The sequence below is a fragment of the Pezoporus wallicus genome, unplaced genomic scaffold, assembly GCF_028554395.1.
Source record: "Pezoporus wallicus isolate ANWC-B61680 ecotype Strahan unplaced genomic scaffold, APGP_CSIRO_Pwel_v1 contig_6872, whole genome shotgun sequence".
Classification (NCBI taxonomy): Eukaryota; Metazoa; Chordata; class Aves; order Psittaciformes; family Psittacidae; genus Pezoporus; species Pezoporus wallicus.
Window position 1 is genome coordinate 7,440 of NW_026642757.1, and position 124,870 is coordinate 132,309.

The following is a 124,870-nucleotide window of genomic DNA, read 5'->3' on the forward strand; positions in this document are numbered from 1 at the left end:
CTCATCTGTGAACAAAACTGGGAAGTGCCCCCACCTTTTTGTAAAATCACACTTATATCAGCAACATCAGTTTTGTTTTCAGCAAGAATAAGATTAGGGGATTCCCATAAAATCAGCATGACCTTTAAAAACGGCAAACCTTTCCTCTGCTTTCCTCCTGCTCCCAAAACCCCCAAAACCTTACAACTAGCATCAGTCACTGATTTCTGAGCAGAGGCTGGAAAGACCCAGAAGGCTGTAATATCTAACCTGGGTCTTTACTGCTGTACTGAAATACTGCTCCAAGGATATGTCCTCCCAAAGAACATCATCCCGCAGGCTGTCAGCCACACAAACCTGCTTTGTAGGAGGGCTATGTCTGAAAAGAGATTAGAGAACAAATACTATAATAAGTCTGTGTTATTGAAAATGCTGTGATCTCACCAGGAAGGGTATCTGTAGATATACAGAAAAAGCAAAAAAAAATCCACCAAAACAAACCAAAACAGATGGAGGGCATGCACTTGTTAATATCGTTAACACAGGTATAAAGCTAAAGCTGTATTTTCTCAGTGGTTTGCTAAGATGTCCTTTCTGCTGTCAGATATTGAAGCTTCTTACTGTATTCAAAGTTCCTGCTTGTACTTACTCCAGTCTTTCTTTTGCCCTTGCTAAACATTCAGCAGCAGCCTGTGCCTTAGGTCTCTCAGCTGAGAGATCACACTGAGATCAGTTTGTTTCCTCAGCTTTGACCTAGCTGCAGCACAAGGCTTCTCCTCCACTCCCTCCTCTTCCAGGGATTTTTACGAATGGGTAAATCTAGGTCACCATACATTATTCACATAGCATGCATGCAGTTTGTGTACCCGTCAATAATTTATAGACGGATGGCTTCACTCTCAGTTGTCCTTTCCAATGCAACCAAGCCAGAAGATGTGGTACACTCTCAACTTTTCATCCATGGTTTTGTCTTAAAAGCAGTGTCGTGCGTCCTTTTGTGCTCTCTACTGGTGGAAGTTTTCCTTTACCCCTACATAATTCCTTGTGCAGTGATTCCACCTCTGCCAAGGCTATCGCCCCTGCGAGGCACATCTCCAGCAACCTGAGCGGCAGAGGGGGCTGGAGGGATGAGACCAACTGCCCTGTGGCCCCTGTCGCCTAAACTCTTCTCCAGTCTGTGTGCTGTTCCCAGCTTCCTCTCCCTCCTGGCTTGGATTGCAGTGGAAAACACAGAATAAAACTATGAAAGAAGACAGTGTTAACCAGACAGTTGAACAAGCAGCTCAATCTGAATGAACTGTGAGCAGCAAACAGGATGCTGGGTTACACCAACAGGACATCACCAGCAGAGATGAAGATGTAATTGTCCCTCTCAGCACTTGTCAGGCCACACCTGGAATACTGTGGTATTGGTCCCTGCTCTACAAAAAAGATGTGGAGAGGCTGGAGAGGGTCCACAGAAGGGCCACAAAAAATGGTCAAAGGTTGGAAGCCTGGGTAAAGGCTGAGAGCTGGGTTTGTTGCATATGGCAGTATAAAGAAGTCTCACTCCTTTACCATCAGGGTCCTGCAATATTAAAGGTAAAGGACATGTGGTGGAAAGATGCTCATCAGAGGACAAAACAGGAATTCAAAAGCACAAACAAGTTTACCCTGCAAGAAAGCAAAGACTGTTTTCCCAGCTCAAATACAAACATATTTTCCACTTTCATTAGGACATTTATTGATATTGTAAATGGAGTGAGATGCAGAACTACGAGAATTTGGTGATTCCTATGAGAAAAAAATAAGCCTGATATGCAGGATGGAAACAGCCAGAAGCCAACATTTTCCTGAAACTTTATAAAATGTTTGCAGATGGAAGAGACAATTGCAAGAGAAATTAGCAGATAACTAATGAAAGCAGCTGAATATGTTACGAGGAGTGTCTGGTGTTGTTTCATGTTTGTGATAAAATCACACAAAGTATATTGAGTGAAACAGCTGTTCTCCCCTCTGTCTGACAGGACATCTCTGCGGTACCCTTACAACAACACAGCAATGGCTTTTGGTTTTGAGAAGTTCAGGAGAAAATGCCAGATGCTGCAAGGTCCTGAAAAAGCCCTCACAACCCCCAGACTTGCACTTACTTGCCATGGAAACGCCAGTCTTACCGCATGAACCACCCAAGAGCCACATCTCTGCTCACCCTTTACTTTCCCCTCAATAAAGACCATTTACACATCCATTGGGTCAGCTGCATGAAGGCAAGATGGGAATAAAGTAAGGGTCAAGCCTGGAAGTACTGCTGACCACTTCAAATACAACACAGGCAGGATTCCTCCTTCCCCTGCTTCACAACAGTGTAGGCATTGCAGAAGTCATGCAATCCAAAAGAGAACATTGCTTTTGTGCATATTACTAAGAAAATAAATAAACAGGAAAACCCTGACATTGCTTTGCCAATTGTACGATGAGTCAACCAGTTTGCTTTTAGAACAGTATTTGTTCACCTCCAGTAGCATCTGGTGAGGTTTGTTAGCTGCAGGAAGGGGACTTGCCAAGCAATGAGCATCCATCTCTTCAGCTTCTTGAGGGGCAGTGATGCAGAGGTGTTGTCATTTTGCTGCTGCATGTGGGATCTTCAGAACAGTTTCCAGAAGCATAATGAGAAGGCATATACCTGATGGAATGGAGGGGTACTGGTGATGAAAAGTCAGTCCTGACAGATTTATGCAGATAAAATAACCTATGAACTGCCAATGTGAACACTGCTCCCCTTGGACAAAAGAACAGTGAGACCATTGACAAGAGAGGGATGCTATTTTTTAGTAAGGTACAATCAGTGCAAAGCAACAAGCTCCGCTTTCGCATGAGAAGGGGTGAAGATAAGGGTATTGCTATAACTGCATCACCTTCCCCTGGGTACTTCTAATGAAATACAGAACCTGCAAGCTGCTGGAGCCCTTGCTCATTGTGCAGTGTTAATCAGAACTACACACAGGAGTCAAATTGTTTTTCCCAGGTAATCTTAACTGTCACGTCCACAACAAACACTACAGGTTATTATAATGATGGGTCAGCTGCTATAGTCACTTTTGCTCTAATTTGTCAGCATAACCGTATTATTTTGTCTGCTGACTGATTAAAACCACAGGATATCCGGCAATGCTGAGTGAGGAAAGATTTAGAATCAGGAGAGCATATGGGTGGGCAACAGAAGGCTAATGGGATTTATTATTTCTCCCCCCTCCCCAAAATGAGCTAGGAAATGCTTCTTCATTCAGCTTGCCTCTCAAACCGTTTCTATTCAATCTGTCAGTAAGACCATTTCCCAAATACCCACATTGGCCTTTTGCAGCCTGAAAGAGCAAATGATCTTTTTCAACATATGTACAATTAGTCTTTAGGGTAGGAAAGGCAGCTCACTTCCAGCCCAGCCCCTAAGGGAGTCACCACCGTTCCTTACAGATCCTTCTCCCTTTTGAGAGACCCACACGCCAAATGGCAACCCATCAGCATGGAAGGAGGCAATGGAGAATTAAGGAACTAGTGAAGGGCTCATTTATTACAAAGCTATAGAAGACGCTGACCCCTACAAGGAAACACTAGCACTCACTTACAAACAGAACTCAGCATTTTTATTCTTTGATTGACTTCCTGCCAGTTTTGATATTTGCTACCACCAGAGAAGAGCGTAAAAACACAGTACAACATTGTTAACCGGTTAGGAAGGCTGGAAGGGAAAGCAAATCCCAGTACAATTGCAAGTAACTTAGTGGAGTTTATAATTAAGGTTTTAATGGATCAGCAATGAAGCAATAACTATGCTGCTGCACTGAACCAACAACAGGACTTTCACTAAGTTTGTGGTTTATTGCATTACAGTTTAAACGTTATCCATCATCATACATTTGTTCACCAACCAGGTTAAATGACACTTTTTCATATGTTATGTGCTAAATGGCTAAAATTATGCAGTAGCTGAACTAGACTAGGACTAGTAGAGGTAGATATTGAATGGGCAGTGCCAGGCAGAAATATTCTGTCAAAGTACTTTCTGTCTTTTATTATGAACATTTAGCAGATGTGACATTTTCAATTAAAACAAACAAGCATCTTAGGAAAGCTCTTCTAAGATGCTTTTGATTTTCTAGTAACATTTCTCTTGCAATGTTCTTACAAACCCTTTGATATGGTCCCTTGTAAACTGGACAATCTTTGTCCTCAGAGTTTTCCGTCACAATTTACTTGAAGACCAACATACAAAGCTAGAATCTTTGTGAACATACTACTATTTGCTTGTACCACTCTAGAAGTAATACACATTTACAGCTTCCTTGGCATGGGAAGACTGCATTTACAGTATTTACAGCTTCAGTAATCTTTCTAGTGATAAAAAAGCTATTTATACTTTATCTAAAATGGATCTTCTATTACGCCACCTCCTTACAGCTCACTTTAGTCTCATATTGCTGAGCTGCTCTGTCAGTTGCTCCTTGCCATTCTCACTGCTGTATGCTCTTGGGAAGAAGAGTTTGTGCCCAAAAGAGGCATTAAAACTGGTGTCTGTAGACGGCAGCTTTAATTTCCAGGAAGTGTAATGTACAGTCATGACAACATGACCAAGAGTTTTGTGACAGCAGATGCCCTTTGCTCCTTACTGCATTCAAGAACAGTTCACAGCTGGAATGCTCCTGACAGCAAGTCTTTTCCCAAGCTCAGCAACTGTTTTTCTCCATCCGGCACTTTAACTTTCATTAATGAGCATATAGACTGCTCAGTTCCTTACGGATATGACTAATTATATACTACATTTGCATCATTTTCCTCCACAGAAGCAGTATGTTATCAGAGAAGCATCACTCTTACTTCCACATAGTCCGAGCTATTTTACATTACCACTTAGGTACAAACTGCACTTTTAGAGCAGACTTTTTAGGGGGAAAGAGAGGGAAAAGATTTTAAAGCTAGCTAGCTACCCAGCACAGAACACTTACAAAAACATTTAAAGCCATCATGAAAAGAGAAAAATCAAATCATTTTATTTCAGGTATACTGAGCTGGATTATCGTATCAAGCGGTTTTGTTAGCATTAGTGGCACGCATTCAAAGCACAACTGTGGTGTACGGGATGCTAGCACTGCAAGAATGATGGCACAAATGTTGCTTGGGCCCTCAAAGGCATTAGGTTAGACAAAGATTTGAAGTTTGCTTATTTGAACTTGCTCACAATACTGAAATTGTATTTGCACCTCTGGTTTCTCAGGCCTGATCTCACCCTACTCTTACTGATGTATTTTCTATAAAGACATTGACAATTCAAGCTGGCTGAAGAGTAAGGAGCTACGCCAACTTCCAACACAAAGCACACATGAAAGGAAGATTTAACCGGCAAATTAAATATACCTCATCTAGCCCTAGAGAGCTCCTTGGGAAATGGCGTTTTCTCCCTTAGGAGAAAACAGAGTGACAAATCTCCTGTGTTCTGGCTGCCACATCAGGACGTGATTCCTCCCCTATGAACATGGAAGCATTAAGACCTGTACTGAAAGAAAAACGTAACTCTAGAAGAATATAGAGGCTTTTAAGGCATTTAAGATACAAAGAAACAAAAGGAGTTACTGAATACACAATTTTGAGACTCTTTTGCCTGTTTGTTCACACATAACGCTGCTTGAATGCTCTGGTCTCCACATGGAAAAAGTGACTACCTCATCTATCACCTTGGGACAAACAACCTTTTTCAGTTACTTACAATTTAAGTCCACTTCTGACTCTGGCATTGCTTCATGCAATGTGCATTTGCACCATCTACAGTCTCTATCTAGGGAAAATCTGTTGCTTAAACTCCCCCCCCCCCCCCCCCCGGAAAGATATCCATGGCTTGGGTCATCACCAGCAGCTCCACTGATGGTGGAAACGCCTTTCTCCATGGAAATCAGGAAGAATCAAGACAACTCATGCTGTTAATGAGCCAATGCTCTAGGTCACTCCGATCACGACTGCAATCCCTGCTCACGGCTTTGGCAGCCAAGCACCAATGATTTACAGTTTGGATCTCAGCTGCATGGGCAGGTTTTCACTGTAGTGTGGCACTCTGCTACTGCTTTGCAAGACTCATTGCACTGGATTGTTAACTTCATTTCCAGCTCTTGGAAACTTTTCATCAAAAGTTAGTATTGAATCTAACAGGAGATACACAAAGATGAAGGAATAGCAATTCCTTTGCCAATCAAAGAACCTTCTTCTTCAGGTAAACTCTTGACTTGGTTTTATTTCCTGGGACTGCAGTCTTCTGGAAGGGATGAGGAACCTCTTTAATCCAAAAGTTTGTCATCTCTGAAGCACTATGGATGCCTTTCACTTAAGGTTATGAAATGTCTTTGGGGAAATCACAACAGTGTAGATGGAAGCTTCTGGAAGGCCCACAGAAATATCCTTTCCCACTTGCATAATCAAAGATAACAAGTAACTTCTTGCTTTTAGTTCATCTATTTCAACACAAAAACAGGCAGTGAAAAAGGAAATAATCCCATTTATAGGCAGCACCCAAACCCCAGAATTTTTGGGAAAAAAAAAATTGCTTGATGCAATTCACAATCTGTTAAAAAGAGTGAGCACTCATCTGCCTCCTGCTAAGCATCAGAAGCCAAGAAAACAGCAGCAATACTCAGAGGCAAGGCCAAAAGCTCATAGCTTGTGTAGGCAAGACTGAACCATCTTCAGTAGTTGCAGAAGACATGCAGTCCAGGTATCTCATCAGGCTGCAGAAAAGACTGAGATCTAGAAATAAATACCAGAGTCAATTAAAGGCTCTATAGGTATTCTAGTCCCTAAAAGCCCAGCAGATTAAATACACAAATATAGCAACACAACTTACATTTCCAACATGAACTACACTGCAAAACATATACAAGGATAGTCTAACCGTGAAAAGATAGTGGTGCTGAATATACAAGAAACAAAAACCTGTTCTTCTGCCAGTCAGAAAACTACAAACCCCAGTAAGTCTTCCTGGATTTCTTAACTGTTCATGTCAACCACTGAATTTCAGTCATGTGGAAGAGGAAGGCTGTGTATTCACACTACACATACTCTGTAACTGAACTCCTGCGGCAAAGAAGGCACTCACTTTATAAGCTGTAGTTTGTTTTCTGCTCTGTTTTATATGTTGAGCCTATAAAAAGACAACAATATTTGAGCACTTATCTATATTATTAACACAGTAGACTTAATAGACTGAAGCTTGACTTGGAAAATAAAATTCAACGTAACAGTGGTGGAACTTAAAAGCCAAGTAGTAAAGCATTCTATGTTATTAGAACTTCCCAGACATTCAGTATTTACATATAATGCATTTGCACTTAGGCTCAACAACCACCCATCAGCAGTGACATTATTAGCATAACTGGACAGCACAGTAAGCCAACCCTGAGCTGCACTCTAGTGAACCCATTCATTTTCAAAGTACAACAGAGATCGGTTTAAATATTCACACAATTGTTTTTCAAAACGTTTTATTGCATTATATTTGGTACCTTATGTTTGACAAAGGAAATTACATCTGTAACTGCAGGAATAAGAAGCTGGTCTGTTATTGAAAAAAAATCTTGGGCCCCTTAAAAGTTACAAAGTCTTGGGCTTGCCTGAAACAACTGAGCAAGAAATATATTCTTAGAAATGTAGGGCTTCAAGTATTACAAACCTGTGACACTGTGGAAAAGTTCCAGAGGTATCTAAACTGCAGCACTTTTAATTTGTTTTCTGCATAACGTGAACAAGGCCTGCTGAGGTTTTAAACTATTAGTCTCTTGATCTGTCAAAACGGTAGTCAGGAGTTCTCCTCTTTGCAACTTCAAGCCATAGTATGTTCTCATTTCGTTTTCACTCTAAGTGAAAAAATGCATGCGATCTTTCTAATTAGTTGGTGCCACATCACAGTGCATAATTTTATTTGGTTCTTGCATTACAGTTTTAAAAAGTTCGGCCAACCTAAGCCGCCACGTTCATCTCACAAACAGCAATGTTGATTCTGCCCACCCCAACCCCTCCCAGTTTAACTTAAAGAGAGAGAGTGTTTTAACTGGTTCCTTCCATTAAAAACTGTGGTGCAAGAACACCGAACTGATCGTGTACAGTGAATTTCAGAGACACAACAAGCTTATTGAACACACTATGTTTCTTAATTCTGCTTGATATCCGTATGTCCCAGCATCCGCAACATAACGTGTATGTTGAGGGTTTCTCTATATTCTGATTCACATTGCATACTTCCTATGGACAGAATCATCCCCGTATCAAAATCAGTCAGATGCTAAAGCCCCATCAACTCTTTGTGCTCAGTGAAAGAATCCAGTGCTAAAACAGCATTTTTGCTGTCTGAGATAACAGTAATCTCACAAGACAAATTTAAAGTAATATTTCTGCCACACACCTGCTCAGAGGGCTATGTGCTGCCACATTTCACTCATATAAATTAGTTTAAAAACATGGGTAGGTAAGGAGAAGGGTTTTTTTCTTCAATTTTAGCAGCTCTTAATTTTTAAGAAACCAAACAACCTATATCCAGTAATATGTTAGATATCTCATATATAATACTTTGTCAGCAGGATAAAAAAAAAAGTAAAACTATTTGAAGGCAACCTTTTTTTTCCTTCTGTTCTCTGTGTAAGTTAGAACAATTCAGCAGGTGCGTGACAAAAATATTATACACCAGATATGGTCCAATGTCATTTTTTTCCAATAAAGTTGTTCATATTTCATTGGCCAGTTCTTCAGGTTCTGCAGAACTATCTCCATTAACTGTGATCTTCATATCCTCTTCATATCCAGGGGGCATGAAAGCCAAAGCATAAGGGAAAAGCTTATGACAATTTGCTCTGTAAGTTTCAGATGCTTCTTTAGAGTCTCCAAGGCTACCGTCACATAAAGCTTCTAATACCTCCATACAAGTCTAATTAAAGAGAAAAATAAGGAAGTGTTATGGTTTCTTGAACATTAATCTGAATGCTCACAAACCACAAATGCAAATACTGGAAAGAAAACAAACTTCAATTCAGTTACAGGTTTCTATCAATAACCAATTACTTTAAGTAGATACAGCATGAAATACCAGTGCAGTCCAATTCAAAATAAAGCCTCCCAGTAAGAAAAGCGTAGTCTGCCTGAGCATTAGCTGTAATACAGGCTAAAGAGATTGACTTTTTTTTTTACTATTTTCATAAGTTTCTTATAAAGAATTAATAAACATTCCCCCCCCCCCCCTCCGCCCCATGACTGCACAATGGCAGAACATTACCTGAGAAAGCAGAGAAGGAATAAAATGTCCTTTCTCTTTTTTCTAGTCTTTTCTAAATTATTTCTGTATCCCAGTCAAACAGTTTCCTTTGGCATCGCTGTGTCCAGCACATTTAATTAAGTATTAGAGAGATTCCTTGGCAGGCTTGAGCAAACTCTGGGATGTTTTGTTTCTCTTCGTTCCCCTGGCACTTCATTTCTTTATTGTGTTTTTTATGTCTGGCGACTCAAGAATTTTTTTAGCTCTATTGCAAGTAAAATTGCTGGACTTTGTTGCAGTATTTTTGGGGAAAACCACAGCATTTTCCAAAAAAAATCCCTTTGGAAATATGCTGGCTTCAACAGAACTTTAATTGTGAGGGATTTTAAGTTCACAATAGGATTTTTGGACAAAACAGAGTGGGAAAAGAGAAAAGGAAATAATTTGTCATAATTTATGAACTTGCTAGTATGTTAAAGAGTCAAATCCTTTCTCTAGCTGGTTTCTTTTCTCTGCTATTTATTTTACCTGGTTATAGGACACAAATTCATGTCTTATAATCTGAGTACATATTCAGTACTCTTTTCTCATTTGTGGGGTATTTTTGTGTAACTGTTTAAGCAGTCTCAAAAAGCTTCAGACAGATTATTAACAGATTAAGAAAACAAATTAAATTGCCTTAAGCAGCCTTTTTTTTTTGCCTCACAGTTGTGTTGTTTGCCTGAAACTCAGATTCTGGGACTTGGACTGGGGAAACATGAAAATGTAATAAAAAACGCTTGGTTGTTTTACAGGTGTTACCTTAGAAGGACTAAAGCAAGCAGTGTATAAGGATTATATATGCAACATTAAAAAGTTCAGTTAAAGCATTCTTGGTGCCAACATGGAGTAAGAGTTGGAGGTCTACTGAACTTTTACGTGAGGAAACTCAAAATGCCCTGAAAACCAGAAACTCTGAAGGAGTCCAGGCAGCTGCTGAAAGGCATTCTTGTGTGCAAAGAGATCAAATTTATCATGTTTCATTTTAGCAAAGACCAGCTGTCTCGGGGCATATCACAGGCATAAATCTAGATATAGTTGACCTTCTGTGGATGCCAGCATTTTGCAAAGAGCAAATGTGAGCAAAAGTTGCTGTTGAAGAGAACTTCATATAACCCCATAGTAGGGGGACAGAACAGTTAATACACAGAACAAATAAAAGCTATAGTAAATGTCAGAGGATTGGAAAAAGACTGGCTTACTATGCTAATGCTAGCATACACGACATGGATGGATGCTAAATGCTGCCAGGCTTTAGTGAAGCTCAGTAGGTTGGTTTCTCATGTCTGGAATGCAAGTTGAAAAAAACCCAGGAAATCTCCTTTTTCTCTTCTAAATCATGAACAAAAATGGGTATGAGTCAGATATGAATTCACATCTTTCCAAGTGAATCATCTTGTGTTTAATAAGCTTTCCCATTACTTTTGGCAATAACACGGTTTCTGCTGCTACCTATCTATTTTCATATTATGACAAAACTAAATTAAGACATTACACGTTTCAGTTTGGATGAACTTGATACCCTTTTCTCTCATGCCAACCCAACCTCCTTACCATAATGCACAGCCATCATCCCAGCTTCCTCTTACCTCTGTAATTTGCATAAAGCTTCCACAGATATACCAGATTTTTTTTATGATTTATGAATATCCATTACCTGAAGATTTCTGTTAATGAGGGATTCATCCAGGGTCATTGCCAGCTCCACTGCCCTTTTCTGACTGGAAGGATCTAAATAGTACATCATTTTGGCAGCTACAAGAGGAAAAATAAGCTTCATCACCCAGGGGATGACCAAAAACTTAAGTACAAACATCACCAGAGATACTATGACCAAGAGGAGATACTGAACTCCACAGCAGTACTTCAAACTGGAACCACATTGGAGTGTATTAAATGTTGACACCTGAGCAAGCAGGAGGATACCTTTAAGTCTACTATTCAATGCTAGACAAAGCGTTAAAACAGTCATTGTCTACACTGCATGGTATAAGCATTTTGCAGTGTACTGTGGAGTCTCACGCAGTGAAGACATCAGACCTTCCGCAACACATCACAGCTCCCTCCCAGCACCATTGCTCATATCTCCTTCACAAAGATGCGCGCACAGAGCTCTTTCTAATATGGTATCGGGACACAACCAAGACACAGTTCCACGGCACAGATGTAGTTGAAGGGATTTAATGCCAGACGATGCAAGAGTAAACTTGCTGCTTTTCACAACCAGGTCTGAGCCACAACAGTAATGCTGCTCGGCTCCCCTGGGTGGTTTACATTCTGTTTCTCCTATGGTACCCACTGTAATATGTGGTCACTATTGACAGACAGTCTTTCATAACAGGCAACCAGCACTATCTAAGCTCCTCTTGTTAGGCACACCAACAGGTCTGGGCATTACCTGGCTTGCTGATCACTCAGCACATTTCTCTTGCAGTCAGCCTATACAAATATATCAAAACTTCGCAACTCGCAAAATACTACTTCACATAGCTCCAACAATTCCACAGATGCATTAAATACAGTTACAGTCTTATACACTCAGCATTATTCAGAAATGAAAACAGGACAGAGGTCCAAAAATCTGTATTTTAACAGCATACAGAAAAAAAAAATGAAAGAAAACCACAGACAACGCGAAGGTCATGTCACAAAAATGCAAACTAAGAGAAGAAAGGTGTTCCTGATGGAAAGAGTAATTTTTACATCACTGGTGCTGAGATTCCACTGCTAGATAAGCACAGAAAATACACAATCAGGACAGAAAAAGACAAAATACCTGATAACCTATGTGGTAGCGAGTCATAGTTCTTTTTAAGGAAAGCTTCATTGAAGTTCTTTGGATTAGTTGCTCCAAAAAGCCGATTCATTTCTTGGTTTAACACCGTTCTAACTGCATCAGGAAGGTCCTTACTTTCAGATACTATTGAATTGGAAAAAAGCAGTTAACTAAGGTGAGCACAGGTAATCACACTAAAATTGACTTTATGCATTATGCATTATTTCAATATTTGTCACGCTTACATTATCAATAGAAAAAAAAAGTCAAAGGAAGATGCATGAAACTTGAAAAGGTAAATAGCTGGATCTGGTTGGAAAAAGCTTAATTGTGACAGTTTTCTGATACTAAGAAAAAGCCACAGCCTTTTTATTCCAATACACCTTCCCCCTTACTGATTAAAATCTATAGGCTCAAAGACTGAGGTCACAGAATCCTGTTCTTAAATGTACCTAGTCTGTAGCCACCAACTGGAAGGGTGACCTTTGGGGCAAGGGAAGGGAAGGGGTAGGAAAGAATCCTTCCAGCTTTCTAACACATAGGAGAGAATACTAGGCCTTATCCTTGCACGCTGACACAGGCTGCCAGCAGAAAAGCCAGATTCCTCACTCTGCAGTTTTGTTTCTTCAGTCCCTCTTTCAGGTTCACCATACTACTCACAGTCTCAAAACCACTTACTAATACTTGTTGGAATAACTAAATCCAGCTACAATCATAATAAACAAACTTAATTTTAGCATGAATCAGTTATTAAAAAACTTTCCACTATGTATATTAAATATTTTTAATTAATTGCGCTAACAGACTATAAGCTAAGTAACAATGTCTGTACGCAGGTTAGGTATCATTTGGAAATGTGTACAGATGAAGTTGTATCAAACAGATACATACCACTGCTGAAGAGATGAATCATACACTCATGAAGCCAAGGATGACTAGAATCAATAGCAAAGGCTCTTTTCACAGACTGAAGCATCAGAAGGAACTTCTCTGGAAAAGAAAGTGTTGGCAAATGTTCAAACACCTGTGGCTGGAACTCGCTGCATTATGCTGCAGGAGCATTTAGTGTTTGAAATTTGAATAATCAGAATAAATTAAAAGCCAAGTGTCCTGCAACAGCTATTATTAATAAACTCATTAACCAGTGAGTTAGGCCTCTTAAACTAGTAAGTAAATTTGAACATACTAAGTTCTTATAGCATAATACAAGAATTCAGAAGTCCAGTGTTTCAAAAGACCAGTACTCATAAGGAGGACAACTGTACACCGCTTCTTTACAGCATGTAGTTCTAACTACAGATACAGAGCAAATAACCAGGGCAAATGCAAGAGGGGAGAACTAACTACAATCTTGTTGCTTATACATTTAAACACAGCAAAGAAAGTGGCTAATCACCAAATGTTCAAACTTTGCTGTTTGTTTTTTTTTTTTTCCCCTCAGACTGTTCATGGCTGGGTGCTGGTCCAATGAAAAGCTGTGTGTGTTCCGACAGGCGCTGACTGCTCATGCCTCATCAGTAATTTTTGCTTGAATTCTATTATACATCTTCATGAACATCAACCTGCTTTCTTTCGTTTTCTCACCTACCTTTTCGAAAATAAATCTCGAAGGCAAAAAGATGTGTCTCTATTTTGTTCTTCACTAAATTCTTCAGGGGTGTTAAAAATTTAATGGCTTCTTCCAAAGGTGCTTCAACCTACAGATTCCAAGAAGTGACACACAACTAAGTCACAAAGTTTAAATCTAGTAACTGCAACAAGAGAATTGGCTATTTCTGAGTCGCATCAGAAAGTTACTCTCATAAGGCAATGCATAAGGTGCTTAGAACCTCCTGTGTTCCAGATTTTGCATCTTTCACTCAGTTTTAGCGTCTAAATACAGACTGTCAAGTCCATAAAGTTTCTTTGTGATGGTTACAAAACACATTTTCCTACAGAGATGCAAGTCTTTGCCTTTTATCATACATCAGTAGTAACCAAAGCTACAGTTGAACCTGTGCTGTAATGGGCAGTCTGGCTCCCCATGTAAATCTACACGCATGGGTCTGAGATGTTGGTATATGACTATTTTATAGTCATGACAATGTTCATGAGTTCAGAGAGGTTCCCAAAAGCTGTCAGGTCATGGCAACATTCCCAGCTAAGATACTAACAGCAAGCTTGAAGTAACTAGATATTGATCATGGTCTTCTGGTCTTAGCTACTGTAATCCAGTAAATGGACAGCTTTAACACAAATTCATTCTGTGCAAAGATTCTTTCAGACAGGTCTATTGCATCTAGAGGTTAGGGATAATTTGAACGAGAACTGTCCATTGATCTTCATTTTAACATTTTTATGAACATAGGCTACTCTCAGAAATGGATATAAAATTGAATGTTGTCTGTCAACAACGTAGTAATGCTGAAGCAATACACTTCACTGCAAGCAACTGAGTTGAAGACAATGATGAACACCTTATGGAGATCCTGCTAAGCACATACTACAGCAATTTCAATTAAACATGTATCATTTACATGTGCTGTTATGAGTTTGCATGCATCAGTCACAACTGCACTTAGACTATTTGGAACCTATAATAACACAGATTTCAAACGTGTGCCTTTAATGCCAAAGAAGTCTAGGGGCAACTGGTTCAGGTGCAAGTGACCAGTGATACCAGAAACAGTCTTCTGGCACTGGGAAACAACTGAATTTTGAAGTGTCTATATCATGATTCTGGTATTATTTTTGGAATATCATTAAGGAAGACTTCCCAAAGGAATGCATTACAGAGCTGCAACCATTCCCTATAATCTTGGAAATTGCCTAGTTTTCCCTGGGAAACCCAGGAAAATTCAATTTTCATACGTGACATTGAGACCATTTCAGTCTTAACTGGCACTGCCATTAGAACGCTGCTTCTTACAACCACCGAGCTAAACAATGGAAATATTGACGATATTCTGAAATGACTAGTCAAGTTGTTTTAAGTCATTTGCTTCCTGGCTACAGAATGAAGTTCACTGTCTCAGCTTTCAAATATCATACCCTCAAGAGTCAATAATATTCATTATATGTATGAAGTGAAAATACTGCATCTATCAGTACTTGGATACTATACTACTATTACTGTAAATTAATTTCTATACTACTATTACAATAAATTATTTTTTTGAGTCTATACGTAATTTTTTCATTAGCTTCCCCCACATTTTCAAGGTGTTTTCCTGCTCCTTACAGGTAAAACTTTAAGCACAGGAATAGCCTTCTGGGTCATCTCCCCTTTATGTATCTCTAGAGGTCTTAATCCAGATCTCAACATCCATCTCAGTCTAGCCTACTGGTATTTCCAAACAGCTTCTATAATGCTTTTTTAAATGCAAACAAATACTCCTAAAGCATTCAGTCTTTCGAGGACTTCTTTTTCACAGGTTGTCTATGATTAATAAAAAATATTATGGGACATAAAGAGTGAATGATAATCACCTTACATTCAGAATAGAAAGACTTCCATCCGATCAACTAGAAATAGGGCATAATCAACAAGTTAGTGCAATACACACATGAAGTTAATTCCACCTGCAGCAAACGTCTACATATTCAACTGCCGCCTTTGAGAACCACGCACAAAAGCAGTGATTTCATCACATAACTGATAGTATATCCAACAAACTATTCCTAGAAAAGAATTCTGTCTAAAATGCCACCTGTGAAGAGAAGCCATACAAAAAGGAAGTTATCTGAATGGCTTTCAAATTGTACGTGTGGTCACTGGAACTTTTCTAGACATTCCTATGACTTGACTATCACATTAGTAAGTACCTTTGCCAATTTCTCAGGGATAAGTTCTTCTTTCGGTCCTCCAATTTCTTCATCGTCATCATCTTTCTTCTTTTTCTGATTCCTCTGTTGCTTCTCTTTCTCAGCATTCTTCTTCTCTTCCTCCAGCTGTGCTTTCTTTTGCGCTCTTCTCTGCTTATTTCGTAGCTTCTTTAGCTCCTTGTCTGACATATTTGCTGTATACATGCAAAGGGCAAAACCAGACACCGTTGATGTCTAATATTAAACAGTAACAATCAGTTGCAAGAAACTATCATCATCTTTAAACCATATGTACAAATTAGTAATGCTGACATTTGTAAAAGCATATTTACTATTGATACATTATATTGCAGTCTATGCTCCTGCTTCATAATGCACAAATTCCTTTGTGAAATCAGGGCAGTAGGAATTAGAACCATAATCTAACAAGCTAAAGGTGGGGCAAACTAATTATTACATGACTTCAACAAATCCAGGGCGAGGAGTAAAAGTGCACACCAATACACACTGATTTTTTTCCTTGGGCATTACACAACTTATGTTTAATACAGTAATTGAATGGTCAGACAAAATAGTTGTATTTTGTTATAGACAGTTCCAGTTTTGCTTTTAATGCCCTACAGATATCTTACATTTGATTCATATTTAGATCTTCTCCTTCCTCCAATTAAAACCATGGAGAATTGATTTAAAACACATAAAAAAAAAAAGTGGCTACAAGAAATTCTGTTACACATCTACTTGCTTTAATTTGAACATTAAACCACACAAATGAACTCAGATGAGAAATACTAAAACCTGTCAAATTCCTCTTGAAGGATTCAACAGCCTCTATTCATACCCCTCGAGGTGCCCCAAAGCATAATCATGTAAGTTGCTCTCCAGAGATAGATTTAAACATTTTTACATCAGAAACAAGAGATGATAAAATTTAAGTTCCTACTCAAATTTTTGCGTTCTGATAAAATGCAATACTCAACACTTAGTATTGAGAAAGAGCTATCACTAAAGCACACCTGCTTTAATCTGTTATTTCACAGACCAACAACCCCAAGAATTCCATGTTTTCTTGGCCATTTCATAACAGAAACATGTTTTTCCTTAAGAATTACAACTGCCGCTACAAACCCCATCACTGTTTTATAAGAACCAAAATAAAACCATGTACAACTTTCAATACAATATATCCTTTTATATGCAGGCCAAGTTACAGTCTGCCTACTTAACAGTTGTTTTTGGCTACTGCAGTTGACAATTATACGAATGCTGGATCTTAGTAAAGTATCTACTAATTAGTGAAACTGCATATTTAATAAATCCTGAGGGTCAAATACCTGTATCAGCCTCGTGTTCTTTATTTTCATCTGTTAAGGGATTATCATGGAGTTTCAAATATATCTCTATGGCAATTCGTGCTGCTCTGAAGTAGAACGGATGTTGCCGAAGTATATCTTCTAGTTTTAACAAGTCCACATAAGACCTAAGAGTAATCTTCCTCATACAGTAAGTGTGAAAGTCAAACTGGTCATCCGTGATTTCTACAAAATGCTAACACAACGTAACATAATATTATTTAGCAAGTATTACCAATTAAATACTAACTTTGACTTTTTTAATACACTCTCCCCAAAGGAATAATGTAGTAAAGGTCTGCTGTTTGACAAATACACCCTAACTTTCAGAAATGTGAGTGAAAAAACCATCCCAAATTAAAGTCATGGGAAAAAGAACAGAAGGCATCATAGGTCAGAAACAAAATTCACCCATTTCACAATCTCTCAACAGTAAGCACCCTCTGACAATATGTGGTTCAAAGAACAAAAGTTCTACATTTGTTGTATTTAAACAGCACTTGAAGGATTTTTCTTCTATGAACTCCTCTAATTTTTTCAGTCAGAAGTATAATTTTGACTTCCATTAAAGGCTGTGGCAGTGATCTGTGGCACTTAGATCACATGTGGTGCGAGCAAGTACTTCCTTTTCTAAGATCTGCTTTCCTCATTGTCACCTGATGTCTCCTTGTTTTGATTTAAGCAGCAGTGAAAAGTCATTCCCCTCTCCAATTTCTCCATGTACTTATGATCTCACCCAACTTCATCCTAAACTCAGCTGATGCTTGTCAGAGCTGAGGCTAAAATAGTAAGCATGACAAGCTAACTGCAATCTCTTCATGTTGATGTTACTCCATAGCACGTATTTTACTGGCACGTTTTTAAGGAGGTGTGATATTCAGATGTAAACAGTATGACAGATATATATAATGGAAGGAAAGTACTACTACTCCACTCAATTAACCCCCAACACTGTTGTTTGACTGCTCCTCCATACCAATACAGACCTTTTTGCAACATTGTCTACAATAGTTCCAGGATTTCTTTCCTGAGCAGCAATAATTAATATAAAATCTTTTACTACTTACACATAGGCAAAGAATTCTTTCTGTCCCTCCCGCCAACTACACTGTTGAACATTGTTTCTTGCACCATTTTGTCACTTAGTATTGAGACAGTGCAAGTGTTGCCCTTGCACTACTTACTTTCTGTGATCATTCACTGATCTATCAAACAATGGAGACCCTAGAGAGATGTCTTAGTCATCTCTATGATAAACTCCCTTTCTTGTAAAAGCTGATGATTTGCTCCTACTCTATTTCCCAGTCACAAACCAGCTATTAAACCCATGAAATCAACATCCTTTCTTTTTCTGAGGTAGTTTACATCCTTCAAGACGCAAAGGATGACATCAAAAGTGTTTCTGAAATCCAGAACACATTTTATCACCTAGACTGCCTTAAGCATAACTGGCACCTTTAAAAGATTTAAGAGACACTGCTTTTCCTTACAAAAGCATTGTTGATGTGTTGTGAATACAACATATCTTACTTCTGATCTTTACTACATCCCCAATCAATTAATCCAATAAATAAATTAAATATGGTGACTTAATTCCTTAGAAATGTTTTTTAGGGTGACTATGTTAGCTCTTCATTTGCTGAGCTCTTCTGGTACCTAAGACAATTTACAAGACCAGCGGTTTTCTTATACTATTTCTTTTAACGGAATTTTACACAAATTTATTTAAGACTTAAAGATTTAAAGAACATGATTCTGGCAAATCATTTTGTTGACTCGTTCTAATCTGTGAATATTTCACAGACTAGCTTCCCCTGCAGAAAAGCATTAGTGCTGAAATCTCCTTAAGCCTATTTGCAAATGGGTGTAGCTTCCTACTAAGATCTCAACTTAGAGCATTTCATTTACAACCTCAACTGTCTGCTCTTTTTTCTAGACCATACTGTCCTTAATATGAAACAAAACAACCCCCCTCCCGCCAAAAAAACAAAACAACCAACAAAACACACCCCGCCCCCAACCAAAACCCCAAACCCGTACTTTAGAAGATGCGCATTAAAATTCTTTTGTTTTCCTTAGTATGGATCTGTATTTAATGTGCAAGCAGACCCCCATTTTGGATACATTTTCTGCTCCAAAAAGTCTTTTTATTTCTAGTAGCTTCTTCTAAACTATAGCCTAGTACATTTTACTGGCAAAGATACCTAATATTTCCTATAGCTTTTTACATTTACTCTCTCCCTCTAAAATACAGGAGCTTAACAATAACCAAGGCAATATCCTTTCTTTAAGGCTGGGCTTGTGAGCTCAGCCATGTTCCTTTTGGACTTAAAGTACACATGCGCTCTGTACCCCAAATACACACTTTTGTGTACCCTGGCAAAAGTAAGATTATTTCTGAGAGTTTTCTCTTCTTTCCTGGATCTTTATGTGACTTCATAGAATCTCTTTATAATACACAGTTTACAATGGCATTTTTAGGAGGAAATGTAATTTAATCAACTCACCAGTGGCCAACATGAAATGAAATCTCTCCTTAAGCTACCTAAAGTACACTCTTACTGCTCAGAAAGGAAACATATTAGCACAGTCAACTTAAGCTAGTGTTTCAACCCAGACAGTTCAACTAGATACATACTCTCTCAATTTCATGGCATTTTTTAAGTGCTTCTCCAAATTTGTTCATTGCTTTGTAAGCTTGCGCACATTCTGTCTGAAACCACATGCACTGCATCTCATTCAAGTTCTCTACTGCTGAGGTTCCTTCCTAAAAGCAAAAACAGCATTATGAAGAAAAGTCTCATCCAATATGTTAACGGTCATTTCTTTTATCTTGCTCTAATTAAAAGCACAAATAAAGAAGCTATTAAAAGAATGCTAGACTTCAAAATTGGAATCCCAAAAGTCAAGAAATGCCACAGTTAACATGGACTTGTTTTGTTCATTAAAAAAAGGAAAAACATTTCATCTATGTTCCGCTTATTAGAATACACATTGAATAACCATTTAACTGCGACAGTTCCTCACTTTTACGACAGAAGACATTAATTTAGTGATTTTAACATTGTGTACACAAATAACACATTGCGGCATGAAGAAAAATGGCAGAGAAGTTCTCGTATGTTGCATGACACTGACACCTGCAGAGATTTTTTTTTTCCTAAAACTACCATCTGTGTCTTCTAGAGACCTGCTGACTGAGCTAAGCGTAGCGACAGAGTAGTTAATAGGTTATTTCTTATGCCATCAGGACTAGAGAGCAGTGGCAAAGCAAATGGCATACTGGTAGCTCTGATACATACCGACGCTAAAAAAAAACCAGGAGATTACAGTTGTCTTTCAAATCTGGTATTTATATATACTTGCAGAGATCTGTAGAACTTATCCTATGCCTTTCAAACTTAATGTCAAAGGCAGCTACTTGGGATGGATGCAGCCATTCTGACTTCACTTTGATCTTGCAAAAAACATCCAATTCAAGAATCAGCCAAGAGCTAAAGCTGGGAAATGCCAGATAATATTCAAAAGATGCCCCAAATGAAACAGAAAGGCAGGCTTCAAACCAGTCTCATTTAGGCAGCTAAAAATCAGAGGAAATAATTAGTTTAATTTTCATTATGCTTAATTTAGGTTTTCTATAATTATTGCTTTTTAATTAGGAAGCTTGTATTTCAGCGCTACACCTAAGATCAAAAGAAGATAAAAAAGATTACATTGAGCAACACCATCAAATTTTGTCCCAAGTCTGAATTCTCAAGCTTACTAGGAAAAATAAAAAGAAATAGAAAAAAGAAAAAGTCAGAGACATGGGCAACTGAATCAGATCTTCCATGTTTCTTATAGGATCAACATTATATCCAAAGACTACTTTGAAAAAATCATCAGGTTGAAGTTTCAGTGATTTCACTAAATAGTATGGAATCATGCTTATGCAAGATCCTAATAATGACTTAATACTGACCACCACTAGTGAAGCAAGTAAACACAGTTGCTCTGAAACTACTTAAAATATTATACTAAAGGTGAGTGGAAAGTTAACACACAAAGTTATTCCACAATGGGTTAGGTCCATGTTATTCAAAAGAGCTATAGTTAAATGCAACAAACCCTTGTAAACTTAGAACACATTTCCTCTGCTTCTTTAATGGAGTTTGCTTTCAACATATATTTTGCACATTTGGAGTTGATAAATCTGTCTGCTGTGTCCAAAGCCTGAGCCTCATCCATCCACCTTGCGGCTTCTTTAATATTTCCAGCATGCTTAAAGAGACAGAAGTTCAAGTCAGATTCAGTAATTCTAAAACATTTATGTTTTACCATTCACTGTTTAATATAGTTATTTTTTTTTCACACTTTTAAATAAGCGGCTTTCTTCAGGAAAGCAGCAGGTCTTTAAGGAAAAAAGTAAAAAGGCAGAAAAACTACTTTCCCTCATTATGATAATATAGGTCTTTCCTGAAAATGCTTAAAGAACACTTTGGATAATCCCATTCTGATACAATACCATAGTGTAGTTAAGAACTCTTTTTAAGTAGTTAGAAAAACAGGCAGTAAGAATAGGTGGAAGACACTTAAGCCATCAACTAAATTTATTAGTGGGATTTTTAACATGAAACAATTTTAAACTGAGAATTCATGTTTTGCAGTATATTTGTCCTTTAATGACTTAAAAACCTTCCTAGGGACTTATGCAGTAAAAAACCTAAGTAGCCAAACAATACCTCTTATCTAGAAACTCACTACAACTCATGAAGTTATTTTCCACGGATTTCTCCATGCGTCTTGCTTAATATGCTTCAATGTTCACATGAAAAACATTATGTAAAAGTCTTCCATCCTAAGAAACTAATAACCTCTGGTCACTAAGAGTAAGACAAACTTACCTTATAGATCTTTGCCTTCACAAGGAAGAGTTCTATCAAAGTGGGAGTACTTTCTATAGCAGCATTTATATATTCTAGAGCCAGGGATGGCTGTCCAATTTTATCATAATGTTGAGCCAAATAATACTGGACCCAGAGTAAAGTGGTTGGAGGTTCTTCTTTACCATCATCTGGAGGAGAAAAACAGAGGGAGGTTATGTCCAGTTTATTAAAACAACATGCCAAAAGCAGAATGGTAAATATGTAACACCTCTGAAGTTAATTCTATCTCTATAGCAGGCTGTCATACCACACCTGGATCTGCATCCAAATACCTGGGTCCAGGTAAGTTCATTAACTTCTAAGGCTATGGTGTGACAAGACCTGAGCATATACTGCTCTCTTCTCATACTACGGTGTCAAGGGAATGGAAAAGCAAGTTAGTGGGTCAGAAGAGAGCTGCACTTTGTTCCAACTAGTCCGGTAATCAGGGCAGCCATATGTGCAAGTCTGCAGTTCATGCAGAAATCTTATTTAAAACTGATTAAGTGTACAGCAGCATCCTGCTAAACACAGGTGTTGCACAGTAGCAATGTAAAGGATTTCAGTAAATTCAGTGTTTGCATATTTTCAGCCCACATACTTGAATATTTTTAAACAAAACAGGCTGTCTGTTGCAAAACCTAGCTCTAAAAAGATGTACTGTCTCCACCTTTGACAAACTTACCATCACTGTTTGCCTGAATGTATCCTAGAAAACTTTCCTATACACAAACCAGGCTTGAAAGCTGGGGAGCTCTGCTGGAAATCAAAAAATACTATGGAAGTCTCAGAAGTTCACGACTCAATTTTCACTAGGAGGTATAGCACCTTGCAGGGCGTGTGGGCTCTATTCCTGCCAGAAGGTTCTGGTTCTTCCGTTTGTAACATAACCACGCACTTGTTCATTTTAAGGGACCAGAAAACTGTTTATTTGAATGAATTTTAATATGAATGAAATTTAATATCAAAGCAACTACTGAACTGAAATAACAGTAAACCATTTCCTTAAACCAGAAAAGCACAAATGTGCTTGAAAGGGTTGGACAAATTTCAACAGGTATTAAGTAGCTGCATTGTAGCCTATAGCATTGAATTCAAGGGAAAAGTATAACAGGCAACTTAGGTGAGAATTTCGTAAGAAAGTATTGCAGGAAATTAACTAGTTTTAACTTCAATAAAGATTGTCTCGTAAACTTTTCACATATATTGTCATTCATGCTATCTTGATTATCACACCACTATAATCCATCTACCAAAATCTCAAGACCATCAACTATGTTGATATTCTACGCAGAAAAGCTTTTTCTTAGAGATTTTCTGTTACAAAGCAGTTGGGGAAAAGACTACACATCACAAAGCTATCGGAGAGGAAAATATGAAACCTGGATTCAATACACGTAGAACCGTATCTCACAAGAAAGCAGCTGCCAGTCAAAACCTGGAAAACATTTTTTAACTCACAAACAAAACACCCAAGAATACAAAACCCAGCCCTCATGAAAAGCTCCAAAACTCCCTCCCCTGAGGACTGTGCTATCACAATATCTGTTCCTTTTTGTTTGATGGTTTTGGAATTAAAGATTTAATAGAGCTTTCAAATTTCCATTTCCTGGACAATGATAAAGTCTTGAAAAGAGAATACCTGAACTCAAAACTGCAAAGAGATGACCAAACTTGTGGATCCAGGAGAAACTTTTAGAACGAGTGACTAGATTTTAAATACAGACTATATCTGACAGCTCAAATCCATTCTAAGGGTAACTATGATTCAGTTCTATGCTAGGGGAAAAAAAATGGGAAAAAAACCCATCATCTCAAATTCTTTATTCCCCACTGATTCCCCCACCTCTGGATGGTTACATATGCTTATACCAGGCACTACTTCCATTAAATATGACAGTCTTAGCACTCACCATTTGGGTTAAATAACCTGCAACTTCTTAAAGAGGTTTCATAACCTATCACGAGCTCTTCTATGATTGCCACCTACACACACAAGGGAAAAAAATAAACAAAAATCTGTGGGCAAGATGGTATTTTATTTCAACTTGACCTACTTGGTGTTATCCGAACCAGTTATTTTTCTGTAAGAAAATTCTATAATAACCTGAATTACAACACATACGGGAACGCACTCAATCTCAGCAATCTGTAACAAATTACAACCAACCCCTCCTTGGGTAACACTTATGCAGCTTCTAATTAGTAAACCTTAGCTTTCTATATTTACCAACTTGGCATAAGGTTATCTATGCTTGTAAGTTATTTTTTTTTCAATCCATAAAGTACAAAAGTGCTGATGGAGCGAGAACTACACAAACAAAAAAGTTTCTTTCATCTTTTTAATGCATCACAGCTATTAGGAAGAACATGTTAAAACTGGGGGGAAAAAAACCTACCTTCTCCTTGTCTTTATACAACGACCTCAATGTATTGAAGACTGGTGGGCAACCTTTGCTGAAATTCATCCTTAGAAACTTGTCCAGACATTCCTTAAACTTTTCACCTTGAGAGGAAAAAGACCTGTTGATTTTGTTTTACCAAACATTACTCATCAATTGCAGACTGTTTATGCTGTTAAAACATTAGTATCTAAGAAACACAAGTGTTGACCACTACCTGCAAAAACGCACTTACCCGACAAAAAGTTTAATGGTAATCTTCTTGGAACTAGTCCCTTTGGGTATTTAGTCCAGGCCTCTTCATAGATCTTTAGCCTCTCCATCATATTAGCTGGAACAGAATTTTAAAGTTTACTTTTTCCTTCCTTCTTGGCAAGAAGGGAGCGGGGGAGGAAGGGTGATTTATATCCAGTTAAAAAAGAATCAGAATATACAGCAACTAATGGCTCTATACTTCCTAAAGAACATTAATTTCCATTTTACTCTTTTTTGAACTGCTGTACTAAATGATTTCAGGTACGCAGTATCTGTAAATTCCTCTTCCAGTAGTGGAAGACTAATTGCATCTCTCTATCTTAAAAAAAAAAGTTCCTGTCTTATCACTGTGCTAAAATCTTCAATAAATAAACCATTCAGGAGAAACGTGCCTGTTTTTCCAAAATGCGTATTAACTACAATAGAAGATTAATAACAGACAGCAAAAGAAAAATTCTAAATTAAAACTATAACCTAAGAAATAACTCTATTCTTTCAACCATGCACAAAGACTACTGCATTTTTGTTGTTCTTGCTTTGGTGATAAGCCAGGGTAACAATACAATACTTCCATCCTTTCTTACAAAACCCCCCCAAAACATTATGACTATACACTACGACTAAAGACTAAAACTTAAAATAGGGATGTTTTTAAATAATAGATTTATTTATTTCTACTAAATTCTACATTCCAAATGTGCAGAAACACTTATCAAATCATTACCTGGTTTAAGTGCCTTTTCTAGGCCTTTGTAGTAGGCCCAGTTTTCAGGATTTCTTTCTTGAAGCCCTTTGTAGACTTCAACTGCTTCGTCAAGTCTACCAAGCTGAAGCAGGAGTTCTCCTGTGTGAAATCCCAGAAGTTTTAAATTAAGGTAACAAGGCACTGAAGCAGTGCAATATTAACCATTCTACAGTAAAAGATCAGACAATCCTTAACTCCATGCAGATTCTAATTTCTTAGAAAAAATTATCACAGTTCCATCATAAACTAGCTGACAGATATGCTTTTACTTTGACATTAGCTGTAATTACAGTAAGATTCTACAATTAGCCAGTAACTACTGAAATTTACTTGAAAATTTACTGTTAAAAGCAAGATGCACAAGATTTTTTTCTCACTTACTGAAGTGACTGGTTATTTTAAGTGCAGTTTTTACTACAGAAGGCAATTAAAAGCAGCACATGGCACTTGAAAAACAACCTGAAATTGCAGAGCTGCAAATAAAAGAATGGTTCTTCAGTGTCGAATTTCATAAAACTAAATTCCATATCTTAAATCAAACCAGTGATCTGATTAATGAATTTTCAAGATTCTGCAAACAAGTTTCCTTTTAATGATACTCCATTTCAAGATATGACTGTTAAAAGTCCCCATCTAACAACTGTATGGAGCATCTTTGTTGATGCTGGAGTTGCAATAGAAGCCAATTCCCCATTTCACAATGAAAAATCATGTTTTAAGAGAGCTTTGCTATTGGCAAATGTTAGGATTACACACCAGAGGTGATAAGAGTGTTTTTCTAGATTAAGGTAAGATTTTATCATGCAGTTTCATGAGGAAAATGTGAGTCAGCACTACCTCTTCCCTATGTCACACAACTGACACTATTTTAGATGTGATTTAGATTTACATTAGATGCTGCTTCCCACAGAGAGGATAACTTGCAGACTACATGCAGCATCTAATGCTGGGGAAAAACATCAATATGTTCACTGAGAATGAGAGAATCTGGCAAATAGACCTGAATACCTTCTCCGAGGTAAAAGTTATATATTTTTTATCCAACAGTGGCAAATGCTAATACTATTTTCAGCGTTTCTCAATTGTATTTCATCCACAATGGCTTTTGTGCACATATTTAGAATTCACAGACAACACTCATTTATTAGGAGGCTTTTCTGTAGTATGCACAGCAGTTAAGTTACAACTAATAAGGCAACAGGAGCTGTGCCCCCCCCAAATTAGTCAGTTTACCCAACTGAAAGCTCATTCACTGCAAAGATTATTGCCATCTTTTTTTTTATGGTAACTTGCTAGCAAGCTTTGTGTGTGTTTGGGCTTTTGTTTCTTTGGGTTGGGTTGCTTTGTATGAAGTCATATTTGAAAATCCTATTTCAGTTTCAGCCTTGGACTTCTATCAAAAAGTTAGGAACACATAGTATGTCAGATAAAAGGTAAGTCATAAACCAACATCCCTTGCCCAAACCAGGACTTCCACTACTATGTCTGAAATATAATCTAGTGATAGCATAATGTCTGCACCCATTTCCATTTATATGCAACCCAAATAACATATCTGGCAACTGCAGAGAGTCACCTGCAATCATTTTCCTTAAGGAGGTACCACACACCTTCCATAATACTCGGTTCCTAGGGTTTTTTTGCGAGACAGTGAGATTAACCATTAGCAGGAACAGGCAGCTAGTCACAAGATCTACATGAATAATATTATAAAGTAAAAGGATTTCTTCTCTTTGCTTCAAACAATCATTCAAACAGATTCCAATGTGGGCCATGAATAAACAGTACCTTCAACAGATTGGAAGTTTCACAGAAGGACTGTACGAACATCAGGCAGAAGAGGAACAAAGCATGCTTTGATAAAGTGCACATGATAATAGAGCTGTAAGAATGAACTTCTATCATACTGCAATTCCAGCTATGGAATATAAGATACAGTCTTACATTGCTCTGTTATAATAGTATACACTAGGACTATAATAGTACAGTAACAGAAGCCTATGTTGGGTTCCAGCTAAAGAGCCTGTTTCCATATACTGCAAGATTGAAAGAGTATGATTAAAAGCCTTCTACTTTGCTAAAGACTGTCTCCCTGTCAGGATGACTATCAAAGCTGTAATGCAATGGGTACACTACCCAAACAGAATTTCAGGACATCGATTCGGGGTCATCTGCCTGAAATGCTTGGCAGCTCAGTAAGTTTCAGAACAGTATCTCTACTCTATTGATGTCTTACGAACCTGGGAGGAGAGTATGGTAAGGACTGAGCAGCTGCAAGACAGAGTCCTTTATCACAGCAGAATTAAATAAATTAGTCTAAACCCAAATCACAGATGACATTCCAAAAGATGGGAAAAGCTGACAGTACAGGCATTCCATTGTATACTAAGCATTTAAATATATCTTTAAAAAGTAATTACCTTTAGTTTCTTCAACAGCCAGTTTATCACAGATCTGCTTTTCATAGGTACAAAGATGCTCCAGGGCTTCTTTATGTAGTCCTGCCTCCCGGAGCACTTGATTTTGATACAGCAGCAGTTCACTGTACTCATAGTCCACTTTATCAGGTGATGTCTACATAAGAAAGGAAGACACATGAAAAAGTTCAGTCTTCTAGAACACATTTGGATTTAATTCATTTCACTACAGAAACTGCATAAAGTTTTCACATCATTGAAAAAACAGTTTTATTTTTGGCTTAAGCAGCAATCCATATAGAAATTTCATGTTTTCCTCTTACCTGCTGTGTCTTCCTGAATTCCTCTAGAATTTTTGCTGCCATTTCATAGTCTTCCAGCAGATGGTAAGCAATAGCATAACCAATCCATGATGCTCGCTGTGCAGGTCGGAGCTGAAGCAACTGGTACCTTGTTTCCTGCAAAAAAGGAGCTACTAATTTTCCTGACTTTATTCTGATGCTCTGTAGAATCCATTAGGCCATACTCTGTCTTCGGTATTCTAATATTTAAGGAATGACGCTAAAAATTAGTTTTCTATCTGAAAATATATTTTTTTTAAACCAAAAGAAAGGATAAGCTTTAAAACACTATGATGGTCTTGACTGAGTAAAAACCCTCCCTCACACACAACACATCACATCCAATTGAGTACTGTTGAGTCAGACTAACTGTCTCATCGCCTATATACAGAACGCAACTAAGTATACTTTGAGTTGCAGAAAGATTTACTAAATACTGGTGTTCCAACTTCACCCTGGAACTACATGTGTATTAACAATTTCAAGTGTTATTAGGCAAAATAGGTCACGCAAGTGTATGCCTACTCTTTGGCAAGAAGATAATTACAGCTGGCAGATGCAACAGATAGATTTGCTTGGTATTATGCTGTTTTAATCTGAGGAAGAAGTTATTACTTATTTTGTTGCAGACTCCTGAAAGACATCTTTAAGTAATTTAAAACAAAGGAAAAAAGTTACTAACTAGTAAAAAGCCCAATCAGAAGTAGGGCTTAATAAAGAAATAAAACCAGTTACAGCAGTTTGACTAGAATGATGATCACTCAAAACAGCATAATGCAGGACAAGGTGAAAGTTAAAGTGAAGGAAAACAAACAAATAAAACCTACTCACAACCTTACTTTCAGTTTTGAGAGCAAATTCACACTCTTCAGGAACTAGCATATGATCTGTCAAGAATCAAGGCTTCAAAGCATGTTAACATTTAATCCTTAATGCATTCTAGAATCACGTGTTCCTTGTTTGTTTAGCACTTATGCATTTCTATTCACTTTTATCTAGAGGCTAAGACAACACACATTTGTAAATGTATTCTGGCACCTATGCTAAGTGTTGGCTATCTTCTCTCAGCAAGAAGGGTGGCGAATTTCTAAATTACTCATGCGAAAAAACCATCCTAACTCAGGAATACATTCGCTGAGAACCTGTTTTAGCTGACAGTTCCACACAGCTCTGAGAACAAAACTTGCTCTTTCCATATTAACATTACCCTAACTTGAACAGGAAATAATCTATGAAGAGACCAACTTACGTGTTTTTAACAACCACAACTTTAAGTGTACAAGGAAAAACTGGAAAGATGAAAACCTGACAAAACAAAACATCTCTGCTGTATGCATGCTAAACAGAAGCTGTTACTTTTTAAGAAATAAAGGTATTTGCAAGCTAGACATCAGCTCACAATTCAGGAAGACAGAAAAACAAAGACCTAACTCCAGTAGAAATAGCATTTATAGAGAAGACAATAGAAAGTTTACTTCTTTACAGAAGCATCACAGCCATTACGAGGTTGTAGTGTCATGGCTGTGATGCTTCTGTAAAGAAGTAAACATGAAAGAACATCTCACATGGCAAATACAAACAACTGAGGCAAGGCAGCAAATAGCTCGGTGCTGCAGTAACAGGAAGAAAGAGGGTTCTAAACTAAGTTAGCCAAACTGCGTTCAGCTTTACTATAAAATAAGCATTAAACAATACAGTAATCTAAACATTTTGGGTATTAGTAAAGAAGAGGAATATTCAAGAGTTCTGATCCACAGTCTTACAGCTCACAGAAAACGTAAGGAAGTACCTGGACCCAAAGGAGCCGTCACTAATGTCTAGCATGGGCATGTTTCATGCAGCATCCTTGCTTTGTTATTTTTACCTACTGTCAAAAGCAAATCAGTGGCAACTGGCTTTAATGGGGGGATATACGGTAGTATGTTATTAAAAAACAGAAACTCCTTTGCCTGAGTAACAGTCATCATCTGAATACATTGGCTTCTACCTGCAGGAATCCTTCCAAGAAAAGACCAGGAATGTCTACAGCTGGATTATACAGCATTAAAAAGAGCAAACAATTCTGCACTGAGCTGAAAAGACTCATTTAACATGCCACTAAATCTGCATACTTTAGAGAAACTGCCCAGTAGCACATCTGCTTTTACTTTCACAAAGTATTGAGGAGCACATAGTTTTAACAATCTGGATCCAACAGTTTATATGCAGTATGTATACTTACCCTGTAACCTTCAAGATCCCTCATTTGAATCTGTAGCAGAGAAAGATCTCTCAAGATCTGAAGATTGTCTTTGTCCCATTTCAGTGCATTCCTATAGCATTTGATAGCTTCATCGTACTTCTTGTCTGACCTTTGAAGAAGGCCATAGACGTGCCAACCTGGAAAACTCTTGTTAAGGATTCTACTGAATTTGAGCAGGGAGAACACAGATCCAACATGCCAGTGACAGAACAGTTGGTAAAAAGCTGTAAGCTTTTTATAAACAGACACTAGTGTTATCACAATCATTACAATTCTTTTCTTTAGCTGTATGAAGAAAACTGCTTGCTACTTGAAGACAAAGAACTGTTTGCCAATAATATGTACAGGGTGCACATAATACGCTAGAAACTGTACTTTTTGCATGAGGGGGGAGGAAATAAAGCCACAGGATCTCTGAAAAGATTATCAGGCTTACTCAAACACATTTTTGAGTGAGGGCTTACATTAGAGCACTGAAGTGCTTGCACTTCTCCCACTTGAAGTATATGACAAGTCCTTATCAATGTAATGGCGACTGCTAATGTTTTTAAAGCAAATCACATGCTTAAATGCATGGTTCAGCCCACCGTAAATTTAGACTTGCAGCTTAACGATTAAAAACCCCCAAACAAACTACATAATGCAAGCCAGAATAATATTTCAGCTAGCTGCAAAGCATCTGCCCTTTTGATAGCTTAGACAAAACACTGCATGTTGGAAGCAAACCTTAAATCCTTAACTTCCCGTTAGAAGCCTAATAGTACTGGTGTTTGTTGCCACTCTATAAATCAAGTAGCTGTAGAAATTAACCCTGTTCCATTCATAAGTGAATGCCCTGTTTCAAAAAGGATGCAGACATGACTCTTCAAGTCATTCCTTAGGCCTCTACGCACAAGTTCATAAGCTTCCTCCTTCTTCCCTAGACAGTTTAATGTTAGACCTTTCATCGCCAAAGTTTCTAAAAAAAACCCCAAAACAACAGAAATAATTAAATAGGTATAAGTTATTCATTTTCATAGGTTTTAAAGCCTAATACAGCAACTCTAAACATAGCATGAACGCAAATTTAAACTCAGTTATCAGCATCAAGGTTTTGCATTCTTTTTTCTCATGGAAAACTACACTGGCAGTTATCCACTAAAGTGTATCAGACATGACAATAAACTGCATGCACTACTTCCACCAAAAGTGAAGCAGCATTTTATTTCAAGGCACTAAAAACTGTTCTACAGACATTTTGGAGAGAGATGAGATTTTTTTTTTTTTTTACTGTAAAGTAGCATTATAACTACTCAGTATTTATCAGCAACATAGACTTCTACACATCCACCCATGCCAAGCTAGTCAGCAAAGAGAAAAAAACCCACCACATTTCTAGACAGTGAGAAGAAGCTCTTCACTCAGTCTTAAGAGCTGACTGAAAATACAGCAAGGGACAAACACCTTTTCCTTCTTTTTACAATAAAGATATTCCTTCAGAAAAAGCAGCAAACCGCAGACAGTGTTGAACATTCAATCTCTTGCTTCTGTCTTTCACTTCTACATGAGTGACTAACAATTTCCCCTGTAAAGTGACTTAAGCAATACATACTTGTATTAAGAAACTTGCACCATGCTAAAATGAATATTAAACTTGCAGAATAATGACAAAGAATAGTAAAGCTATGAATACTGACTGCTGGCAAGACCAGAGTTCAAAATTACAAATCTTACCAACAGTAAGTGCTTACCATGGTGAAGGTTTCTGGACACTCTTTCTGCTTTATGGGCAAAAGGTTAATAATAAACTGCCATAAACACAAAGCTTACAAATTACCACTCTATCTTAAAGTACGGGGAAAAGAGACAGCACATGCCATTCGAAAACTTACCTCCATGTTCTGCAAACTTTGGGTTAGAAAGTATCTGTTTACAGAACTTCAGCCCATTTCTATACTGCTTATGTTCATAACACCTCTGTTGAAGAAGAGCAGAGAACATTTATTAAAAACAGAGCTAACGTACTTCCATACTCCCAACATAAAGCATCAATGCAGTTAGGGCTTTTAGAAAATGTACTGATATTTTAATGGATCCTGTTTAATGACCTTCCTGTGATTATTTTTTTCTGGTGATGGAAAGAATTTCTAGTATATTTTAGTAAGAACACAAGATTAAATATATAACTGAAGATCACATAATTATACAGCAGTTTCTCAGATAAGATACCAGAGGAAACAGAAGTACCTACAGAGATTCAACTTCCTTTTAACATAAAAGCAAACTTTATGTCATAAGGTATCTTTGTAAGCATTCAACTCACTTTGGCTTAATTATCTTTCACAGAAACACACGACACAACCTCCAACAAGCATACAGGCAGGAAAGAAAATTAAGTCATTGGAATCTGGATTAAACTGTCTCTGAAAGCAACCTCTTACCATCAGTGTGAATACCACATATATTTCACATACACCCAAACTTTTCAAACTGGTATATACTAATGTTATCTTGCCATCCTGGAAATTAAAACATTCTTCTGCAGTTTTTTTAAATCCATCTCCAGCAATTTGCTTGTGTTTGAGTTTCATTTCATTATGCAAGGCAACTGCAATGTAAAATGGCATACAGCATGAATGTTTAAAACCAGTTTTAGGTATTTCACTTCAATTAAACCACTCCCTGTGCTAATCTTTTAAATAGAAGCCAAAGGAGGAAGAAACAATGCTGCAAACAACAATTCATACACTAAATCACTTAAGTAAATGATAGGAATTACTGTAACACCAATGTTCCGACTTGAATGTAAGAGTACAGAAACATGGTGCCTGAGCAGACCCAAATCCTTTAATAACTAGGAAATCATTCATAACAGGATCTCACTGACTCCAGCTGACCAGTTCTGGTGACAGGATGGCTGAAAGGAGTGTAAAATTGTTTACAGCCAGCAGTTTTCAAGTCCTCCTAAACAAGTTTTGTTCAGGATTCTCCATTTCCTTGTGCTGCTCCAAATCAACTATGCAAGACCATTCGTAAGCACGTATGGACACCATCTGTCTTCTAAGCACTCCCATTAAAAAAAAAAAAAACAACTCTGAGAAGGCAGACCCAACAGGTCTTCCCATCAAGCAGAAAGTTCTAAAAATAAAACTTTGAAAAGTTACAAGAATGGTACGGAAATGCTTACAAAGAAAATGGTGTATCTACCTCAACATCCCTGCTTTGCATTGCTTTTGCATCACAGAAAGTGCTGTTTAGTGTCCAGCTTTCTCTTTCAAAACACAGATGGAAACACTACCAATAAATTCAGAGGTGTAAAAAGCTGGTATACTCCTAAGCGGATGTATTATTTTCCAGGTAAATACAGCTGAAACATCAAGGCTGAAGACCAAAAGGCATCACAAACTAAGGATCTTTCTCCCCTTACCCTGTTGCCACCCTTTACAGAAAGGGAATCATGGAGAAAAAGAGGAGGAAGATGCTCAGAGAGAGCCTTCAAAGCAAAATGGACTGAAAGAGGAGTGTATCAACAAAAGAATGACAGAATGGTTTGGACTGGAATGGACCTTCAAAGATCACCTAGTCCAATGTCTCTGCCATGGGCAGAGGCATCTTTCAATACCTCAAGTTGCTCAAAGCCCTGTCCAACCCTGACTTTGAACACTTCCGAAAGACAACTCCCTGTATCACCAAGGACAGGAAAAGTAAGCACGGCACCCGCCTAGCAAAGGAAGATTAAGGGTTAGGTAAGAGGAAATCATAAGAGGCCTTTTTTTTTTTAATTATGCATGCCTGGTTGTTATTATTCACACCTTTCAGTCATTACCTGCCTTCAAGTAGCTGGTTGAGTAATCAGCCACTGGTCAGAGCTGAAAGCGAGCTTACAGGTGACAACACAAGATCAAGCCTCTTTTGTGTGTGTGTGTGTGTGTAGACCGAAATCACCAGTCACAGAGGTTACCACCCAGGCCTCCTCCCTTAAAGCAGAAGGGCCATTTGCTCCCACCTAGGTAGTTGTGGAAGCAGCAAAACCTGCCACAAAAGTTGTGCAGCCACAAGAACTTAAGAACACATCTCCAGTGTAACTAAGCCACTGTCACAAGCAGAAGGGGTACTTTGGGGTTTTGCAATTTGCTTTTAAGTACAGCTTCTCAGATGCTGGCTATGAACATGAAGTCTTATCTTTAAAGAGTTCCATTTTACATACTCTAACAACCAGTCTTTCACCTTGAAGTTTTAAGGAAAGTCAACCACGATGGTATACATGCTAGAGACAGGAAACATTTGCACATAAATTTTTCCCAGTGTAATCAGAACTTATGATGCAGGATACTTTATAACAGAGTAAATTCACTGAGAATTACAACAAATCCTCCCTTTAGGCTGCAGGAAGGAAAAATTTACCAGTTTATATCCGTTTACATCTATTGAAAGGTTCTCATCAGCCCAGAGAACACTGGACAGGACCAATACACTATCAAGAACTGATCACGTACTTTTATAATCTGAAGTACCACATGAAGAACTGTTTTTTTTTTTTTCCCCAGTAAAGCATCATAGATCTCAATTTTCAGTTGTTTCTAGATCAAGACAAGTTGAAGTAACTTCCTATATACAATTTCTCCAACCTTTCAAATTAACACTTTGAGCCTATTTCATTCTGTTAATGGAAACATTTCAAATTTTATCACTTTATGAGTTTCCTTATTCTGTGTATGCATTCCATGCACACGTTGTATGTTCTGGCAGTGGAAGAAAGGAAACAAATGAAATCGAGGTCATGTTTCATCCTTCTTCAGATAAGAGGTGACTGTTTCATCAAAGTCAGTCCAACAGCATCACTGAGATTCCACTACTTGAAGCCATACATATACTTACGTACTTCTTAAATTATGGACTAACAAGCTTAAATAAAGGTGTCAATGAGAAAGAAAGCAGTCACAAATTCAGCATATGCCACCATGGCTGGTACAAACCTTGGTGATTCTGGGGCTTCAAGGAACAGAAATATGAAAGAAAAGTCTTTTAAGAAAAAGGAGACGGCAAATATTCCAAAGGGGAAAGGAAGAATAGAAAGACTAACACAAGGAAAGATGAGTATGAGTAAGACATAGCCCGGGAAAGAAAAGAAAATCCCAAGGGACTGAGTAGTTTCTTAGCAAGAGGAGAAAAAAGGTTAGCAATAAAAGAAAAAAAAAAATAAAATCAGAGAAGCAGGAATGCTGACATCTCAAGTATTCTTGGCACATAAAGATGCAGGCTTGCTGGAAGAAGAAGTGGTTTTCATCTGGGTAGGTTTTTCCCTCCCAGATGAATAGCTTGTAGTAGTCACTCCCAGGCCTCCAACCTTTACTTTGGGACAGCTGTTCTGCAGAAGTAACATATTTCTCTGTCTCAGATTATTATAAGAGTTCCCTCCTCTAAGCTAAACTCCTGCATATATACATTTCCAGTTGGAGCCTGCTTGTGAAGCTTGACAGACAAGTGCTCCAGCTATGGCTTGTGACATCACACAATGAGAAAACATGAAAGCTAGACTTCTAAAAAGTAAGGTTAAAGTTAAGGCTAATGCTTTAAAAGAAACGAATCTGACTCTCAATCAGCCTTGAATCTCTACTATGCATCTGCTGCCCTTCAAAGCTTTTCCTTTAATAAGTCACCAGATCTTTTAAGATATCAAGCAAGCTTTTCTATACATGCTGTGGCCAGAACTACAGCCTACTCCAAACACATCAAGATTCTTCATATACCTTTTAACCCATTTTCCGTATTTATGGCAAGGAAATGGCACCTGCTTTAATACAATTCTACAAAGAATTAATAAGATGAGGCAGACAGAGTATGACTTCTTCAAAATCATGCAAGAGCGCAGCAGGTAGAAGAGAATTTGCATTTGCACTGCTCCCCACCCCCAAGTATTTATTCAATGGATCAGAATGCATGGCAATTACTAGACAGAGACTGACAGTCTCTGAAATTATAAGGAACAGAGCTAGCCCATATTCTCAAGAATCCCAAGTCTGAGGTGGAAGGAGAGCTCATGCTATGGTGTCTGCATCCCTAAACTGTTTTTCAGCATCTGTGCAGAATCAGTCTTTGGCCAGCAGATGTCTTACAGATGCTTCAGCATGCCAAGTGTGAATGCTCTGCATCTCTTCTTTGACGTCTGCCATAAGGTGGAAAGACTTCACTATTTACAGCTTACCTACATGTAGACATCTAAATGCTGGATGGAGTTTGGTCCACCCTCGTTCCAGTTTTGAATCTTCCCTCTCTAGTGCATCTACTTTCTAAACCTCATCAGCAAACCTACAGCTAGTGATTAAGACTGACTTGGATTCTTAAGCAACTACCCATATGGTAGTTACTTTAGAAGGGTCATGCTACTGATTACAGTTGCACTCCTAAGGGCTACTGACAACAGCAGAGAGATGACTTCTATGCAGACTTAATTCAGCATTGTTCTTTTTATCTGTTGTATATACAAACACATTTTCTTAGAAATTTTACAGCTGTAGGTTTGAAATGTAGTGAACTAGGTTTTCAAATTGTTTGCTACCTGTAAAAAGCAGCACATTTTACCTTCAACATATTCCCTCCCTCTCAAAATAGAGACTTTAATGGTCAATTACATATGTTTCCAACTAAAAAGCAAGGATAATAAAGTGCAGCATTTTAATATGCAGGTTAAGTATCCCAGCATCAAATACACAGCACATGGCAGACCAGATTCTGCCATTACATATGACATATTTTGCACATATTCACAGATGTGCAAATCCTCTTTATCAAAAAGCAGTCTTTGTGTTCTACAAGTATTTAATAACTAGGCAATTTAATAGCCAATTAAACTCGCTCTTTCTAAGACATTTTGTAATGACTACACCACAGATTAAACTGTCCTGTAGGTTCAGTAACATCAACGATTAACAACAGCTCAGCATATAAGTCAGTATAATGCCAGGATTTACCATGGGTCTCATTTAGAAGCTTCATAGCACAGTAAATTTACACTGGCATGACTCAATCTAAGCAAAGAATTACCTAGATCACAATACAGAAAGTGGAAAGCAGCCTTTCTAGCAGGGGCACTTGAGAAGATCCAACCCAGCTGATTCAAGAGCATTTTAAAACCACTTTACACTAGTTAAAAACAAAAAGAATCCATCCAGGCTGGATTTTGCAGCTGATTAAACAGGTGAGAAGCAGACCAGAAAGTATCTCATGGTGAAGTTGAAGATAGTCATAACATAAAAAAGCTGTCTTCTGTCTTCTCACCTGGAAACATGAAAAACTAGAGGATTTTCCTCAAGAATAAATATCAAAGCAAAGAAGGTATGTACCGTTTAACTCCTCAAACTCACAAATGGGAGCACACTGGGGTGTTATTATTTGCTTTCTTTTTATTCTTACTTGGACCAGCACAGCTGGTTCTAAGAAGCAGTGGGATGAGAGTAAAAAGGATAGCAGACCCAGACATGTGGGATAGGACCACATTCCCAAACATTCTGCCCTTTGAACTAGAATTGTAAGAAAGCAATAGCATGCAATTTCCATTAAAAAGAATTTTGCAAAAAAAGTCATGAAGAACTTTACATCATCTTCTAAGATTATGTATTTTCCAAGGTCACATTTTTAACTCAAACTTAAGGCCAATTTTTTAAACCCCCATATCTGCAAATTAACTGAATTAAAATGAATGCAAACTCAAGTACTTAAACATAAAAAAAACCCACCAAACAACAGCAAAACAAAGCAACCAACCCAAAACCACCACAAACAACCCCACAGGAAACCACTTTGAACTGATGTTAACTCCATTAAAGCAAGCACCCTAATCCAGCCAATGATGGACTAGCCAAAGAATGTCATTTTCTTTACTGAATGAGTATCAAAATTGGATTCAGCCCCAAGAGACAACAGAGATGAAAACCTAAGTTCTCATTGTTAGTCTACTGTACTCAGCCTCTCTTCCTCAGGAGATCACATAGCCTGTGTCACCATAAGAGGCAATATTGCAGACTATTCCCTATCATATACAAGAGTTAACAAACGGGACAACTGATCTACACTTGAGCAAAGGCAAGTGGTTTTTTACTTCCATCTGGAAGTCCTCAGGAGAAAGTCCAGTGCAGACCGTGCTGTTCTGCCAGAACAATTCAGGGATTCGCACCCTGTTATTCTCTTCCCTGAGGGTTTGTGAGGCTTGAGCAGAATCCAGCTGGACAAATCCTTTCAGATATAGCATGTGCTCTTGAAGGGATTCCGCAGTTTCTCCCAGTATCAACCATGAATACGTATACTTGCAGCATCACATAGCAATGTTGGCAATGACAATGTGGTAAGACCTTCAGCAGCAGGAAGTGTTAGCATACTTGGCCCTAGCTTTTGCTAAGGTGTGCACTTACAACGCATGACATGTATGTCTGCCATTCAGATGCTATCTATTTCTTCCAGCACAGTTCAGATGTAGCACTCAGAAGATAGTAAGTCCAGGCGCTGTGTGGCTCAAAGCTGTTTTCCAGTACAGTTAGTCTCCCCCTACAGCTAGATCAGCTCAAGTCACTAAGGTGCACTAATTCAAGCTAAACGTAGTAAAGAAGATTCTGAAAGCTCGAAGCATTAGGAGCAACTACTCACCATGAATTAATGGGTCTTTTGAGCACTAACCATATCAAACAGCTCAAGAGCTCCAGGCAAAAGCTTCCACCACACTGACTTTGGTTTCATGACAAATATGAGACATATGAACATGACAACTGAAAAATAAAACCCACACAAACTTTACAGATACATTAATGCTGAAAAACTCTGGGGCAAACTTGCATATTTTCTGTCAAATCGAAAACAATCATCCTCTTCCATTGTTCTGCAGTGTTAACGAATGGAACTGTTCTGTGTAAGAAACAGCTTCAGCAGTTGACTAATTTAAGGAACTAAGAAATCCTCCTCTAGCACTGACCAATACCTTTGTAACTAGCACTACCTGGCAGAATACAACCACAGGAACAGAACAAGTTCAAACCAAAATTAGTTAGGAAGAAGGTAAGAAATATGTGTACATTTTCATTTAATATTAAGGCAGAGAAAAAAAAATCTGTATTATGTATATGCTTCTGAATTGGCCTCATTCCAATACTGGACAAAATCCCTCTGGAAACAACTGCTGATGAATAGCTACAGCTCTTCTAGAAGTAAAACCAGAAATCTCCACACACCAGAGCAAGACTCTTGCAGAAAAAATCCATTATTCAACATTAGTTCAGTTGGCCAGTACTTGCTTACTTTAACCTCTCCTTGGGGAGAATTACTGTGAATTTGCCCATGTTAACTAAGATCACTGTCCCTTGGCCTGCTCAGGTTTCACCTGTGAATTTAGTATGAAACTAACTGCACCTCCTAATGACCATCTGAAAAAACTTAATTCAAATTCCAAGATATGATACGAAAGGGGCTAAAAAACTCCACACAATAGGTTCTTTGGGACTTACACAGATACTTTCACTCAGCTGTAACTCACAATACAGCCCAAGACACATGATGAGGATACTGGCACTTTCTTCTTTTGTAGTAGTCTTTACCCTTAACTCTGAGGTATGCAAAATGTTGTCCTGTAGCACTGACTGACTGCAAAACAGTTAAACATGGCTAGTAAGATCGGTTGTTCTTCAGCATTACAAGGTTTGCTAACTGTATCACAGTGTGGTATCACAGAAGCAAACATAAATCCTTGTGGCAAGTCTCACTGATTTCAGTTTTAAGAGCGTCAAGGAGTAATTGCTCATTTTCTCTAAATCCCCTATCAGTAAAATCATAAGAGACGCAACTCCTTATCACCACTCTTGCTGCACTGATGCAGTGCAGCTGTGGACAGGAGATTTAAACTTGAGATGCCCGCAAAGTGCAATCAGCAAAAAACTCATTAAGAAAACCTTTGAAGAACAGGAATGAACACAACTTGATCAAATTCTAACCAATATAAAGGGTGGTACCATGTAAGCCAGATTTAAACTACTGCTCCAAATAAGATCAGTTTCAGATTACTACAAAAAACACTTTGGGTTCAGCTAAGAGTATTTGTAGGCATAACAACTTAAAAGAATGGCTATGATCTCACAACTGTGAAGAAATTATGTCTTTCTATTAACAAGTCTTTTATTCTTGTAACTGAAACAAATAAGGAACAAAATTACACTGCTCCTCAAAAATTTATACCAGGGAATCCTGTTTCTACAATTTCTGACAGCCCCAATGTCAACAAATGGTCTGATTTGGTGAACAGGCTTTAGTAACAGCAGTATTGCTCAAGTGATTCCTTAATGACATCCTAGTCTCAAACAGTAATTAATTTCTTAAGCAAGTTTGAGAAAGATTTCTGAAAAACAAGTAGCAGGTCTGTTCTTTACCTCCATTCCAACGTTTGAAGCAAGACACAATTTCTCCTATTACCTTTGGCAAAGGCAATATTAAGTGATTGGCATCGAAACAGCCAAGATATAGGAAAAACCCTGTTAGCAAATCCATGTTTCAGATGAGACATTATGTGGTGAAACTCCAGGGGTGAGCATACTTGGTTACTGTATAGTAATGCAAATGCAGGAGTGACTGCATACAAAATGTGCTACTTTACTTAGTTACTGATAAAAGTGAAATTCTGGAAATTGGTCTTTAATCTTGAATCAAGATTACTTAAATTGAGATTTTCAAGACTGCCACTTCAGCAACCTTAAAGTCAGCACATGAACTTCTCTGAGACAGAACATTACTTTTAATGGACTGGTGCTGGGCAAAGTATTAGCGAAGAAGAAGCACAGGTCTGTCTAGTTTGAAAGTGGAGGGACAGGGAGCAGGCTCTGGAATGAAGAAACAGGAAGATGTCCCAGCAGGAGGGACTTGGCATATTTACAGCAGAGACACTGAAGAGATGCTGTTCAACAGGCTTTTTTGCTGTTAGGAAGGTCCTGTACCTTTTAGTGGAACACTTGTCAAAGCCAGCATGGAAAGGAAGAAGACAACCAGCTCAAATACCCTCAAGTACTGCAGTGTTACTGTAGAAATGACCAAATAAAAGTGAAATTCAAACATGCACACACACCCCCACCCCACCCCCCTGCAACAGAAACCTTGGTTATTGTAATGCCCGACTGGAAGAGAGAGGTTCTGGCCACACCTAATCAAGCCTGCTTAGCACATAAGGTAACTGAGATAGAGATAAAAAAATGTATGGCTCTACAGATATCATGAAGACCACAGATAATCACCACTCTTGAATAAACTGAGGAACTCTGATCTGCATACAGCATAATATACACAAGCCCAGAACAGCATGGCACCTTACATCTCCAGTACGCTACTTCTACAGTATGTGAGTTATAAATCAGTAAAACTATTTAAACAAGGCCTGAACACATTTAGTTCTTACTTGTCTGTTTGCATCATAAAACACAAGTGTTTCACTTAAATATTTGGGCATTTTTCTCCCTGCTCAAATCATATTCAACTAGAGGACAGCTATAGTAAGAAGTATTTGCACCATCTTACTCTGCCAGAACTTCATGACTCCAACAACTTTCTTCTCTGCTGCTTTAAGGAACTGAAAGTCTCTTCCACATAATACATGGCAACTCTAAAAGCTTTGTATTTAGTATTTCTTCAATGCATTTTTAATATATTTAACTTCCATGTCCAAACAAAAGTTAACTGAATATTGCCTTTGGGATATGTGAAATAAAACTGAACATATCTGATGAACTGTACCCAACCAGATACAGTGGACAAATAACTTCACAAAATGCCAGGAACACTCATCAGTTATGTTTAATAAAAGAAAAATAGAAAATTAAAATAAAATAAATCAGCCAACCCTGTTTCCTACAACTAGTTCCATACTTGCTGGCAAGAAGAGTAAAAAATGGAGTAAACTGCTTCTTCCTTTACTTCAGAGTTCATCCAGCCTCCTGGGCACCAAAAGTCAATTTCCCTACTCCTTATACTCCTCTGTTTGCTAGTCTACCCTTTCCTCTGCCTCCACCTGAACTCTTGAGCTATCTCTGGACTGCCTGGAGAGTATGTGTGTCCAAAAGAATGATACAGGCTCAATTAATTTTAAATATTCAAATGGATCAAAAACAAGAAGGGGAAAAATGTAGAGATCCACTTTTCTTCTAGCACCTTTGAGCAGAACAGGACTATCTACCTGAAGAACAAACAGTTAAAACTATAAAACCAGTATTAGCTAGAAACTTTCTTTTTAATGGAAGTGCGAGTTTAAGCAGAACAGTGAGTGATCAATAACCCTGTGGGTGTCTCTTTTCTTTTAATCCAAATTATCATGCAGACCCCTTTCCCTCTGTACTACAGGAACACTGCAAAATGCTTTCCAAATGGAAAAATGTTTCTGTAAGAACTTCCACATACCTGTGAAGTGACTAGGTTAGTCTAGTTAGTGTTGCAACACACAAAGGCAAAGTGCACACGTTTCTGAACTCAGAATTTGTTAGTTAAGTGGAAATGCTGGCTTGCAAGCACAACCTTATGCAAAAGAAATTTACTCATCTTGTAAGATGTTTACTACAAAACAAACAAACAAAAAACCCCCAAACTCTGAAGGCTAATTAATCCCTTTCACTATGGAAAGCTGGGCAGCTTGGTGTAGACCTTAACATTTGACTGTGCTACAGGTATACTTCTTAAAAATAGCAAAGAAATGAGGCCTCAGGAACTTAAAACACACACAATCAGCTTGTTTTTTCCATTTTATGCTTCACTTACAAAAACAAAAGGCTGTTACCTACTTAATTCCTGTGTTTACTACTACCTTCATGAAAATCAAAATGTGAATGGCTTTATATTTCTGTTAACAGTCTATGTAGCAGTAATTATCTGTTTGAAGGGTAATGCATCCTTTCAGCAGCACTTGGCCAGCTTACCAAAGCATATACTGGGAAAAAAAAGTAAATCACACTCAAGCCTGCTCAAACAGAATGACTCCAGGGTCTGACAAAGCCAGGAGACAGCATGGGTTGACCCAGGGCGAGATAATCAGACTCCCCTGTTAGCTGGTCCAGGGCTCAGAGGTCCTACCAGGGAGCCAGCTGCCCGGCAAGACTCAAGCTCCTGTTGCTGCTGTTGCTGTTGTTCAGCTACCAGTGGGTCAGAGGAAGAGGCAGCAGACGATATGGCATAATGACGGGTTACAGTCTCCTGAAAAGAAGGAGTAGACAGAGGAAAGACTGTAGGAAGAGAAAGGTGGAGTGAAGGCACAGGAGTATGGCAACAATGTTTCTCTGGACTTGCACTGATAAATGGGACTTCCTAAAAGATGTCTCAAGTCAAACAGGTAATCAAAACTTCATAAGGTAGGGTCATTATCCATGACAAGGCAGACAAGTAGTTTATTACACAAATTTTCAGTGTGATGAAAACCAGCTTCAAAGCTTTTCCTATTCACCACGTGTTACAAAGGTGCCTGATCGCAAGGCAGTCTTAATACTAGGCTACATGTCACAGGCTCATCCCTGCAAGATACAGGAAAAAAAAATGCAGAACGCCAGAATAAAGTTTAGCCTACCCAGTACCTGAAACTTCTGTATTTTTGTTAAAGATTTTCAGCTTAAAAAAAAAAAAAAAAGAAAGCCAGCATTAAAATAGCTTTAGTCTACAGAAATCTGCCTGGAGTGGAGTGCACCTTTCTCTTTTCTGACCTGAAACAAATTGAGAAGCTTCATTCAACTCGCATGTGCTGAGCCAGCATTTTCTCCAAACAAACTCTTACTCTTCCTCTTCCCTTTTTCCTGCTCTTCACACAAATAATCAGACAGACGTGCACCAAGCTCATTAAGAAACCCCAAACCAGTCAGTTTTAAACTGAGGCAGGCTCCTTGATTCAGTTAGACTTGTAACCACATAAGCCATCCTCACTACAAAGATGGGTGAGCGAGCAACAAGGCTATTACTTCTCCAGCTCATAACACATCAAAAATTACACTTAGTACAAAGCCATATCAACTGCCAAGCAGGACTGGATCTTGCAAAGTAGTAATACGCTTTACAGTTCATTGCACCTACTTTTTAACCCTAATTGAAGCCACATGTCTCGTGATGAGATGCTTGTACCTAAGGATTTCTGCTTTTACAGATTTATTTTATTTTCACAAAAAGATTTTGAAATGAAGAAGCAACAGAAGATTACAGACATCCCCCAAAAAAAGTTTACAGAGCTTAAAGAGTGCTGCTACTCCTAAAAGGCTAAAGTACTCATGTTACTTCTGATCTCTGGAAGGATCCAAAAGAGTAGCCTAAGCCTCTCTGAAAGAAAACGTGAGATTTTTAGATAAAACTGATTCTTTTTCTGAGAGAAAACAATGCAGCGCTTGACCCAGATAACAGAATCTTATAGATAAATCCACTGAAGTTACTCACATAACTGTCATTTTCAACTCACCCCAAGCTCTCAGAAACACAAGGTCCATGCAACACTGCATCAAAACTGAAACAAGTTCCTTAAGATCTAACTCAATTGTGCATGCTTTGGTGGTGTTTGGACTGTACACTATCTTAATCTCATCTAAAACCGCGATTTATTGCCTAATTTCCACTGCAGCTTCTTTCATCCGTATGCTGGTTGCCGCCCAGAAAAAAACAAATGACAAACTTCTAATAGGAGTTAGCTATAAACTAGACTTCAGAAAGACTTCAAAATCTCCATCCTTCTCCACTTCCTCCTCTGAAAGCCATCTTCCCCACTGACCAACAAATCTGGTTACTGTCTACGGAAAAAAAAAATGAATCGCAAAAACAAAGAAGAAAGAATCGCCGGGGAAAAGGGCTCGGCCGAGCGTCCGTAAACAGCGAGCGCCTGAATGAAGCACCCGCGAGGGTGGTTTTACCTCTCCGCGGACACCGCTGGGGCCCGGGGCAGGCCCTCGGGTTAAGCCCCGCGGCTCTGCGCGGCTACGAGCACAGGCTCGAGGGGGCGAGCGGCGAGGCCCGGCCACCCCCGGCGCTCCTCGGACCCCGCGGGGGCCGCGCCCGGGCGGGACGTGCCGCGGGTGACAGGCGCCCCTCGGCCCAGCCTGCCCCGGCAGGAAGAAGCTATTGGCCTGGGTGCCGCCAGCGCTGGGGCGGCGGCACCGGGGCTCCGCTCCCCACCAGCCCAGGGGAAAAAGCCGGGGCAGGGGCCGCCACCGCTTCCCCTCCATCAGCCCCACGGGGCCCGCCGTGGCCGAGCGCGGGCCTCCCGCCCCACCACTCACCAGGATGCGCTTGAAGAGCGCGTTCTCCTTGGGCGGCAAGCTCACCGACGGCATTCTCCCCGCCGCTGGCTCGGGCGCCGCCGAAGGGCTCCGGGGAGGGGGGGTGGGCGACCGGGCTGCGTCCCGTCCCCGCTGCTCGCTCGCCGCTGCCGGGAGCCTCCCCGCCGAAGTCTGTCTGCTACTACCGCCGCCTCCCCACCCCCCCGCCCTCCCTCCCACAAACCACGGCGCTCTCGCCGGCCGCGGGCCCGGCCTCTCCCGGCCGCCGTCTGCGCGCCGGGCTGCCCCGCGCCGAGCCCCGGGCGGCGGCTCACGTGGTAACTGAACAGGCCGGAGAGAGGCGCCGCCAAAATGGCCACCGCCGAGGGCTTCCCCAGCCGGGTCACGGCAGACCACGCGCATGCGCCGCGACCCCGCGCCGCCGCAGGGCCCGCCCTCGCCCCCGCCAGGTGGGACAGGATGGGACGGGCGGTGACGGGCGTACCCCGGCCCGCCCGCTGAGTCAGTGCCTGCGCGCCGCGCGGCGCTGGTACTTGAAGCCGTCACCGGTTAGCCCCGAGGGGGTCTCGCACGGGGCCGGGCTGGCGGAGCCGGTTTCCCGCGCGGAGCTGACGAGCAGCGTATCCTCGCTGCCGTCAGCAAGTGCGGTTACGGGTGGGGGAAGAGGGCGGGATTGCGCAGCGGGCCTCGTGCGGAGAAGCGCGTCCGCCCGCCGCGCCCGGGAGAGAGGCGAGGCGAGGCGAGGAAGGGCAGTCCCTCCCCCGTGGGCGGGGCGGAGCCGAGCCGACAAGATGGCGGTGGCACTGAGAGGGGAGAGGGCTTTTAGGTTGGCGGCCAGAACGCCAACTCTCGGTGAGCCGCCCTAGGGCACAAGCGGGGCTATTGTCGCGACTCGGAGTAGTGGGGAACCCGCTTTGGTTTAGGCGGATAGGAGCTTGTTCTGTGTTCCGGGAGCGTGGTGCGTGAGGGGACTGCACCGGTGCTCCGCGGCCTGCCCGCTGACCCGGGTGCTGTGGGAGCTTGGTTGCCTGCGGGGTGCCAGCGGCGTGCCCGTTAGCTGGAGCGCTCTTCGTTTTGTACCTGGAGTTACAGCAAGCTGCTGTGTCAGTTTTCCTCGCTGTATTTTTATCTAAACTAACTAGTCGTATATAGGTTGTTTTTTTTTCCAATGTGGAGCTGGAGCTGGTTATGGTCAGGGTTGACCCGCTCTTCTCCGCTGTGGCTGTGGTGCTGGCGGTGCCCTCGTGGAGTGCGGGGAGCGTGGGGTGGGCAGTCATGGAAGCTTTGGGGTCAGCAAGAGGTGACCTAGCAAAAGGGTGGGGTAGGAAAGGGAGGAAGGCACTGCTCTGAACTGTTAGTAGAGCCTCATCTCTTCATAGTTCAGGGAGTACATGCTGCAGTTTATCCACACATGGGTGAGTTGTAATGCTGTTATGGTGACCAACTTTATGTAATAATTGCATTTATTTCAGCTTTTTGTAGTCTGTGTTTTTTTCCCGGATTGCTTGAGTGTCAGTAATTGACTTGGTAGTCTAAGCCTGAGAAATGCTAATGTGTTTGTAATCTTCTGCCATTTTAGCTTTTTTTCGTTCCGCATTTGTTGCAAGAAAACGTAATTATAACCAACCAAACTGGCTTGGAGTTGGCTTGGCTTTTGGCACCAGTGCTGCCTTGTGGGCTTATGTAAGTGGTTTTGTTTGGTTTTATTGAACTTTATGTGGGTTTGAACTATTCCCAAACCATACTGATCTGAAGGTAATGACTGCAACCTAGTCAGCTGATTGGGGTAATGGGTGTTTATAGCAGGTGTCAAGATTGAAGCATTATTAATTATGTTTTCCCAAACTATGTTGTGCTTTTCTTTATGACAGTGAACAGATTATTAAGCTTTTCTCTGTTACAAACTTAAAACATCTGAAGCAGAAGAATTTATTCCTCAGGTCTATTGGTTTAAGGCTTTAACATTATTTTCCCCAATGGATCTTAAAGAAAAACAAGGGAGGAAAAAAACCTAGGGGTGTGCCTAAATGAAGTTGTGTTTCTGAGCAAAATGTAGATGTAAGATGTTCCCAGTTTCAGAGAACTCATAGGCTCGATGTTGATAAAGCAAGCAGGGCATGGTAGGTTTTGTGAAGAAATGTTCAGGATAAGCAGCACTCCCATGTTGACCACCCTTTTCAGGGCGCGTCTGGGGTCCCTTTGGGTTTTTTTCCCATTTTTGTGGTGGTGGTGGTGGATTGATTGACAATAGGAACCTTCCCCCTACTTTCAGTTGGCCAGCAGAAAATGTTTGAGAAAGCTGCAGAAAAAAATGCCTTGTTGGATAGTTTACAGATCATTTATTCTGTATTGTTCTAGTTACATATTGGTTTGTATTTTGATAATAGCAATTTTATGTGCTGTAGAAATATTTTTCTGTTGTCCCAGATGTTTATCATATACTGCTGTTTTATAGCTTTTCAAGCAACATAATGATGATGTAATGGAATATGAAAGAAGAAAACAAGAGAGACAACATAAGTGTACAGATTGCTCCTAGTAAGTGTATACCTACAGATGCTTTTGACTTAGCTGAATGTAAATTATGCAGACCTTTGACTTGGGTTTGCAATCAGATACTGGACTGGCTTGTCTTCCTCCCTTATTTTCCTTAATATTTTGCATCTTGGCTATTGCTATTCATCTAACTCATTCCCAGTTTTAAAGTGATAAGGTGACTGATCCGTATTTTCATATATCCATTTGTGTGCATATTCACTGCCAGCTGTCTTGGATATGCAGGCTTTGGAAAAATAACATCTCTCTTACAGTGTCTATAATAAAGTTAGGTTGCAAGGAGAATACCTTACAAGTGCTTTAGTGGCAAGGTGATCAAGTGCACTAAGAATACCTTATCTTTGTCTCCTTTGTTATTTTAACAGGTCTACAGTGGGAAACATTTTTCTGTTTCACTTCTATATTGTGCATAAGAATGATATAAAGTCAAGGCTGCAGACTTGTGCTACAGTGCAAGTTGTGTGTGGTCACTGCCCTTTTGATATAAAAAAGTTGTATTTCTGCCAGCTAAAATGTCTGTTGGGGATTGTGGCCTCAGGGCAATTAATATGCCACAATGGGATTGCTAATAGTAAGTATAGGAAAACTTGTAGTGGTGTGGTTATTTTTCCCATAATCATTCCTCTCCAGCTAAAAATGCAGTATGCTGTGAGGTGTTTCTGACAATATCCATTGTGTCTATTTTTCTTGTTGTTAAGATTTTTTTCCCTCCCTCTTTCTTAGGTTGACAGTATGATCAGCAAGAAGCAACATGCTCGCCACTTGTCCTGCAAATAAGTGCAAGCAGCAGAAGTACAAAGTGTCTAAATACTTACATGTTCATACATTTCATGTGCAGAATTATGAAATAAATTATGAAGTATGAAAGAAAATTATGAAGACTTTTCTTGCCATTTATATTTCATTCTGCTGGTCTTGAAATGGTTTTATGTGGCATTTCTCTTCCATAGTTTATCATTGTTCTTTTCAAAACTCTTTGGAAGGTGTTCTGCAACATTAGACATTGGCTCAGAAGGAAGCTCAGCAAGTATTCAAGAAGCTAAGTATACCCTTGTCCTGCAGCATTTTCATTGCTAAATTTATAAAGTAAGAGATAAGCAAATACAAGAATGGCATTTATGGGAAACCTGATAAAATGATCTGTACAAAAGCCAAAATGTGCATTTGTTACTTTGTCCATCAGAGAAGCAGCTTTCAACTCAAATCTTGACCAGGTAGGCTTTCAAAGCTTGACCTAGTGACTTACAGATGCCATAACCAACATTATACATCTGTTTGCAAGCTTGGTCTGGTTCCTTGAGTGCTGCTGCTTTTCAGTCCTTTGTTGTCCGAATTGATTTTAATTATTTTTAATTCTCTTCCCCTAGAGCAGAGATGAAGCTGTGTCAGAGAACAAAAATTGGAGGTGCCCAGCCTTTGAATTCTATGTATCTTCATCCTTTTTAGGAAGTTTGCTTTGTTTTTGCGACTGCTTGCAAAGCTGAAATGTATTTTCAGAAAGTGAGGACAAAAGTGCAGTCTTGAATCTCGGAGGCTGTTTATTTGACTCCTCAGTCTGTCCCTTCCTCAGGGGCTGTTGCACACATTCTCTTGGGCACAGCAGCTTTTCTGTCTTGCTGCTTTCAGGCTTATTGCAGATGGAGCTGTATCCTTCTAGTCTCCAAAGACCTGCTCCTTGGAGATGTGGTAGTCGGAAGTTAAGAGGGTGCTGTTCTGTGCAGTGCCTTATCCAGGGTTCATGCCCTGTGTGGCAGAGGCTGGTGTTTCCTGCTCTTTCTGGAGTTGCTCATGGCCTGAAAGGTGCTCAGAGCCTCTGTGGTGAGACTACAGAGCTGCTGTCGGTTTCCAGTGTGAGTGCTGCCTTCTGAATGCTTGAGCTGTCTCTTCATGCATCAAGGTCAGTCAAGGACAAAGGACAAAAAAGGGGATAATGACAAGCGGCAGGATATGGCATCAGGAAATCATTGAGGGACCATCAAAGTAGTTTGTAGAGGAGAAATGCGTAACGGCACAGCCGTTTAACGATGTGGGGAGGAAGAGGACAGCTGGGTGGCTCTGACCTAGAGGCACCCGTGATTGTAACAGCTGACGTGACTTGTAGCGGGATTTACTTATGCAAGCATTTTTCTAGTGACCTTGAGCCCCTCTGTACTGGCACCGTCCCCGAATGCCTTTTGCCGTCGGTTTAGCTTGAGTTCTTCAGAAATTGTTGGTGGAAGACCGCTCGTGGAGCGGCTGCCGCGGCTGTAGACCTGAGCTGTCCGGCAGCTCGAGGTGCCCTCTCAGCCGCACGGTTCCCGCTGCTGCCGCCGCCATGTATCTCTGCAGGGCCGCCTCGCAGGCGCTGGCCTCTCGCCTGAGCAGGGCTCCCTCTGCTGCGAGCCGCCTCAAGCAGCGTGGTACGCGGGGGGCCGCCTCGGATCCCGAGCCGGGGCCCGGTAGAGGTCAACGGGACAGCGGGGGGTGGTGGACGCGCGGGGCGGGGCGGGACGTGACGCGCCCCCGCCGGTCCGCGGTGTGGGGACGCGCCAAGGTCGCGGGCCGGGGGTCGCAGGTGCGGCGGGCGCGCTGCGCGGCCGTTAGCCATCCCCGCCGTGTGAGGGGACGGGCGGGAAGGAGGAAGCCGGGTGCGGCTGCTCCGTTATCGCGCTGCTGGGAACCGGCTGCCTTGGCATCTCCGCAGCGTTTCGGCTGGGCGGCACCGCGCTCCTCGCCCGTGGGAGAACCGGCTAGGCCTTCCCCCCCACCCCGCTTCCCCCCACATCCGTGAAGCAGGCTCAGTGTCGGGCAGGTGTAATCCCCCTCCCTCCGCGGGGCGGGCGCCATTATCCTCACTTCCATCCTCCGCAGAATCCCCTCAGGTGTATGTCCAAAGCGATGGTTTCCTCAGCGCTCTGCAAGCCCCCGGGGGAGCGGGAATCAGCCTGCGGGGCTGCAGCCGTGGCTTTTGGCGCATCAGGAGTTGTGTAACCAGCATATAAAAAAATAAATCGTCCTGCCGGGCTGGGTGATTGCGGGGTGGCTGAGCACTCTCCTACCTATAGCATGCAGCCTTTGGGAAGATGGTATTCCCAGCGCACTGCTACAGATCGTATATAAACGTAAGAAGATCCATTAGACTACCTGACTATCCAAGAGGAGTCTGAAAAGTGTGTCATGAGGCGGATGACGCTAAACATAATCTGGCACACGATGGCAGTGGTTTGAGATGGAGACTTTTTGCAGCTACTGATTGCAGTGCTCAGAGCTGTTTTATGTTTAACAAGTGCCTTTTCAGTGAGGTGTTTCTCCTCTGGGATAGAGTCACAAAATTTGGCTGAAAGCGTTGTTGACAAACAGAATTGTGTTTTTCCTAGGTCTCATTTTTAGATGTACAGAAGAACTCAAGGCTAGAGCAAGCATCAAAGCTGCAGAACTGGTGAATGCAAATAAACAGCTAACGTTGCTGTTACAGTGAATATGTACTCAACTAAGGGTAAAATTGTGTAATGCTGCCTTTCAGCCCTGTTGGCCGATATTTGAGGTTATGGGGTATGGGCATGTCTCTTAATGTCCACAGTCTGTTTGAGGGTGAGGGAATGAGCATTCAAAGGAAAATGCCTTTTCTTAAAGTGCTTTGTTACTAAAGGGAAGAGGGTTTCATCATTGCAGCAAGGCTGAATAAGGACAGATTAATTCTTCTATGTACCTTAGGCAGAAATGTTTTTGCATTTCTCAGGTCATTCTGTAGCCTCTATAGATTGCATCCAGTACTTGGAAGCTGATAGACAACGTAGTTCGTGTAAAATCTGATGAAGAGCTCAGCCCGGTATCGTGTTCGGTTATGCACCATGCCCTGCATTACTCAGTTGTACTAAACACAAAGCTGTACCTCTTTGTTTTGTTACATCATTTTTAAATCATCCTTTCCCATATGGAATTCAGATCCTGGCGTTCTGTTTTGGGGTCATATTTTAGCTGCATGTTTACACTGATTCCAGTAATGTTTTTTTATAGCACCTCTTCGCCAGATGTCATCTGGGAGTGTTCCTGGCTCATCTGGAGAGTCCATGTTTTACTATCTTCTTACTGGTGTTGCTGCTTTTGGTGGTTTATTTTATGTAAGTGTTTGGGAATGGAACTGTTGTGCTTTTTGAGTTGGCATGGTGTAAGGTTAAAAATTGTCTTCAAACCATCAGTAGAGTGTGGATGTCATAGCATATAATTCAAGACAATCTAACTTAAAAACAAGTTCAGGAGAACTGGTGAAACTGAATGCCTACTGCTTGCCTGTTTTACTGTTACCTTTGATATCTAGTGCTGTTGTCATTCTTAGCGAAAAACGTATTTAAAGCCATGTGAAATATACCCAAAGGCATAGTAAGGCATCTGCCTGTAACCCCTTGCTTCTTCTTGTCAACCACAAACATTAAGAGTATCTCAAAGTGGGCAAGATGTATGTGAAATCAGCTGTCTGAAGCTACGGGGGGGAGATTATGAACCTCGTTAATTGGGGCACAGAGGAAGATAAGAATATTAGTTACTTAGAAAAATCATGTTAAAGTTTTGTGAACAACTACTTTTGTCAGGCTTTTCAATAATCATGGTCTTCCCTGCAACTAAATACATCAGACTTTGTGCTTCACATGCCTAAAACCTCCATTTCGTAGCCACCCCCAAGATTTGAGACAATGAGGTAGTGACTAGCACCCAGAGAGGTGCATGTTTCCCTTTCCCACAAAACAATCCTCTTGAATGGTAAGTAGCTTCTACTTCTTTGAAATACAAAACTCGTGTGATTGCATATCTGGAGGAACAGTGAATTCTCTTGCTGTCACCTTTTTACCATAGTTATTTTTTCATTAAATAAATAATCCAATTGTAATTGTCTTTTCAAATACTGTGTTCTATTCCTGAACTGCTGCAGCACTTTGAAAGCTGCGTGGTATATTGTGTTTGTTTTCTAACAACAGAGAAATATGAAATGTATAAATATGTTAGTATAGCAAAATAGATTTTTAATTTATTTTCCTAACGTTGCTCAGCAGAATTTGATACGCCTTCTAATATGGGCAGTAGCACTTGCTTCAAAACCCTTTTCTTCCTCTCCCCTCTTTTTGTTTGGTAATTTTGTAGGGATGTAGCAATAAGTTTAGATATAATTTCCTTTCAGGCTTACAGAGTAGTCAGTTCATCCCGCAGCAACTACATTGAACATGTGAATATTCTTCATGAGAGATCTCAGGGGCGGAAAGACAAACGTGAGTTGAGCTCTTCTCTCTTGTTCCCCGGGTGCGCGAGGATCTGGAACAGATTTCTAGATTGTCTAATCAGGCTTTAACCCTGCCCAGGTGCTTTTCCGAGTTCTCTAAGTGGGAGTAAAGACAAAGGTGGTCATGCAGTGATCTGTTACAAAGCTACTTCTGCACAAACTGTGGGAATAGACTTAATGTTTAGGCAGTGAATCTGGCCTGTGATCAACTTTCGGAAGTACCTTTGGAGGGAAAATGTTGAAGTGTGAACCATTAGTTGTACCTTGGGTATTTGCATTGGATTTACTGGAAGCTTAATGAAACCTGACTAAATGCATAATGCTGTCAAAATCAGTTTTATGCTTTTGTTTGCTGAGGGGGAAGGGGATAATATCTGTTCCTCAGCCAAGAGTTTGGCTCCAGGCCACATGCCATCAAGGAATACAGTTCAAAGGAAAAAACCTAAGGTTTTGATTTTTTTAAATACTGTAAGTCGGACCCTATTCTTGTCCCACAATTTGCATTTTGTCCTTTTAAATTCAGGATTAAATGAAAAGTAGATACCACCTAAGTGTATGGCAAATTCTAACTTAGCTCTTCATGCTTAAATAATTAGACCATGTTAGTTCAAATACTTGTAATGGAATGTTGTCTCTGTCTACATCAATTAGTGTTATGGCAGCATTAATATAAAGGGAGAACTTTGGCAGGCATGGCCTTGCTAGGAAAAACAGAAAAAAATGGCTTCTTCAGCATCTTTATATTTTCATTTTTAAAATAAATTAATGCTGTATCACTTTCTTCCTTATTTTTCTGATGCTGTCATCTAGAGAATTGATTTCTGCATGCACACAAAGAATAGATTTGCATAGAGTATGCTGAGGTTAAATTTTGTTTTCAATGTGAGAACATGCTCTAAATTCTCTGCCGCTAAAATAATTTCTTTTGAAGTTGTTAGTCTTAAAGTTACATGACACATTCTTTAGTTCTGGAACTTTACAGTTACAGATTTTAAGATTTAAAATGGGAAAACACCTTAATTTCTCTTAAGCAGCTGGAAGCACTACAGCTTTTAAACTTAATTCTTTAAATGCTGGAAATTTGGCCACAATTTTAATGCAATCCTTCCTTGTCCCTAAAATTAGAAATTCTAGACAGGACCAAAGTAGTAGGTATTTCCTCATAGTGATCTAGTCATCTGCTGTTGAGGGAAGAAATGAGGGTCACACTTACGTTCTGACTAACGTACTCAGATGGACATTGTAGATGTGAGGGCATTAAACATACCTTCCAGGGCATTCAAAATGATGCCAGTATGTTCCCTCTTTTCTCTTAAGGTTCACTTCTGCAAGGTACTGAGTTATAACCCTAGTCTTCCAAAAGATTTGAGTGGGATACCAGAGGTCAGTGGTGCGTGTGACCCACTGAAGGCTATGCCTGTGTAGCCCAAGACTAGCGCAGGAGTACTCACTGCTCTGCAACCTAATTCTGACTTTGGGTACTCTCCAGACATCCCATAATCTGATGCCTTGCACTGCTTAGTGATGGCAGATGATTGCTGCCTCCCTTATTATTGGTAGTATTGCCAATAAGAAGTCCAAAGCATTTCTAAGACCATACAGTGAACACAGTTGAAACTTGTTTCCTGTATTATTTTTCATATTGGACTTCTGAATAAACACTCAACTAAGAGTTTTTAATTGGACTTCTGAGTGGCTAATTCCAATTCACAATGCAAAGCTACTGTTGAATCAGCTCTTACAAAAATCCTTCTTCATTCCCAACTGTATCCTCCCAGAAGAGGTTTCTTTTGTTACTTTTCCTATGAAATCCTCTGTGTGCTTTCTCAAATGAATTAGTGTCTCTTCCTTCCCTTTTCCTCCTGTTCCCTGTTTTTGTGTGCATTGTGACACAGATTGTTACCGTAGTATTGCTTTTCCCAGAAGTGCCCCTGCAGCTTCTTTCCCCACTGTTTAGACTCAGTCCTTACACTTTTTCACAGTGAGCATTGCTGATAAGAGCAATTAAAAATTCTGTTCTCAAAGTAATCAAATATTTTTAGGGTCATGTAGAATCAAGCTTAAAATAAGCTGTAAAACAGTTTTGGTAACAGTATGAAGTGGTGGATAGAAAAGCAGCTTGCCAAACACCACTTTCATGGAATATTTGCTGCATGTCCTATCGTAAGTGAAGAGCTTTCTACCTGAAAGAACTTTATACTAGGGAGCAGCTGATCAGAGACTCTCCTGATATGAATTATTTTTGTGTTTTCTCATCCTGAGGAAAATTTTCCACTTGTCCTCAAACCCAAAATGTCTATTCTAAAGGATGTAGTAATGCATGTAGTGAGCAAGGCTATCACTATAAAGGAAATAATCAAATGCTATTCTAGGTTTGTTTGTTTATTAGAGGGTTGAAATGATATTTAATGGTATTTTAATTAAGGATATCAGACATTAAAAAATATTATCTTACTAGCAAATTTTCTAGAGCTGCTCTTAACTGAAAGCTGCTCACAAATTTAGAGAGGGGTTTAAAAAAAGCTCCTGGCAGAAGCCTGACTCCAAGTAGCAGTAGGAAATCTGGGACATCATTTGAACTGTAAAATGATGTTTTCCTTGCAGAACATTCTACTTGTTTATTTAGCAAATAACTGATTTTTCTCTTCCATGTGCATGTGTCTCCTTGAAACTTGTTCCTGATTTCCTTCTTTCTTAGCAATGACTTCTTTTTAACTTAATGCAAGCTGATTCAATCTTTCTAATCTATACTCTGCTTTTACACTTTCCAGACTAAAATACAAGGGAAATCTCTTTCCAAACCCGAGGAAGTTAAATACAAACAAAGGACAGTCGTTCACCATTGCGTACCTTGCAGCCTACCTTGGGATGACTTTATACCTTCTATTGTAAAACTCCGTACTTGTGAGACTAAAAGAACTACCTATGTTTGCAAGGCCAAACCATATTGAGCTTATTACTGAATCTGCTTTGCAGAAGGCAGTTCGGAGATTGAGAAGCTGGCTGTTTTGAATGAATGCACTCTATACTTGACTGTCCAATAAAGTGTACTGAATGCTGAGCTTGGCTGTTAGTCTGTTCTTTGTGTAATTGATTTAGGGTGTTTTTGGAATACAGCATTCTCTTAAAGGGACATGATCAGGTTGTATAACACAAAGCTTTGATTTCTTTGCTGAGCAACTAATAGGCTTGTGTTTAAACCCGAGCACAAAAAGATAGGCTTGCACTAGCCTAAAAAAAAACAGAATTAAAATTGATCTGTTTAGTTTTTAAACAGATAGAAAAGAATAAAATAAATTCTGACTATGTCTCTTTAAGCACTTTCCTGTCTATTCTCACTTAGTTTACACTATATTACAAACTTTATTTCCAGTTCTGTGTTTTCACATGGTGAGTTGGTTCTAGTGGTAAACTTGCAGTGAATACTTGGTACATAACTTTTCTTTTGTTAACTTGATCTTAGTGCATGTTTGCATGGTGGTTGTGCATCTTTGTTGCATTGTGCCATTAGTTTCTAATGACTTGTCTCAGTTGAGTTTGAAGTAATGCATGACTAGGAAACACTGTTTTTTTGAGTTTCTAGCAATTTTGACCCACAGAAATGTAGTCAAGTCTTTAAAGACAGATAGAAGTTGTAAAAAGAAAATTATTTGTCATAAGCAGTCATATCTCCAGTAAAGTGAATGCTGACCACTTCAAATTAGCCAGTTATTTTCTTACTGATATACACCTAGTTTCAGTAAGGGTCCCCTGTTTTATTCTGCCCCACAGACCTGACCTTTCTTGTTTGAGTGCTATGGCTCTTGCAGGGGTTACACTGCCTTAAATCTAAAGAAAGCAGGGCAAATAAGGATAGTGGAGTACTTGTGGCAGTACAGGGCTAAGAAATGTCACAAAACCGATGGCTGTTGGCCTCAGCATTATTATAGCTATTGCCAGCCAAGTTAGCCACCTTAAAAATAGCCCTGCGAAGACTGAAAGCATATCTCAGCTTGCAGTGGTTCTGAGCCTGATGGATAATGAGCTCCATAACAGCTTCTAATTATGGTAGCAGATGTCTTACTCTTAGTGTGGTAATTCCACTGCTGGGTGCAAACAGGGCAAGAATCCTGCTCCCTCTGACACCCTTGAGTGCATTATCACTGGCCCTTTCAGTACAGGGTGCTGGAGCAACACTTGGTGAGGTCCTTCTTTATCCTTCCCTGCACTTCCACCTCTTCCAGATACTTGCTTTAAGCCACAATTTCTTTTCTTACTACACTGAAGCAATTATGAAAATCAGTAATTAAGAATATGGTTTCCTCATCTTGTAAACATCTTTTCCAGTGCCACATTAGACAATATGGGGGGATTAATTATTGATTTCTTGACTTTGTAAATGCTGATCCCAAAGCTTAGCTTCCCATTTTAAATTTAAAGGAGAATGGTGGTAAAAAGCAGTGTGTGAATTTGTTGCATGCATGCACTTTACTCTCTTTATTGTATTAAATAAATCCTTAAAAGGTGATGAAGAAGAGACGGCTGAAGTCACTGAAGCAGAGACAGCCATGGAAGAGGCTGATGCAGTAGCTGCTGCTGGACCTGCAGCACAGGATGAGAATGCTGGGGTATCCCCAGAAACTGGAGGGGAGAATGACCTACCAGCTCCAGAACCATCCCCGGCTGTGGAGAAAGCACAGCAGGAAGCTGCTGCTGACTTGGAAGTTGCTGCTAATTCAGAAGCTGCTGCAGTGCAAGGTTAACTTAAGAACAGAGTCTTTGTGCGTGTGTTTTGTGAGTCCTAAAACTCTGCCTCTTACTACAGAACATTAAGAACAAACGTCAGTGTTCCTAATGGAGTTTGTCCTGCAGTAATTGAGGAGTTAATTTGACATATGATGTGCTTAAGGTAATTAAGTTAGTAATTAAATCAGTGTCTCTCAAAGCATGCTGCCTCTGGCACCACAGTCACTGTCTAAAACTAGTGGAATTAGAAAATTTCTCATTTTTCCATTCTATTTCTCTTCTTTAAGAAGGTGAGCATGTAATATGATCAGCTAAGGAGTTGTTTCGGTGACCTGATTGTTAAGGGTTTGTTTAGGAATCTAAATGCCTTATTTCACTGGCCATTCCCAAGATATTCACACTAAATAATAATAGCTGTGCTGTTAATGCAACTTGAACAGAATCTTTCATAGCAACCAAAATATTGTCATGATCTCAGTTTTAAGGTTATAGTGGGTTAAAAATGTCAAAATTCAATAAAACATCAAGTTGGCATTAAACACTTATGTTGATAAGTGGCTACATAGCTAGTATTTTGAACTGTCAGGGCATTTGAAATATTCTGGTTTACTGGGCTTTTCAAAAAATCACAATATAAATGCAAACCTATCCATAAGTTGCACAAAGTACAGGATTATAGTGTAGCTTGAGTTTTTAGCACTTTTTTTTTTTTTTTTTTAAATTTAGTTTTATACTACTAACTTCTAAGGACAGAGCACCTCTTGACCTCTTCAGCTGAAGTTGGAAGGGACATGCATAAAAGAATTGCAATTTCTCAGTCTATGGGAAAGCATCAGTCATTTGCATCTGGTGTCTTCAGTTCAAAACCAAACCAACCAAAATCTTGCCAGCCTATTATGAGGGAGAAACTTTGCTCTGCTTCTTGCTTTGGAAGGGAAGACTTCAGTGTGGCTGTAGCAAGTATAAAAAACACTGGCATGGCTTTCAGCTTGCCTTAAGCATGGAATCTTGACTGCACACCCATCTTTGACTGAGTGAGGAAAACGAGCATCTACTTAAAAGGGTATATCTAAAACAAGCCAAACTGAGATGAAAAGTATTCTAAATGCTAGTCTGTGGGATGTTATCATAGTACCTTGAGAGTTATTACCAGATTCTGGAACTGATTTTGCCTTTTTCCTTGATAACTCCAGCAAGGAATGGATGCATCTCAACTGCCTTTTTAACAAATGAACTTGAGAAATGGTGCAGCATGTCAAATAGCTGGCTCTTGTGAAGGGTCTAGGTATGAATGGGGTTTAATTTGTGTGTGAACATCTCCTGTGCTTCTCTGAAAACCAGCCTATAAATAAACCAGCCTATATATAAAAGTATAAATGTTTTAAAACAATATTTGGACCAATCTGCTAAAAATAATTTCCATTTCTATGGAATATTTAGACCATTTCATTTATAGAAGAAGTAGTCTAATATATGTTAAGGTTAGTGAATTAGAGCTGTTAAAGAATGTTTTTAAAAGTCTTGCAGCGTTCACCTCTTGTTCTACAGAGCAATTGCAAAATTTCACTTTAAGGAATGGGCACTTGCTTGTATCTAGAGTTGGTTGAATATTCCTTTCACAATGTTTATCGAGGGATATTTGTTTATTCTTGGATAGGGCAGGGTCTTCCATACAGTAAGTATTCCTGCTACTCTATTGAAGAGGAAGCAGTTAAGATCCCATATAAGCTAAAGCATTTCATATCAAGCAGCAGAAGCTGTACTTCCTCTCAGTAATTACTAGCTTCTAAGTCAAGAGAGCATTCTCCCTGGTGTAGCATTGCTCAACCTCTATGATGTTTCTGGGCTGTTAGAACTTGCTCCTGAGAGCGGTGTTCTCATGCTGCTGGTCACCAGTGCACTGTTGGCAGTGACTGTTGGTAACAGGTGTGCCTGAGTCAGGCGTGAACCCTATGGGTCTCATAAGGAGTTCACCTGAGGTTCCTCACTGGGACTGAGCCCCTGTGGTGGCTGCATAACCCAAGTCCTGCCCTGGGAGGCTGCAGAGGCTCCAGTCAGGTCACCTCAGTGTTCGGCTGCTCCTCTCTTCCTGGCCACGTCTATGGGAGGACAGCGTGACTGCTGAAGAGCTTCTTCCCTTGGATTTCCTGGGAACTGCCAGGGGCCTCTGGCTCCTGACTGTGTGAAGGGCTTAACAAGCAGCATGTAGTCTTACATGCACAGGCTTAAACTGGTATCCCTTTCCTTCAAACTATGTATAAGCTAGTTGCTATTGGCATAACACTTAAAATAGAAGAAGACGGTGTTTTGATTCAAAAAATCTCTGCTCTCTATGTACCACTTTGTTCAGTAGTTACTTGCAGTCATCAGCTATTTCTGTTTCTAAAAAAAAGAACATTTTTATCATTAAAATCAGTCTGGAAATACTGGGGGTTGGAACTAGATGATCTTTAAGTTACAACCCAAACCATTTATGGTTCTATGAAATACCTTTCAGTTTTGTATTAAACTATCTTAATCATTTGTGTTCTCTCCATTTAGGGAAAAAAAAAAGTATATTAATTTTTACTGAGGTAGAGAAGGATTTTTCTTTCAGAACTGCCCAGGGAAATACATTCAAAAATGCAAAGCCTTTGCACTTTGAACAAGAATACTTCTTTAAATAACTTTTAGGTTTTTTGGTAGCTTGGTGTTACTTCTTGAAGGTGCAAGTATTTTTGTCATTAGCAGTAAAATCCTGCTTTTTCAAATGCAGTTTTAATCTCTAAGGCTTTCTGTAATATATTTGGAAGTGAAAGGTGCTAGTGAATGTTTATCTGCCTCACCAGAACACATACATGTGTATGTATACAGATAACATGAACGTGTGATTATGCATAGATGTACCAAAAAAGCCCAAACCAACCAACCAAAAAACAACGTTGGAGGTAGGTACTTAATCGTGGTAATTTCAGTTTTAGACAGATAATTACAATTGTACCTGGGTGGAATTTTCTCCTTGCCTCAATTTAAACAATTTAAAACCTTAAATTTTTTTTTAAGTAACTGGAATTCTGTGAAGTCCTATGCTGTGTTACTCTGTTCCCAAAGCGTTAGCTTCCTCTAAATTCTAGTTTTTGGTACCTTTTTACTATTTGAGCAGTTGGGCTGTCACTCTTGGTTACTACCTGATGCTGGTAAGTTTCCTGCTGTTCTCCTTCTAGTGTACTTTGTGTGTGGGGTCCATGAAATACGGTTATTTTTTCTCCAGGTAGAACAAATGCTATAAAATGCACAGTTTGGCAAGCTGCTAGGCTGCTATTTGGATTAGGCAGAGTTGTTCCATCTGTGATTTTTAATTCTTATATTGCTGCTATAAACTTTTCTCCAATTCTAGTATTGAGGCTTAATGTTTTGGCATTATCAACTGGCATAGCAAAATCTGTGAGCCCCCAAACATGATTTCTGGGACTTCTGACTTTAATAGCATAGGTTCTTTCCTGATTTTGCAAGTATTGAAGGACATGGTCTCTTCTCTGCTATTTCAAACGCCACTGGAGTGAGCAACTGGGCTTGGGGAGGATTAGCGTGTGAATGTGCCAGTATTTTCCATGTTATGCTTTGAATGGCATTACAGTGCCAGTTGTCTGCTGCCTAGAGAAACAAATACAGGCCACACTGGACAGGAGTTAGTTACTGCTTTCTGGACAGGACTTCTGCTAACTCCACCATACAACAGTGCCGGGCAAATAAAAATGCCCAACGTGATCAGCGTACACTGATTTTGGTTGGGAAGTTCCCAAACCCTGGGTGTGTATTCAAATGCTCTAACACTGGGGGTATTTTGAAAATACCTGAGAAGTCCTCAAAGTAATTTGCAAATGCTCATATTTACTCAGAAGCTTTCAGAATGATGTTGCATGGTAGAACAAACACATCTTTCTAGATGTTTTGTTGTGTGAGATGGAGAAAGGAGGAAAAGCTGTGCAACCTGCAGTTGTTTACAACCTGAGGTGCTGGGGTAAGATGCAGCATGGACAAACCTTATCCTTTACTGTTAAACCTCTTGTTCACAGTTAGACCTGGTGAAGATAATTACACTTCCTCTCAGCCTTGCTTGTATAGATCACAAGCATCTCGTAACAGGTCTGTTAGTGGCCATTTTCATATATATAATGTCATGGCATGAAATGGGTCTTTAGGTGTAGATTGGTTTCCCTGATTTCCCAGATGGAATCAGGGAAAGTATCTGTATTATCTGACAAAATCTGTGCTTAATTACCAACTGTAATAAAGGTTTTCTATTCTGAATCTCTTTTTAGAGGATATTTTTCCCTCCTTTTCAGTAACTGTGGTAGACTAAGCTAGCCAAATTAGGCTCACAATTATGTGAATAATATCCTACTGGGGAGGTATATCTATGTGGAAGTTCTGTTTGGTATCTCTGCTTCACATTTATCACTTTTTCTGGCCCTTGGGCTGCTGTATTTATCTTGTATCTCTCTGATTACCACGAACTGGCTGCTATCCTCTTCTCTTTTCCCGTCATAAAACTGAGCTTGTAGATGAGTTGTCACAGCACAAATGGAGAATCTCTGTAGAAAGAATGTGAACAATGTTTAGAAAATACTTCTGTAAAAGTTGTGAGCATCTGAAGACACAGGTTGGTAAATGGAGAGGCTGTTTGGTTTAGATCAGCATAGATGAAAAGAGAATTCTACAGCATGCACTGGGTTGGGGAAGAAGATTTCAATAAAATGGAAAAAAAACCTAGAACTTTACAGCTAACAGTGCAAACAAATAAGTGGGGGAGAACTATGTAAGATAACTGTCTTCCTATTCATCTGCTGTAGCACAAGGGGACAAGTAGCTTCTCAAAACCGGGTTAAAACTAGTTAAAGGACATAAAGTGAATAATGCGTAAATGATTGTTACTATTAAGGAGAAAATGGATTTACTGCTTTTCACTAATAAAACACATGCAGCCCATAGTCAAGGCTTAAAAAGAATCCTAAAATAATTTTATTTCTTTAAACTGGAAAGCAAGAACTTGCTTTGTTCAGTGGAAACTGTTAGCATTTACTTGACCTTAAGTAGTAGTACCTGTGCTATTTGAAAATTTTCTGTAAATACAGCGTGTAGAGGAATACTGTTGGTGCCCTACTTTAGAGAAAATGTCAATGGGGACTCCTGTTCTCCAGTGGTTGAGAATGGCTCAAACCAGAATGGTAACAGCAGGGATTTTCATATTGGTTTTGGGGCAGTGTTTCATATTAAAGAGAAACAGCCTTTTCAAAAACCAACATGCTGAACTTCAGTAGCTCCCTTGAAAACAATGTAAATGGGTAAAACTTTGTATGAAGACTGTTAGAGAAAATACCTAACTTCAACTAAATGGGGTTCTTTTTAGAACTTCTGAAGGATTTCATACATCAGATTATTAGCGCATTTTCATATATGCTGTTTATGTTAACTTGCATTAGTTTTCCTCATGCTCCATTCCAATCAGTGGCTAGAGGTTTAAAACAACCAACCACAATGTGAATTGCCTCTCATTGCTACAAATCCTTGTTACAGAATATAAAATCATATACTTGAAATTATACGAGGTATTATAAACTATTCTAGATTAATGTGGTATGCACTGCTACACTTTTATTCTGACCATTCAGGCATCTCTGAATCTTTTTTTTTTTTAGTCATCCACTGTAGAATAAGCTCTCTTGAAGTGACTCTTCTGGTCATTAGTATGAACTAATGAGGCTTTTCATAGGAACTAGTGACCTGCATTAGACACGACCAACCTGTGAAATGTTTGGTTGAATGAAGTTGTTTCTTTTCTTGCTGTATGGAGTGAAGAACATTTTTGTTTTGGTTTGGTTTTTTTGTTCTTAAAAATGTGCTTCGCAACACCATGGGTTAGGCTCTCGGCTGGATCTCATGGATTTTTAACTGGATTGTTTCTGGATGGCATGCAAAAAGAAAGAGGTGTCATTTTTATAGTGGCAGGATTATTAGGAATTCCAGCTTTCCTTTGTTTGTCAGTTTCTCAGAGACCTTGCCCTCTGAGCCACTAGTTCAGGTTTAATTTATGGCGTACCTGAAATGCCAAAGAGAGAGAACTCTTGATGCCAGTGGGCTCTAGCAAGGTATTGCTGAGTAGGGAATGCTGAGGCTGCCTTCATGCTATATCCAAACAACAGGGTGGTTAGGCCAGGGCAGTTCTGCAAACAATCCATTGAGAGCAATGTGGGCTTTGGCAGTTCCCAGCCACTAGTTCCTGTCCTATGCATTCAAGGAACTGATCAGCCTGAAAAAATAATTAGGACTTTTCTAAATTGTTATTTCCCTGATTCAGTTTACTGCATAGAGCTGAAACGTTTATTTTTTCCTATCTGAAGCTCAAGTACTGAATTCGCAGTGTCAGAGGGAGGCGTTGGTTTGTGGTTAACCATCTGTAGATATTTTCCTTTTTAAGCCCAGTGTTTAACTGTTAAGTGTTTGGGGTTTTGTGTTTTTTTTCCTTTCTGAAGAGATGAATAACTTACTGTAGCTGATTATAAGCTTAAGTGGTCACTGAATAAAATGGCAGTGAGCAGAGAGAGAGCATTTCAGGGAGATCCAAGTGACATATGCACGGTTTTGCCTGTTTTGTCCCAAACTGCCTTGGTGATTATTATTGCTAATGTGGCTGATGGTAGTTTGAGCCCTGTAGGCAGAGCGGGGAGGTGCTGAACCCAAGTCACCTGTACCTGGACTGGCAGGTGGCTTCTGATGGAAGAAAGGGAGGAAGGAAGGGGGCCTTAGCTGTCACCATCACCACCTCAGGATTTAGAACAGAAGCCATTGCTGAGCAAACTTGTTTTCCATTTTCCTTAAAGCTGATGATGGAACCAAAAGATGTTAAGGTGGTCTTAAAGAGAATCAGTTTCTTGCTGCTGCTACTGCTGTGGTCTTCCCTGGATTAGAACTGAGGGAACCAGGTACCCCCACCTCTTGTGCTCTATTTTGCTGTCTCTCTCAAATACATTCCTGAATTACCTTTCAAAAATGGCAGAATTCGACTCTTTAAGAGTGAATTCTACTCCACTGTTGGTTTTCCATTATCAGGTCTTTAAACTACAAAAAGGAATGGAGAATGTTTCGCTCTGCCTATCCTGATGTTTCAGGGGACATCTCAAGGCTCTCAGAGGACCTTACTGAGGAGAGGTTTTAGGTAAACCAAAGCATTACATAATCGTGAGTGGTTCTCTGAAAGGCTGTAAATGTAATATTGAATATTGTGTCTGTTCTCATAAATTTTACTCTGTTTTTTTTTTTTTTTTCCCCTTTGGAATTAGTGTGCGGCATTGGTTATGTTATAGGCAGCTTGACATATCAAAGCCTTGTTTTGTACTCCAGCTTTGGTTTGTGCGCTCCAGGCAGATTCCATTTGTATTATGCTGGCTAACTTGCATTATTTTGGATTTATAAAGCCAAATTCTTCCGCAAAGAGTATTTTTTAAAGTAACTCAACCCGATGGTCTGCATTACAGATACAAGCTTCATCTTGACTGCTTAAAAAGAAAATTCATGACATGAAGGATGCCGCTTTAAGTGAAATGCTTCACTCATAAAAATGTATTTTTAAATATCTCTTAACCAGTGCCTGTTCAGATTTTGTCGTTTTTTCCAACTGGAAATGTCACTTGTAAAATGAATCAAAGGATTTGAATCAAAATGTTACAGTTTTATATATACTAGAAGGGAAATGCAAAACTGGAGGAAAAAAATATAGGCTGTACTGCACAATCTTGTTATGAAACTTCCTCCTGGGGAGGGGGGATCCCCACCTCTCCCTGAGCAAGGAAAAGATTGAATATAGTTTTAATTTTAAAATCTGGAACAGGTCTCTTCACCATATGTATTGTAAAAAGGAAAACAAACTTACAGAGCCACTTACAACCACAGGCTTAAATCCAGAAAGATTTAAAAATACAACGTACGAGTTAGTTTACGCCTACAGGCTATTTGGATCAGTCATCTGTAAACTGGTATCAATAGATATTAAAAATACTAATAATGAAGTTTCAACACAAAAGGACTCTGAACAGGGGGAGCGTTTGCAGCAGTGCTGAGCTGGCTGGCCAAAGCTGGCAAAGGTGTTTTTTTTCTGTCGGAGGGAAATTCTGAGTTCCAAGAGTGTCCCTCAGCTTTTAAAAAATTTGTACTTTCCCTTCTCTAAATTCTGCTCTATGAGAGGCAGCTTCCTCTGGTTTTACCTGATGACAAAGAGAGGTATTTCCTTCACAAGGTGAAGTGCTCCACCTGCATGAGAAAAGCAGTTCTTTCCTCTTCGGAAAAATTTATTTCTATATGCAATATAAGGACTTTTTGTTTGTTTGTTTGTTTTCCTAAGAATTAGTTGCTAATGAACTGCTGCTTCAGTGGCAGTGTGCAGACCCAACCCTTGCGTTAACATGGTTGAGTTTTTTTGAAGGGCTGTTCTAAGACATTAAGATCTGGGTACTGAAAGTCAGTCCATGTGCATGGGGTTTGTGTTGTTTGGGGTTTTTTATTGACTGGCAGCAGAAAGTCAGTCTATGTTTGGGGGGGAGGTATTTTTTATTGTTAGCTGGAGCAAAGATGCGTCAGTGACGGGTCATGCAGGTCCCTGCTGACTGCGCCTCAGTCCTGCTGGGGGCATGCTGAGGTCGCTGCTGTTCAGTCAGTTGACCATCATGAGGATGCAGAATCAGCCTGGGTTTGGGCTGTTTTCTGTTCTACTGTGAATGCACTGCAATGCAGAGTCCTGCGCTCTCAGTGCTGCAACTGTAGCACTCCTGAGAGTAAAAATGTGTCTTTAAAGACTGCAGGAATAGCGACTTTACAAAGGAAGCAGCTTTGTTGGGGTTTTTTCTTTGGTTTGGGTTGTTTTTTTCCCTGAAATAATAAGGATAGGTTCCTAAAAATTATATTTCTAGGTGGAACAGATGTTGTACATTGTGCTGGTAAGCTACTGGAGCTGCCTAATGCTGCTTACTGGAAAAAAAAAACAAAAACCAACCCCAAACCCAACAAAGTTCTAAACAAAAACCCTAATTTCCTTTTGTCTGTAAAATCAATTTCCTTTTCTGTATTTACTCAACTCAAACCAGATGTGTTTTCATAACATAAATGGTTTGTTATTGTATTTGGTGCACACGTAAGGTGCTGCTGGTGCTCGCCCCGTCATGTTCTGTTCCTGCATGTGCAATGTGGAAGGACATCTTCTCAGATTGGCTCTCTCATAAAGCAGAGGAGATGAAGACAACTTGGGAGTGTATATCACTACCATGAGATGGAGCAGGTGATATTTTTGTTAGGGTTCAGTGTTCCATGTAAGGATTGGATATTACAAAGGTGTTGATTTCAGTAGTGATGGTTGTGTCCACCTAGCCTGGGGATGCTTGTCCTCAGAATCTTTGGTATGTTAAAATCCCTTTGAATGCTTTCAGAACAGCTGTGGATGCATATGCAAAGCCTAACCACTTGCCTGCAGTCAGTAAATGTGATTAGTTTGATTTCTCTGAGGCTTGAAGTTCTTTTATAAGATCTTTTGTTGAAACTACAAAAGTTAAGCTCCTAACACAGATCTGTAAGCTCAGTGGTATATACAAATGCCTAGCAAAATTGAAGAAACCTGTAGCCACTGATACTGGGATGTATCTGCTTATCTCAGGGGAAAACTTAAAAATTACAAATGTCTGGTGAAGAAGCATAAAAGATTTTTTTTTCCTTCAGAAAAAAATAGCTAATATTATACAAAAAGACTGAGATTTTGCTACCAGTATAATGCCTTGTATGAAACTGTGAAGTGTACGGCTTCTGTAGAGGAATACATCCTACTAAGAAGAGGAAGGACACAACACACCAAACAGTGAAACAGTAAAATTGTGAAACCATTTAGATCCAATGCTATGGATGAATGAAGGGGTAGGGCTGGTTCCTCCCTTACAGAACTAAGAAAAAAACCCAACCAACTATTTTTGTGGCTATAAGAGGAAACTAAAAAATATTAAGAACATTTCCATTTCCGGCAGATTTTAAATTGTGTGGGTCAGGGTGAATCATCATTTGACAGAGACCAGTTTGACTGTAATGCTGCAGGTGGGTGTTGTGTTAAAGATGCTAGGGAGCTGCAGCAGCGCTGTGTGGTAGTGATAATACAGCAGCTGGGCATTCGGTGGAAAACAACACAAACAGCACTTGAATACTGCATGTCTTCACTGCAGAGAAGCAGTTGCACAATGCATATTGTTTTGCTCAGTTAAATCCTGTAGAAGCTGTAAGAAAGCTGGCATAAATAGACAACATGGGTCATAGTCATCGCTGCGCAAGGAAGTACAGGGACTTCAGAACTTCAAACTGGTCATCATTCAGAAAACAACATGGAACCAGTTAAAATGTTGTAACTCCTCTACATCTCTCTTCTGAGAAAAATGAAGAAGCTTAAGTTATTTAATATTTGACAAAAGTTAGAAGTGATTTCAGTTACATCCATTAACTGCTGTAGAGTTTTACAACAGGCTTATGAACAACTTTGCAATAATTGAATAGACAGAGAAGTAAAATCCTTCTTCCAAGGATTATGTAAAATGAGTCATCATTGTACCAGGCATAGATTAAAATCTCTTTACGTAAAAGGGTGTTACTGCAGGACTGTACATGGAACAACTGTGAGAGATTAAGATGGGCTGGTAATTAAAAAATATGAAATGTACGTAGATTAAGGGGAAAAAATCCAACCAACCAAAAAAAAACCCACAAACCACAACCCAAAGCCAAAATGTGTGGGAGAAAATAGCACCTAGATTAAATTTAACATCCAGGGAGACAAAAAGGAGAAGTTCCTAAACTTTGTAATGCTTTGTGCTACCAGCTGAGGATGTGAGGCACTCGGGCAATGTGTCTGATGTTCCTCACAGAGAAGGGGCTATATGACAGACCCAGTTCTTAAAGGGACTTGTTCTCAGCTTGCCAGGTCATCATTCATTACCTGCTATTGCCCTGGGATCACAGCCATTCCCTAAGACTAAAACATGTTGACCTCCTGAGTGGGATACAGAGCATTTGGTCCAAGACTGAGCTGTGTACAAACCACCAGAAAATACACCGAGATTTGTTTTGGTGCATCAGATTAATGCTTAAAATATATGGTCTGGTTCTTATTTTCACGGTGCTCAAAGCACCAAACCCCACTTAAATAGCTTTCTGTCCTTGCAGCAGGCCGAAGAAACTGTGCCAAAATGATCTTGGTGAGCCAGTCTGAGTCTTTGCTGGGAATAACACCCAGTGGAAGCTGCTATGTCTGGTGCTGCTGTGTGCAAGTGTGCTTGGACTGCCAGCTGGTGCCGGCTTTCTCTTCTTGGAAAGAAGCCTTCAGCTGAGGCACCGGGAAGGTGGCTCCCAGGAAACTGTAGCCACGTGTGCTCAAGTAAGGGATGTGAAAGCCATGTGAGTACAAGCACCAGCTGGCGTTTTCTGCAGTGACCGAGGACAGTCACTCACATGTACAGACAGAGGTTTTAAAGAATGCAGTGCTTGTTGCAACAAAGCCCTTTGTATTTAGCTGCTCTTCAGGGACCTGAACGGACACATTAAGAGGCATCCATCTCTTGGTGCAGTAGACTGCCTTTCTGATAGCCTTAAAATAATACTTAAGACCAGACAAAAATCGTTCAGTACAAGTGGTGTAGGTGTTAATGTTTATTTCAAGGCAGGTATTCCTGTAGGTGGTGATAAACACAGTTCCCATTCAAAGGAAATGAGGTTTTATTAAAAAGCAGGAAAGTCCATGTTGTTCCCTCTAGTTGCTTACTGATTTACTCTTACTAATGCAAAAGAAATTAAAACAATGAAACATCACCAGAAATAAAAATTAGGAAGATTAAATAATATAATCCAGAGAGAAAATTTTTGGTAATATAAACTGAATGATGTTACAAACTCAAAACCAGCAACTTGTTACTGCAGCAGATATATTGCATTACATCAAGTGATGCTAGCTATGAAATAACTAACGTTCTGAATTTAAAATGCACTATCTTCATTGCATAGCTCCTCCCTATAAAGACAAAGGTAGAAATTCCTGATTATTTTTTTCTGTTGCTTCTTTAAAATTCAGTCCATATTCTACAAAATAAAGTGAAATAGTTGATGTTCAGAACTAGCTGTATTAAATAGCTGCAAGCTGATACTTGGAAAAAGGCATGGGATGCTAGCTCTACAAAACTCCTATTTATTGCATTTAGCGAACTTCTAATAGAGCTGTTCAGCTGACTGTATTTCACATACATGTAGCTTAGCACAGGGGACAGTTTATAACTACAGAGTTCCTTGGTAGAGGAACAGAGAATTTGGTAAGAGAGAATTTACTCAAGTAAAATTTGACATGTAACTGCTGGATGATGTGTTCAGTCTCCCTGTAGTGTATCTGTATATAGACATATTAACTATTACATACTTTTTATACATAGGTTGCTTTATCTGTAAGGAGTATTGAAAAATGGGTTCTTGGCAGTCATGCTACACTGGAATCACAGCCTGAACTTTCAGGCTGATATTAGGATATTTCTACACTAAAACTACCCTCTGCAAGGTTATGTGGAGTGTTTGTGTGTGTTTGTCCCTGTGGCGTGGATCAGACCAGGATAATTTCCATGGAAACATTACCATTAGTATCTTGCACGTCATTAATAGTTTGGCAGAAATTGGAAAATAGAATGAGGATATCTGCAAGAGAGTGTATGTGTCTTTAAGCTGAAAGAGGAGACATTTAGATTCAATATAAGGAAGAAGTTCTTCCCTGTGAGGGTGGCGAGACACTGTCACAGGTTGCCCAGAGAAGCTGTGGCTGCCCCATCCCTGGCAGCGTTCAAGGCCAGGTTGGACGGGACTTGGAGCAACCTGGTCTAGTGGAAGGCGTCCCTGCCCATTACAGGGGGTTGGAACTGAATGAACTTTAAGGTCCCTTCCAACCCAAACCATCCTGTGGTGTTAGAGAATATTTACCTTTGTCTAAAGACAAGAAAACAGTTCATGTTTATAGTTTTCTGCCCCAGGGTTGGGAAGTCAGATTTTCCCTGGAATTCCACTTGCAAACTTTTACTTGCGTGATAAAATTTAATCATCTGATAGATTCTGTTGTCTTCAGTTATTTCAAACATGCGTGTTCACTTCATATTTTGTGAGCCTTGACTGCTTGCCCTCCTTTATGCCGGTGAATGGAAAGAGAAGACAATTATCTCTCTAATTTGATTCATAGAAACTGTGAGTGAAGTCTTGGATGTTTCAGCTTCTTCTGCCCATGGGGAAAACTTAGACAGTGTCAAGGAAGGAGTAGCCTCAGCAGCTCAAGAGATTTCTGACACATCCTCCAGGAGCCAGGATGCTGATGCTGAGGAGTCGGGGCAGACTTCAGAAGGTGCAAGAGTACAGATGGGTCTGAAATATTTTGTCTCTGAAAGCACTAATGGCTGTTTGCACTGAACTAGATGCAAGTGCATGTGTAGCTCAGGAGTGGCTGCTTGTGGTGACTGTGTTCAGCATTGTAGTCATAGCAGAAAGCTGAATTTTGACATTATATGCCATGCAGTAGAAATATATATTGTGTATGTGTATTGCCACAGTGTTTTGAGCTCAGTGTCCTGCTAAGTGGCTAGATGTAAAGTTCAAGAACAAGAAATTCTCCCTTGTGCTGGACGGGATGTAACATACTATTTTGAAGTCTGACTTAATTTGAAAGATGGAACTTTCTTAAATTACATTGCTGTAAAGAAAAATATAGAGCATTCGATATTTATAAACATTGCAGTGTTTCAATGCAGCTGTAAACACTCCTGTATTGCTATTGAAGTTGAACAATGTAACTGAATGCAAAAGAAAATGCGTGTTAAAATCCTCACTGGGGAGATTTTCAAAGGAGTTTAGAAATTTGGCCTCTAAACTCTTTTACGATTAGAATTTAAAAGCTAAAAGGAGAAATATTTGTATACCTAGTATGGCTTTGTAAATTGTATCCTTTTAGGCCAAAGGATAATTTAGACTGCAGGGAAAGAACTTGACTATTTGTCATCAAATAAGTGGATTCCAACATTTCTCATTGGTGTTTTGTCTCCCTTTTCAGTTTCTGTGGAGGAGAAGACACCTGAAGAAGTTGCTAAGGAACCCTAAAGGTACAGAGTACAATTGCAGCATGTGGTTTCCTGCTCCTCACCTTTCTTTTTTTCTCAGATAGTGGCGATTGCAGCATGTGGTAAGTCTGCACATGCACTCTGATGGTGAATTTGAATTTCTATCCCCAACGAGTACACTGCAAAAAAGAACTGAAGTATTTCTTATTGCCTGGGAACCATTGCTGGCATCTCAGAAGCTAGGGAGCAAAACTTTTCTACATCACACTGGGTGTCTACTTACGGCTTTATCTTAGGCCCTTGCAAACTTGATAAAGACCCAAAAGCTGTACCTTTCCTCCAGGCAAAAAGTATTCTTTGGACATTAGTTTAAATTATGTAGATATTGGACTTCTGGGTAATTGGCCTATACAAGTGAACTCTTGCTATCCTCAGTGTAAACATGGTGAAGTTGTAACCTTCCAGACTCACTTCTTTAAAAACAATTTTTCACAATTAGTCTCTTGGCACTTTTAGTTTGTGCTAATGAAAAATATTGACTATAATATTCTTACTAGTTTACTAGTATCTTGCTCAGTTGGCTTTATTAACTTGCAGAATAAGATACTTTCCCCCCAATATTCTTACTATTTTGCTATTCCCTGTGACTCCCGTTTCCAAAAGTGGACTGTAAGATGGTGATAGAAACCTGAGGAAATAAAAAGTTTGGCTGAAATATGAACAGGAATCTTGGTAAAAAAGATATTAACTAAAATAGAAACAACTGAAAGCTGAGCAAATAGACCTCCCAGGCCAGGAATTCTCAAAATTAATTGTGCTGCTGGTTAGCAAGTCATGCAGTAATTCTTGGAGTACAGTGCAGGAGGAGAAGGAAACAGCAAAGAAAGTGATTTTTCACTGCAGTCTCAAAACGTATCCTATAAATCCACTTATGGAAACGTATCATTATGTTCTGAGTCCTTTGCAAATGCGTGTTTGCTTATTCCATCATCCACTGCAATATAAAACAAGGTAATGCCTTTTATCCGCTTGTGATGAAAGGTAAATATTCTTAAACTTCATAGTCTTTTTCCACGTTGTTTTAGCATTTAAAACTAAGAAAAAAACCCTGAAATCACGAAGGGGAACAGATATTTAATGAATGTAGGTGAGATGTGCAGAAAAGTTGCAAGTGTGGGTCTCAGAGCTGTTTTTTTTGCTGAAAGTAAAAGCTAAGGGCACCTGAGGATATTGCATCAGAAAAATAAATTACCAAGAAATTTTGTCCACTCTGGGACACATAAATGCAGTGACGCAGGGAAAGCAATAGAGTTAGGAATCTTTTTTTCCTTCTGTAAACATCTTGCAACCCTGTAAATTGTTGCATTGTTATTCCAGAATTTGATTTAGACAACAAATACCCAATATAGCTAATTTGACTAATGAAGGCAGAGACGGTAACTGAAAGGGGCAGGAGTGGGAGGGAAGGGAAGCTGTAGGAAGCAATTTTGATAAAACAAATTGAAAATAGTTGAAAAAGTAGATAAATCTGCTACCAGAATACAGGTCCACTGAATGCTGCTCAAACTGCTTGGGCTCTTTTTGATTAAAAAAAATTATTTTTTAGGACAACAGCATCACAAGGTTACAAAACGAATTTTGTTCTGAGGTCCGCTTTGACCTTGTTGGGAGAAAAACAGTGTATAAAACAGTTTACTACTTAGGGCTAGAAGTAGGCTGACTGACTTTTTCCAGTTAATAGGTTAAGAGCTACAATGCATTCCCAATCAGGAAAAGCATATTTATTCATTTATTTTGTGTATGCAAAAGGATAGAATAGTAGTAATAGGTAAAATCTTCACATAAAGCCTTGAACTGATGCTGTGTAAGAACATACTATTATTCCGCTTTCTTTTCTGAGTACAGCAACTCTACAGTGTGTGGCTCTTGGCCTCAGATTCACACTGGTACGAAGCTACTTATATCAGTAATCTCAGCAAACGCGATTGGTTTACCTTGTCCTTCAAGTTAAGCAAGCAGCTATTTGTAGAAGTAAGGTTTAGTGGAATATATCCAGCATGCAGAGGAATTCAGTTATACCTGAGCAACATGGCTGAAGATGAGGGATTTGTTGAAATTGGCCTTTGCTGGTGGTAGCAGAGCAAGTTTTCACAAGCCATCAGATAAACATGATTTACACAGCAGTGGTGTTTATATGCTGTAATTCACTGATAACCTGCAGCCAAATTCACAATGTGTTTAAATGTTTGCAAAGAAAAAGACCTGCTGAATCAAGTCTGTTGCTAAACATTGGTTATTGTTGCTTCCTCTAAATCAGATTCTTTCTTCTTTTTCTCAGTAAGCAGTGCTGAAGCCTTTGAAAAGATTTAACGGAAATATTTGTGCAATCAACCAGCTGATTCCTGTGTGAAATCCCATACTCTTCCTTGGAGACAAAAGAATTTGTGCAGTTTCTCATACCACGTGCTGCTCATTAGGACCAGTATTCAGTGCTGCAACAGACAACCTAATACGATTTAAGTTGGTTAGAGAGACGCTTCTGTGATTAACATCTCTGCTTTAAAGTAGCATCCAGTAATAACTTCCAAAGCACAGCCCAGCATGTAACAAATACACGTGCTAAGAGAAGCAGTAGAATTAATTGAAACCATGTCAGGTGAACTCATTCTAGGTCTGTGTTGTCTTGTTACGTACATTAATGTCTTACTTTTGGTCCAAACTGTGGTGCATAGTTATACCATTTTAACATTCCATGCTAAAATGTAAGTAAAAGGTTTTAACTAATTTAAAAGCTTATAAAAAATACTTATTTTTTTTTAAATTGGGTCATGGTGAAAATAATAACCTTTTTTTCTCCCAAGTTAGGATTTGCAATTGTAAGCACAGGACATTTGGCTGTATACGGTCTGATTTTCCCCTTATGTAAACATTTTAGATACTACTCTTCCTTGTACAATAGTATCCAGGAGTAAACATTTTTAAGGCTCCTCCTTTGAGAACAAAAGCTGTTTACAAGTAGTAGCAACAGGTACTTTATAGCATGAAAATTCAAAATAGCCATGTTTGAAGTTACTGTCATTGGTTGAAGTGGTGGCTCCAACCTTGGGTGAGCTGGGCCTTGTTCCTACCAAACCTTGCTGTAGTCTTTCTGTGTTGTTATGTCTTAACAGTGGCGTAACAACATGGAGGTTTTCAGAGAACACTTATACAAATCACAAGCAATTTAGGCTAGGGTAAAGCTCCTCTCTGAGTGCTGGCAGATGGCCAGCAAAATCCCTGTGGAAGGTTATGTCACATGTGTTCAAATGGACAAGGACTCTTAGGGACTAAGAACAAACAGAATAGATATATAATCTTGTTAGTATTATCTTAATAATGAAAAATTCTGTAACGAATTATGGGTTTGTATGACACTGTTCTTCTCAACCTCCATTGTGCTTTGTGCATGTGCATGAGTGTGCATCTACTACAGAATCTTTACTGAGACCCATTCCAGCCTTCAGAATGGCAATAATTCTAAACTGGGATCAAATTAAGGTATATTAGACACACTTTACGTAGAAAGTGTGAATTACAAGCAGAACTTTGGAAAGATGTTGAAAGGGAAATTGCAGCATTTTGACATTCCTGCCCATGGCACAAAGCAACACCTGCTCCTGCCATCATGAAGCAAATTATAATAAAGTTCCAACAAAAATACAGCCTATTGCCACTGTATCTGCTTAGGAATAACTGGAATAACGCAGAGGCAAAATCAGGCTCCTGAGCTTCAAGAAGCCATTCCACAGCCTTCTGCTTAAAGGATAAACCCACTGTGATTAAAAGCAATCTTTGTCAAAGCTACTGGAATAAAAGCCTTGGACTGATATTTTGTTGGATGAGAGTCTATCTTTATTTATCTTGTAGATTAAGCATCCTGTGATGGATGCATACTCTTAAATGTTCTATTTCTTCATTTTACTAATTCCTTGTGAAATAAGCTGTTTCTAATTTCTGCAGCTGGCAGTAGGATTTCTGAAATTGTTGGCTTTGCTGAATGTCACTTTATCTCTGGAACTGCTCTGGTATGTGGCAAAACGTATCAGCCTTGGAAGAGAGGTGTTTGAAGAACTGAAGCACAACCTATGGTGTGTTTTCCAGAGCTTTTCACCCTTTCAAGTTCAAAAATGTAAATCCTAGATTAACAACAGAGAGCTTTTGCAATCTGCAGAGGGCTGCTCTGAAAAATAGCCACTAACCGCATGCAGGATGCCTTGTTGCTTCACCAGAAATTCTTTGTCTGACTGGTTTAGGTGGTCCTTGATCACTTTCAGCAGTTATGCTAGTATGGACTCTAATTACCACACAGAGTAATATTTTTCTGTGCCCCACCTCCAGAAAACTGAATTTTTGACTTGCTACCCAAAGGCTGTGATGAACTGTAGAAAATGGTGCTTTGGCTCACTAAGGAGAACACAACCACAGCAGAGAGCAGACCTAATGCAGGACTACAGGAGATGGGCCAAAAGGTTTGTTCTTGACAAAACATTTCAAAGCTCAGAGTAAAACTTGAGATTCCTGAATTTGTACAAACTGGAAATTGCTCCTTTGTGGTCAGCAAGTATCTATGAGACCCATTAGCAAAGCATTTCACCTCCCTCTAGTTCATGTGAAGGATATCAGCCTGCAAGCTGCTAGCAGCAGTTCATTTTGCTGAAATGCTGAAGACAGATGGAGTCCATCTAGCAATTTCAGTTTTACTCTTTGCCTCGTTGATGTCAATATAGAATTTAATTTTTATTTTAATTTCCTTTTTAAAAAGACAATTGCTTAAAAAGATCATTTCAAACTGCAAGTTGGTACCCAAAATTTGGGGAATCTGAGAAATACTTCAACCAAGATTTCTTGTCCCTGTGCAGCAAGCTTTGATGATGTGATAAAATGTTATTTTTTATCTGTATTTCTGAGGAATAAAAAAAAACACAGAACCCCACACAATTCCAATGAACCCAAACCACGCCAAGAACTGAGGCTGTGCTGTTTTCCCACCTGTTGGTCTTTCTCTTTTCCTCTCTCTCCCTCAAAAATTTTGACCCAACTAGCCAACCTCAACTTCTGTTTTAAGAGAGAGATGTGAAGGGGACAAAGTTCCTACCATCTGTGTGATGACTGAGGAGATCAGTGACTTATTTGTTGTTTGCCAGCAGATGAGCAAGTGCACGTATATAGAATCAGAGAATGGTTTGGGTTGGAAGGGATCTTAAAGCTCATTCAGTTCCGTCCCCCTGGCATGGGCAGGGACACCTTCCACTAGACCAGGTTGCTCCAAGCTCCATCCAACCTGGCCTTGAACACTGCCAGGGATGGGACAGCCACAGCTTCTCTGGGCAACCTGTGCCAGTGTCTCGCCACCCTCACAGGGAAGAATTTCTTCCTAATATCTAATCTAAACCTACCCTCTTTCAGTTTAAAGCCATTCCCCCTTGTCCTGTCACATGCGTGGTGCAGCTGAGTAGCACTTTGGTGTCCATAATCAGCTGCTGCCAGGTTAGGGGGTGAAAAACTGAGCCAGCAGAGCATTGCAAGAGGATAGCTCAGAGGGCATGAGGTGTGTATGGGACAGGGGAAGATAAGGAGGGACAGAAAATGTTCTGTGTGAAAAGACACAAAAGCTATTGTAGCTTGATTTGCTGTCCATGGATTAGCTCATTTCTGCAGAGTGCTGTCCCCCTTATCACACAGACAATTCTGCTCTTGAAAAAGGTATTTCTTGGTTGTATGCTTTGCTCTTGCTCTGCTTATCTGCTGCACAAGTTGGAAGATGTGCAGGATGATGTAAATAAAGCTCACTCTAGAGCAACAGGCATTGGACATCATTGTAACTGGATTCTCCTGTATTCTGGTCTTTGCTCCTTTGGGATGCTGCAGGAGAACATCAGCGTCACTAGAATGGGAAGCAGGGCTAAAACTGGAGGTTTCTGTGCTGGAGTTTTTCCTGCCATTTGCTTGAATTACAGGTTGTTGAAACAGCATGATTTGCTTAGTGGTTTAGCTATCTACAAATGTTCTTCACTTCATCTGTGCATTTTACCAAACTCAAGTGATGGCTTTAGTAAGCTCTAAAGGGCTGTTTGCGACTGATATTCGAAAGCTCCTGACAGCAAATGGGAAGCTTCTGTGAAACAGAAGTATCTTCTTCATGTGGTCTGTTAATTATTTGTATCGGCTTCACATGGAGATCCAGTGCCTCTTAACTACATAAAAATCTTGTATGTTCAGTGATAAATAACTTTCCTTATTTTAAACCTTCATGACATAGTGATCTTTCAAGAGATACATGCATGAGCTCTGCTTGTGCCCTAGGAAAATGTTGTACATTGCTATAGTTGCCATGCCTCATCTCGGGAAGTTTTGCTGCCTGTGCTCTTAGTTCAGCATTGACTGCAGTATGTAAGCTAATTAAGTTAAAGGAGAAAACAGAGAATAAGTGGAAGAGGAGAGACAGCAATATGTATCAACATCATATTTCCTCTTTCTCTCTCTGTAATTAAATTACTGATGTGTGTGGAGACGCATGGACTGCCTTCCCATAATGTGATTTTATTTTTCACTCCCCAGCTTATTTCTTCCTGCATAAGGCTATTTTCTTTCTCAGTAGTTATTGGGAGATGTTATTTCCCAGCGAGGGGTAAGAGAGACTAATTAACCACTGGTCAACATGCACTCTCATTATCAAGCAGAAGAGGGCGCTAAATCAAAAGCAGCCTGATGACAAAAACCCAGAACAGAAGAAGGATCCCCTATCCTCAAAACAAACCTGGAGCTGAACAGTACAGGAAGAAATGAATAATGTATGCTTTTTCTGTGGACAAAATTGACTTGATTTTTTCTTTTTTCTTTTTTTTTTTAAGTTTAATTGTGGTTTGGAGAAAGTCCAAATCATGCAGATCCTTTTAATTCCACTGTTGTAGTAAGTGACTAATTTCCAGTGCAAAGTATTTGGTGCTGAGGCTATTATAATATGAGAGGAGCCAGACCTGGAGTAACTGTGCAAGCTTAATGGCTCTTGCAAATGAAAACAGAATAAGGCTGGGTGTGAATGTCTTTGTTTTCATTTAATTGATTAATGAAGTTCCATAAAATCAAAATCACTGCAGCCTTGACCCTTCTAACTTATTACAAGTATCAGCAGTAGAAGGAGGTAACACAAAGTATTCAGTCCTGGTTATGAACAAAGACAGAAGGACTCTGAAGTGTTTGAAGTTGTTAAAATAAACCTTAGTGGTTTGATTTCCACACCCTGTCCATTTGCTTTCAGCACGTACCTTTGCAGAACCTTGTCTTCTATGCCAGTTCTGAGATCCTCACTTGGGCACTGTCCCCATGAGAATGTTTACTGTTGGCAGAGCTTGGATGTTCCTAAGTGAAAAGTAGCTTCCAATGCTGAAATATTTTGCTATGAAAAGATAAATCTACCTTTGAGGTAATTCTTTTTTTCAATTTTTCTTTAAAGCAAAACAGTTAAAAAGAAACTAGATGGTCTCTGTAAGAAACTTCTTCATGCAAACCATGTTTCTAAAGGGTTTTTCTGTATCAGAAGGGTTCCTTGTGAGCATTCTGTTTTCTGCTGTGTCTAAACTAAGAAAATCAACATGTCATGTATATACCATGTATGTATTTTTTTTTGAGAGAAAATGAGGTAAAGTCCTCTTTCACACTTATCCTAACTTTGATTCTTTCTTCTGAAATATTGCAATTGCTGTATCTTAAAGTATATCTAGCATACAGCAACAAAGTGCTATGGACTTTCCTCCTTTATATCTATGCAATTCCTTCTTTCTTAAAAGCAACACATATTTATTCAAGGGTAAAATCCTGCCTGAAATGGGCTTGTTTCAGCACTGCACTGCTCGCCTGCTTTAATTGCACAACTCCCATGTAATTAGCGGCGTTACAGCCCCTGCAGTGCTGAGGATCAGAAGCTTCTTGTGCTTTCCTACTTGACAAGCAAAGCAGTGTTGTAGTTTTAAGGAAGGGAGGGGGTGTGTTTGTTTTTTTTTGGTGGAGGTTTTTTTTTATTTTATTCTAAGTTTTAGGCCATTAAGGGGAAACTATAAAGGAGATAGAATGAATTCAGAGATTAGGATTAGATGTGCAATTTAAAGGATTTTGCTGTATAACATAAGATGTTTTAGTAGCCTAAAGCATGAAGAAAATCAAGGGGTAGATAGGAAGTTTAAGCTTGAGTTAAGCTGACACTAGCCATGTGTCTTTACAGCACAGAAAATTTGCTTTTTTTTTGGGCAATAAGGAGTCTGAAATTTCGTCTTAAAGCTGTCAGATCTGGAATTCTTCACAGATGGAACCTTTATTTATCTGGTATTTATCCTTGGCAATAGAAACATGCAAATCATCAGATCTATAGACCTCAAATTAGGTCCCATATCCCTGCAAAAATAACTCCAAAAGCTGGTGAGCCATGCTTGTGTATGCCAAGTTAACCTGATCACCAGTCTGGGTGAGGTGTGCTCCTCCCTGCTCCACAGGCAGGAATGGCTTCAGGAGATGGAATGCCCGCCCCTGCAAAGTGTGAGTACCAATTTGCTTACTAGGATCAATTGGTAGTTTGATCAGCACCTTGCAGTGACATGGATTTAAAACACGGGTGCTTTAAATACTTTCTTTTCCTATGAATGTGGGGTAGAGTCACAGACAACATCTTATATAAAAGCAAGAACATTCAAATGTTTGAGTTCTGCTAGTGAAGTGATTGCTTCTGGGACAAATACATACAAGAAAATATCCATCCCAAACAGTCCACTGGGAATTTCCTTCCTTATTGCCAAGATGGCTTCAGTAGTATGTAAAGCAGCAGCTAGTAATGTCTCGTAGCAGGCTGACAATGAATATCCTAGAATCCTAGCTGGTACACAGCTATATGCCTATCAACACATCAACTGGCTGCTGTGGGTCAGCATAAAAAAATAACTGTTTTCTAGTGGGTACACATATTGGTGTTGGTGTCCTCTGCTCCAATACTTGTATTCTTGAAACTTGTAGGGACTTTGAGATCTGTACCTTTTAATAAAACTGAGCTGTAATTGGCAAATAATGTTGAAGGGAAAGGAATTGCAGAGATGGATGGACACACAGTTAGCTAGGTCTCAATAAAGCTTGTTTCCTTAGGGTAAAATATAGCTTAATTTAGTGATGTTGGAACACTTCACAGCAAAAGTGGCATGCTGCTCTATGATTCTATAAGCACAATATAAAATCTATTAAAATTTCATTTAAAAAAGAAAAAAAAAGACATTTTTGGTTTAGAAATGCAGCAGAGATGAGCTTTTGCACACTGATGAAGGTGAAGTGTGTTTGTGACTGTACCTGCTGCTCAGTGCCGAGAGGGCTCCTGCTAAAAAGAATGTCAGACTTTTACAGTGTACAGGCACAAGGGGGCCCAAATCAGTTTGAACAGAAAACCTTCAGTCTTAAGTTTTCCTTCAGAGCAAGTGGCTTTGCAATGTTGAAAGTCTCCTTGGCAATGTGGTGGGTTTGTTTTTTTTTTTCTCGTCTATAATTAACATGAAATGCCTCCTATTCAGCTAAGGCTCTTCTGTATATTTCTGTGAAATGCAAGGAAGGGTAGAATTGTTAAATCCCAGTATTTGTAAAGAAGATCAATTCTGAGAGAGGTTTCTCAGATCGGGTTAGATCAAGACAGCCTCAGCATGTGCTCAGTTCTTGATCGGACTCTGACAATGTATCCCATATTGACAAGGAAGTAATGGATGCTGCATTACGAATTTGGCTAATTTCAAAACTGATGTGCTCCAGCAGAGATGGCTGATTCAAGAAACCTTGACGCTTATGTTCCAGCACTGCTCCTACAAGTCACTGGCTGACTCAGGCTTGTATGCCTGGGGCTCTACAGCTGCTCATATGCACGGACAGCTCATTCACCTACCTACCAAAATCAAGTGCTAGAAACTAATTACACCTCTAGGGCTGGATATAGTCATTGGGAGGGATTTTTGAAAGCAGGCACCTGTTTGCCCCTTACAAAGCCGAGCCGAGGGTTACCAAGACCCTGTCTGCTGTGGGATTTCCCTTATCTTTGCTTTCTACATCCTGTACATCAACGTTTATCAATGACCTGGAAGAAGGGCTGGTGCGTACCCTCAGCAAGCGTGCTGGTAATACAGAGCTGAGGGAAATGACTGATACACATTAAGGCTGAGCTGCCATTCAGCAGGACCTTGATAGGCTGGAGAATTTGGCTGAGAGAAACCTAATGAGGTTCAACAAGCACAAGCATAGGGTCCTGTACCTGGGGAGGAAGAACCCCAAGTACCAGTACAGGCTGGGGCTGACCTGCAAGAGAGCAGCTCAGCTGAGAAGGACTTAAGGGTGTTGGTGCATGATAAATTGGTTATGAGCCACCAGTGTCAGGAGGGGAGACTATCCTGGAGTGCATCGGGGGGAGTGTGGCCAACAGGTTGACAGAGGTGATCCCCTCCTGCTCAACCCTGGTGAGGCCACATTTGGAGTACTGTGTACTCAGTAGAAGGTAAGAGAAGGAGATACTGGAAAGGGTCCAGCAGAGGGCCACAAGGATGATCAGGGGTCATATGAGGAGAGGCTGCAGGAGCTGGGCCTGTTTCGTCTAAGGAAGAGCAGGCTGGGAAGGGATCTCATTAACACATAAATATCTCAAAGGCGGGTGCCAGGAGGATGGTGCTGAAACTCTCTTCAGTGGTGCCCAGCAATAGGATGAGGAGCAATGACCATCAACTAAAACACCAGAAGTTTCATCTCAACATGAGGAAAAACTTCTTTAAGCTGAGGGTGCCAGAGCATTGGAAGAGGCTGCCTAGGGGGGTCGTGGAGTCTCCCTTTCTGGAGACATTCATAACGTGCCTGGACATGCTCCTGTGTAACCTGCTTCAGGTGGCCCTGCCTGGATGCTCTTCAGAGGTCCCTTCCAACCCTACCGACTGCGGCTCCCGTCAGCTCTGAACACGAAGGCCCGAACCATCCCTGGGGCCAGGCGGCCGTGAGGCACATCCCGCCGCCGCGCCAACGGCCTCTCCCTCGCGGCAGCCTCTCGCCCTGACCAGCCAAGCGCCCCTCCGCGGGCCCCTGCGCAGGCGCGCAGAGGCCGCGCATGCCCACAGCGCCCCCGCGCGCCGAGCGGCGTGAGCATGTGCAGAGGCCGTGGCTCGGCTCGGCTCTGCGCGGAGGGGGGGGGCCGGGGCCGGGCAGGTTGCGCCGCTGCGCCCGCCCCTCCAGCAGCGGGGTGGCCCCGGCCCCGGCTCTGCCCCTTCGCGGCGGTACCCACCGCCTCCTGTTCCCGGACCGGACCGGCGACGGACGCGGCCTCCGGGCGCACGGGCACGGTAAGGGTGCGGCACCGGCTCCTGCCTCAGCGGCGGGCGAGATGGGCGCTGACAGGCGGCCCTGGGAGGGAGAGAGCGAGGGAGGGAGGCAAAGAGGGAGCGAGCGGGCGGCCGCCCCGGGAGGGGGCCGCGGGATCGGCTTGTCCCGTTTCGGGGGCTGTCGCCGAGCTGTGTCGGGCGGGCTCGGCGTGGCGGGGTCGGGGGTTGCTCCGGCCGCAGCTTCCCTCCTCTTCTTCCTCAGCTGCACTTTCGGTTTCGCGTGGGGAGCGGGGCTGGGCGCGGCGGAGCGACCGTGGGGCCGGGGCCGCCCCTCATCACCTCTCCCCCGGCCGGCCCGCGGGTGTCCGCACCCTGCCCCGCCGGCTGAGGGGGCGCTGGGGGCGGCGGGTGGTTCCTGGCGGCTGTCAGCGTAAAGAGAGTCCCGAGGCGGCCGCGGCCTGCCGCGCCTGACCACGCTGGGCCACGCTGCCCCTGCCGCGGCGAGAGCGGGAGCGGGGCGGTGGCCGGGGCAGCGCGGCGGGGGCAGCGCCTTGTTTACACAGGGCGTCGGGAGAACATGGCAGCCCGGGAGTGCTGGCCAGCTGCTGTCATGCGTGCTGGCGGCGGGGGAGCCCTGCCGGGCCTGCCGCCTCCCGCCCGGCCACCACACGCCCCGCGGTCACTGCTCCGGCTGCGCCCTGACCAAAGAGCTCAAGTCCGGCGTATTCCTAATTACACCTCGCCGCGCCTGTAAAACGTGGTATCGGTCAGCTCAGCTCAGCTGTTCGTGCTTATCTGTTGCCTTTTGGGATGTGTTCTCTCACAGTGGTTGTTTTTTTTTTTTCCCCCACTTAAATAATTCAGTTCTTCGTTCTGCGTGTTCCCTCCCTTATGGCTGGTCACTGTCATGGTCCTTGTGAGCTTTTTAACCATTTAACTTCTCCAGCAAAGGCGGCTAAACCTTCCAGGCTGCCAGGTTAAAACTAGTTAGTTTGTGAGGAGGGTTCTGGGAGCAGGATAGTTTTTTTCTGTAGTCCCTTCAGTGACATACTCTTTGCATCTTTCAGGTTTCAGTAATACCTGGTTCAGAAGGTCCCTAAGCTTCAGACTCTATGTGCATCTTTGTGTTTATAGTTGTGTAAGCCCTTCAGGGGCTTTGCTTCCATAAAGCTGTCTACCTTAAAACTTACTCCTTTGCCATCTAGAATATCCTATGAAAAGGAATTACATAGCTTGTGTGTGCTGCTTCCTTTTATCTGCATGTGTGTGCTGTGATTTTTTGGTTTTGTTTTTTTATTTAAACCCCCATCCTCACCATTTAATTTCGTCCTCTCTGCTCTTTTATTATGTAAAACGATGAATAATTGCTCCCTACTCTGGCTTGTGGGGGAGTGGAAATGGATGTTAAGGACCTACAACCGAGCCGATGGAAAGAGAAATGCTGGCATAAAGTGAGGGTACAAAGTGTGTGAGTCCTGTCAGAAGGAAGAGAAGGTTTGAAGGATCTTTAAATAGAGAGCAGTGGGAAGAGAGCCTGCTAATAGGATGAAATACAGGAAGGTCCAGGAGAAGCCTGCTGGAGCCACAAAGCTTTGTGCAGAACGTTAATAGTTTTTAAGTGATTATAAGCTTATGTTTTGGGGCTCATCAGCTTTAGCTGTTGAGGTTTCTGAGCAAACTCTGGATGGGCAGATTATCAAATTAAATATGTAAGGAAGGAGTTCCTCAAGGTTCTTACTGGATTTGGTACATCATTCATTTGATCCAATGTAATAATTTATGTGTGTTCAGCAATAAAGTTATTGCCTTGTTGTATGGGAAATTCTGAAGTATGATGTGGTCAGAACTACTTGCTTTGATGATTCTTCATTTTCATCTCCTTTGCTATAACTTCTAGAGATTTATGTAACGTATAAAGTGCTGTAAATTGTATGGATTGTTCCCGTGACCTTGTGAATGCAAAGATATACTTTGTATCATCCTTTTGAGTATAGCCCCCAGTGCTTTAGCTATTTACAAGTTGTTGTTTGTTTTGTTTTTTTTTTTTTTTTATTTTTTGTTTTTTTTACTTTCTTAGCTTTTTTGGTAACTTTTTTTTCCCCCATGTTTTGGACTTTTCTGAGTTTCGAAAAAAAAAAAAGCAGTTAATTCACCATTTCTTCGGCACACCTATGTGAATCAGTTAGCTGGAGACATAAAAATTATCTAGGAAAATACATAAAAAAGGCCTTTTGGTTGACACAGTTTTTTATAGTGTGTGCCATGGTTTATGTGTATCAAAGCAATAGCGACATTTACATGTGTATTTGAGGTGCTGCTTATGAAAGACCACCTTTGTACCCATAGGAAGCCTTGTCACAGCTAGTGGGATCCTGTATTTCTGTATAACTAATTTCATTTTCAAGCCAACTTCTTTAACTTTTTTTTTTTGAAGGAAGGCCTTTATGAAAAAAAAAATTGTGTGAGATGCTACTGCTGGCTGCAGTCCTGCCCTTGTGGTTGCTTCTGTGTAGGTATCCGCATAAATCTCTTCTCAGGATTTGGGATGCCAGAGGAATAAAAGGGGGACATTGTTCCAAGTACTCTTACGTTTCTTCTGAGTGCTGCAGGAGCAGCTGCCTCTAGTCACTGCTGCCCAGGCTTCTGCATGTTTGTCTTGTTTTCCTCTGTGTGTACGAGTTGTGTCCATCTTTTTTTCAAGCATTGATTTTTTTTGTTTGTTTGTTTGTTTGCTTGTTTTATAATTTAAAACTGTTTGCAGATTTCTATTTAGAGTTTTGTTATGAAGCCGGTCTTGAATAGCTTCACTCTGAGCCTGGCCTAGTTGAATTGACATTCTGCCATCCTTTCCATGCTGTTTTTTCAATTATTATTATTTTTAATTCTGTTGAGTTGCGTGTTTGCCTTTCTGTTAACTCGATACGTGGTTGTGCACAGGGGGATCGACTTAAGATTCTGGTTTTTGTGGGACTACTATTAATTTGTCACAGTTGTGATTAGGGTTTTAAGCTTCTCTGGTAGCTGCTGAAAACACGAGAACTGCATGGATCTATTGTAGGCAGACGCTTGGATATGTAATGTAGGCTGTGCAAATGTGCTATTAAATATGTGAGTAAACTGTTTGGTATTTTGCAGTCTTTATGGCAAGTGCTCTCTAGCCTCTGAAGATGTACATGCTGTAATCGGTTGTCTTGACCAAGGAAAATGATTAAAATTTTGGGTCTTGTGTTTTTCGTAGTGGTAAACAGTTAGAAACCTCTTGCTGTTGAGGCAAAGAATGTGACTTCAAGACTCAGATCTTTGGTTTTGTTTTTTTCTCTTTCTTGAGGGTGGGAGCACTTGGACTTACTTTTCTTTTCCTATGACATATGTATAAAAATAAAGGATGATGAAACAAAGCTGATGTCCCTGTTGTAAGGGATGTTCCAAATGTTTCAGAACTAGTTTCTCTCTGCTTTTTCTGTGAATGGATGTCAGATCTGTAACAAAATGATTTGGTCATGTCTTTTGGAAATGTCAGATTTGTTTTTTTTCCTCTGATGTCATCCCATATTTTGCTTTGTTGCAAGCACCTGTCCGGGAATTCAGTTTGTGGTGTGTGTGTGGTTTTTTATTTTAAAATCTTTCTGCTGCTGTTTTGTACTTCAGAAGTAGTCACACTTTGAACCAGCTTTTCTGCTGGCTAATTTTATCACTGTTAATAACCTGGTCTTCTTACAAGTCTTAATCATCTCTTTCTTTAAGAATCTAATTATCTTTGGTGGTTTTGTCTCAGTCAGCCTTGGGAAATGTGAATTTTAGAACTGATTTCTGCAAGTGGCTGGGCAGTCTTTTGTTTTTACAGAAGTTGAGTTAGTCATGAGTTGCTGGGCAGAAGATGAGGAGTAGAGTCAGTATCCTACTGGAACTTCAGGGAGAAGTGAAGATTCCACAAGGCCATACTGCTTAGGAAGAAGGAAGAGGGCAAACGCTTAGCTGGTTCGTTTTAAAAGGAGTCTGCAGGAATCTGATGTGCATTTAGGTGTGTGGGGTGTGTTTGGGTGTTTGCTTTAACTTAGAACTTGTAAACCAGTCCTGACTGAAACCCTTTTAACATCCCACGTGCTTGCCAGGGGGCTTGCCTTTTTCCCCACCCTGTCAGGTTTTTGAAGAGGTTGCTGAATAGCGTGACTCTTAGTATGAAGTTCAAATCATGTTGTATAACAGCTCTGGGCCAGTAATTTATTCCTTGCCTTGTCTGTTCTGTGCATTCAGTCTAAAGATGCTGTCCTTTTAATGAATGCTAAGGTTTAACATCTCTCTGATTCTTCTGTGTATTCTCCCATGTAAGGTTCTTACTATGAATTTCTGCTGGAACTGATAAATGTGGATTATAATTTACGTTCCTGCATTGCTCTGTCTTCACTTCTGTAGGTAATTGGCAATTTATGTAGAGAGAAATCAGTGCAAGGGTCATCTAAACCTCTTGTAACCTAGGAGACAGAAATAGTGGGGTTTTGACATGACCTGATCTAGTACACGGTATTAAGTGTTTTCAGTTGCTACAGTTTGGCAGCTGTTTAGCCACCTGTGTGGGATTATAGTAGATAAAATACGAATATACAGTAGATGTGGTCTTGTTTATGATTGTTTATTTGCATTAATATACTGTGTGAGAACTAAATTAGCTTTGTGACATGCTTAAGCTATGCAAAGGTACTACATGAAGTGCTGTGTTTTCTTTATACATAGATGCAAGTCTGAATTGCAGGAATAATGCTGATGTTTGAAAATGCTTGGAAGCTATACTTCCAAATTAAAATGTAATTTCCATTCCTTGGACTTCTCTTTTAGGTTATGATTGCTTGGCAGGATTTCTCATGTGGATGTAGGTAGAAAACTGTAGAAAAGGAAAAAAGTCTTTTTACAGTAAAAGTATTTTTTGTTTTGTTTTGTTTTTTTTCCATTTAATTTTGCATAGTTGTGAATGTTAAGACTTCTGAAATAATGTGGTAATTGAAAGGCAGGTAAGGGCTAGCTTTTTGAGTTAAAAACCTGGAGGGGGACATGTGTATGAGGCTCCAGGAATGCTTGCTAAAGGCTTTCTGGCTTGAGACTTGTGTGGGGAGTGAAGGAGGAGTTTGCTTTCTTTTTCATCAAGGAGAATACTGATAATCAAAAAGTGGTGCTGGCTTTACAAATGAAACAATGGAAGATAAAGTATTACGCTGGTGGTGTTGTGGGTTTTTTTTGGTGTGTGCGCTGTTACAAATAAGGTATTTTTAGGTTTGAATCATACTTTCTCATGTCAAGTTGACTGCCTATATAAGCAAAAAATGCCTTATTCTTTTTCTTCTAAATGGTGTATATTCCAAGAGGAACGATAAAATATATCTTGTGATTATTCTGCTGCTAGTATAACAGCTGTTTTGTTTATTTTTGTAGTAACCTGCCATCCACAGTAGCTAGACGGCTACTGACTTTTTGTGCTAAGTTGATATGGCAACGGAATTGGTGCCTTTCTGAGCATATTTTTATGGTGTGCTGGAGGATCCTCAATACCTTTGATGAACTAAAGCTTTTAAACAGTTTTTGCATAGTTGTGTTTTTGATTTTTATTTTTTTTTTACTTTCTTGCTTAGTTGACATCCAGTTGGGGAGATCAGTAATTATCAGTTCTACTAGTACACCTAAACTATTGTGTCTGGAAAGATTTCCATGCCCATAGGAAACCCAGTTACTGTGCATGAATCTGAGCGAGCTTTTCCCTGTATGTGCAAGGATAATTTAGTTTAAGCTGGCTGTGTGCTATTGGAAGCAGGCTTTTGAGTTTACCCATTGGAGTATTAATTATATTTTTTCTTTCTTCATTATATGGAAGAACCTGTTTTCTTGCAGATCTTGGTGCTTCTGCTAGCTTTAGAAATGGATAAGTTTTACTAAAAGTGAGGGCCTAAATTCTGGCTTCTGTTATACAGCATTGATCTCAGTGGAGTTACTCACAAGGGTAATTGATAACAGACTGGGTTTTTATGTCTCATGTGGAATATGTGCTTTCTGTTCTAAGAAGCCAAACTTCTTAGTTTACATCTTGAAGTAGTAAACTGCTCCTCACGGCCCAAGGTTTATGAAGACACATTATTTGTCTCTTCCAAAGACAGGATATGAGTAATAATACTTATTCAGAATAAATAAATAGCAGTTGTTTAGAAACAAAGCACTGCTGTTAAGCTAGTTTTAAAGAAATTCACAAAGATGGAGGTTATATGTCTTTGTAAGTTCAGTGAGTCCATGGCATACCCAAATTGAAGCATTATGATATGGAACAACTCCTTTTGGATGCGTAAGAATTTTTTCTACAGGGAAAAAAATAAAATACAATACTTCTTATTTTTCAAATAAAACTCTAGATTAGAAATCAGACATGTGTTTGTGAGATGTGTATTATGTATGCATTACTTTAAAAAAGCAGTAGTTTGAAAGCTGCATAAAACTAGTTATGAAACTTAGGAGACTGTAGCTTTATGGAATTACTATGAAACTAGTAAAACAAAAAAAATCCATCTCTGAATTTAAAAGGAAAACAGTAACTTTAGAAAAGCTGCACTAACTCAAAATGTATGTATGTCTCAAAATGAGTTGATATTTGACCTCAGTGAGAAATTAATGATTTTGGCCATGGAGGGCCAAAGTAATACCTATTACTTGTTTTTAAAATTGCATGCAATTTAGCAAATGGCAAAGAACCAAACTGAAATTATCTTATCTTAGTATTAAAAGTCAGTGTGAAACTTGTGTTGTATGGCACTACTCACTCAGCACATTGTCACATCTGTTGTGTTCAGTGATGCCCTCTTTTGATGTTGAGATGTAGCATGCAATAGGTTTCATAAATGTTGGAAGGCTTTTGAATATAACCTGTGCTACTAAATTCAAATCATTTTGTGTTTCAGACACCTCTGCCTCGCTCTTCAACAGAAGTGGATTGTGAATTTAAGCCTTTGATAACTGCAGGCTGTCAGCATTACTGTCTTCGAGATAGATAACAACTCTCAAAGCATCTTCAGGGGATGCACCATGACATCAGCAGTGATTGACACGGGAGACCCGGGTCTGGAGTTTGACAGCAATGAAATAAAAAATCAAGAGGTTAGGAAAACAAATATTATTTATTTACTAGCAAACTTCACAACTTTGATCTTAATGTGAAAGAAAAATTCACCTTAAACTTGCTGTGAAAACAAGTGAAATGGATTACAGATTGTTGTATAAGGAGGAAGACAGCAGCCCATGTTTTGTATATCTTTTATTTTCACAGAGAAGTGGGAGCAGTAAGTTTTGAAGTCTGCTATACACCTGTAGAATAGGTTGACAAAATTATCTCTTTAAAGATCTTGAATGTGTCTTGAGGTGTAGAACAGGAGGAGCAGAACAACAGAAGGACCTTTTTCAGAGTTAGCCAATGTGATGTATTTGCTCATATTTTGCATTCTTATAAACAAATAATAAATATGTTCTACTCTCCTGTAGCTTGTAGTAAATTGAATCTGACAGGGCTCCAGTTCTGCAACACTTTAACAGATTAAATATGCTGTTACAGATGTTTTGGTCCTTAAATAAGTAGATATAGGCGTATGGGCTTTGAAGTAGACAGTTCTTTTTTGATAGCTTACGTACTTAATCCAGAACATGAGCGTTCATAAGGTACCGATCAGATGTAGGTATGTTGCAGAACATATGCAAAGGCTTGATTAAATTTCATGGAGCTGAGGGACAAGGAACACTTCCACAGCTGGATGTCTTAATTATAAAACTTGCTTTTTTCCCATATCTTGAAGCCATCTGATGCTTTAAATTTTACGTGTGTTAAGCCAGGCAAATATCTTTGAGATTGAGGAAGATCCCTTTGGAGGATGATAAGCTGTCTTTTTATTGGTTTGATTTTGTTTTCTTTTTTAAATGTCTTGCTGTAGAAGACAATTTCCTTTAAAAATCTTTATTATCAGTATTCCATGAAATATGTAAGAGGATAAGAGGAAAATACTGATGTAGAGTTCAACTCAGCAGTTCAATATCTAGAGCACGGTTTTTTTCCTTGTTTTCTTTTTTTTTTAATTTTATTTTATTTTTCCCCTCTTTCTATAGGAAAATGAGCCAGTCTCTGAATTCCCAGCAGTGATTGTGGAGCCAGTTCCTAGTGCGAGACTAGAACAGGGATATGCTGCACAGGTCCTGGTTTATGATGACGAGACTTACCTGATGCAAGATGTAGCAGAGGAACAAGAAGTTGAGAGTGAAACTGTGGAAACAGGTAGATTTAATTTTTTTCACCCATGAGATTTTTGTACTTTTAGAGGCTCCTGAGGATTGTGACTTTGTGTTTACCCACAGGATGAGATCCTGACCTGGGTTCACATCTCTTCCCTCTAAGCTTAGTTTTTTCTGTAGCATCAGTGGTGACTGGATTAGGGCTTGGCAGGTAAAAATGTCACCCTAAATTCAGGTGACATTGTAACACCATGTACCCTTATGGGCAGTTTTTTTTTTTTTTGTTACTTACTTACACAGGGAACTATCTAGACAACTAAACTTTGAGTTTTTAAAAAAGTCAGCTAAGCCATGAAGCTGATTAGAGTTTAGTTTTACAATGCATCTGAGCCAAATAGCTGCAGGGAAGTTGACGTTATGGATTGTGTGGTTCTACCCTATCTTCCAAATGCTCTCCTTCTCACAAACTCTGTCCTTTGCTATCATGCCTTTTTGGTCCAAGAGTGACTTTACTGCTGGTTTAGCGGCAGGAGTACATGGCTGGGGAGGATGAAGTTGGACTGTCCTTTTATGGGAAAAAAAAGCCTAATAGATTGAAAATTAACCCATCGATATTGTAAAATAACAAGTTACGAATGGAGAAAGGAGGAGAGCTTTGGCATTAAAGCAGCTGACCTGTGTGATGATAAGCATGGCTCTTTCAGTACACCTCTGTTCAAAGAACATGTTCAGGAGCTTTGAACTTTGAGGGTGACCAAAGTCTGTTTAAACTGTGTGAAGAAACAAAAGTTATGCTCCTATGGGAGCCTAATTATACCTGACTGCCCTGCTGCTGCTGTGCTGTTGTCCCTCCCTGTTGCTTTCTTGTGCTACTTCTTATATTCGTTGAATGTTTTTTAGCCATTTCAGTATGCTACTTTTGCAAGAAAAAATAGCACGGAAACCCTTAACTGTTGTGTATTTTTGCTCGATTATCTTTTTGCTGGTTGAGCATGTTGACATGGCTCAGACAAGGGCCTGATGAGTGCTGGGGTAGGGAATGCATACAACTGCAACCAAAGGAGGAGCAGGTCTTCTTGAGCACTCTGTACTGAACTGATGAGACCACTTGACTAGAAAATGGTTAGCATATGTTTCTATCCTTGAGCTGCTTAATTTAGAGTTGGAATTAGGCAAGTACAACAAAGCTGAGGGACTCTTGGCAGCCCAGTAAATATATGTGCATTCCCATCAGATTAGGTAGGTTTCAGTGCAGATTTCTCTGTAAACAGTGGATGCAGTTTTTCATACATCTTTCTGAATCTGGATGCTCATCTCATGCAGCACTGCATCAAAAAGTCACATGCATCAACTTCAGAAGATGTGTGTGAATGGATGGTTCAGTTTTTTGGAGACTACTTAGTTTACTCAAAGGTATTTTGAATTAAATATGCTAATTACAAGTTCAACAAATTCAAGTAAAGATAAACTAGGAGATTTTTAAAAAATTATTATTTGACTATGGTAATAAGACCTTTTAAACTTAAGGTGAGAAGTGAGGGTGATTTTTCCCAAGAAGCTGGGTCTTAAAAATTAAACTTCTATTTAAAAATCTTTGAGTTTTTATAAACTGTTAATGAATAGTATCACTTGCAATTTCAGAAGGTCTTTAGGAAGAGGTAATCTCTCCTTGTGCACCTGTTCCCATACTCTGACTTTTTATTGTTACTTGTATAGTATATAAACCATTAATCCAGTGCAGTTTTCATGGTGTTATTATAATATGACAGCAAGTAATGGTTCTTGCACAGAGCTTGTATCTAATGTTGATGAAAGAAGTGTTTGGTTTAGACTGTTCTAAGGGAGGTAGTCCTGTGGGACATGTGTTTTGACTGATGTTTTGGTACACCCAAGAGTCTTATTGAATTAACTGCTAATATAGAGAGATAAAATGGGCAATGGAAGAGATACCGGGCTGCCGGTAGGAAGCAGTTTGGTGTTGGAGAGATGATAAAGAGGCACCGTAGTAAATGGTAATGAGAAAGCAGGCTGAGGCAGGAACCGGTGATCAAGGTATAATAATGTTTATCTAAAGAGCATTTTTAAGATGTTGATTTTCTCAAGTACATACCTTTATTATGCTAATGATCCTGATTTAGATAGGTGCAACAGTTTGAATTCAGCCTGTCTTAGAAGAAAAATCCATTGTTGCTAAATTACAAATGTCAATTGGCTGCTACAAAAAAAGTCACGTCATTTGATAAATGAATAGTTGTTGCATCCAGAATGAGTAGACTTAATACCTTTTGTGGCTCTAGATTCTATAGACAGCATCATAAACGCTAAAACCCCATCTTAAAGAAGTCTTGGTAGTATTTGGAGTAATACATGCCCACATAACCTGATACACTCCCTGTTGTCAGTATCTCTGCTGTTGGCCATGGACCAGAGTTGTTTGTTTTCTTTTCCCTTCTTGTGACATTCCATTGGCAATTCCAGTGACTACTGATATACATGCTTTATAATGTTACAGCATAATGTATTTCAAGAGCCTTGAGCTACTTCGCAGTTAATCTAAAGCTGCATAATTTAGTAAAATGTAGAATTATTCTAGCCTTCAGAGATAGGGATCAATGCTATTGTAAAGGTAGTCTGGTAGCTGATTTGGTAAAATTTATTTATGACACTGATTTGTGCTATGTCCTGAATAGATCTGTTTGTGTTTTGCTATTCTGTGATTGGATTTGAGACTGTGTGGACTGTAAGGACTGTCAGTGCTGATCCAAGGAAAGAACTGGGACTTGTAATGTTATTTTGCATTAAAATTCTCACCTTTTTGAAACTGCAATTCAAATAAAATATGCTATATAATAATTATAAATAGCTATATCTCTAAACACTGATGAATTTTTAGTTAATTCTAGTGGAGTACAGGGTTTCTTTGCCTGTCAGACTCCTTTCAGCATCTTTCCCACTAATGTATTTTGTTTCATTAATCAAGGATGATTATTGATAATTAATCCCTTAGCTAAAAAATGAACCCATTAACTATAAAAGTAAAACCCAAGAGTGTTTTAACAAACAAGAAAGACTTAATGGTTCAAGTTATTTTTTTTTGTCCTGTTCCAGAAAAAAAAAGTCTATCTGCTTGTAATAGAAAAAAATGTTGACAAAGGAGTTTTCTAGGAAAAATAAAATGTAGGAATTTTCATCTTTTCAAGTGACCTTATGACTTTCTTAGTGGAAGTATTGAGTGCCTTCTGTAATGTCTGAAAGAGAAAGTATAAGCTTTAGATTGATAGTGTTTCAATTTCTTTCCTGTGCGTACACTGTCATTTTTACGAGCAATACCTCTAGGCTATACTGGACTGAGATACATTCTTAAGATTTAGTTTACTGCACCAGTGGATGTGTTCATATTATAAACACTGCATTCTCCTTAACAATTTTTAATTATATCCAAATTTTGTTGGTTCCCATTTCCTGAGTAGTTTTTTGTCCTTAAAGTAATTAGCCCTTCAATTTTAGGCTTTATTCAGCAAAACCTTTGTAGTTTACATAACAGCAGAAGCTGCTGTCATCAAAGAAGCAGTCAGTCTGAAATTGCCAGTTGCTGTAGTTCTGTTTGTCACGACACAGAACCCATAACGTGGGTGTGTAGGTGTTGTGATGGGGTAATCTAATCTTTGAGCTTTCCATATGTGCAGTGCTGAAGGGTACCATAGTCATGAGCCGCAAATCTTGTACATGGAAGTTGTGTAGCCTTTTAACCAAATAAGGCATTAATTGAATATTTAAGTATGATAATGCTGTTTTGAAAATGCCAAGTTATCTACAACATTGTCATTAAAATTGATTAGTACTTTCTGAAGTCCCTTTGTACTGATTTTATGCCTGCATCAGTATTACTTTTCTTCTGTGTTACCTAATGATGAATTTAAAAAAAACCAGTGGTGTTTGTTGTTTACAGGTTGTATTGAACAGTAGGCAGCTATTGAACAAATGTTATAAGTACAGTAAAGCTTGATCCCTGTGAGAGGTATACCAAAATCATATTGCCAGTATAGACCCTGATTTAATCAATTCACTTAATCTGACTTCTCATATCAGTAGTGTTTTTCCCCTTATTTTTTAGTAATCATCAAAGCAGCAAGTATGGGTTTGGGATTTTTTTTTTTCTCACCACTTTAAAGAGGAAACAAAATTAGTGCTTTGGAGAAGTTGAATTATCATTTGATGTGTGAACTATCACCACATTATTCAATTCAATGTTCCATCAGAAATCCTCCCTGTGGTGCGAGTTGAAAGTCTGTTTTAACTCTGAAAATGTTATTGCCACAGGGGGGTAGAAGATCTGCATGAAAAAATGGGGATCTGAAAATAAGCCCCTCCAGGATTACGATCTGGTGGAAAAATACTGAGCTACAAAGGCAACGATGGTATGTTTGTCTATATATCTTAAATTATTTTTTTTCCCACTGGGAAATTAAGTTGAAACTATCCTGTAAATTGATGGCCATCCTCTAAGGAGGGAGGGGGTTGAATAAACAGTGAGTTTAGGCTTAACTCCTCCCTTAATTTAAACAAATGCATGAATAGAGTACATACTCTAAGGCAAAATCTTCTTTTACAGAGGGAATACCAGGTTACTACTTGCACTGATACCACTGTGGAGAGCCAGCTTTGTATATCTATGTAAAAGTCTGTAGTTACTACCTGTTGTTCTTCCTGCCTCTATATGTTGTCTTTCATTATGATTTAAACTGCTTCCTTCTGACTTCTTTTATGTGAATTTGAGGCTATGAACTCTTGTGTTTATCTGAGATAAGTTTCCATCATTTGTTAAATACCATATACAAAGAAGTCAGTATTAGATCTGGGTAGAATCTCACCTTTGATTGTGGTATGTGCACTGAAGGGATAAACAAACCAACATTTTCATCCATTCTGTCCAGACATTATTTGATTAAACTGCCTCTTACTAAACCTGAGACAACACAAACATCTGGTGTATGTTTTGGTAGTGCTGGCATATCCTATTGATTGAATTTAATTTTCTTACACAGCTTTGATGAGAATTTTGAAAGTGGGGAGCAGTTTGCTTTGGAATACTGAAAGCAAATGAGTTGGGACATTCTAACCGCTTAAGTTGGTACTACCTTCATCAAAGAGCTAAAATGAAGCCCATTAGCTAGATAAAAGCATAAAAGCGAGATAAAACTGCATGCAATACTCGCTCTACTGCTCTGCTGCAAGAGTTGGATGTCTCCAACACATTCATGAATTAAGAATTTATTCTTTGAATGTGAGCTAATGTTATTTCTGACACCATGCTGCTGCCACATTGGTTCTCACTTTGCCAAGAAATAGATTGTATTTTTGCTAGTTAAATGTTGATGACAGTGAAACGAAATGATCCCCCTCCCACTGTATGTGCTATTTTATAGCACTTGGAGCAGTTAGACCAAAGGCGGCGTATACCTCTGTTCTCAGTTACATTCTCAATTCAGAAACAGGATTCAACTGTAATTAAATTTTATGTCATTCTTGCTGGTGTTTCTTTCTCTGAGAAACCAATGAAAGGAGCTGTGCAGCTGCTCTGTGGATGATAATATTATAATGTAACAGCAGCAGCCTGGCTGTGGTGTCCAGTTCTTTGTAGATTTCAGGTTTCTGCCTTGCTGCATTCAGTGCTTCATTCATACTGAAAGAACACTGCAAGACCAAGTGTTTTGTAATAAAGCATAATTTAACTACACATTTCAGGTATAATTTGTATTTTCTGAGGCTGATACGAGGCTAATTGAATGGCTTTGTAGTGTGTTACAGGTTGAACTTCACATGTATGGATGCACTCTCAGCACCCAACTTCAGTTGCAGCTGGGGGTTGGAAATTGTAGGATGCTCCTATGAAGGCTCAGCCACAGCATTTTCCTAATGTAGGCAGAAAAAATCTGTGGTTTGTATCTTGAAATTAGAATGCAATGTGGCATGCTTATTGTGGTAGGAGTGTGTAAGTTAATGGTCTTTATTCATCAAAAATAGAGTAACACACTTTAAAGTAATTTTTAAAGATGATCTGCATAATAAAAGGGAGATTGTACTTGACAACAAATTCTAGGATCACATAGCAAAGGCATATGTGTTTGAGCAGGACGTTCAGTCCTTATAAATATTCAGTGGGCTTATAGAATAGACATTTGTTGTTACCAGAGAAGTCTTCAGGAATTGTAAATGCTAGGTCTTGAATAGAGAAATTGCTCAACAGTGGCATAGCTCATATGCCAGCCTATCGCAAATCTCAAATACTGTCAATTTTGTACATTCAGGTGGTGTGCTGTGGAGATACCTTGTTCATAATTGTCTGCTAGACTGGCCTGAAATTGAAGAATTGAAGTTATAAGGAAGTTAAGTGCATATATGATTTCAGGTTGTTTTTGGTTTGTTTTTTTTTGAGACAGCCAAGTTTTTCTTACCCTGTATGCACAAGTAATAATGCTGGAATGTAGACACTTACTGTTTGGAGTAACTCCTTTTCTGTTTGTCAAAGGTGGTATCAAACCCTGAGAATACATTTGCTTTTCTATGAGGGATCACTAATTGCTATAGGAGTGATACCAGGATCCTGAGACCACTTAAAGGTGCAGGTTGTGACAGACTCTTGGCTTTGGTATGATGACATTTCATATGGTGTAGTCAAGCAGATGGGCATGGTTACGGTCACTGACCTCTTTTCCTCAGTCTTTGCCTGGTTCTTCGGGGGACACTGTGGTTATTTTGCAATTACTTTTGCAGTTTTTTTTATTGTGGAATTCACAGTGTATGGTAATGATTGAGCTGATGAGCTGATGGAGATTGCTATATCTTTCTGCACGTTTCTGGAATCTAACTGTTAAAAATGTTTCTCTGTGTCGTTACCCTTGCAATGCTGTCATAACTATGAGTAGTTTGACAGCCCGCTGTTGAGGACAGCAACTAGTTCTGTCTAATCTAATTAGATGTGATTTCTTCAGGATCCTGGGTAAAGCTGACCTTTCTGTAACTATTCAGAATTTGTAGGTTGTTTCAGCACTTGCGTCAGAACATGCCTGGACTCCTGAAGTTACGAGAAGCGTTTTAGCTTGGTTGGCATTTCACTATTTTCCCTCTGTTACCATTTGCAATTACTTGCGTACACTGCAAATTAAATACACAGGATTTTTTCTTTCTGGTTCAACATTTGCTGTCAGTGAAGGGAAAAAGTGCCATTGGCAGGTTGTACTTTTACCATTTCAAGTTACGAAGCTTGTGAAATAGTTTTCCAAGTGAAACTACAGTCTGTTACTGGAGAATGTTTTCAACATAGTTGTCAGAACTGTGGGGAAGGCAGCTTTGCGCAGGAGACCGTGGGAGAGGAGACTGGCAGTTCCTCTGTAGCCGCTGAATGCAGTATTAGCTTTGAGACTGTTCAAGGAATGCTTAAGATAGTTGATGATCACACACCCATCCAATTCTGCAGGTCTGCTGAAACCTTCTGGTTTTTCATATTTTGAATTTGTACATCTGCTGTCTTACTTGCAATTAATCACATCCAGCTCCTTCTCTTGAGTTGTCTTTCACTTTTTTAGAATAACCAGAATGAAGTTTAACTGGTTTATATTGCAGAGAAGTGAATCTTATTTCCTTTAATGTGAACGAAGTTGTCTGTATCCCTTGACAAGAAAGCAGGAGTTGATACGTGTTTCATCCTGTGTCTGGATACTCTGAAGTACACAGGGATGGAGGTGCTGTCAGCTAGAAATGCGAATACTCTTTGTTGTCTTGAAATTACTTAAGGTTTACATTTACTGCACTCTTGTATGACATAAGTATAGTTTTGAATGGCAGTTTTCCTGCATATTAGAACATGTTGACTTTCCTTTTATTTTTTGTGGCAGTTGGTAGATATATTATGTGAGGAAGCATGTACATCTGCCTGGCTATCTTGACAGCTGAGCTTGTGGTTTAAAAAATTAGAGTAAAGCTTATATATTGTATACTCTTAACAGAAAGAAAAAAAAAAGTAGCTGATAAATATATTTGTCTGACAAAGAGTGATGCTGATTGGGGATTTCTTTGTATGTATTCTGTTTTTTTCCTGCCAGAAAAACAAGTTACTCTATAATTTCATATGGTCCTCTTACATGACAGTAAATATTTCTTGCCTCATTGGGCCACCCACCACTCTTCGAGTAGAGTTTGTAGCCCTCTTTGTTGGCCTTCTGCCTAGAAAGGCAGACTGGACAGGGCTTTGAACAGCCTAGTCTAGTGGAAGGTGTCCCTGCCTGTGGCAGGGGGTTTGGGACTAGATGAGCTTTAAAGGTCCCTTCCAACCCAAACCATTCTATGATTCTATGAAAGGAGGCCTTAGAATAGATTAAAAAGTTACATGCATGTTTTTTTTTTTTCCTTATTGACTGTGGTGCTTTCCTCCCTGAAACAGTAGGATTTTATTAGCATGGCAAATCAGTTAGTGTTCAGCATAAAATACTGGAAGTCATAAAATTTAAACAGATGCAACTGCAGGATTTTCAAGGAAAATCACATTCCTCCTTAAAGATGGTGTTATGCTTTAATACTATGCTTACACAAATAAGTTGGACACAAGTCAAAATGATCACTTCGTAGATTTATTGTAGTTGCTTACAATATAATCTTGACAGTGCATGGGCTTGGAGTATTTTCAGTCGCCTAGAATCCCCTGGGCAGCCTGTGTACCATCAGGGAGAGCAAACGATCAGAATAATGTGGACAGCTGCTCGAGTCCATTTCATGTGAATTGGCACACACTGTGCTAAGTTTGTGATTGAGTAGTAAATAAATGCTGCTTAGAACACTGGTATTAAACCAAGAGCTTGATGTTTATACTCTGTTTTAAAAGAAATTCATTTCGGACACATGGTGTTTGTGAAAAATTATACACGCAGATTACTTGAATGCACTTACTCAAGGAGTGCGCGTATCTTAGGCAAAACTTCCTTCTGCCCATAACAGAGAGAGGGAACAACCTGGCTGTGAGTCAAACACTTCAGTTTGTGGCTGGAAGTTGCAATTAGTGAACAATCCTCACTGAACTGTATAGTGAACAGTAAGGCAACAAACTACAAAGGCATCTTTTCTAACATGTGTGAGGTCCTGTTGACACAGGTCTGGATCTTCAGAGGTATTTAGTGTCTCAGTTTTGATTTGGATCTAAACTGACAAGCAAATTTTTAACCGTATTTTAGCGCTGTGGAGGTAACAGCTTGAAGAGAAGTGTGGGTAAATTATGGTTTTTAACAATAGTATGTCAGACTAAGTGACTGGAGTATACAGTTATTTCAGCACTCAGTATGTAAGCTGAATCCGTGGTGTTGCTAAACAACAGTGCATGAGGCTTCCATTTCAATTTGAGAACGTTTTAATGACGTTTCATTGCGCATTTAAGCATGTGCCTACTTTAAATGCCTTCACTTGTCCTTGGGCTCGCCTCTGCTAGAAACATTTTCTGCTGGAGAATACAGCAGAGTCCCCTAGTGGAAATACGCTAATGGAAGGAATTGTTAACACTGCTGTTCCACCTCTCTGAATAACATAAGCTGACAGGAGCACTCTGCAGTTGGCAAAGCTGTATCTGCATAGGAGCTTTTTGCCGTCACAGCAGGCTGGCGAGTTGCCTTTTTTGTCCATGCTCCTGCCTAGTTAAAGCTCAGCTAGCAAAGCTTGAGCATGGACCTACCCTTAGGTATTGTGGCTTGAATGTGAGAATGAATGAGCTTGCTTTTGTAGGTCTTGTTTGTTATATGACAAGGTGATGAATACATTTTATTCCTTACAGCCAGGAGTAGATAAGTGAGATGTATAAAATGCATGTATTTTCATTTGTGTATGTAAATATGTTCATTAAGTTATCCCTAAAAGGCCTTGAGAGTTGTAGTAGGAGTATGTGCTGTCAGAAGTTTGAGGTACTGGATTTACCAGGTGACTTACATTGGATATTATTTTGTGATTCCGGTGCCAGGGGAAAATGCTGCTAAATCCTTGCTTGTGGTCTAGATCCCAGGAGTACTAACACTTGAGAGGAAAAGATAGATTCTTTATTGTCAGCTGGGATGCATCTGGTGCCCTTGTCCTGTTTTTAATGGAGCGCTGAAGCTGTGATGTACAGGGAAGTCTCTGTGCAGTAAGTGGTTGCTTGACCCTTTCAATGCCTTAAAGGCCTCCTCAAGCTTGTGTGGCATTAATAAGGGAGTTTCTATGCGGGATCTCCTTGTGTAGCTCCCTGTAGGACATAAGTTGCTTTCCTTGGCGTAGCTGCTCTTTGCATGCCGGTCTCAAGTTTTACCCTCAGAGTTAGGCAGCACAGGGACTCAGCCAGGAACTCGGAGAACATCTTGTGGCTGTTGCTGTGTGCCAGGAGCCTGGCAGGAAAGTCTGTGGTGTTACTGAGGCATGTTGTTCTTCATATGGGATAGGGCACAATCCTAAAAAGTGGTGGGGGTGGCTTTTTTCTAATTAAGAAAGAAATGTATTCTCACCACCCCCCCCCCCCCCGCAGTCTGCTCAGAAGCGGCCAGATCTGAAGAAAGATCGAGCTAGAAAAAGCATCTGAGGTTTTTTGGAGTCAGCCCTACTCCTGTCAGGGAGAGAAGGTGGACTGCAGTCTGGAAAGACTGAGGTTTTCTGGCGAAACATTATTAGAGTAAGTAGTTTAGGAGTTTGCCGAGATTTCCTGGTGTTAGGGGTTGCCTCGATGAGGGCCATCAGATGTGTCCCGAGAGAAACGCTCCCCCAAAAAGTTTTGGTTATGAACGGGCTGTCGCAGGTGCAGCCGTCAAGGAGTGTCGTGGGTGCAAGTGGCTGGGGACAGCGAGCAGACGGAGCGACCGGCTGCGGGCCGGGACTGCGCTCTCATCTGTGCCAGTCCTTGCCAGTGTCCGCGCCACCTCTGCTGCGAGAAGCCTGTGTTGCGGGGCGGGGAGGCGAGGCGCTGCCCGCGCCCGCCGCTCCCCGAACCACCTGCGCCGCGGGGCGCGGGCGGCCGGCTGGGCCCCGGCGGTGTTTCCCCCGCCCGCGGGCGGCCCCGCGCTGCGGCGGCGGCGAGTGCCGGCGCGGCACTTCCTGTCTGAGCCGGCGGCGGAAGGATCGCGTGCGCCGCGCGGCCCCGCAGGAAGCGCTGCCGCCGCCGCCGCGCCGTGGCGGTACCCGCGCCGCCCGCTCCTCCCGCCGCGCCGTCCCGCGGGAGCGCGCCCCGCCGCTCCTGCCGCCGGTACCCCTCGCGCGTGCCCAGCGCGCGCCCGCACGCCGGTCAATGTGAAGCCGCTCCGGCAGCGTAAACATGGCGACGTCCCTGCATGAGGGGCCCACGAACCAGCTCGACCTCCTTATCCGGGCCGGTAAGCTGCACTGTGCCTGCGCTGGCGGGAGCGCGGTGGAAGCGGGGGAGCAGAAGCGAGGAAGCAGCGGAGCACGCCGCGCTCCGGCGGCGGGCGGCGAAGCAATGGAGGGCAGTCAGGAAGTGATCACCTTGGTAGCGGCCGGCCCGGCGTGCGGCCGCCGGCAGTGGCGGCCCGCGGCACCTGCCCGCGGCGCGGCGGCGCCGGTACCCCCGCCACCGCGGCGGAAGTTGTGGCGGGGCGGGCGGGGGAGTTTTGCGGGGTTTGCGCGGCCGGGACGAGAACCAGGAAGTGTGCGAGATTGTTGTCCTCCCGCCTCCCCCGGCCCGGCCCGGCCCTCCGCTCCGAGCGCCTCCGCCACGCCGTCTGAGCAGGCAGGCCGAGCACCGCAGAGCTGCGGGCCGTGCGCTGCTCACCCGTGTGTGTGCTCGCCACCCCCCCTCCACCTGTGTCCTTTTAAACTTTGCGGTGGCGGCGGGGCGGGAGGAGGCGCGGCCCACGTGTGCGGTGCGGAAGCGGGGCACACACACACACACACACACACACACACACACACACACAGGGAACACGGGGGCGCCGCCGCCGGGGAGTACGTGGCCGCCCCTCATTTACCTACCCCTCTTCAGCTCCCCTCGCCGACGGGGCTAAGGGCGGCGGGCGCGCCAGCCCGCCCCGACACCGCAAGGGGGGTCGGGCAGGTGCCCCCACGGTGAGGAGACCCTGCCGGAGCAGGGCCTTCAGGCAGCCCCGCGGCGGGAGGAGGTGCGAGGCCGCGGGAGTACGGCTCGCTGCCACCGGTCCCAGCAGGTGCCCACACCTCCTGGCTGCTCTGGGACGCACAGTCAGATAGGGAATATCCCTGCCCACTGGACAGTCGTGGCAAGGGGTACTTACCTGAGCTCTGTTACCCTGTTGGACACACACACTTTGAGAACCAGGCAGTTGGGTTTTGTTGCGTCCGCCACTTCTGATGGTAGCGTACTAAGGTGGTGCTGGGTTTTGTCATTAAGTGTGGTGCAGCCCTGGAGAAAACATGAGTGAGGTTACACTGCTCACAAACACAAATACGATGTCAGACCTCCAGTTCTCCTTGGAAGTTGGACCAGCTCTGATTTTATTGTCTTTACATCATGGAGCTCCACTTTTTAAATTAGTCCTTGGAAGTTGTGCACTGCAGTACAGAGAATAGTAGTATATGTAATGTGTTGTGCAGTTAGAGCCTAGGCACAAGCTGGTCAGCAGTATACCTTCATACTGGCTTGCCATTGACATGGCAGTACGAGCATAAACATGTGCTAAAGGTCAGGCTCTGCCATTTAACTGTGTGTTATGGTACCCTTTTAAAAAAGGGGGGCGAGTTGCCTGATCTTCAGAATGGCTTATTTTATTTAGTACGGAAAATCAGGGCTTGTTGGAGGGGAAGAAAAAACCCCAGAAATGCCCAAAAGACCCCCATGACAAAGCAGTTCTGGTGCAGAGCAGAAACAGCAGAGCCACGCTGCAAGTGTTTGGGCCTTCTCTTGTGTGTGGTGGAGGAAATAGCTTCTCTTTGCCAGCAGAACAGCCTCTACAGGGCTTGCTACTTCAGGAAATTCCACTTATTTGTCTTTTACTTTTGAGTGTTGATTAATAAAGAATGTTTAAAGTAGTTGATTATTGTGTCAGCGGCTTCTTAAGTCACAGTAACTAGATTGCTTATAAGCCAACCCTTAGGTAAATAACCAGTGACCTTTGTATTGCTCTTTCTGCTGTCCTTAGCCCAGCCAACTTAATTCTCTTTTTTTCTTCGTATTTGCATTGCAGTGGGGGACACAGATACCTGCGCACATCTAGTATTCCCATCGTCATACTGTTAGGATACCGTGTCTGTTTACTTATTTATGTATGTAGATGGTATCACGTGGATTTAAGAGAGGAATAATCCTATACCCTAAGGGATTATAGTAATTATGCCTTGCATTTTTCTGTGGCTGCTGGCCTTGGTGTTGACAAAACTTCAGAGCATTTGTTAACTGTGGGAAGAAAGCTGGACCAAAATTATTACTGCTTAAGGTTATCTTAATTCCTGGTTGTAAGAGCAGCTCTGAGATGACTTTGCAAAGATGTGTTTTGGCTTTGTAGCTAATATTTCTGTCACCGTGCTAACACACTGTTCACAGTGAAACAAGTGTTCTGAGATGCTTGCCCTCGTCTTCATTATTGCTTGCCAGTGTGCAGTGGATCACATCATCCTTATCATCCTTAAATTGTGAACAGCTGGAAGTCTTCTGAAGGAACAGAGTCAGCTTTAGGGAAATGCCGGAAAACCCAAGGAGTTGTTCTTCAGTTTCTGAACAAATGCCTGCCATAAAACAAGCAGTAAACTGAAAACGCTTTCTTTTCCAGTCAAGTATTGCATACAGAAAGATTTCTGGGTGTTACCTGTACAGGCAATTCAACTGTTTTTAATTAAAATGTGGCTTCGGCGCCGTTACTACCTTACACTGCTATTTACTGTGGTCTTTTAAATGCTGAGATAAAACAAGCATGTGAACACCAATAAACTTTAATGAGGTCTGTTAGAGTGTGTGTGTAGTCACTCTTGACTGAGTTCCATGCTTGGAATTCTGAATTCTTCATTAAAGTGTTCCTCTAGTTGCCAGATAGTATTAAAGGATAAGCTATTGTTAATCAGGTGCTGCAGTTAAGTGTTGACCTTGTAACTGCAGACATTGATAACTCTTCAGATAAAGAGCTGTATCACAGTTTCAGAAAGTACAATTTTGAAAATTTCAGTCCCATTTTTTTCCCTCCCATCACTTGCTTTAATTCACTTTGTTGCTCTTGTTTTATGTTAAAACTTGGGGCTTTGTTACAAAATGGGTATGTTGCCAGTATTCTCTTCTGTAAAGCTTAAAGTACAGCCCTGTCAGACTTAATTACCAAGTTTGGTATTTTGTAACAGCTGTTGAGAGCCTTGAATTATCTACTGTACAAACTAGTGGTTTAGAGAGTGGAGCTAGGAGACATTAGGTCAACAGTGAAGATAGACATCAAATAGCCTAGTTAACTGTTTTAAAAATCAAAATAACTTTCTCTTCTAAGAGGATTTTTTTTTCCCCTCTTGAAAACAGGCCAGAAACTTTTTTAAGGAATTATTTTAAAATAAAGTGCCAAGGAGTCGGATTTCTTCATAAAAGCAGTAGGATGAGATTTGATTTAAAAGAACGAAAGAGAAATTTGTAGTGGTAGCTGTAATGCATTCTGGTTCGGTAAACGTCAGTTCTCATGTTATTCATTTACTGAAGTTTGGAAAATGTACTTCCACCCATGTATTTTACTTCATTTGGGCAAGCGATATCCCTCTTGAAATGAGTATATAAGGTGACAGAGTTACATATGAAGTTGGATACTCAAGCAATGCAGGCTATTGTAGCTTTGGGAGTCTTGTATATGTACACAGTGGTACCGTAGTTAACAGTATAAATATAATGGAAAATTTATGAATCTGGCATTTTTAAAGAAATGGATGATACACATCATTCTTTGGTTAGAGATTTTTCTGCCTGCTGCCATACTGCTCTTGTGCATCACAAGCTTGAAGGTACTCAGAGAAGATTAAGGTTGCTGTGATGAGGTATGTTTGCATGGCACAAGCTGTACGAGCCTGGAAGGTTCTGCTTAGTAAATAACTGCCAGTGATTTTCTGTTGTGAGGGCTTCCGACTGAAGTTGGCGGGTTTTTTTTCACTGCAGAATCCTAGTCTTTGGTTTGCTTTCCCCCTCCTCTTTGTTGTGAGAAGTGATACCAAATGTGATACAAGTGGCATTTAGTTGGTGACACTGGATATAGCTACCTCTCCGAGGGAGCCTGTTCCCCCCGTGTCATCTTTTGGGGTATCTTGTCTAGCTGTATTTTTCATCAGTATCATCTCTCCTGCCTGAGCACTATGACACTTTTATAGTCTAACAGAGGACGTCTTCCATTAGGATTATTTAGCCTGGCAAAAAGACATTTCAAGTACAAATTTGTGCTGAGATGCAGATTTACATTTTTCCAGATGTATTGGTGCAGTAACATTGCCCAAGCACAACTGAAAACTAATGCACACTGGGTAGAAGAACACTTCTGAGGCTAAAACTGTGGAGAATGTAGCTAGCTGATAAGACGTCAAACTTGGTAATAGTGCTCATTTTAGTAAGTATTTTAATAGATGTGGTTTTGGCAATGTTAAGTTAGTTTGTTAATTGTCATGATAGACAGACAGCATATGTTTTGTTACAGTCAGAGCCAGAAGTGTTACTATTTTTTGCCTTATGTTTTTTATATGACAATTTTAGTGGAGTTCTAGGTAAGTCATGTTGGAAAAAAGTTTGTGAAGTGTGTATTTCCAAATGCCAGAAGCTTTTGAGGAGTAGATGGTGCCAGTTTTATTGGAAATGGAGGGGTTACTTAGGGCAGAGGTTGGGTGGCTCCTTTGCCCCTCTGCTTTGCTGATAGGGTTTTGCAGCCTTAGTCTCTAATGCTGGGGTTAGGGGGGTTCATCTCCTTTCCCTGCACTCCAGCCCCTCAGCAGAATGCCAGAGTGCTGTAAAAGTACAGGCATGGCTCTTGGCTATCGTTTTTGCCTTGTTCCTGCCCTCTGTTCAGTACCTCTTGCATGTGGTGCAGCATCTAAACTGTTCCCTAAAGGAAATACTTTGGATACACACAAAAATTTTGTATGCTTTTAAGCATTTAGGGGATGACAACTTCAATATTTGAATTCAGTACTTTCCTGCAACTGAAATTTGGCAACTGCTGTTTGAGTTTCATTATAGAATTGCTTTATAGACTGAACCTGATACCTGCACAGAACCTAGCGAGCTAGTTGGTCCCCAAAACTGTTAACTAGCAGAAACAGAAGTGAGAATGGTACAGCTCTTTGCTGCAGGGGAGGCAGAGGAGTTGGTGAGAAGGCTTTGCTGACCTACTTTAAATCTTTTTTTCTAGAATAATAATACATTAAATGTTGATTTGGACTTTCCGGTTTCTAATTTCAGTATTGGTGTACAGTTGATACATTCCCCATTCCTGGCAATGTCCCTATCTCTGCAAGTGTTGAAGGCCAGGCTGGATGGAGTTTTGAACCACCTGGTCCTAGTGGAAGGTGTCCCTGCCCGTGGCGGGGGGTGGTTGGAACTAGGTGATCCTTAAGGTCCCTCGCAACCCAAACCATTCTATGATTCTGTGCTTTATAATGACTATCTGAATATTGTTCCTGTATTCTGATGATCAGGGAAGGTTTTATCTGGTAGATGCAGGGAAACTTTTAAGTCATCAATTTCTGTGCAGCTGAAGCTTTTCTTTAGAAAGAAGAATGTTTAGGTGGAGAGCTTCCTGCAGGGCCACTCAGTTTCAGTGCAGTCATTCAGCCTCTGGCTTGGGACACCTCCAGACTGCTTGGGAAAGAAACAGCAGCTTCCCCAGGCATGGGGAGCACCTAGGACCTGCAGCTGGGGAAAGGGCTCGGAGTGCAAAACTGCTGTTGATTGCCACTGGTTATCCCAGGGACAGAGTGTGTATAGAGACCCTTTCCTTTAGCCTGAGTTTCCTACACGCTCAGATAGGTTTTCGTTGTTCCCAGCCTGGGGTGAAGCAAGTGGTGGTGGAATGTCAGCTTTATCGGCACCTTCTGTTCCAAAAGATAAAGCCCCCTAAACAGCATTGCTGCAGAGGGCTGCAGTGGGAATCCCCGCAGCCAGCTAGTGGGTGGGCATCCGGCCTGGGTCAGCCAGATGTTTCAGTCCTCCAGAATTTTCCATTTGTGATACTTCCAGATTTCGTTCACTTGCAGCTTCTGGTTTATATGTTTAGTCCTTGTGTTTAGGTCAGCTGCAGTATGCTGGAAGGCTTTCCCCCATGTGTGCTGGCATTAATTTGTTTCTTAGGCCAGAAGCAACACTAGTAGTGTTTTCCCTTCTTTATCTAAATAAACATCAAGTTGGTCCTTAGACTGTCTCAGTAACAGGATAGGTGCCCTGAAGTTCTTGTAGAACATGATTGCAGAATCCTCTTTAGCTCTCTGACGCTGGAGATAGGTGACCCTGCCTGTGCTAAAGATAGATTTCCTGGGCTGCCGGAGCAGTTGGGCTTTGAGCAGATGGCCATACATGGAAAGAGCAACAGGGAGAGTGCTGGCGTTACCTCTGCGAGACAGAGGGTCATGGGCAACAGGTGCTGCCACTGCCACCACCACCGCCTGTAAAAACCTTTGCGAGGGTGAGCAACATAGGCTGGGCCGTGAGCAGGACCCTGGGTTTAATTGATAAATGGGGGTTTCCTAGTGTCGCTGCTGCAGTCTGTGCTGTATCAAACTTTAAAATGTGATCTTTTCAAGTTACTTTAATTACGTAGTGTTTGTAGACTTTCTGAACTTGGAAAAAAAGAGATCATTTCACCTTCTTCCTTTAGTTGTTGCTTAAAAAAACCTCAGCCCCTGCATACTGTTTATGCTTTGTGTTTTGTTTTTTAGTAACTAAGCCTGCTAAACCCAACTCTCATAGAATTTACATGTCAGAAAATGAAACTGGATATATGTTTTGCAAACCAATCTTGTATTTTTATCTATGTATATATAATGTTTATATAACCTTGTATTTTTTATATATATATGTTTATCCAAACAGAAAATACGAAGAGAGGTGACCTTTAGATTTTAATGGGGTAATAGTTGGAGATGGTACTAGTTCCCTGCTCTGCTGTGTCAGTTTGTAACCATACTCACTACAGTCTGGTTTGTTGTGGTTAGCTTAAAGGCAGAAGACAAATCCTAGAAGTCTGCTTTTGTCAGCTCGTGATCACCTCATAGAAAGGAGGAGCATGGTTGTGAACCAGAAATCTATTTGGGAGAAGTGACAGTGTTGGTTCTGCTTGTCTTGTGTTGTCCCTACACATTTCTGTTGACAGGAAGATACAAAAGGTGTGAAGACACCTGACAGTTTTGGGATTATCATGCTTAAGGCTGAATATTGCAGTCGTACAGCAATAAGCAATTTTCTAACTAATCTGGTCTTAAATTTTATGCTTCTGTAGTGGAGGCATCGGTTCATGGAAGTAATGTGCACTGCAGGGATAAGACAATTGAAGCTGCAGAGGCCTTGCTTCATATGGAGTCTCCTACCTGCCTGAGAGATTCCAGGAGTCCTGGTATGTGAGCTTTAGTTTCTGCTCTGTGGGCCTTTTCTCCTTCCACTAATTAGTAAAATGAGCAAATTGGGAAAGCTGCTTCTGTGGAGGATTGCTGCTTAAAACACTTTTTTCCTTATTTTTCTTTCATATGGTTTTCTTACTGCAAAATTATGGATTTATTTGAGTTTCTACAGGATTTCTCTACCTGTAACAAGCATACTTACAGATAAATCGTTTGTCTGAAAAAGGTTGTTTGGTAGAGATCTATGAGTAGTTACACATTTAAAATGAACTTCTCCGTCTGAACATCGGGAAATACTTTTTCACTGTTCAGGTGACCAAGCACTGGCACAGGCTGCCCAGAGAGGTTGAGGAGTCTTCATCCTTGGAGATACTCAAAAGGCGTCTGGACACTGTCCTGCACAACCATTTCTAGGTGGCCCTGCTTAAGCAGGGGCTGGACCAGGTGCCCTTCAGAGGTCACTTCTAACCTTACCGTTCTGTGGTTCTGTGAATTTGACATTTTAAATTGCTAAAATAAAGAGTTACATTAAGGGAAAGATATTTTTATTTGTGTTCCTATTTTAGAATTAATATCTGAATACACTGTGCTGCAAAGTATTACCAGTTAAAAAACCCAAAACTTAATTTGATGATTTCTTCAACTTGATGTTCTTTTTGAAGTTACTTAGTATATGTTGGGTGAAGTAATGGTTAAACTGAAACCCAAAAGCTACAAAATAAGAAATGGAGATCAGAGTAAGGATCAAAGGTTAAGCTTTAATTTGTTTCATTTGAAGTTGAGTTTCGAAAAATATTGGTGTCATACTTGTTCTATGCCTAACAATACTGGCAGGCGTGCATATTTTAGGGAATTGGTTTGATTTTCTAGGTGACAAGTTGTTGGAGCAGAATTTTGCTATACTACTGCATATTCTTTGATTAAAATAATTTCATAATAATTTCATACTTTCAAGATAGACTAAAATAATAGAAACTTCATCAGGTACTTCCCCTCCACCCTTCCTTCCTTTGCTCATAGTGAAAACTTTTGTCTCTCTTTGTGTGTCAAACCCAGAATTTATCCATGCAGCCATGAGACCTGATGTGATCACAGAAACGGTAGTGGAGGTATCAACGGAGGAATCTGAACCGATGGATGCATCTTCTGTTCCAACTTCTCCTGATATCCATGAACCAATGAAAAAGAAAAAAGGTATGTATAGCTCTTTGCAGGAGCAATCTCAGAGTTTATTTATCATGTGCACTGCTGCAGACTGGGTGATTGACACTGGTGGAGATAGGTTAGATGATCTGATTTCTCTGCTCATATTATCAGACTGACTAGAGGCTGAAATGTGGGTTCCTAGAAAATGGGTCTCCAGCAAGAAAAAAGAAAGGCAAGAGAATGGGGTTTGCCAAGCCATAAAGGAAAATATGAGTTCCTTGTTGTCTTCTTTAAGCACAGTTTACAAAGTGGAGGAAGGGTAGAGAAGAATTCAAAGAGAACTTGTGTGGGTAAGCATTGGTGTCTGAAACATGGAAATATTTGGGGAATGGGTAGACTCAGGATTCTTCCAATGAAACAGCAGGGTAAATAGTAAGCTACAAAACCATAAATTAGTTTACAGAATCAGTACAAGATCTTTCTTGTGAGAGAGAGCTATCTTCTTTGTCTGATTGGCATGTCTTGAAGGAGAAACTATTCAGAATAGTGTTGGAGTTCACAGTTACCAGTGAGAGATTGGCACCTGGTGGAAGTTTCTCTCTGGTCTAGCAGTTTTCTTACAGGCATCAATACAATTCATATAACTGAAGGAATGTTGTTGTATTAGAGCTTCCAGGCATGCTAAGATGGAATATTTACTTGTAATTTAGAGGAAAATGCAATGTAGTTATAAAGTGATATAAATACAAGATCTGTGAATTTTAGATTTAATAAAAACACACATAACTGTAACTCTACAGTAAATTACATAAGCAAGAAAATGATGATTAAAGGTTTTCTGTAGATTTAATCAGTAGTCATACACTGGATTTAAACTATTTCTTTGTATTCAACTGCGTGTTTGAATAGTCATTACTGGGTACATTGTGTTACAGGGCTGTGCTTAGGAACTTTGGAAATTTTATGAAGGTTATTTTGTAAATATTTTTTTCCTATTAAAATCCCTGCTCTTAATTGTTTAAGGTTATTCAGCCCTAGTTACAGAGCCATTAACTTTGGTCTGCATAATTAATGCCTGTTGAAATTCAGTGTTTAATAAAGAGCATTGTTCATCAGAAAAATTAATGCTGTTGTGCCTGAGGTAGGCGCTTTAATTGTTGCTGCTTGCCTTTAAGTGAAGGTAGAAGCATGGAATGTTTACAGCCTGCTGCTGCCGTGGGGTATGATCCTCTTCCCTGCCTGTTTACCTTGAGTAAAAAGGTCAGCGGAAGTGTGAAATGATGAGGAAGCCTCAGGTCTTGCTGGGAGAGGATTTCTATGGCATGGGCAGGTAGGCAGCTCTAAGCTTGCTTCTGACAGAGTCCTTCCCTCTGGAGCCTGCTTGGAGGTGCAGGCAGAGGGTAGGAGGAGGTGTGTGGGAGCCCTGCCAGCCCACAGTGAGACCGGGCAGGGCACCCCACTTGTGGGCAGCTGAGGTTGTGGCACAGGTAGGCTGCCAGCAGCACCTTGAGCTGTCCTGCATCCCTGAGGCTGTGGGTGCTGCTTGGAGGTGTCTTAATGCCCTGCCTGCCATATGCGAGTCCTGTGCGGCACCACTCAATGTTGAGTGAAAGCTTTTGTCTGTAGCTTTTAATGGACAGGTGCAAGGTGGAAATGAATGTTTACTGTTTCAGTAGTAAAATTTCTTAGGAAGACTGATGCTTTGGTCAACACCCATGCTAGGATGCAAAAAACATAGCAGAAGAAGAAATAAGACATTTCAGAGAAAACTGGACACTACAAAGTTTTACTTCATGCATGTGGTGCTTACCTCACCTGCCATTAACTTGTCTGAAATTGAGTTAAATCTGATTCTGAAACAAGCAATGAAATGATGAGTTAAACTGGATGGGCAGTAGTCGTAATAATTGAAGAATTTTAAGTTTATCCATACCTGTAGCAAGGAAATGGCAGGGGAAAATATGCACAAGCTACTTCTTTCAGCAGAGGCAAACTGTAAAATACTTTTATTCTGTGGATGATTAATACTCTTTTTCCCTCCCATGTTTATGTGCAGCTGGCCGTAAACCGAAGACCCAACAAATACCTGATGGGTCTCCAGATCTGGGTATAAAGAAGAAACCTCGAGAAGGCAAAGGTATGTTTTTCCATTTATTGAGTCTTTAAAATCATGCAGTGTATATGTATTATATCTGTCCCAGGAAATACACAGATCTTTAAAATTTTGCTGGATGAGTTTGTACTGACTTCATTAATTTTATTTGATATCTTGAGATTTGTCAAGATCTAGCACAAGGATGTGTGGAGCTGCTCTAGAAGTGCCCTGCAATACGCTTTGATTTTTCATTTGCTTTGCTTTGTGTTTATTGACTTGTGCTGTCTTTTGTGTTAACTCACTGCTAGACACGTAATTTGTTAAGCTACTGCTGAAAGGCTTGTTCTCAAGTAGATGCAGTTTATGGGCGTTTGTAATGGTGATGGTTGAAAGTAAGTTTTCTTAGTTCACAAACTTCAGTGGGAATATGTGGCTTGACTAATAAATTTAGTTTGGCTTAAAGAGAAAAACAGTGATACGCTGCTTCACTGGTTGAGTGAGGAATTTGTGCAGGAGAGTCATACTTGGCTAATATTTCTACTGACAAAAACTGGATACTTTCTTGAACTTCAAGCCCCTGCTATTCACCTAGCAGGGAGACAGACTAGAGCATTTGCTCACAGGTCACCTTTGAGTTGACATACAGTGTGTCACTCTTCCCCTGGTTATAGGTGAAAAATGTGGATCTCTTTCCCATTTGCCTCACTGAAAGTCATTTGGAGATGTTGCTATAGCTAGAAGAAGGAAAGTTCAGTGACTTTCAGTGGTAGCATTCTAGCTGAATGTGCAGTAGTCAGCTCCACTATTATTTTGGGATTTGTTTGAAAGCAAGGTCTCTGTTTACGTAATTGCTTATCTGAGATACAGCTCCTGAGCTGTCAACATTTGTTAGTAGGGCAAGGAAGAAAGAGACTGACATTGTGCAGATGTTAGCTTATGAAAACCAGCACAACAGTAATTAAAGTTCCCTACAGTGGCCACCATTGCTGTCTTTGGATTTGGGTGTAGCAGTCTGCCTCAAGGGAGATCACAGATACTGCATCTGCTTTACTGAAAAATACATCTTGGGTGGGTATTTTTTGTTTTGTGTTTTTATTTTGTGTTTTTTTTTAGTATTCTAAAAGCTTTCTTAGCTTTTTTAATTTTGATTTTACTATTATGGATTTTCATTATGTGAATAGTACTGTGTCCCGGTTCTTAGTTTACTGCACAAATAACTTGGAGAAAGGAGGCCCATCTTTCTGTACCTTCTAGTTTTTGTCTGTACTGGTGATTTCATTCTATAGCTGTTTGTCTTATTAAGTGGGAGATGGTCCTGCTTTGTATTGTTTTTTTATTTCTGTGGTTCCTCATAGTGATCTACTTCTGTCTATAGTTTTCACAGGGTATTTCTTTCCATATTTTACACTACAAATGGCATAAAATACATGCTTTTTCTTAATGTTGGCAGACTTGATATCTTTTTTGGTGCAAAGTGAGGCAGATGTAAATCTGATTTAATTGTGCCTTCAGTTTATTATACAGGAGGAACTGGAGACTTCTTAGTGTTTTTAATTAAAGCCAGATAGTACTATTTTTTTGTCCTCACATAGTGGATTGGCAGCTCAGGCATGGTTTCTCTTTACATACTATTTTTTTTGCACAAATACTCTTGTAGAAATTGTATGTGGCTGGGAGGAGCAAAACTGTCTTTGAGCTTCTCCACGTGGATGCTGGTACCAGTGCGACAGTTTGTTGATACACACAGCACTATGTACCATTCCTGTAGTTTCTGGCAATTAATCCTTCTATTTTGAGATGGCAGCTAACATTCTCAAGTAGCTGGCAGCTGTAATAACTGGCTGGCCACAGAAAATGCCTTTCATTGTGCAAAACCTACTCTGTGTTAAGATAGGTAGTAATAACCTGTCCTACGAAGGCAGGTTGAGAGAGTTGGGCTTGTTTAGGCTGGAGAAGAGAAGGCTTCGGGGGGACCTTAGAGCAGGTTTGAGTGCCTAAAGGGGCCTACAAGAAATCTGTAGAGGGGCTTTTTACAAGGGCATGTAGTGACAGGACAAAGGGGAATGGCTTTAAGCTGAAACAAGGTAGATTTAGGTAAGATAAAAGGAAGCCTTTCACTGTGAACGTGGTGAGGCACTGGAGGGACAAAGGTTGCCCAGGGAAGTTGTGGCTGCCACACAATTTTGTGTTTGCCACACAACTCTGATGCTATGATTTTCTTCTTCTTTTTGCTTTACGAGGAAATGGAAATGTCAGTGCATTTTCTGATACTGAAGGACAGGAGGATGTAACATCCTGAACTCTTCTTACAGATGAAGGTTGCAGTGACTTGGAACACTCCCACACTTCTTTTCAAGAACTGAGAAGGGGTGCAGGATTAAACAGGCTCCTGCACTGTGTAGCAGATCACTTGGATTGGCTCCTTTCAGAATGTAAATATTTATGGAAGCTTTATGAAACAGAATGAAGGAGTGTGTGCAGGTTGCATTATATAGGATCCTCTCTGTAACATTTGCTTGTAATTCAGGTCATTCAGAGTTACCTACGTATGGAGGACTTTCTGTTATCTTTAAAAGTGGGTTTCTAATATTTAAATGTTTTCTGGTTATAGGAAATACAACGTACTTATGGGAGTTTCTTCTGGACCTTCTCCAGGACAAAAATACTTGTCCTCGATACATTAAATGGACTCAGCGAGAGAAGGGAATCTTTAAACTTGTGGACTCAAAAGCTGTTTCCAAGCTATGGGGAAAACACAAAAACAAACCTGACATGAACTATGAGACTATGGGAAGAGCTCTGAGGTAAAAACTCTTAAGCTTTATGTTTTCTACTGTAATTTTAAATCTGATTCTTAATTTTGCCTATAGAAATGTAGGCAGATAGTTTCAAAATTTTAAATGCTTTGGCCTCTTGCTGACTTGGCTGTTTAAAAAGCCTCAGTGTCTTGCAGTTCCTGTTGCTTTTTATGTTATCAGTTAATGTTCAGTTTAGCTCCTGAAGTATATATTTAAAAGGTCAGATTTTTTTTTTTTCAGCTAGATGCTTCAGATGCTCTGCCAGTTTCTTTCTGTATTTTCTCACTTTGTAGATTTTACTGTGGCTACTTCAGATTTTCCTCTGAGCACAGAACGGTGTTTTCTTCAAAATCTGTCACTATGTTGGTTACTACTTAATTACACTTTTCTTCCAGATACTACTATCAAAGAGGAATCCTTGCGAAAGTTGAGGGTCAGAGGCTTGTGTATCAGTTTAAGGAGATGCCAAAAAATATAGTTGTCATAGATGATGACAAAAGTGAGTCCTGCAGTGAAGATTTAACAATGCCTACAGATGAAAAGTCATTGGAAAGAGTGTCTTTATCTGCAGAAAACCTTCTAAAAGCAGCAACCTCTGCACGTGGAGGAAAAAATCCCTCTCCATTAAGCTGTACCAGAACAGAAAAAGCAGTCACCAGAGTTGTGAATATTGCCTCACCAACGCGCGATACATCATCATCTCGTCCCTCAACTACCACTACTACTGTCCCAGCAACGACAACTCCAAGGTTTGTATTAATGTGGCTTGGGCTTGTCATTTGGTAATGACAAGCAATTTTTTGGCTAGAAAGCTGTCTTTTAGTTTTTTTGGTTTATGTTTTAAATGTTGGAAATCATTTCTGATGTGTAAGCAGCAGTGTAACTTGACAGAATACTATGAAAGTCTGGTTTATGTGATCAGAGCCATCTCTTAATATGCTTGCCCTTACACGTTTTAATATTATATATTCAGAGGGAAGGAGAGATGAATGCTGCTGAATTTCCAAAGTCCTGTTGTTAGATGTGCAAAAGGTTTGGGTGTTTCTTGTTTGTTTGCTTTTACCATTAAAAATCTGTAAGTACTAGATTTGTCTATCCCTGTTGTCATCTCTAAAAGTGCCCTGTGTTTTGGTGTAGAAACACCCATCTATCTTTATTTTGCAGGACTGTACGTGTGGCAATGCAAGTGCCTGTTGTAATGACCTCTCTGGGACAGAAAATCTCCACCGTGGCAGTGCAGCCGGTAAATGCAGGGTCACCGTTAATAACCAACACAAGTCCAACAGCAGCAACAACTCCAAAGGTAGTAATCCAGACAATCCCTACTGTGATGCCAACCTCTGCTGAGAACGGAGACAAAATCACAATGCAGCCTGCCAAAATCATTACGATCCCTGCCACGCAACTGACGCAGTGTCAGTTACAAACAAAAACGGGCCTCTCTGGGTCAGGAAGTATTAACATCGTGGGAACCCCGTTGGCTGTTAGAGCACTAACCCCAGTGTCTATAGCTCATGGGACACCAGTAATGAGACTATCGGTGCCTGCTCAGCAGGCATCTGGCCAGACTCCTCCCAGGGTGATTAGTGCAGTTATAAAAAGTCCAGAAGTCAAATCAGACACACCGGCTTTAAAACAGGATCGTGAAGTGAAAACACTGCAGCTGGTAAAAGAAGAGAAGCCGGCAGAGGGAAGCAAGACTGTAACCCATGTAGTAGTAGTTAGCACGCCCTCAGCTATTGCTCTTCCTGTAACAATGAAAAGAGAAGGAATCATAACGTGTGAGAAATGAAGAATTGGCTGCTTCCAGCATGGACTTGTAGACTGTTACGGTTTTGAATATACTGACATAATGGGGGGGGGGGGGGGCGGGAAGTGATGCAATCACCAAGTCGAAAAGGAGAGTTTTGAAATGTCAATAAACATGCATATGTTGAAGACTTACTGCAAAAAAAATTTATTTTCCCGTGTTTCAGTGGGAATTGAACCACATTTATAATGCTGACAAAAACTTCCTCTTCCAGTTGGGAAACAGCTGAACCTGCAGAGAAGGCAAGAGAGAGGAACTGAAAAGGGACCAAACAGTTCACTACGTTACCCGTTACCAAGTTACACTAAGACCTGGAACACTAAAAAGAGAGCTGTGTGAGAGGTTTGCCTTGGCTTTTAGTTTTCAGGGGGAGAGGAAAGTCTCATTGTTACAAAATTTGATGCATGTTCTATGCATACCAGCAATTACTACTGTGTGCCCGCAGTACTCAACTGGTGCTATGTGAAAAACTCTGCTCCTAGGTATTGTAGAATGTGAAATAAAGGAGAAGATTAAAGAGCTTCTAAATGAAGACAGAGACCTAGAGGGATTTTTTTTTTTGTATCATACAGCTTAAGCAGATTCAAAATGAAAGCCTTAGACTGATTTTCAGTTATCTTTCTTGAAATAAGCTAATGGCTTGTTTGTGTAAAGCTTTTTTATTAAAACAAATTTTTTAAAAATCTTGTACCTAGCACAGTATTGTTATAGAATTACATGTAACATATTTTGTATGGTAGTTAAAAGTCTGTCTAAATTTCTTAATTGTGGACAAAATGGCAGCAGGCTTTCCGCCTTCTGCTGGAACATACCTGTGTCTCTCACTTAGCCTTGACATCCGTGCATACATTTCAGTTTCAGCTCTACCCTGTCACTTGAAAGGTCACGCCCAGCATGAGCTTTTGTCAGGTAGTTCTAAACCTGTAAATTTTTTTAGTTGAAGTTAAAGAGGGAAGTACCAGTGTTCAGAATGAACTATAATAGTTTGTATATTCAACATTTGAAGTATATTCTATTTTGTTGTACTCTTGTTTCAAAGTGTATTCAAGTAGGTTTTACTGAAATATAGAAATGAAATTTAATGGTGTTTGGTCTGCTTTTTTTTTTTACTTTATCCTTTCAAACTATTAAACACCTTCTTTGCTTATTTGAAATCTTCCAGGCATTCAGCATAAGATAGCTGATGTAGTGTGGAAGTTTGGAGCTCCTCACTACTCCTGTACTGCGCATGGCTGACCAACTCACACAGTACACTGAAGTATTTTTCAGTGAAATACCTGTGAAGCTTGCAGTAGCTGGTGAGGTAACTTCTGACAGGGGTCTAGTTCTGTAATGCCTGTTTAGGACAGTAGGCATACGCAGTGTTCTTACATTGTGGCTAATCATACGAGTGCTTGTAGAATAACTTGAGTAGCTTAAGAAGTTACTGCCCTCCAGCTAACAACTTTGCATTAAAACACAACTTTGTATGTGCTCCCAAATTGTTTTAATGCAAAGAAGACTGTTTGCTTAAGTGACTGAGACTCAAATTGGTAAGTTCTGGAGCTATGTGAGCTACGTGTTCCTCCAACCACACCTTGATTTCCCAAGGCTGCATTGCAAAGGAAAGGTAGAAATAAGAGGACTAGGCTACTCCAGTGTACAAATCTTTCTTCTCATAGAGGCAAACTGGAAGTATTGGTAGGGAGAAACTGTGAGAAAAGAGAAATACTGAGTTTTACTGGTAGTCCTTTCTATGTAGTTGCCATTGACATTTCCGACTTTTAATATTTTGGCTTCAGCAGAAATACGTGACTTTAGGTAGACTTTTTTTTTTTTTTTCCTGAACAAAGTAAGTATCTAAATAGGTTTTCTGTTTATAGTTGCACTGAAGTCACAGGTATCATGATACATTACTACAGGGTAGACCTCGGGTGAGAACACACAGTACACAAATTGCTCTGTAGCTGCAGTCCATGTACAAGAATTTGGCTTAAAATAGATGTAAGGTAGCTTACCTTGTTTTCATGGGGACCACACTGGCATTGCAAGAGTTACCAGAGAAAGCAGCACATCAGCTTGTGGGTAGCCAGGTGCCCTGTGGCACTCCCAGCTCCTAGTGAGATGCCCTGGAAAGTATTAAGAGCAGAATCTTGGGTAATCTTGAAATAATTTAAATGACCATCTAAATCTTGCCTGGAGGAGCAATTTCAGGCGATCTGGAATGGAACCCTTCAGTAACTATAAAGGAGACCCCATTAATTAATTACTTATATTGGAGTTTATTTTTTTCCCTTTAACTTCTAATACTGAAGAATGAGTTACCTCTACAGAGTTCTAGCAATAAGCACTGGTAAGAAATGTGGGAGTAGCTCTGTACAGCCAGGCCAGCATGTGGGGAACTTCGAAAGTCTTTTGAAAAAGGAATTCTTCTTCATACTCTAAGCAGGGAAGCAGAGCTTAAGAATGAATGAACAAACTGAAGCAGGTAACAAAGCATGGTGTAGAAGGCAGCAATCTGTCCACCAGCAGTTAACACAAAGAAGCAGAGGTTCTTACAGATAAGCTGTGTTCTTGGCCTGGGACAAAGGACAAAGACTCCTTCACAGGAGGTGATGTAGAAGGAAGAGGATTTATGTTGCCAAGAAAGAGGTAGGACAGAAAGGGAAGTGGATTGACTAATTTGGTAGTCTTGAGAGGCTCTAATGTTCTGGGCAAAGGGAAATGGAGCAGTGAGAAGAGAGGTAGGAAAAATCAGAGAGAAAAGTAATAGCATTTTTAAACCTACATTTTTAAGTCTTTTCTGTAAGAAACCCTTTTCTAAATGGCTGTTATTTGATCTACATGAAAGGTGCTATATCTCAGAGCATGAAATGTCTATCTGAAGTATTTGTAGTTGAGACCTTGCCAACACCCAGTTTAGATACACTGGAAGTCAAATGGGGACAAACTGTCTTCCTGGAAATAGATGAAGATCTCCAGCTGATGTCCTCCTCTTAAGTTAAAGCCAAGACTTCATCGTGTAATGGCAAAAATGACAAGGAATGAAGGCGCATGTCTCTGCTACTGCTGCGGTAAGCAGCTTGCAGCCGTGGTGCTGCATCTTGCCACTGGACTGGCGATGGTCCTGTGGCTCTCTCCACTGGCCACCGGGTGAGTGGCATGCATGCTACCAACTGCCAGGGAACATTTATCAGAGTTAAGTGCTGTGGATCTCAATCTGCATAAGGATGTGCTGTAACTCAAATGGAGAGGGTACTTAACACGGCTTTAAACAGTGAAGATGCTTTTTGTTAACCTTTCCATGTATGTCTTTGTTCTCTTCACCTTTTTAATTTAGCTGCTAGGTAAATTAAAAATCACAGTGTCAGTGATTTCAGTGTATCTGCTTAAGCACAGCTCTTCAGCATTGCTTTGTGTGCATGTGGTTCCTCTTGAGTTGTCCTGAGATCCGGTTGTTCTTTGGAGGTGGTATGTGATCAAGGTATCAAGCCATGCTTCTTACAGGAGGCAGACTCTTCCTGGGCGTTTATACAGCTAAGTGGCAGAGGAGCAAGATTCCCACGTGTAACTTGAGTCTTTGATCTTTATCTGGGTCTGTGCAAGCTTGCTGTTCGACATGCTGCTCTATGCTGACATAATTAATTATGATGTGGACAAAAAATGGTTTTACTAATGGTGTCGGAGGATGTGACCTTGGGAAAAGGGAACTTTAGTCAGGTTTGAAATCTGAAACAGACAAAGGGATACTAAACGATTTAAGTTCGTATCTAGCTATACTCCTAGCCTTATGCAATCCCATTGAAAAACCTCTTATTTTGTCCATGTGTGAAACTGGGATTGGCTTTTACACCTGAAGCTGGTGGCTCACGTAGAAAAGCCCGGACTTAATTCATCCTTGGCAAGTAGTAACTTTTCTAGATGTGAGCTTTTTTTAATTCATCCTTGGCAAGTGTAACTTTTCTAGAGAAGAGGGCACAATTCAGGCAGAAGGCATTCAGACATAATACAGGCATAGTATCACTGACTTTACAGATACAAACATTTTTATGTTTCAAGTAACTACAATAGTAGGTTATAGGATAGGGTAACACTGTAATCCACAAAAAAAATCTTAACTGCGAGTTGCAACTCAGACCTGAATATAAACATTTCTGGGTTGTGGCAAGAAAAGTTGAAAAGGGAATCCCACCCTGGAGACCACTGGTTTTGTTACTCTCTCTTGGACCAAGTCTGTCTTGCTTAGCAAAGGGTTCTGTGCCTTAACACAGCTCAGGTGATCTGGCTAAAGTGTGTTGCTGACAAGGCTGAGCTCCTGGGATCTTTTGCTAATTGATTTTCTCAACTCTAGGACTTTTGGGAATTACATCTGAGCAGATCAAGGATCAGTAAGCCAGGGGCAGTCAGGAGTTAATGGGAAAATGGACAGGTGCCTGAAGCCTCAGTTCTTGCTCACCGTGACACCTACAGCAAGGATCTGTTACGCATGATGGCTGTCACAGCCAGAACAAGCTAACCTCAGTTTCTGCCTTGTAGACACCATTCAAATAGCAGGTGTTAAGCTTATTAAGTGAAGAAGATCCAAGTGATTCTATCTGCTTCTGATCTAATTGTTCTCCAGGAGAGATGGTGCTTTAATAAGCTTGCGACAGCTTCTGCCTTTCAGCAAGTAAGTAAGTGGGTCATTTCTTCCTTCAGCTAGCTGAGGGTAAGGGAAAACTGTCACTGCTAAAGCTCACGCAGCTTTTATTCAAGATTAAGCAAGGGATCTGTTGAGACTTTTTTAGCCTTGGTGTGCTTATAAGGCAGACAGCCACAAGAAGACCTTTGAGAACATTTTTACTGTAAGAGTCATGCTGCCACATAGGAAAAAAAATTAAAAACCCTCCTGCTTCTTCCTATTAAGAATATTTAGTGTACTGATAATTATAGCAGGCAAAAAGCATTAGTGCTGTAAGCCAGCCTTTTCCTGCATGAAACAAAGCAGGAGCAATATTTCACTTCAGTTTTCCACTAGAGACTGTCTCCAAAATGTATTTTATAGCAAGGACTGGAATAAAAGGGTGAAGCTGATGGCAGTTACCAGTTAATTTCTGTGTCTTGTCTACCTCTTATTAAAGTACAGCAGCAAGGATTCAATGTTGGGCTATAGCAGGGATGAGTATGATACCAAGAATTGCCTTGTGATGGGGAGAGACCCCAGACTTTTCAGAGTTATTCCACCCTGCCCTCGCCTTCAAAATTACCCTTTAAGGATATGCAGCAGTGAACATCTGTCACGTGTGCAGGGTGAAATAAGAATCCCAGCCTTTTGCACTTCAGGAGAGCTCTGCAGTGATGGCACTATCACATAGATCATGCTGCTTCTCCACAGCTTGTTTTTTTTGCTAGGAGAGTTAGCACTGAAAACAAGGGGCTGAGTAAAATGACTTAAGAACCATCCAGATACCAAACACCCTCACCCTGAGAGAGTGATGGTGGCAGTTTGGTAGCTGTGGGAGTTTAGCTCCTGCTGTTATCTGAAGCCTGCCATAATCAGTGCTGCAGCTCTGTGCCCTGGCAGGAGGAAACGGTGCCACATTGATGGGCACCCTAGGCAGGCCTTGGAAAACAGAGCTGCTCCTGCAAAAGTAAAAGGTAAATTCTGGGCTTTTTGGTGGTGTGGGAGTTTTTTGGTTGGTTTGTTGGTTTTTTTGTTTGGTTTTGGGTTGTGGTGTTTGTTGGGCTTTTTTCCCCCCAAATACAGATCTGAGTACAGTATCACCCTTGCTCTTAAGTCACAGCTTTCTACCTCACATGTAGTTGCTTCTAGAAACTGCCAAAAGGATCTGAATGGAAACTCCAGCTTCTGGTGTGACTGTGGTGGATGAGCAAGGATTTGACTTGTTAAAGGTACTATCTTATAGGTCCACATTGGGGTGTTGTTCTTAGATGACTTTAGCTACAGATGGCTAGATACCTTTGTTAATGGGCAATTGTATTTTTTCTCCTCCTTGCAAGACCATTTGAGGGAAGATCCTAAGAGAAGATAACTGCAAGGGAGAAGCAGCACTGCATCTCACCCCCTCAGACTGCAGCTGAGGGCAGCCAGCACTGTGAGAAGGAAGCAGTCTCAGTCTAGCCAGTATGTAATGTCTATGGCAGGGATGCTTAAAAATCTGCATTTGGAGTGTTCCATCTCTGGTTCAGAATCTCCCCCAAAAGAGCCACCCCTTCTGCCTTGTAGTATTCACCAGGCAAGACAGGCTCCTTAGCTATAAAATCCTTTCTGTCCAGGAAATTTTAAACCCACACTCACTCAAGGAGTCCTGCATTCCAGGCTGGTAAGAGAGGCCTCAGATCCTCTGCTTTGAAATGTATAGCCACCATCCTGCAAGAGTCAGGAACACATGCAGTGTTATGGCTGTGCAACACAGCACTTCATTTTTTTGCCTGAAAGGGAATGCATTTGTATGGGAATTTGGGACTTCTAGTTGCCAGATTCTC

The 124,870-nt window shown here is 40.4% G+C and overlaps 4 protein-coding genes across 9 annotated transcripts; 3 read left to right on the plus strand and 1 right to left on the minus strand.

Annotated features, from left to right (window-relative positions):
* Positions 1-7,461: 7,461 nt before the first annotated feature.
* NAA15 (N-alpha-acetyltransferase 15, NatA auxiliary subunit) lies at positions 7,462-45,947 on the minus strand. 3 transcript variants are annotated; one of them, XM_057432224.1, is made up of 20 exons: positions 45,749-45,947; positions 32,387-32,471; positions 31,369-31,473; positions 30,495-30,652; positions 28,256-28,390; positions 27,936-28,089; positions 25,495-25,614; positions 24,751-24,846; positions 24,513-24,619; positions 24,027-24,099; positions 22,093-22,262; positions 21,317-21,469; positions 19,848-19,976; positions 17,192-17,405; positions 15,858-16,051; positions 13,642-13,750; positions 12,945-13,043; positions 12,054-12,197; positions 10,935-11,032; positions 7,462-8,914 (listed from the first exon to the last, which is right to left on the minus strand). In XM_057432224.1, exons 1-20 carry the CDS (start codon positions 45,800-45,802, stop codon positions 8,714-8,716), a joined length of 2,598 nt encoding a protein of 865 aa, XP_057288207.1. In that variant the 5' UTR covers positions 45,803-45,947; the 3' UTR covers positions 7,462-8,713. The 3 variants fall into 3 exon arrangements, 2 of the variants coding, with proteins under 2 accessions (XP_057288207.1, XP_057288208.1); XM_057432225.1 differs by lacking the exons at positions 7,462-8,914; positions 10,935-11,032; positions 12,054-12,197; ... (1 more) ...; positions 13,642-13,750; positions 17,192-17,405 and having other exon boundaries at positions 15,891-16,051; XR_008975242.1 differs by lacking the exons at positions 7,462-8,914; positions 10,935-11,032; positions 12,054-12,197; ... (5 more) ...; positions 21,317-21,469; positions 22,093-22,262 and having other exon boundaries at positions 24,513-24,636.
* Positions 45,948-46,529: 582 nt separating this feature from the next.
* Positions 46,530-49,179, plus strand: NDUFC1 (NADH:ubiquinone oxidoreductase subunit C1). 2 transcript variants are annotated; one of them, XM_057432231.1, is made up of 4 exons: positions 46,530-46,600; positions 47,328-47,431; positions 48,204-48,286; positions 49,028-49,179. In XM_057432231.1, coding segments are annotated over exons 1-4 (249 nt in total). In that variant the 5' UTR covers positions 46,530-46,539; the 3' UTR covers positions 49,029-49,179. The 2 variants fall into 2 exon arrangements, with proteins under 2 accessions (XP_057288214.1, XP_057288215.1); XM_057432232.1 differs by lacking the exon at positions 49,028-49,179 and having other exon boundaries at positions 48,204-48,287.
* A 1,396-nt stretch (positions 49,180-50,575) lies between these two features.
* MGARP (mitochondria localized glutamic acid rich protein) lies at positions 50,576-75,989 on the plus strand. Its single transcript, XM_057432230.1, has 7 exons — positions 50,576-50,703; positions 52,301-52,404; positions 53,457-53,544; positions 58,059-58,292; positions 71,545-71,703; positions 72,406-72,454; positions 74,751-75,989. The coding sequence occupies exons 1-6, from the start codon at positions 50,619-50,621 to the stop codon at positions 72,450-72,452; spliced, it is 717 nt and encodes a 238-aa protein (XP_057288213.1). The 5' UTR covers positions 50,576-50,618; the 3' UTR covers positions 72,453-72,454; positions 74,751-75,989.
* Positions 75,990-83,682: 7,693 nt separating this feature from the next.
* Positions 83,683-119,487, plus strand: ELF2 (E74 like ETS transcription factor 2). Of its 3 annotated transcripts, XM_057432227.1 has the most exons (9): positions 83,683-83,787; positions 90,699-90,894; positions 91,891-92,056; positions 110,439-110,552; positions 111,613-111,750; positions 113,759-113,839; positions 116,409-116,601; positions 116,991-117,344; positions 117,760-119,487. In XM_057432227.1, exons 2-9 carry the CDS (start codon positions 90,823-90,825, stop codon positions 118,385-118,387), a joined length of 1,746 nt encoding a protein of 581 aa, XP_057288210.1. In that variant the 5' UTR covers positions 83,683-83,787; positions 90,699-90,822; the 3' UTR covers positions 118,388-119,487. The 3 variants fall into 3 exon arrangements, with proteins under 3 accessions (XP_057288210.1, XP_057288212.1, XP_057288211.1); XM_057432229.1 differs by lacking the exons at positions 83,683-83,787; positions 90,699-90,894; positions 91,891-92,056 and adding an exon at positions 103,251-103,385; XM_057432228.1 differs by lacking the exons at positions 83,683-83,787; positions 90,699-90,894; positions 91,891-92,056 and adding an exon at positions 109,563-109,625.
* The last annotated feature ends 5,383 nt before the right edge of the window (positions 119,488-124,870 follow it).

Bases quoted from the DNA above. Each gene is read 5' to 3' on its own strand.
- NAA15 (XM_057432224.1), bottom strand. From the start codon at position 45,802: ATGCCGTCGGTGAGCTTGCCGCCCAAGGAGAACGCGCTCTTCAAGCGC. The intron at 28,090-28,255 runs GTAAGAGGAAAA...TTTCTTATGTAG, and splicing joins AATTCAGGAAGACACAGCAG to ACATCACCTGATAAAGTGGA. The intron at 8,915-10,934 runs GTAATGGATATT...CTCTTTAATTAG, and splicing joins TCATTAACAGAAATCTTCAG to ACTTGTATGGAGGTATTAGA.
- NDUFC1 (XM_057432231.1), top strand. From the start codon at position 46,540: ATGGCGGTGGCACTGAGAGGGGAGAGGGCTTTTAGGTTGGCGGCCAGA. The intron at 46,601-47,327 runs GTGAGCCGCCCT...CTGCCATTTTAG, and splicing joins GGCCAGAACGCCAACTCTCG to CTTTTTTTCGTTCCGCATTT. The intron at 47,432-48,203 runs GTAAGTGGTTTT...GCTGTTTTATAG, and splicing joins GTGCTGCCTTGTGGGCTTAT to CTTTTCAAGCAACATAATGA.
- MGARP (XM_057432230.1), top strand. From the start codon at position 50,619: ATGTATCTCTGCAGGGCCGCCTCGCAGGCGCTGGCCTCTCGCCTGAGC. The intron at 50,704-52,300 runs GTACGCGGGGGG...GTTTTTTTATAG, and splicing joins GAGCCGCCTCAAGCAGCGTG to CACCTCTTCGCCAGATGTCA. The intron at 71,704-72,405 runs GTGCAAGAGTAC...CTCCCTTTTCAG, and splicing joins GTCGGGGCAGACTTCAGAAG to TTTCTGTGGAGGAGAAGACA.
- ELF2 (XM_057432227.1), top strand. From the start codon at position 90,823: ATGACATCAGCAGTGATTGACACGGGAGACCCGGGTCTGGAGTTTGAC. The intron at 110,553-111,612 runs GTATGTGAGCTT...TGTCAAACCCAG, and splicing joins GAGAGATTCCAGGAGTCCTG to AATTTATCCATGCAGCCATG. The intron at 111,751-113,758 runs GTATGTATAGCT...GTTTATGTGCAG, and splicing joins ACCAATGAAAAAGAAAAAAG to CTGGCCGTAAACCGAAGACC.